Source organism: Molothrus aeneus, chromosome 13, assembly GCF_037042795.1.
Source record: "Molothrus aeneus isolate 106 chromosome 13, BPBGC_Maene_1.0, whole genome shotgun sequence".
Taxonomy (NCBI): Eukaryota; Metazoa; Chordata; class Aves; order Passeriformes; family Icteridae; genus Molothrus; species Molothrus aeneus.
Window position 1 is genome coordinate 7,505,022 of NC_089658.1, and position 121,197 is coordinate 7,626,218.

A 121,197-nucleotide genomic window follows, 5' to 3' on the forward strand; every position below is an offset into this window, starting at 1 on the left:
TTAAAAAAAGTAAGAAAGAAAGGAAAAGAAAAAAAAATTAGGCATATGTTTTTAGTTAAAAAAATTGTTTAAAATATAATGTTGTGAGACATCAACCATCGGAACTCCTGGCTCTATTTAAGTCTGTCAGAACTCCCACTGACGTTACTGGGGCTGAGATGTCACCTCCAGGTGTGCCAGGCTGATGTCACCTCCTGTGTTGCTCCTCAGTATCAGTAGGTGGTCAGAAGTTGTGGGTAAGCCCTACTCTCATGGTTGGATTGTGCTGAGGGATTGGGCTCTGGTTCCTGGAGTTCTTTGCCCTGGAGCTGTTGCCAGTCCTGAAGCACACAGTACACACTCACCAGTGGCCATTCAAATGCTTGAAGAATGGTCTTGTACCAAAGACTTTTCTGTGGAGGAGAAAGAAGCCACATATTATCCAAAAGGAAATGAACTAGTTAAAAAGCTATAGGTTTGAAGAGCTGAATACATTTTATTGTATAAGTAGTTACTAACAAAAACCAATAGGACTTCTTGATTGTAGTAGCCAATTGCATAGGTGAGTTGTATTCAACAATTTTAACTACCTTGTTGTTACAAGAGCCTTTAAAGAAAGTTAAAATGCCAGCAGATATCTCCAAAGAATTCCAAGTGTAATTTTTTTCTCCAGCTTGTAGTTGATGAACAGTACAGTATTAAGAAAAATATTTTTAAACAGTTTTTTTACTACTTGCTGAAGAAAAAGAAAACTTTTCACCAAAGATTTATTTTCGGTCTTGTCAAGCAGAATGTGTAGTGTACAGCAGAGTACTGTTTTTAGTTAGGTAGAGTGTGAATTAATCAAAACTAGAGTAAGAATGTGTAACTGTAGCATGAAGTTTCACACTTCATCTTTCAGAGTAGCCTCTTGTGTTAGTTGCATTCAGAAAGAGCTGATATGCAGATGGTAACTGCTTCTCCAAAGACTTGTTTGCTGTAAGTACTGGCAGTGGGGTATAATGGAATGATCCTCGTTACAGGTAAATACTGTAAATCCTAAACTCTTCCTTCCAAAGACTCATTCTGTAGTTTGACCTATGGATAATCTGAGAGAAACAGGCTTCAAATAAAATCTGCCAATCTGATACAGATGCTTGAAGTTCAATAGCCAAAGAGTTGAAAATACTCAGTGTATTAGAGAGCAGCACGTCCAGAGCTGGATTCATCACTTAATGTTTTATCAAGGTACTTCTTATCAGCAAATAAATAAAACCAAAGATATTTAAGGTTACCTCAGCGTATAGGAAAGCTTAGTTAGGCATTAATTATTCTGTCTTTTTCTTTATTTTTATGTTAACCAAATATAAAACATTTCTCCAGAACCCAGTCTACATTCATGTGCTTCCCTTTGGCACAGTCATGATTTCTACAGAACAAAAATCCTTTCCTTAAAATTCATGGCCTAGTACTAATATATCACAAGATTTTGTGAGAGAAAAATTGTCTTATGATTGAAAACACCAATAAGGTAAGCAAAGGAATATCCAGAAAAATTGTAGAAATTTATAATGTCTCTGTTGAATTTAATAGCAGAATCAGTCCTTCATAATTGTAACAGTACAAAATTTAAAAAGTTTAAATGCTTCATAGCCTTGAAGGCAATGCATGTAATTATAAATATGATCTTACAGATGATAATTTTTTTCAAAATCTATACCCATGGCTGTCTAAGGGAATGAGTTTTCCCCTTTGTTCATTCCATTTGCCTAGAAAGAGCTGGCAGAACACAGCAGGCAGACTGGTTTCAGGATTTCCAGGTTTTTCTTCTAGGTTATGTCTGTAGAAACTGGGTCCTGGAGAAAAAAAATATAATTTCTTAATTATGAATTTTGCTAAATATGTTCTGGAAGATGAACATAAATGTGGAATTTAGTGTTACACTATGTGAATTGATTTTGTTTGAGTGTTGTAAGAACTAAGGGGCCATGGCAGGTGCGATGAGTGTATGTGCAACCCTTGCGTTTAAAAAAAAAAGCAAAAATGTTACTGTTGATGTGACTTGAAAAGCATCAAAACTTACAGAGAGAATCTGAAAACTGACTTACCATGGTGACAGTGTTTGTAAGAGAGAGTCTGCCCATCAGTACCACAGCAAGGCCTGGAGTCAAAACTAAATGCTCAGTCTGCCCCCAGCTACACTTGTGCGCTTCCTTCCTTCATGTTTAACAAATACAAAGCACGGCCATCTCTCAGGAGCCAGCAGGGCTGGGGATGTGTGGGCTGTGCAGGACAGGGCACAGCACTTGGTTACTTGTTAATGGCTCTGCTATTGTAAGAGAAACCTGACAAATCTACATATCACTTTCAGTAATTTCCTTTATTGGCTCTCCATTTTTTGGATAACTGATGAGATTTTTAACAGAAAAGAGTATCAAGAGATTGCTTTGCCTGTTTTTAATTATTCTTATAGTTCATTCCTTCTCTGGGTTTAATCCCAAGCTTTTGATATGAGCTTCATCTTGTTTGTCTTACTCAAATCAGGGTCCTCATCCTGTTTCTTTTTAAGCCAATGGGAGAATTAATTTGTATTTCAGTTTACATAGTCTGGACAAACAAAATAAGCTTCTGTTTGTTTTTTAAATTTTCACAGTACTATTATTTTAAAAGGACAGAAGTCTTAGAGAACTCTCCATAAATCTGGTATTAGCCTGTAGTAAACACTGAATATTTCAAATCAGTTTACCTCTTTTTCATTGCAAATCAAGTCACCTTGAATGACTTCTCATTTGCTGCAGCCTGGGTGTACACAAGCAGAGCTACTGCTGGCTCTCAGTAAAATGTTACTCTGAGCAAACTCTGACCTTTTGTTCATTTTCTGAATTTTTGCTCATTTAATGAAGTTCATGCAGGGAAAATTCCATCTCCTAACATGGGGACCATTGGTAGGTTTTGCAGGGCACTCCATGTTTAGCCCAAAATCCCATTCATGGCAACCAGAGAGAGCTGCCCAGGTGTAATGCTGGTGGTATTTCACAGAAATCAATTAACTGACATGATTCCCATAAAATTGAAAGCAGAATTACACTTAGTAATTGGCTAAAGTGGTAGTTTTTAGCTTGAGCAATTGTTACACCCTTGCTAGTTGCTGCAGCTCTGCTAATGGCAGGCAACCTCTAGAGCAGAGGGATTCCTGCCTGCAGGAAATACTGAGCACCCTCCTACAATAACACTATGTAGCATTTTGGTACATGTGTTTCAGAAACCACAGTTCTTCAATACAAGTCCAGATCACTTTCTGTTGACAGAGAAAAGAACACAAAATCAGCTTGGCTAAAATGTAAGTTCATTTCTTTGAAATTCCTCTAGATTTATGCTGAGCCCACTCCTGACTGACTCAAAAGGGATATAAAAACATGCTTAAGGCTTTGCTGTGTTGGGCCCTCTGGTTCCATAGGGCTCCTTCAAAAAAAAGTAGTTTTCAGCTTTTTGTGGTTGCATATACTCACATTGCATCTGCCTGGTGTGTTTTCAGTGAAGACTAACTGTATATGAGAAACTGATTTATACAAATGTTGCTTTTTGATTGTTTGGCTTCTTTTTTTTTTTTTTTTTTAAGTTGTGAATGCCTTGCCAGTGTAGGAGCCAGGTGTGTATCTGACATTGTGGTGGTCTGGATCCTTTCACTCTGTGTGCCATTTTCTTCTAAGGGCAGCAATGGCTGACTGGCTAATGGAGGATGGAGCTGAATTGTATTAATTTTATATTTGTCTCAGGGGATCAGCTCCATGAATTCCATTGCGTGAGGGAAGCTAATGTTTGCCCTGATTTGAATGTAACTTTTTAATGTCTTTTAAAAACTATTTTGTTTAATAATGTGGATTTGTTTTTCTTTTTCTAGCATTCTAGTAAATGTTACCTAGTGTGTTGGTTCATTTTTCCCCTCCAGGGTTGTTTATATACTACCCCAAGGTCATGCCAAAAAATAATAGAAGTTTAAATGCCAAATGTTTATGAAACTGCTGTCTAAATACTGATTGATTGCACAGTTGAAATAAAAGTTTTCCTTAGTAAAGGTGTTACTTGATATTTTATTTTCAGTGTCTCTGAGGAGTGGCTCAAAACAAGGAAGATAAAAACTGCAGGCTGAGCAGATAGGGATATTGCTGGCACTTCAAGTCATAAAAAGAGGTAGACAGTAAACTGAACTTATAATTGAATTTCATAGAACTTGCCCAACCATGTATTCATTTATCACTTATGTACCTGGAATTGTTTCCCACCTAAATCTCTGTGTCCCACTGCTGAACACCCATGCAAGGTCTCTGTTCTGCTTTATTTTCATGGGGTGTGAAACACGTGGTTCTCAGTGCAGTTGCTCTCCAAAGCCTGGAAAGCTGCTGACAAAGCTGCACTGCTGAGTTTCCCCAGCACATTTTCACCTGTGGAGCCCCATGTTCAATGTATGACAAGACTGAAAATGCAGCTGCTGTTGGTCGGGAGGCAAACTGCTGCTCTTACAAAGGACTGCATGCTAGATGGAAATCAGTCAAGTTCAGTTAGTGAGGAAGTTGTGTTCTGGAGGGATTAAATGGTTTCTGTTCTGGCAGGTTGATCACTGATTGCCTCCTGAGAGCAACAACAACTTGGCTGGGCAGTTCAGAGCTGGATTTAGAGTAGTGGTGCCCATGCAAACTACTGGAAATGAAACCACAGAAATTACTGCTGTCATTTACAGGGTCTCTAGGGAGACTAAATCAAAACATCAGTGGAAGTGGAATCTTGCAGTACTTGGTAGGTTTGACTTCAGTTTTTGTCTATGTTGTTCCCTAAAAGATATGAATTCTTTGCTGGCACTGGATACTTAATGGAGAAGAGAAGATATTCACAGGTATTTCAAAGTTTTGAAATCACAGTATTGGGAATTGAAGATTTGACATAAATGTCTGCTAACTTTTTTCCATGTCCAGGAAATGACTGTTTCTGAATACATTTACTTCTTACTCTGAGCATCTGTAAGAGCATGGGCCCTGTCACTTCTGGGTGCCCCCAAGAGAGAGCACACTGAACACCCCTGGCAGTCAGAGCTTCTCTGCTTTGTCAGTGTCTCCTGCTGATCACTTGGGATGCCTGAATTCTGCAGTAGAACCATGAAGTCTCTTTCCTTTTGAATTCTCAGAAGACAAATGAAATCCCAAAAGCCTCATCATGCTTCTTTATGAATCACAGCTGTTCCTACCTGCAGAGCCTGCTTATAGACCAGTTCTTCCTAGCTTATATGACATTTATCCCTGGGAGTTTTAGAGCACCAGCTGTGGAGATTATTTATAAAACCAACTCTAATCCAAAAGTCTTTACTCCTTATGTTCAAATATAGGAGCACTGAAATATAGTTATTGAGAGATAATTGAGAAAATCAGACCAATGCTGAAAATATGATCAAGTATTTTAAGAGAGTATTTGTAGAAAATGAATAAATCCTAAATAGAGTAAAGAAATTACATTTTAAAAGTTAACAATTTCAAATAACTAGGGAACAGTCAGTTGTGCAGTGATGAAAATGCTCTACCAGTGCAATCCAGCAGAGATGTTGCTCTTTCTCTAGGTAAGAACCAACTGCAGTTTCCAGTTATGTTCCAGATTCATTTTACAGTCCAGAATTCTTGTTCTTAGTGGCAACAACTAAATAGTAAAGCTCCATCTTCCAAGGAGTTGCTATTGCAAAGAAAAGCTTAGAAGCAGCCCTGGTTTGGGGTCTGATGCTGTGCTACCTGCCTGGAGTCTGCCACCAACCTGAATGTCTGGGCTACAGACAGGTGAGTGCTGGGGGCCCCCTGCACTGAATGACCACATTCCTTGAGGTGACAGCATTGCTATTGCTTTGTTTAGTTTATCAGTGACAACAAGCTACAGTCTAAGCTTGTCTGTTTTTTGGATAAAGGGATCAATACCTTGGAGTATGAAGGCCTGGGCTATGAATCTCCTTTGCACCTGAAGCCAGACTTCACATCTTGTTATATATGAAAAAAGACCTCTGCTTTCCTTTCATTTATTGAAGTTACTTCTCTGAGTATATACGAGTAAATGCAGTTGGGTTTTCTGTTTGGGGATGCATAAACATTTGTTACCTGTAGGATTAAACTGTGCCTTATTTCTGATACATGTTGGCACTGTGCAGCCCATCCTGTTTCTCCTGCCTGTCCTGGTGGCTCTGAGGCCCCTGCAAGAACCAGCTGAGATGGTTTTCTGGCAGTGCTGCCAAGTGGCCCAAGTTCCTCAGGGTTTCTCTGGAGAGATGACTCCAGCATCACTGGAAGCTGACCAAAATTCCAGGTGGGTTCAGGGGGTGCTGGATACTGTAATTATCCACAGTTTTGAAGGGTGAAAGTAAATTTTTATGGGCAATGGAAGATAATGTTTCCTATTATACTCTGTGGGACATTTTAAATCACTGCCTAAAACACTGGATTCTACTTTAGCTGGAAATAAAATGGGGACTCCCCAGAGCTCCTGTTAATAGAATGGTTTTGAATTTCCTTTTATCTGCATAGCAATACACTGGGAAAAAAAGATTTTCATGAGTAAAGCTGCAGATTTCTGGCTGGGCTGCCAGGCTATTGCACCACATGAAAGCAGGAAAAGTGTTGCATACACTGCAGCTCACTACAGTCTTTTAACAATTTGCAGTTTGGTGTGCTGGTCTAGGAGATTTACTCCCCTGGTTTGCTGAAAACTATCACCAGGAGGTGGGTGACAGACCTCAGTCTGTGCTGCCTCCTCACTTCTTGCAGTTTACAGACACAATAGCATAAAACAATCCCACTGAACTACTTGCTCATAGCCTTCCTTATGATAGGTTATACAACTGAAGTTGGAAGTAAGATAGTTTACAGCACAGACTGTAAAATAATAATAGTAATAAAAAAATTCCATTAAAATTATTCATGTTAGCAACCATCCTGCTTTGGAATAGGTCCTGAATATTTAAAAGTCAGTAACAGCTTGCTTGGGCTCTACCAAATAAAACAATCTGGCTTTGCTTTACACAAAACCCACAGTCAAGGCAGAATGAATCCCTTGAGATTGAGATTTCCAGCTTCAAAGGATAAGTAAACCCCAGGCTTGAGTTTCTAAGTATTCCAATTAAAATTCTTCTGATAAATCAAAAGCAAGACAACCCCTAGTTCATAATAAGAAGAATTCTGGCTTTTAAAATACTTTACAGAAAAATGGCTATATTAAAGAGGAAAGCACTCTCATTTTTTATAAACTGCTTCTCCGTCTCTGTGGTGTAAGCAGGATAGGATAGAATCAGTGGGGAAGGTCAGTGTGTTAGAAGCCATTGCAGCACAGCTGACAATCCCAGGAGTTCACCTCAGCTGGGAAGGCTCAGAGGTCACCTCCATGCTGGGCTGTTGGGCACAGGCCAGGGTGGGACCCTGGCACCCAGCAGTGCTGGCTGCTGCCACAGCCTGGGATTCAGAGGTCTCAGCCCAAGTGGGGATGACTGGAACAGCCTTTTAATAGGAGCACTCTGCAACTTGCTTTAGCATTCAACGAGGTTTTACGAGTTTGTGATGATGTTTCTTTTATGTAGCTCAAGTGGGCCAAAACGTGGAGCCCTGCCCTGCAGTTGCAGATAAGAAAATGACAGGATCCCCAGAGGAACAGCTGTATAGCATCCTAAAACCTCTGCCTCTAAATTTCTGACTTAGAATTGTCCCCACTAAACATAATACATGCCAAGTAATTTAATCCAGTTTGGTGTTTGCAGACAGATAGTGCATATCTTTTAAATAATTCTACATTCTTTCCTTGAAATCCTGGATTTCATGTGAATTTTAGCCTGGGGATTAGGGAGGCTCCTCTCAGATGCAATGGGTGAGTGCAGCATCTATGTAACTAGGTCACGGTGTACTTAGGAATATTTAGTTATCTGTTCTTGTGTTCTTCCCTACTTCAGTGGCACAATAAACAAAAGAGAGAATGAAGATGGATTTGTTATCTCCTCTCCTAGGATGGCAGAAGAGATTTCATTGTGGAGTTTTTTTGCTACATTTTCTAACAATGTTTGTGATTTTTCTTTTTTTTTTCATTTTGCATTTTGTAAGCAATGAAGTGCAGGAATTAAATGCTTCTCTTCTTTTCATCAGACCACGATAAAAAGGAATATGCAAAGGATTCAAGATGATGATCCAGAAAGAGCAAGAAATTGCATTTCTTTCCTTTCCCCACAGAGTGTCCCCATTTCACTGTTCGTTGCTCAACAGGCGACCACCTCTGACTAGGCAGAAGTCCATTTTGCAGAGAAGCCTACAAAGGTTACCCAAGCATGTGTTTGTCCCTTTCCAAAAGGTATTGTATTGCAGTGGACAAGGAAAACTGAAAGTTCCCTTTTACTTATCAGAGAGATTTTATCTGTCTTGGTGACTTGAAGATCAAATGAGGTTTTTTAATGCATATACACACATACTGGATTGCCTGTCAAAACTTTTGTTCTTTGGTGTATATATAGCTGTAAATACAATAATTAAACTTAAGTTCCTACATAATCAATATCATCTTTATATTTTAATTCTTTAGGTACTAATTAATTTTGATATATTGGATATAAAACTTTATAATTTAAAAGTAATGGAAAATTGTAGGTTTTAACTTTATAAGTCTTCTGTTGTCGGCAGGAGTGCATGAAAGCTGCTTTTTTTGAGATACTTCAGCATATACATGTTTCAGATGTAAGCTGAAAAAATAAATATGCACCCCAAAAAAATCGATTAGTCTCACTAGGTTTCATAATTAAGAGCTTGCTTTGAACTTTAAAAATTTTGTTTGAGTGTAGATATGACACTAGAGTGGCCTTTGTGCTGAGACATTTTTTGATCAGTTCACTAATAACTTGTCTTGCAAAGCTTAGAAAAATGTGTTTCATCAACCAGTGATTTGCAATGTGACTAGACAAAGGCATGATCATTGTCAGACTTGTGTCATATGGAAGAAAACTAATGTAATGGGCTACAGATAGAATCTTACATTCTTTCATGGATCAATTAATAAGCCAATGTATTTTGCGCTTTTTTCCTACAAACAGTTTTGTATTCATTTCAGATTGAAGTTAAAACATGAATAAACAATTAATTAGATTCTGTTTTGTATTTTGTACTTTATATTATGTGGCTAAGTGGCTAGTGCAGAAGTTTAGACAGTCCTAATTTTTGCTGATTAAAAGCAGAAACAAAACAGATGTGTGCTGGTGGGGCCTGGTTTGCATCACCAGAACAGATGCAGCATTCACCAGCAGGCAGAGCAGTTTGCACTGAAATGGCTTCAGTGACTCATGCTCGAAGAGTTTCAGTTACAGCTACAGCCCAGTCAGGTCGGCAGAGATGCTCTGCTCCTGACAGACCCAGACCTGCTTAACACATTTTGCCAGAGTAGTATCAGCTGCATAGCCAGCCAGGCTAAAAAAGCATAAAAAGCACATCTCAGTGTAACTTATAAACATGCACGTGTTCAGTTCTACTACCAACAAAGGGAGGTGTGGAGGAGGAGAGCAAATGTGTCTGGAGCAGGGGTGTAACTCCAGCAAAACAGCAAACCCAGATTTTTGGTATTGTCTCAGACCTGACAGAAACCCCCTCCAGCCTTGATAAACAGTCCTGTTTATCACACTGGTGCTGTGAAACATATACAAGGTTGTAGAATTAGCACTTAAATTTGTTTAACATGAAAAGAGACCTTTTAGAAAAATGAATTATTGTATTTTTTCCCTCATAGCAAGTGGGGGAATAGACTCTACTGATGCTGGAATACTGCTACAAGCTAAGACTATTGAAATCTAAATTTCCTTAAATGTGTCCCTTTTTTCCAGAAAAAAATTATTTCAGAATGACAACATCCTTACAGTTCAAAAGGACTTTGGAAGTCTTGCCTTTGAGTCTAGCATCTTGCATAAAGCAAGTCTAATGCTGAACTTGGACCAGGTAATTCTGGGGTTTGCCCCGTTGGAAGCTCTTTTCAGATTATGAGTCTAATTTTTTGTCACACTTTTCTGTGAAGAGCTTTGTCTCTCTTTTCTTGGTAACTTCCACTAAGGTGTTGGAAAGTTGCTAACTAGCTATCCCTAAGTCTTCTTAATTAATGCCAGCTTTTGAGAGGAAGAAATGTTGGAGTAATTTTAAGGCCAACCAATGAGCAGTGAGGCTTATCAGGTGGTGAATTGTGTGTCATAATGAGAACTTCTGTAGATTTTGGGGAAATATTTGGGATGCTGGTGTAGCAAGCACCTGAGCCAGTGAATTAGTTCCTTTCAGACACCACATCAGCTATTTCCAGTGAGAGTTAAAAGTGAGTCCAACAGGATTCCCACAGATTGCTCACAAAAGACCTGAGCCAGTTAAAAGCTGAATTTGGATGAACAGCAAAACAGACATAATTTTTTGCAAGTAGAGCACTGGGTTAAATCTGAATTCCCAGCTCCCATTTCTGATGCAGACAATGTCCCCGTAGGAATCTTCACAGACTCGGTGACATCAATCTGCGCATCCATAATTACAGTCTACATGCCATTACACGGCAGCCGTGCACAAAGCTCCTGCAGCCCTGGGAGAATCAGCCGGGCCTGCAGCAAGCTCTGTCACAGAAAATGCAAATCTTTTCACAGATAAGGCACATCTTCCTCCAAATATAGACAAGCTCACACCCACCTTGCTAATATTCTGTTCAGGAAGATTACACAGAATCAAGCAGCACATCCCATGAGAATACTGGCGGTGTGCTGTACTTTGAGGTACATGCATCTGGGATCGCTGCAAAGTAAGAGACTGTGGACAAATAAAAATGATGTCTAGGGAAGGACAGAAATCAACATAAATTGAATTACTTTCTCCACTTTACTTTTGCATTTTGTATAACTAAGTAATAGCCATACCAATATCTTAAGGTTACATTCTTACATGAATGTAACCTTTTCCCCTCAGAAAAAGTGTTTCAAATACTGGAAAAGTATCAACTATCCATCTAACAAGAAGGTACATAAAGAAATAGCACTGACAAGTATTTCGAAGTCAGGCATGTAAGCAAACCCCTTACTGTACAGCTGGGCATTTTTTATCCTTATAGGGAGAATAAATCTTTATTCAAATAGTACTTTTAATGCAGTTGATTAACAATTTTGATCTAGATCAAGAACTGCATACCTAACACCTCTAAAATGCAGCCACTTCAGAAGATGGGAAACTGAGGCAGAATGTGTTTGCACAAGATTACACCGACACCGGCAGCGATTTATCTGTCCCGTGTGTTTTTAAGGGTTCGGCAGAGTTTACCGACGCCACGAGGGCACCGGCTGGGCCCAGTGGTTTGTGCGGTACCCCCAGGCCAGTGACCCGGCCGGCGGGTGACACCCGGTGTGTGGAGCCCCTCCGTCCGGAAGGTCCCCCCGCCTGCCCGGGAGCCGCCGGAGCGCGGTGCTCCAGCGCTTCAACACCCCCCCGGGGTGGGCAGGAGAACGGGAGCCGCAGCCCGGAGGCGGGAAGCAGGCGTGAGGCACGTGCCGCACCGGAGCCGCACCGTGGAGCCCCTGACGGCCCCGGAGGCGGTCCCGGCCAGCGTCTCCCCCCGCACGGCGGCCGAGGCGGCCTCTGCCCTCTCCTGCCGCGGCTCCCGCGCTCACGGGCGCTGCCAGCCCCGGCCCGCCCCGCGGCTGTCCCGCGGCCGGACCGAGTCCCGGCGGTGCCCGAGCGGAGGGTGGAGGCGCCGGCGGAGCCGCCCCAGCGCGGCGCCTTTGTTCCGAGCGGCGGCGCGGCCGGGCCCCAGAGTCCCGCCGCGCTCATGGCGGGAGCAGGGCGAGCCCCGCGGAGCGCCCCGCGGGCGCTGCCGCCCCTGCGCGCCCGGGAGCCGGCGGGCAGCGGGGGCTCGGCGCGCTGAGCGGCGCCGTGTCCGGCGGGGGCGCTGCGCGGGGCCCGGCAGCCCCGGCGGCGGGGGCCGGGCGAGGCGGGCGCCTGCAGCCTGCGGGGGCCCTGGCCGGCGCGGCTCGGCGCTCCGCGGACCCCCGGGCGGCCTCCGCGCAGCGGCGCTCCGCTCGCCGGACCCCGCCTGGCCTGGCCCCCGCCGCGGGCTGTAGCGGAGCCCTCCCGCGCCCAAACTTTGCAAAGTCTCGTAGCTCCGCTGCTGGGGCGGCGGCGGCGAGGGCAGCGGCGGGCGGGGGCGGCGGCGGAGGAGGCGGGGGCGGAGGGGGCGGGGTGCGGGCCGGCGGCGGCGGCGGCAGCAGCATCAAAGAGCCCCGATTCTTGCCGCCCTGGGAGCCATGCGCTGCTGTCTGTAATGTCAGCGGAACAGGAGAAGGACCCCATCGCGCTGAAGAGATCCCGAGGTACGGCGAGGGCTGGGCCGGGCTCGGGGGCGGCCGCCGCTGGGGCCTGGCTCCCGTGCGGAGCGCCGGCGGAGCCGCGGGATGCGCGCACCGCCCGCGCCGCCGCTGCCCGCCGGGCTCCCCGCGCAGCGCAGCGCGGGCCGGGCCGCCCCCGCCGCGGTCCCTCCCTGCGGCTGCGGCGGGGCCGGCGGTGCGGGGGCCGCTCGAAGTTTGGTCGGTGGGGCCCGGCCGGGCCCCGCGGGCTCCCGCAGCCTGCGGGCCCTGAAAAGCAGCCCCGGGGCTCGCCGTGCGCGCAGGTGTGCCCCGCGGGGGAGGGCGGCGTGCGGTCCTGTCTCTTGTGTGTCTGGGGATGTGCAGCGCATTAGTATGCAGCGAGCATACTGCTGGTGCAAGGGAATACGGCGGCAGTGCCACATGTCCGAGTTCGTGCTGATGCAGAGCCCATAAATTACACTTGAGTGTTCGCTCTTCTGCCCCCAGTCCTGGCTCCTGTGCTTGAGTGTAGTTGGGGTTTTGTGTTTCCCTTTTCGGGAAATGAAAAAAGAAAAAAATCGAAATACTATTTCTTTACTAATAGCACTGGTGTATGGCTCTGGTGAGGTTTGAGGTATGCGTTTCTTTCAAAGGAGTAGGGAGAAGGGCAGAAATGCAGGGTCTCCTCCGACTTCGGCAGTGCAGCTGACTTTAATGGCAGTGGCACATCAGCCTTCGTAGCGATTGTTGTGTCCTTATAGTCCTTAGACACAGAAATGCCTCTCTGAATGAAATAATCAAAGACAGCAGGATGGGTGACTGACTTGGGTGAAAATCATGGCAAAATTATAAAATTTGCAATTTAGTGCTTCCTGTTTTCTTGCCTCCTGTTTTGCCTCTGGAATTCTATTGTTCTTGGTGTTTTAAGCTTTTTTTTCTGGTTGGATAAGTGGGAAAAGGTGTGGATTCCACGGTGCATATTGTCATTGATTTACAGTTTGCTTTTCTAAAACTGCTATAGTAACAGCTGGATTGCAAGCTTGAAAATGAGAGAATGAAGACACACAGCAGTGTTACAAAGGAGACTGGGATTCATTAGACTCCTCCACTCTCAAGCCCTGATTCTGCAAATATTAAAGCATATATGGTTTCACATGCTGGAGTTACCCACCGAGTTCCACCTGATTACAGCTTATTATCAAAACTGTTTACAGTCTCAGGGCCACAGAACAGGCTCACCAAATTTGGTTGAAATGAGACTATTTTTAGTTTTCTGCCTCTAATGAAAAGTTTATTCAGCCATTTATGTTTCTTGGGAAAATGTTCTTACTGAGATAAAGTAATACAAACCTAGACTGAGATTTGTCAGTGAATATGAAAATATTCCATGCTGTATTTGCAGTATGTTAAGTATGGCATAAATTACATGCAAAGTAAAAATCCCTTAATGTGTAAACCAAACTACAACTTGCAATTCTCCTAACCAACACTGAAAATGCCCATCTTAGGTATGTATGAAGTAAAAGAGAATATGAGGCTTATCTCTTCTCCTTTGCACAAGTGTGAATGGCTGAAATTATTTTTATCTGTAGTTTAATAGGGGAATAGTTATCAGATATGTATTTGTATCTTTAGATCCATGAGATAGGTGATGTCCCAGTCAAAAGGATTGTATTTCTGCCCAAAAAATTAGGCTTAGACAATGAATAATTTTTCATTAGTTCAGCATTCCAAAATGCTTGGTAGTCCTTTAATGAAAGTCTGTGTGGTAGGTACCAAAAGTGACTTTGTGGAAAGTTTATTTTGGCTTCATGAAAATGAGCCTTATTCACTCTTTTTTTTGGAGGTATGCTAGGACTAACATTCTGTTTCCTTTCATGTATAAATTAAATCATTATAGAGCCCACAGGGAAAATATAAATTCTTAGGGCTGAATGAAATCATTGGCCTCACACAGTGAGAAGTGAAAATACAAAAGCTTTGTGCCTTTCCAGACACAGGACTCCCTTCTGTAAACCAAGGCATGTGAATGGCTTTGCTGATGAAAGTAATTCAGGTAGAAATTGATGGAACTTGTCACTGGAATTCTCATGTTCATATGCTGGTGCTTTTGAAGAATGATGTCCCAGAGAGGGAATTTATATGTAGTTTTGTAAAGTCTTAACTTCAGCTACTGTAAACCAGCACTTGTGTATGACCCTAAGTATTCTACTTGATCACAAATTTACTGATGTCTGTGCTGCTATTGTTGAATTTATTAAAAGAAATCTGGATATTTGGAACATTTTGTTATCAATAGTTAAAATCAATTATTTTTTAAGAATACAAGGACATGAAAAGGAGTGTCATTTATGCAGTCGTGAGGATTACTGTTCACAGTGCAATCTTACACTAAATTTAGTATAAACTTATAGGAATGCTGGAGAAGAAGCTTATAGAAAGTACAGGAACAGTTTTGAGGAAATAGATTATAAAGAAGATGATTTATAGATTTGAAATTGAGGGAAAATTTGCCATCATTCTTTATGTAAAACATTATGCTGTAGTCATTTAGTATCTACAGGTAAGGTAGTGGCAATGCTTCATAGCACACTTAGTACGTGCAGGATTTTATCTTCTAAATCAAGGCTAAAAGGTCTCTTTTTAAAGAGTAATCCCTAGTTTCTCTGATTGTACCTTAGACCACAATATGCTATGTGCAAGCCTGAATTTATTTTGAGACCTTGATTGTGACATCATGCCCTTGTCTTTGAAATTCAGACTTAAAATTTGATAGGTGTTGATCTGGGATGTCCATGTATCTTCTTTATGTGTAATGAAAAATAAAATCAAATTTTAACAGTGACAGCTAGAGCCAAAAGGAACTTATTAAAGCAGAGGCAGAACTGGATTCTTACTTGAAGTAGGACTGGTAAATTCCCTGAAACCTCAAAAAAAAAAAGGAAAAAAAAAAGGAGGCCTGGAGGAAGTGCTGGGAGTGAAAATTTGTCAGGCCTCCTTGATCAGGAGTATTTCAAATAACTTGGATATTTTGGTCTGTGTACAATAGGGCTGCTGCTTCCCTGTGAGAAGAGATTTTGTGTTATGTTGCTGAATATTCCTAAAGCTGGCTTACCTGTCTGCTGGGAACACTTGTCTAACAGAGCAGTGTAATGTCATACATTGTGCTGCTTTGCATAACACTGTTGATAATTCACAGTTATCTCCAGGTTGTCTTTGGTAATGAGGACCTGTGTGTTCAGCTGGATGCTTGCATCTTGATAAAGTTTGACTCATATTCGGAATATAAATTTTAAACAAACAACAGTAAAATTTTTAGGTTGGATTGCCTGCTTACTGTTCTGTGCTGTTACCATATATTTATATAAAAGAGCAAATAAGCTATTATCCTAATGGGCCTGGGGAAAAAAAGAATTAATATGGTTTCTTAATATAATGATGTTCGTACTTTAACATGTGTACATGTGTTGCTCTGGTATCACCTGAAAATGCTTCTCATACTTCAGCTCAGGGTTTTCTTTGCATTCCCATATTGCAATTTCACTAGAGCCTGTGAAGACAGACTGACTGGGATAATAATGAGATTGCCATTTTTATTTTTCACTGATGGTCTTGCTAGGGTTTTAAAATGGAAGCCACGATTTATACAAATTTGAGAGCTTGTCCCACTGTTGTGAAAGGTGGAGAATCCCAGGGGAAGTACAGATATCTCTTTGTATTGCTCAGGGTGAAATCTGATTGAGCAACCAATGAAATGAACATTCCTTACCTTTTTTTTGTGCCAGGATAGACTTGCTCAGTTATTTTATAACATTTCTACAGAGGTGAGCAGGTTCACTTATTATTGGCAGGCGTCTTTTTGTTTGATCAAGTCTTGCATTTAGTGAAATTTAGATTTGATGCACTGGAGATTAGTCTAAACAACATGGCAAGTTTTCAATGGTTTTTGTTCATGGATCTACTACTGTTTGCTTTTCTTTTCCTTCATGGTGGATTGTAACAATCTGTTGTATATTGTTACACTGATGCAGTGTCTATGTGAGTTAAGAGGCGAGTCTTAGCCATGGCTTTTTGCAGTGCTTTTGAAAGTTTTATGATTTATGCAAACAAGAAATACTTCTAACTGGTGATGTGGAGATGTTAAGAATCAAGGGGCAGATAAAAATAAAATAAATGGAAATGTCTATTTCAATAAGAATGAGCATGAATGGGACATGAAAGTGGTAGCAGACAGGTATAGGAGGGATGTTAGCTTACCTCCAGATGTGTGCTCCTTTAGCACTTGCAACACAAGGCACCAGAGTCAATGCAAATTCAGTATTTGTAACAGGTATCTGAGGCTATGGTAGTTAAAGGCAAACTTACAATACAGTCTGCAATATAATTAATGTACTACTACACTGATTGGTATCTTGTAGGTGGTGACAGTGGATTGGATGGGTTAGGAGGACCAGGAGTTCAGCTTGGGAGCCCTGACAAGAAAAAGCGCAAAGCGAATACACAGGTAAATTCCCTTTGCTTCTTTTGAATTCTTAATAAACTCAAATGTTGTTTGCTGGTATGAGTAGCTCTCATTGTTCAGAATATCAATTTCTTGTCACAAATAGTAGCTACATACCAAGTATTTCAGTTTTACTTTGAAGTTGAAATCTTCCTGAATAGTAGTAGTTGTACTGAAGTTATTTTAATCCCTGTAAGTTGCCAAAAACATATAAAGAGAGAAGCACAGTGAGAGTGCAACAACTGGGATTTTCCCCATAGGGATTTGATTCTGAGGCAGACTTTTTTTTAATGACTTTGTAGCCATTGGTAGAAATCCATACAGTGTGAATAGTTGCCATGAGACTACTTCTTACCTTACTTTCATTCCTGTATGTGTAGGTTTGTGGGCTAATGAATCAGTACAGTTTGTTAATGCTTTGACCAAGCTCTTGGCATACTCCCCAGGTGATTTCCAAGCAAAAGCTAAATCAGGCAGAGCTCCTTTCCAGTGAATCCTTGCAATGTGATGTTTCTATGCAGTTGTTCTTTCCAGAAAAGAAAGCCTCAATACAAAATATCTTAAGCAGTTGGGTATCTATAGTGCCGAGTTTTCCTTTGTGTGTTCATTCAGCTTTGAGTGAGAGTATCTGTTAATTTGGCACTGCCCAGTGGGAATACCTTTATTTATGGAGGTAAAACAATCACTTTCTGTTAGGCCTATGCAGAGTCCATTGAGATATGGATCTGTTTTCTTCATTTTTGTTTTGTTTTAAAGTAGTCACACTGAACCTTGCTCTGAGAAATATTCCATTACTTTACAAGGCTTCACACCTCTTTTTTTACTGGAGTTTCCTTGTGTTCTGGAATGGTAATAATTAGAGGACATGCAGATTAGCTTGTGTTCCTTCTGACCAGGTTAAAATTTGCAATGCAGCATTTTTTTTTTAAATAAATTTTCAGTCTTAGTTCATTAGTACTTAGAAGGAAGTGCTTTCTGTGAGCACAGTTAGTGTGAGGGTGAACCCAGCAGGTGTTCCCTACAGGCTAGTCTAGAATGAATTTCAATTGTATGACTGCACTGGTGACATTTAAACAGACTCTGGGCTCCATTAAACACTTGATTATGCTCTGTAACCAGAGCATAATCCTCGTGTTTCATACCTACTGCCTATGCTTTGCAGACTGTCCACAATCACTGAGTGCTGTTTGGTATAGAAATGTACAGCACAGAATATTCCACAGGCTATAGAGAATACCAGTCTGCTGACTCCTATATTCTGAATGCCTTTTTTACGGTTACAGTAGTACCATTAGGTTTGTATATCCTCATGGAAGTGGGGTGTCTTATGAGATGTATATTCAGTAACATGAACCCAAAATGAAGTTAGGGAAATGCTTCAAATGTGCTCTTCAACATTTGGAAATACTTTCTGTATGTGTTTGTGACAGTTGGATTTCTATATTGTTGCTTGTCTTTTGTAAAAGATTATGAAATAGAAGTCACATATCAAGTAGTATTTTCAACTGCAAACTTTTTAAAACTCTGAAACTACTATAAATCACTACATTATCTGGAGCTCAAGCTCCTCTCCTGCCTCTGAAATTTCAGACAGCCTGGCAGGGTACAGTGGGTGAATTTTACACAACAGCTGAACAGTTCTTTCAGCAGTTGTATTGCTAATCCAGAGCCTTTGTGGTTGGTCTGTCTTGCAGGGAAATACTAAAACTAATTCAAGTGTTGTATTTAAAATATTTGTAGGGGTCGTCATTTCCTCCTCCATCTGAATATGCTCCACCACCGAACCCAAGCTCTGACCACCTTGTAGCTGCAAATCCATTTGATGACAACTATAATACTGTGTCTTATAAACCACTTCCTTCAGGAAATCCATATTTTAGTAATCCTGGTTATCCTGGCTTTGGAGGCTATAACACTTTCAGAATGCCACCTCACATGCTGCCCAGAGTGTCCTCACCATATGGCGGTTCTTACTCCCTCAGAAACCAGCCACATCCTCTTCCTCAAAACCCTGTTGGCATGGGTTTTAGTAGACCCCACTCTTTCAGCTTTGGTCCTCATGATAACCCAGGTTTTGGGAATCAACCACCTTATGGCAGTGGTCAGATAAATCAAAATGTCAATATGTCTGCTCAGCATTTCAGACCAAATCCTGGGGAGAACTTTGGCCATTCTGGTCAGATACCTCACCCTGATGTGCCAACTAATTTTGGTCCTGGAAACAATCCAAATTTTCCAAATTCTCAGCTAGAGTCAAACCATTCTTTTGTTCCTCCACCAAACACGTACAACCAGACAAAATCATCAGCACAAAAGCAAGACTTTAGTCAAGGTGCAAGCAAAGCATCCAGCCAGAGCACTGCTGCTCATCAGCATCATCACAGGACAGAGGACGTTGTGAGTCAAGGTAACAGCGACCTGAAAAACGTTACTCGAAACAATGTGGTGAACCAGGATAGCAGCCATTCTAACAGTGCTGAGAGCACCAATGCTGGCCACTCAAATGGGACCCAGAGCAAGTCCCGCCAGCCTCGAGGTACTGCTGAAGGGTGCAACTCTGAAAAGAGCAGCAAAACCCCCCTCCATCCCAGTCGTCACGGCCACTCGTCCTCTGAACCCGTGTACCCGTGTGGGATTTGTACACATGAAGTCAATGATGACCAGGATGCCATCCTGTGTGAAGCCTCTTGTCAGAAATGGTTCCACCGGATCTGTACAGGCATGACAGAGTCAGCCTATGGGCTCCTCACGGCAGAGGCATCGGCAGTGTGGGGCTGTGACACTTGCATGGCTGACAAGGATGTGCAGTTAATGCGCACCAGAGACACTGCAGGGCCACCTGCACTGAACACAGAGGGCTGACAGCCTGAATGGCTGCTAGTGGAGCAAATACTTGCTAGGAAAATTCAGTTACAAATTGGGTACTTCACTTTCTGCAGACAATCAGTTGTGTTTGATTGCTGTCATCTTTTTTCCCCCTAATCTGTATTCATTCATAAACTTCCATCTCAGCTTTTGTACTCTTAGTTTTATGCGTGCAAATGTTTTACAGGATGGAATATTTTTTGTTTCTGATAAAACTGTAACTGACAATTGATCGGAAGTAGGATGAGCATTGACAATATTATTGAAGGAAAAAATGTGCCTGTATGAATAGCCCTAATTTGCTAGTGTATATTAATGTGTTAACTAACACTAGCATTTAGTGCTTGGTTTTAATGGTACTATATTTGCAAGTACTCATTATTTTGTTTTTTTCTTTTGGCGTGAATGTCTGTTATTGATGTTCTTGCTAGCCTTTCTTTGAATATTGTAGAGATGACATGGAGGAATGTGCAGTACTAATAGTTGTTATTTTAGGGTAAATACAGAGAATTTTGTATGTGCTTTTTCCTATTTTTGAAGTAAAGCATTAATGTGCTATTCAAAAATCATGAATTCATGCTTAGTAACACAATGAAACCCTCTAACTATTACACATTTCTGTTTCCTTGAAAAGGCAATAATCTCTTGACTTCTCAGCAATTACATGCTGAAGGCTCTTGCTAGGCCTTGCATTATTTGGAAATTGTTGTCAAATAAGATTAAATTGGAAGAAGAACACATTGAGTTTATGAAGTCCACTGCTTTAAATCTAGAGAATGCCAGAAGTAGAGTTGCACATGTAACCTTAATTCATCTATCTTGAGGACATACCTTGGGATGCAGTCTTTGCTCTGTCACGGTTGTGCAGTCATGCACCTCTCTCTCATTCTTTCTCACTGATGGTTCCAGTCTCCTGCCTCAGTGCTGCCTGAGGATTGGGGATGAAGTAGTGCACAGAAAATCCTGCCCAGCTCCTAGGGCTGTCAGCTCCAGCCTGCTCAGTCACCCTGAGCTTACACAGCCCACTTGGCATGAAGGAGGGGGCAAGGCAATGGAGTGTGCTCTCTGAATTGCTTGATAATTTGGCTAGCAAAGTCTTAAATCTAAATTCCCACCACTGCCTCAGCCTGTCTTGCAGTGAGGGAGTAGGAAATCTAAGATGAAGAAAGAAAATACAGCTGTCATATCAGGTGAGTTTAGTTCACATCAGAACTAAGTAATCAGAAGTTTAGCTCCTTTGCTAAACCTGATATCCTACTGACAAGTATGCATGGCACTAGAGCTTCATGTGTGATGCTAAGAAATTCTCTTTTAATAAGGGTAATTTGATCCTATTCTTGATCTCAAAAATAACTCCCCTTCTTTTTTTGAATGTTGGGAAGCATCTAGCCTTGAACAGTTCAGCCTTAGCAGTGTGATGAAGTTGCACATGCAACTGAAAACGTTTCTTTTGAAAGAAATATTGTTTGGAATTAATAAAAGGAGGCACTGTGATAACAGATTCTGCTTGGAATATGTACCACTGTACTGGAAACAGTCTTTAAGCAGCAATTAAATCATATGCCAAGCTCACAGGTACTAGTCATGTTCCTTAATGTGATAAATTTTTCAGGTCTGTGAGTGATGAGTGATATAAGAGTTTATAGAGAATTCAGTCATCTAATAAAGAGGTAGTTTTCATGGTAAGCCATGCTAATGAGTGAAAGTAAGGCCTGTTTGGTAGTTCACCATTGTGTTTGATTTTAAATGGGCTCTACTGTGTACATTCCTGGAAGATCCTGTGCAGATCTACACAACTTGTTTTATTTTAAAAGTGAAAAGTTTTGCTGTGTAAGTGCAGTATTACCCTGCTGGTTTTTTTTGGTGGGGTGGTTTTGTTTGGTTGGTTTTTTGTTTTGTTTGTTTGTTTTGGTTGGGTTGTGGGGTTTTGTTTCTGGTTTTGGTTTTTGGTCTTTTTTTTTGTTTTTTGTGTTCCTCTCATCAGGAAAAAGAAAATTATATCTAGAGTGTAAGTGACATATTTTATATCTTGAGAATTTTCCTGTATGGAGATGTGAAGTGTAAGATAGATCCAGAGCTGCTGTTTTCATCAGTAGTTGCTTTAATTTAGTACATTAACTAGACTTAATCTTGTTTTGTTAGAGGTGTGATTTTAAAACCACCAAGAAAAAACCAAACAAGCAACAACATCTGTTGAAGAGATTTATTCTTCAGTAGTGCTCCTAATGACTGACAGACTGTTTGAATTTGCTTTTGCTGCCTGAAGTAGCAGTTAAACCAAACCTTGTTCAGATAGATTTGTTCCTCTAGGAATCAGTTTAATCTCTGCAACAATTAGCACTGTGAACATAATGGAGCTGGTTCACACCTACAGTAATGTAAGTGAAATCAGAATTTTGCTCAGTGAAAATTCAACCAAAGCTCCAGTGATGATATTATTACCTTTCCCACTCCCACACCCCATGCCTCTTGTGAGAAGATTTTGGGGCATTTCTTCTCAGAAATCTAATTCATGTTTTGACAGTTGGAGCAGACATTGTATTTAAAATAACCATGTATTTCTTAATCTTTTCCTCAACCCAACATGAATTTAGGCAACTATTTTCTAGATTAGCTGTCAGGACATTAGTATTTAAACATAGTGTTCTTAAATACTTAAAATCATCTGGAATATCATTTTATAAGGCCTTAAATTGTGGATTTATGAAACTTATTCTAACCATTTATTTTAGATTTTTTCTAAACTGGTATTCTATTGGGTTTGTAACCCAGTAAATTTTCCTCATTTATTAACTTGTAAGTTCAAGGCATTAGCAAATGTCAATGATGTGAAATAAAAACAAATGAACGACCAACTCCACACTTGTTAGGACAGTCATGTTAGAGATAGGACTGACAAGGATCTCCAGAAGTCATCCAGCCAATATGCTTGCCCTACTGATATGCTCTTGGCATACTTGAACTCTTTGTCTAGAGAGCAGTTATATTTTGGTTTTCTCTGCATGTGTTGACTAAGTAGTAGTTCAAGTATGCACAGGAGAAACAGCAATCATGTTTAATTAGTGAGGTACTAGGAAAATGTCAGCTGATTAGCATTAGAAGTTAGTTCTAGAATGATGGGTGGGAGGGAGGGAGGGCTGGCTAGAATAGGTGAGGTTTTTGTAATACATGAAACAATTTGTATTGAACTCTCATGTGCTTCTTTCATTACTGCTGATTTAGATTGTACTGGTGCTGCACACCAAAAATATTGCAAAGATTTTGTAAATCTTGCAAACCTTAACATTTTTGTGGGAAATGCCTGTGTCCTTTTACATGGTTTCTGGTCATGATCAGAAATGCAGCCTTATATTGCTCCCAAATTTTTTTTCCACTCAGGCTGAAATAGAAAGGTATAAAGTGGATTGTGCTGTCCTTAATACTTTTTTGCTAGTGACCAATTTTAAATGAGAAAACATGGAAGGGACAGTGCTGGATACAGACCAGAGGGCAGGTAGCAAAAATCCTGTTTCTTCCTGTTTTACTCATTCCCTCTACAACTTGAAACTAGCAGGTTTGTGCTTGTCTCTTCTGAAAGAAGATGGGAGTGATGCTTACTTCCAAAGGTTGTTTAGAGGCCTAGTTTTTATTTGAGATCTTCTGATGAAAGAAGCTAGAGAAAAGTAATGAAGTTTGCTCTACTTGAAAGAAAACTATAATTTTGGGGGCTGCTCAAAGAAGATTGTACTTTGTGACCTCTGCAGTTTTTAATCTAAGAACCAGTTTTGTAATCACATTTTTCAGGCTTAATTTCAAGCATGTGACAATTAATGAAGTCGGTGAAACTGCATGCACACAATCAAGAATGTTTTAAAGCGTTTGCAGTTTGGGGCCTGTGATATTTGCAAGTGAAATGCTTATATGGTTTGAGATTTTTACAAAATCAGTGGTGTTAAAATGTAGCACCTTTTTAACATTTGTCTTTATTCCAGCTTAATACAGTAACACATCTGCATTAAATATATCCCTCTCATTTTATAAATAAGCATTGCCTGTCAGTAAAAGTATTGGTGTAACATTTTTAAGAAAAGGAAGTCATGCTTCTTATCATGTTGTATGTGACTTAAATGACTGTTTCATATTAAAACTAATCTTTCCTTATGTACTGCTTAAATATACCTGTTTTGGGATATCAGTTCAGTACTTTTTATACAATCTTGAATGTGTTCCACATTGGTGACATGTATTTTTGCAACAACTTTTTTGTTTTGATTTTAAATTAGAGCATGTCTGATGTAATACATGCATTAGTGCTGTGGTGTGTGACAAAGTTAATGTATGTAATTCAAATTGGAAAAGTTTCCAGACTTTGTCCAACATTAACCCTGTGGCCAGGGATTAAATTACTATGTAATACAAATTATTTCATACCATGATGTGTTTTAAGCTACTCTATGAAGTATGTGAAACATTATTGTTTATGGATTGGTAGCTGGTGAGGTGTCTTGCATAGAATGAGGTATGATAGATGGTAGCAGTTAATAATTAAAACTGAGTACCTTTCAGAACACACAGCACTGATATGCATTATCATCTTGTTGCCATTACTTAATATGAATTTCTTAATATTATCCACTGATAAATAGGTGAACATTTGGTAATCAGCTCTTGTGTGTGAAAATTCTATTCTAACACTCTTGTTTCACAAAACATATAATTTTTTGTTTGTTTAGAAGGCATATAATTTTTTTTGTCTATTGGATGTGATTAGATATATGCAGGAGGATGTAGAACTGGATGTATTTTAAAGTTATTCTGCAGTTGCTAAGTTTTGGCAGAAGCTTTCTATATTAGAATAGACTCTTCCCTAAAATTGGAAACTAAGTGTACTTAGCAGAACTCTTTAAGGCAATATAAATATCCTACACTACATCTTGAGTTATGCACATTCACTTCTTTATGTGGAAGTGATAACTTCTGCTTTCTATAGAAGAAAAGAAAGGTTCCTTTAGTGGCCTAGTGTTGTGTGTCATCAGTTCTGGGGTAATTAGTTCTGAGTGGTGTTCAGGCCCTCAGAGGTGCTGCCTCTAGCTTGAAGTTTTCAGTGTTACCCTTTGTCTCCTGGTTTAGAAATGGCTTATCCCAGCACCATGGGGAATAACAATTTCTGCATTGTTTACCATACATAATTTTCCTTTTCATGTTCAAAGAAACTGTTTCAAAATAATTTTTTGATCCAACCCCACCTTTTTCCTTGGAGATTTGTGCACTGTATTTCAGGAATTGCTGTACTGGAGACATTTTGGGATTGGAGTTATGAGAGTTGTCTGTTTCTGGACACTCATCTTTTCCTCTACAGAATGGTCTAAATCTGAGCTTCCTTATAACTTAAGGGGAGGGCAAGCTCTTAATATATCATTTTTTCTTTTTGTTTTTCTTTCTTGATAGTTTCTTTTCTTTCTGAAATGTGAAATTATACAAAGTTGTTAGGGATTTTTATTCAAAACTTGGTCTTTCCTCTAAGCTTGTGTTTGTGGCCTTTAGAGCAGGCACTGTGGTCTTTAGGGCCTTCTGACTTGGAATGTTTTGTCCACCTTCTCCTTTTAGAATTAAAAGTGAGTAGAAAAAGGCAAGTTACCAATCTACTGCCATCCAAACAATGCAAAATATAAGCTGATTAAGATTGTTGACATTTAATTTTTTTTTTGTTAATAATGATGTGATATTTTTACCTTTTAGAAGAACATATATCAGAATCTGATTCAAGTGTTCTTGGAAAATGTATATGGTAGGCTTTGTCCAGCACTGTATGTAACTTTGTTGCTTTCTGTTGTCTAGTTTCAGTTTCTTTTAAAATAAAGATAATTTTTGTGGGGAAGTTGCCTGTGGACTTTCTGCAGATGAAGTAATGCCTAGATGGATGCTTCTCATATTCTGCCTGCGAGAAGGCATTTGGATTAGGTGTAATCCTGCAAGAAGCAGCATGAGGTCATATGGATCAGAAAATACAGCTCCTGCCTTTCTTGGAGAGCTCCACTGTTCCGTAAAGGTGTTCATCTGCAGTGACTTCAAAGCAGATGGGAAAAGATCTTGTACCTTCAGCCCTATTTCTTCACAGGATGGGAAGGAAGGCTCAAGCATCATTTGTCCAAATAGATTTTTTAAATAACTTTCTGCACTTGGAAAGTGATTATACAAAGAATTATTCATTCCAGTTTATAAAATTATTACAGAGCTCTTCCTTTAGTTAAAATGCCATAACTAACACATACCAAATCACTGCTTCACCAATAATTTTTAAAAGTAACTGATATAGGTCCCAAGCTACATATGCAAAACAGTTTGTTGGAATAAACAGAATCTCATAAAATGTTTTTGCTTTTTGTTAAAAATATGGAGAGATGAGAGAAATGAGAGAGAACTTAGAAAGGATGTGAGAAAAAAAGGTTAATAATTAAAGGTAAGAAAATGTAAACTATCTAAATGATTTTTTCCCCTATATTAAAACTTCTGAAGCCATTAGAAGTGAAATAACCCCAGAAAAGATATATGTATGTATAGGCAGCTAGAAGGTGCAGAATATTAATAATATTATTAAGGTTTGTCTGGAACATAAATCTGCATCCTTCATGGCACAGGTGATGGGAATTTAGGAATCAGCTTTTCAATGGAAAAATTTCTCTTCTTACACTGCAAACTTTGCACTGCAGACTTTTGACTGATAAAGTTAGTGCCAGCAGAAGAACCACTCTGCATGGGTGTCTCTTGTTTATTTTTCAAGTGTGCCACAGTGAGAGCACAGCAGCTTGTCCAGGTAAGGCTGTGGGGCGGGTGGGACAGAGGTGGTGGTTCTGCACATACACATCACTTCAAAACCTTTAAGGTTGATCCAAGACCTTGCTGAATCCCTTTTGTGTCCTTTAGCAGCTAAATCTGCTACTTTGACATAAGAACTTGTCAGTGATATTTACTGTTTCTCCTACAAGCCTTGCTTTGCAGATCTAGGCTTTAAGTAAATAGACATTTTGGTTGATGTATGGGAGCTCTTTTGTGTAATTTGAGAAGACTAAATATTGGTAACCATAACTGTGTCTTGTAAAGCATGTATGCATAATATACTTCTTCTAGCAGGAATAAATAATACGCTGCTTCATTTCGGTATATTCTCTGTGATTAAACTAAAAATGACACCTGGGTGACCAAGGCAGAAGACCTGCACTCAAAACCTTCGACTTTCTGGATGACTACAGCTGGAGTGGTAGGAGATTTTGAGTTACTACATTATAGTCATTCTTGTCACTGTTGTATTTTCTGAAAAATCCCTTTGCCAGGATTTCTTCTCCTGGGAAAATGAGAAGCCTCAGAGAAAAAACAATATTATCTCATTTACTTCTCCCTGTTTTGCTGCTTTGGAATGTGGCTGGAGATTGTTTACCAACATGTGCATGTTTGAGTGCTTTCATGTGAATTGTTTTTACTTAATGACCAATCACCATCAGCTGTGTCAGACTCTGAGGAGTCAGTCACGAGGTTTTCATCATCATTCTTATTAAGCCTTCTGTCTGTATCCTTTCTTTAGTATAGTTTTAGTATAGCATTCTTTTAATATAATATAAGTACATAAAATAATAAATCAGCCTTCTGAGAACATGGAGTCAGATTCCTCATCTCTCACCTCATCCTGGGGACCCCAGCAAACTCAACACATTCTAGCTGCTGCTGCTATGTACTTTGAATGTTCTTGGAAAGAGGAATTTAATTCAATTTACAGATTCCAGTCCATGCAAAGATTGTTCCAGATGATACTGATGTGGGTGAGTGAGAGTGGAGAATAACCCAGAAGTAATATGAGTTATGATGGATTTCTTGCTGTTATATAAAAAAAAAAAAGTTATAAATCTCTGCAATACCTACTTTTATATATAAACAGCACTTAAAAGTAACCTCTACTATTTGAATATTGCTGTGTATTATACGTAATAGAACATAAAAATTAAATCTTCAGTGATGCACATTAGAAATACTAACTAATGTGAGCCATGTTAAACTCCATTACTCTTGGTCTCATTTGAAAAGAAAGAGGGAAAACTTGACTTTTTGTTTATGGATTTTACTAATATTTCTAGGTAATTGCGTACTTTTGAGGAACTTAAACATACCTGAATTTTTATCCAGCTGTGTTTGGCTCATCTTTCAGGCTGTTGTCTTCAGAAGCAGTTGCTTTCAATATACTAGACTTTATTTTGGCAGATACAGTGTTACAGTTTGTTTGAGAAACACGGAGTGGTAATGTGCAAATTACCTCCTGAGTTTTTGGCAGAGAGCGCAGCAGACAATATTGCTCAGAAATAGCATGGGGCTGCCTGTACGACCCAGTTATTTTTAGGGGACATGTGGAAGTTTCAGTGCCAGCATTGCCAGAGTAGGTCAAGGAAGGTGATCCTGCCCTCTACTGAGCCGTGGAGAGGCCACTCTTGGAGTGTTGCAGTTCTTGGCTCCTCAGTACTGGGGACATGGAGATCCTGGAGCCGGTCCAGCACAGAGCTACCAAGTCCTTTCAAGGGTCTGGAGAATCTCTCTTACAAGGACTGGCTGAGGGAGCTGGGCCCGTGTAGCCCCCAGGAAAGGTGGCTGGGAGGGGACCTCAGCAATGTGTAAATGTCTGAAGGGAGGTGCCAGGGCATGGAGCCAGGCTCTTTCTCAGCGGTTCTGAGCAATTCAACAAGAGGCAACAGGCAGAAACTGATGCTCAAGAAGTTCTGCCTGAGCTGAGGGAGAACTTCTCTGTGGGTACAGGCTGCTCACAGAGCCTGTGGAGTCTTCCTCAGTGGAGATATTCCAGAACTGTCTGGACACAATTCTGTGCTATGTGCTCTGGGATGACCCTACTTGAACAGGGAGGCTGGACCAGATGGTTTTTTTTTTGATAAAAACTAACGCTTGATAGTTTTTGTCAGCAGTTTGTCTCTTTCTAGAAATGTACGTGGATGACACGAGCTGCGTTCCTTCCCGCTCTGCGGAGCCGGAGCGGTGCCCGCGGCCCTCAGGCCCCTGGGGACTACAGCTCCCGGCGTGCGCCGCGGGGCCGAGGCCGGGAGCGGCCCGGAGCTGCTCCGGCCGCGGCGATGCCGGTGTGGCTGCGGGAGCACAGCTGGCGCCAGAGCCTCACCGCCGTGTACCTCTCGCTGCCCTTGCGCGGCGCCCGGGCCACCGCCGCCAACATCTTCTGCAGCGAGCAGTACCTGAAGGTGGGAGCCGCTCGCCTCACGGGCCTCCTGCCGCGCCCGGCCGCGGGGTGACTCCGGAACCCTGCTCAGAAGCACGCGTGCCGTGCACCATGGCAACTCTTCAGATTCAGAACCCTTTATCTTTTATCATCTCTTTATGGCAGAACCCTTTATCTTTTATCATCTCCCTCTGTCTGCTGCGGGCTGTTAAACGCCCGTCCTGCGGCAGATCATGGCTTTAGCACTGCTCATTCCCTACTAATGCTCTTACCACTCAACAGGTGCCACTGCCTTTACTCTCATACATGGACTGAATTTATACATTTGCTTATACTGTGGATAAACCTAAATTTGAAATCCATGGCTTCTGTTGCAGTGCTGAAGAACAGACTTTTAAAATCTTTACCTTGTGACGACCCACCCTTAACGGGAAGGAAGCACCTTCTCTGGGCTTCTACAAACCTCCACAGTGGATACAAGGCAAATTACTTCTGTCAATAGTATCTGTTTCTTGAGGTTTACTGTATGCTTGTGCTCTGCTTTGAATATGTGAGAGTTAATTGAAAACAGTAAATATTAGCATAAATTATGTTTTTGTAGGTAAGCATCCCTCCGTTTTTGTTTGAAGCTGTTTTATATGCTCCTATTGATGACACAAACAGCACAGCAAAGATTGGAAATGGAAACATTTCCTTCACTTTGTATAAAAAAGAACCAGCCATGTGGGATTCCCTAACTCTAGCTAATGGTAAGTTTTCTACTCAGAAAACTAGATTCTGTATAAGGTAACCATACTGAGACACTTCTGCTAGTAGATATCTGCTCAGTTCAGCCTTGTTCATTATTAAAAATAGAAAGTATGTGAGAACAAAGAATATCTACTAGTTCTAGTGTGTGTGAAATAAAACAATATTTCTTGTGCAACTGTTTTGTGTTTAAAACATTTTGTGTTTAAGTAAATCTTAATTTTTCTCTTTTAGAGATGGGCTTGGTAGACCCTGGTTTGTTGAATTGTAATTGTGTTGTATTTTGCCAAAGTAGCAGAAGAAATAATTTTCATTAACATGTTATATACCAATAGAACATCAGGCCTCAATGACTAAGATAGTTTATTTTTTTAAGCTGACAAGGAGAAACTACAACATCTGAGAGAGAATGCTGTTCTAAAAGCCCAAGAAAAGGCAAAAGAGGAGACAGAAGCAAAAAAAATTACAAAACAGGAAAACAAAAAATATGCTTTGGAGGCCACAATGAAGGTAGGTTCAGAAGAAGCTCTGCAAGACATTCATGTAAACACCTACCAACTAATCTGGCAGATGCTTTGTTAAATGTATGTTAAAGAATATGAAAAGTTCCAATTTTTATTTTGGTGGTGGTGAACTTTATTATTATTTCTCTGCATTTAAACCTATTTATTACCAAATATGAAAATGTTACTGACAAAATGCTTACAAGATGCCACTTTCTGTGAGTAATAAAAGCTTTTGGTGACAAGCTCAGATTTATGTCTGTTCAAAGGAGACTACAGTCATGCAGCAAAACTGTAGTCTTTTGTGGCCTTTGCAGGTGTTTAGTCCTTTAGCACTGTGAAAAAATACTGATTTTAAAAATTCTCACTCTTTGTTGTATTTTATATCAGACTTGGGTTTTTTTTTGTCTTTTTTGTGTTTGTGTCTTTGTTATTCTGCTTTTTATGTATATTTTAAGATATGTTCTTAAAATTTGTATGTATATAAAAAGTCTGGTCCCTTCATTTGTGTTCAAAGGATTTTTTTTGGAGCATGCAATGAAATTTTAAGAGTGCATATGCAATATTGACCAGAAAGAGCTACAGTTAGTGACTTAGTAGAAATGTTGTACCTTTTCTAGATATGTAATAATGTCAAAGACGAGAAATAAGAAAAAGTGTGTTCAGATCATCACATATATTTTACATTTCTGTATTTTCCAGAGATCTACATTGGAACATGGCTAGGATTTTCACTGTTTAAAACTTATTTCTGAATGTTTCTGGATTGTACCTTAGGGTTATTAGTAAAATAAAGATGAGACCTCTAAAAGCTGATCAGAAATCTTTACTCTCCCAGGCATTTTCAAGCATCTTAATTAATTGTGCTAGTATGGTCACATTATTGGTTACACTATGCTTGGGATATGGAACTGAGAAAATAATGGTATCTTTAACTTAGTCAAGTCAGTATTATCAGATGTTCTGTATCTCATAGGGGTTTTTTTTTTGTTCAAATAGCTAGAGGAAGCAGAAAGAAAAAGAATTGAAGATCTAAAAGAAAAGGAGCGGCAGAAGGTCACTAAAGAGTTGGAGTTATGGAAAAACCAGCAAAAAGATGGTGATAAATACAAGAGCATACAAGCAAGAGAGGAATTACATCAAGAAAAAGAGCCATTAAAAGAGAGAAAAAATGAAAAAATGAACAAATCTCAGATTCCTAATGAAGGAAGTTCTAAGACAAGACTCAGATCCACAAGAGGTTGTATAATTGAACTGTACTTTGTAATTCTTTAAAGTGTGGATATAACTTTATTCCCAGATGTTTCTAATTCTTCACTTATCTTTGTCTCCACCATACTGAACCAGTTCTTTTAGCTCACGGTTATTTTAAAATTGTTGTTTTCAGACAATTTATTGAGCTAAAGCGCATGAGTTCTTAGCTCTAGATGAAGTCTTTGGAAATACAAGGGTGGGTTTTGTTCTAAGCTTTAGAAAAGTAAATCAGAGAGCCTTTCTGGCAGTGTAATGCACACTTCCTGGGGGTGGGGTTTCTGTTGCCCAAAGTTACCCAACTACTGGATTTCATGGAATATTCAATCTCCTTTTGTGCTCTCTGTCCTGTGTCTTGGATCCATGGAGAGCCAATTCAGGGAGCTAAACCAGCAGAAGACATTTAACTGTTGTTTGATTTGATAGGTTAGTTTTAGCTCTTATTGTTGCCCTGTCACAGCATCATACAAGCAACAAAGAGAGAGGTGTAAGAGGAGTTTAAGTTCAATTGTGACAGATGCTGTATAATTCCATTTATTTACTTGCTACATTAGGAAGAAGAAGAAAAATTGTTTGAATGTTCCCTTCAGAAGACCAAGTCTAAGCTTTTCTCAAGCAATTAGAGGTTTAATTCTAGTGTGTCACATTTCTAAGGCAGGTGTACTTTGGACTTCAGTTGAAAACTAGAAAAATCTCTTACTTCATTTTTCATTTCCAGTGTTCTAACTCTTTTCATAGGTCATGGTTCCTGTAGTATATTTTCACAGGATTTAAAGGAAGAACAGTTACCAGCTCCCCGAGCTGCTGCTACAATTAAAGTCAACTTTACACCACGAGTTTTTCCCACAGCTCTGCGAGAATCTCGTGTTGCAGAGGAGGAGGAGGTAAGGTGGGGAATTAATTATTGTGTATTCAGTCAATACAAAAATAGTGTCTGTGCCAAGGGATGTTACCTGTGCAATTATCCTCATCTTCTAAGGAAGGCAGTCTTATTTAAATTAAGAGATAAAAAACCCAATTTTATACAAAAATTCTTTTCACCCTGTTGTGCAGATTAATAAATAACATGTTCCTTTTTAAATTTTAATTCCTTGAAGTACAAAATTTGAAGTGTTCTGACTCTTATATTTAAGATTCTTTCAGTTCTGTCTCAAAAGAAGCTCACGCCTCTTTTGAGCTTGATTCAATGAACACAAAGTAATTTTGAAAGATCAAAACAGACAAGTAAACAAAAAATGTATTAGAGATGTGGTAACCTGACTTCTCATGGTAATAAAATATTTGGGAAAACTTTGAAGTTTTTCATATTGGACACTATCAAATATTTTCCTGTGTCTGAAATACGTGGTCAATAGAATTCTTTTGATAAGTATGAGTGAAGAGATGAAAATAAAATCCTTTTTTGGATTTGAATTTTTGCTTCAGAAACAATACTAGCACATTTTTTGTCTACAGTGGCTGCATAAACAAGCAGAAGCTCGAAGAATAATAAATTCCGATTTATCTGAGCTGGAAGATTTAAAGGAAGAGGAGAAGAATCCAGATTGGTTAAAGGACAAAGGAAAGTAAGTTACATTCTACTTGAAAATGTATTAAAAATGAAATAGTTCTATGGTGTTTGTCTACTGTTCAGTTTTGGTACATTTTATTTATTCTAGACAGAGTTGGTGAATGTCTAGAGTAGTCATGGTAGTCGTACTAGCGATTTTATTGACAGCTTAAGGGGTTAGAATCTGATAGAATGAGATGCAATTGTTGAAGCTCAATAATTATAAACACATTATGTATATCCTTCTTTGAAGAAAGTTGAGGCAGTGCACTATTATACCTAAGTGAATTTAATTTCATTTGTACTTTTTTAGTGAGATGTTAAACATCTATGTAAAATAAACTAGGGACTTTATACAAATACTGGTTTATTTATATAGGTGTGTTATACAGAAAGCTTTGATTAGGCAATCATAATCAGATATACAAAGCTTTCAAAATGAGTCCTGTGTCTACATAAATGTGTCCACTCTTACAATCCTTCATTGCTTGTAAGCAGTGACTACTTTTGTTGTGTATCTCTAAGCTATATTGTCAGCAGCAAGGTGCACTGAACTTCAGTTATGTTGTTCTCAGAAAAGACTATAAAGGGACATTTCAAAGGAGACGATGCTAAAACCTCAAATTTTTGAAAATTAGTTAACAATAAGTAGGTGTTTATTTTTTATTTATCCCCTTCTTTAAACTGCATGTTTCACTTTTTTAACACTTAGCAAAATGTTTGCAATGGGAGACTACCTTGGGGCTGTAAACGCCTATAACCTTGCAGTGAGGCTGAACAATAAACTCCCCCTGCTGTACCTGAACCGTGCTGCTTGCCACCTTAAACTGAGAAATTTGCACAAAGCTATTGAAGATTCCTCCAAGGTATAAAAATCCAGGAGCTCAGGCTCTTTTGCATTAGTGTGATTTGTTACTGTGATGGTTCTGTTTTAAGCAGATCTGTAAATACATGTTAGTGCAATTCAAAGTTTTAGAATTAAAAATTGATATAATAAAGCCATGGTGAAATATTAAAATTTGATACTGATGAATGAACTTTCAGAAATTTAAAACAAAACAACAATAAAATAAACCCTAAACCAGGCTTCCACACATTTGTGACAAATGGCATATATTGGCCAGTATGTTTCATTACAGATAAAAATATTGTAGCAATATGTACACTTGAAAAAGCCCACGACTTGGAGCAGAGGAAACAAAACCAAAGTAAACTCATAGTTTCTATTATGTTGTGATGTGCTTCATTTGGTTGGAAAGGAAAAAAAATGGTGGTGATGAGCAGGATACCTTAAAAAACTTCTAACAAACCAAACATTTTTAAACAAGGGCTGTATTGTCCTGATGTTTTAGCAGCTGTTATTTGTGCCACAAGAGGAATGATATCAAATGGCACCTGAATAATGTGGGAAAATTTTCCAAGAATTATTATTTTTTGAACTAATAAGTACTTGAGTCTTGAAACTTGGCGGTTTTTGGTCTTGCTTTTTCTAGTAACTGCTGCTAAAACACATGTGCTTTTATAGTGCTACTTTTTTTCTTTTTTTTTTTGGTAGCATGATAGGCTATATGATCTATGAAAACAGAACACATTATTTAACTGCAATAAACATTTAACATGGCATTTGTCAGTTTTTGGCCATGGTAATGTAACTGTAGGTGGCAAACTGGGGGTGATGGATACAAATCTTAATGACTAGAGTCACAAGCCATTTATATTAAATTTGAATAGCTGTTTTCTATTTCTGTTTGAATAGTTCTTATGTTACTGTATAATAATAGTAATTAGGTGAGAGAAGTGTTCATAAATTAAAAAAAACCCCCAAATTATGGAAAACCTACTTATAACTACTGTGGGTGTTGTCATTTGTGAAGGCTCTGGAACTGTTGACACCACCTGTTCCTGATAATGAGAACGCTCGATTGAAAGCCCACGTGAGACGTGGAACAGCGTTTTGTCAGCTGGAATTGTACACTGAAGGTGAGGCCTTGGCTTTATGGAAACATGCACAGGAATTTATAGTGACATGCAAGTAACTCTGTTTAGCTCACACCTTCATGTTTTGAGAAGTGATTTGAAGGAGGTATAAGCTATGTGTATAAGCTATGTCTATTTGTTATGAACCTTTATACCACATTCTTTAATTTTTTAAAAATTTACTGGATACTTGAAAAATCTTTCCAAGTTTGAGTAAATGGATTGTGTTCCTAATTTAAGGAGTTTTTCCATTGACGATATTAAAATAACCTGAAATATTTCTAGAATACTTGTGAAGTGCTTAGTAACATCTTTGTAAAATGAGGTAGGAAGCCCATATTAATGAGTGAAATGATTCATCAAGTACATGTGATTTGTGTGAAAATAACTGAATTTACAGTGTCCCTATTCAGTTCCTCAAGAGTATCAGATCAGTTTTGTAAAGCAGTTTTACAAGTGAAAGCTGATAATAGAAATTGAAGAATATTCAAAATGTCAATGTTGAAGTACTAAGCTTTGGCCATTGTTTACCTTTTTCTGCAGGCCTCACTTGATTATTCCCTTACAGCTTCATTTGCACTTTGAAACCTTATAAAAAAGACTAATGTGGGCAAGATTTTACTTTCTGTACTCAGGATTTTTTTTTTTCCCCACAAGCTCTGGTTTTCACAGTTCATGTCCTTTTTGTTCATATTTTCACAAAGGATCATTTCCTCTCTTCTGCAGAACACTTTAGAACAGTCCCTTCATGCACACACACATATATAGGTGTATATGTACATGAATGAAGAGGCTCTATTTTCATGTTTCAAAACCTGAAAATATTTATGTGGTAGAGTGTTTCCACTAAAATTATTTTGTAAAATAAGATAAACAAAATATAAGTACTGATGGAAGCTAAACTAATGTCATTCTGATGCCATCTTACTTAAGGACAAACCTCAAGATCAATACTTTATGCATATGACTGGGGAGTAGTTATTTCCAGTTAGTTGCTGAAGAGGATGCTCTTGCATTATTGATTGATATTATTAATGTGTCTATATTAGGCCTCCAGGATTATGAAGCAGCTCTCAAGATTGATCCTAAAAATAAAATTATAGAAAAAGATGCTGAGAAGATTCGACAACTAATTCAAGGAACAATGCAAAGTTCTTAATTAAAAAAAGTATAAAAAAGAAACTTTGATGCCTTTGAGGACATCAGAAGGAATCTTATTTCTCTTCAGTGTGTGTTACCTAGACATTTTTCTGCTTCACCTGGAACACTTACAAATTTGGTAAAAGATTGGATATATTATTGGAAAGTATAGTATTTTAAACATGATTGGATACATTTTATATAATTTTGATACAAAGTTGTTGTAATTTTGCTTTTTGTCATCATTCTGTATTACTCTGACAATTTGAAACCCTGGACTTGAAGTGGTTCCTTTTTGTTAAGTGTTCTTTCCAGACTGGGGCCATTTCAACTACACTCCTTTCACTTAGTAGTTTTAGCAGACTTCTGAATTTTCTGCATCAGTCTCTTTCCTGAATACCATTTATGACTGATTTCTGTCTTTATAATAAAGTATTTATCATGCAGATATATATTATTGTGTGCAAATTTTACAGTGTTGTATCAGGGAGAAGGTGGCAGGTATTGTTCCCAGCTGTTTTACTTAGAGCCTTGAGAGGAGTGCTGAGGTGAGTCAGAAATATCTGGTAGGAAAGCTGCTGCCTCTGCTTTCCTACAGAAAACTGCTGCATTGCACTGCAAGGGGCCAAAACCACTTTCAGAACAGCTGGAAGGAGGGCAGTGCAGCAGTTTGAGTGCCTCTATTGACTGTAATGCTACACTTACAGATATTGCTGTTTTCTTTTTATAATTACTGTGGGGAAGTGAGGGCTAAGGAGCAGAGACAGGAGAACAACAGGAGAAAGATCAACTTAGTCAGCCCTTCAGCTAACAGGGTAAAGCACTTCAAATTTGTCAACTGTTTTTGGTCAGAGCAAACGTTGCTCAAGATGTGTATTGAAATAGATGCATGGTGGAGAGTGAGGAACTTAACATTTTGACCTTATTTAGTATACTGTGGACAGTGGTAATTTGACTCATAATGACTATGGAAGATAGTAATATTTGAGATTGATGTAAATTTCTGCATTAGTGATAATCTTGAGCATAGAAAATATCTTAATATGTGTGGCAGAAATAGTATGGATAATAAAAATATGAATGGGAGTAAGAATAGAGTGAGACTGAGGGTAATATAATTTAGTTCTGACCTTTTTTTCTATAAGATACAGGAATATGGAGAAATTTACAAGTGATTGTGCTTCCTCACTCATGTTCACAGGCCAGTATTTTTAATATTTGTATTTTTTCCCCCAGTAGGGAGTGAGTTATTATATGACAAATACTTTTTCGTCTGTTTATGGAAACTGCTGTAGTGCTGTATTGATGAGCCTGCCACAAAACTTCTCTGAGTGAGGTACCTCCCTTAGTGCTGCTGAGCAAGCCAGTTACAACCTGCTGCTTCTCGGAGGGGCAGGGAAAGCTTTTTCTTTGTCTCTCAGTCATGTAAGACATGAAGCTGACACTGAACTTGCTTTCATAGATAAGCAAGATTAAGATTAATATCTTGATTAAGATTAATATCTTGATTAAGATTAATGTCGTGATTAAGACATCACCTTTATTAATGAGGCCTGTGGTTGTCAATCTCCCATTTATTTTTTCTTCCAGGATCAGAGCACTGTTGAGGTCTAAACCTCTGGGATTTTGGATGATCTGCTCTGTTTGTACAGTGCCTGTTGATGAGATGTGCTCTAGGAACATGGGTGGGAGTTAAGAACTGCCTTATCCCCAGTCTGAGTGGCTCTTGGGACAGTTTCTCCTGAAGCAGCAGGGCCTGTGCTTCGAGGAATCTTTCCAAATTAGTTAATTCCCAGTCACCAGAGTTATTCCACCTGAGGCTAGAAGAATCAAAGATTTGTTGTCCATATACAGCACCTTTGGGTTTTGGTGGGTTTTTTTTTAGTTGCTGTGTGGTGTGTTTTTTTTGTTTTTGTTTTTGTTTTTTTGGGGTTTTTTTTGTTTGTTTGGTTTTTTTCCGGGGGGGGGGGGGGAGTGGCATGTTCTGGGGTGTTCGTTTGGTTGGTTTTTTAGGAGGCGAGGGTGTGGGTGGTTGTTTGTTTTTTCCTTTCCCTCAGTACGAGCGTTCCTGGCATGTACCGGAGCGCGTCTCCTCAGAGCTGGCTGTCCCTGAGCCCGGCTCTCCCGTGATCCCCCCGGCACAACGCTCCCCGCGCTGAAGGGGCCTCCGAGCAGCCCCGGCCCGGCACAAACGGCGCCGGGGCCGCGGGACCCGCGCTCGGCGGCGCGGCGTTGCCATGGCGGTGCCCGGGTCGGGCCGCGGGGCGGGCCGGGCGCTGCGGTGCCGCTCTGGACGCTGCGGTGCCCGGGCCGCTCTGGGCGCTGCGGCCGCCGGGCCGCGGCGGGGCGCGGACTACGCTCGCCAGGGTGCTGCGGGCGCCGCCCCGCGCGCAGGCGCCGGCCCGGGCGGGCCGGGTTGTTTGTGACGGCGTCACCGGCGGCTGCGGCCGCGGCCCCTCGTCCGTGCCGGGCCCCGCGAGGGCCGCGCTCAGGTAGGCGGCGGGACCGGCTCGCGGGGGCGGCCGCCCTGCCCCGGCCCGGCCGCGTGGAGCTCCGTGGGGCGCGGCGGCTGCCGCGGGGAGGGGCCGCCCGGAGCGGGGCAGAGTCCGGGGCGCCGGGGCCGGGCGGCCGTTCCGGCTGCGGGGAGCGGGTGAGCGGGGCCGCGCGGGGCCGCGGCGCTGCTCGGGGGGCGAGCGGGCCCCGGGCAGCGGTCACCGCCGTGCCGGCCCCGGCCCCGGGCGCTGGCGTTTGCCAACTTCCTTCTCTGCCATCGTCTGCCGCTGCCTCGGCGGCTGATGCAAGGTGCTCTGTTTCATAAACACTGTGCTTTAACTGCGCTGGCGCCGAGCCGCGCTCCGCTTCAGGTGCGCTCCAGGAACACCTGCGCCGTACTGGGGGTAGAGACTGAGCCGGGAATGCCCAGCCTTGCGGGAGTCTGGCTCTCCTTCATAACAAGGAAATATTCTATATTCGGTATGGGTTGCTAAATATATTCTAAGAGAAGAATGTTACTTATGGGAAGAAATTACCACTTAGTAGAAATAATGAACTTCCATGAGAACCCTGAAGTTTAATAGCACTGAACCTGTTTTTATTTCTGTTGTGCAACAAAGAATCAACTGTAGAAGAGAACGGAGAGTTTTTACTTGGAATGATAGCACAGCAAACTCTGTAGAACACATTCATATTCCTCTTGGTGCCCATTACTCATCTTTGTCAATGCTTATTGAAGGTTATTTTTTAGTCTAGGAAATCCTTTTTTTTAGATGATTGAGCTTAAGGGTTTATTTAGACTGGAGTGGTCCTGTTTAAGGCTGGTATTTATTTTGCTTTACAGTAAATAAATAGGATGTGGTATCTCAGATTAATTTTTATATACATATCTGGGATAACTTGGTATTGTGTTATCAACAATACATATGGTTGTAAGTTTTTCCACCTTATACTTCTGGTTTATATTTCACTAAGGATAGGAAAATAGTTAATGCTTCTGAGTTCCTGCCCCCATTCACCTAATACATACAAATTGCACTCTGAGCATAATGGATATTTAATTTGTCCAGACAGAAATTAAGAAGGTGATGCCAAAAGTGGCAATGAAGATACAAAGTGAGCATACAAAACCAGGGCACCACGGGATTGGCTTTGGTTGGGTTTTTTCCCCAGTCTTTCCTTCTGGCTTGGCCTGGCATACAAGAGACCTGTACCACCCTAGTGTATCCTCCAGTTATCCCTGGTGTCCTGGACTAGTACCCATTAGTGTCATCTTGATTCAATGGGAAGTTTGAAGGCTTTATGTCTTTTTAATTCCTGCTCAAAGCTATTTTTTTTAAAGTTGCTTTCAGGAAGACAGTGGTAGCATTTCCAGCCCATTTAGGCTGGTTGGAGAAGCAGATTGGTTCTTAGTGGGTCTTTGTCGTTTGCTGGAGAATCAAACTGGAGAAGATTTTGTGAGTGGGCCAATTTAGCCATTGTGTTCAAATTAGTCTTCTGTTTTTCAGTGTACTTAAGGGATTGAATTTGACCTTGAATTATCATGTACATTTTATTAATCTGTTACAGAAATAAGCTGTTTAGCTGATGATTGAAGTTTAGGAACACTGTACTAAGGTAATTTTTTTATTAAAGCTTGTAGATCTTTTAGATCTGAGTAATAAAGTGTTTTAATTTTGGTAACCGTATGTATGTTTGCTGAATATACCTGTAGGAAAGCATTTACCCTAGAGATGCTCTTCAGTCTGATACCAAGCTATCTATCTATTATAATTTGGCTAAATTTAGCAGTTCTAACCATAAACCTTAGTGTTCTTCTGATTAGTCTTTTTTCAAAACTCCATTATTTTTCTTAATATTAAAATATTTAATATTTAAAATATTAATTAAAATACTAATATAAAAATTTTCTGGTTTGGTGGTTTGTCACCTGTGTGCAGGCAAACATGCACTATTAGTGTAGTGTTCTGGTTGAATACGAATAAATAACTTCTAATTCAAGGCCATTTATCAAGACAAGCGAGCAATAGGAAATGATGATTGTTTGCTTATTTCTCTGTTTGTTTATTTAATATATTTTGATGATGTTGGTACCCAGGGAGGTCCTGAAACTTTTGTTTGGGATGGGAAGATAGGTGTTTATGTGGAGCCCAAAGCCATGGTTGTATGTTGAGAAGAGAAGATAGCTTTGTGTTTCTGCAGTTACCTGTCAGTGTGTTTTTGGCAGGACAGGGAGAGCAGGATGGTGTCTGTGTTGTGTTCACCAGGCCCAGGGTGAAATGCTGGGTTAGCTGGAAGAAGAGAGATGTTGCAATGTCCAGCACAGAGTCTGCTGTGACAATCTGGGATTTCAAAATCTGTAGATGCACTGGTATCAAACTGTCCTGGTGCCCTGAGGTTGTCTTTTAAGAATTCAGATTTTGCAAGGCAGCCAGTGATATTTCTGCCAGGTGACGAGTTCTGGTGCTGGGAGTTCCCTTCCTGTGAAAGGAATGCTGCTGCTGCTGCTGGACACCCAGTCAAATTTAGAGTAATTAATGACAGCAAGCAGATGTCGTTGTCACATGTCACATGTCAACTCCAGAACTTAGTCTTTGCCATTTGGGCATTTGTTATTTTGATGATTGAAGAAGTATGATTTAAAAATAAATCACAATTAAAAAAAAAAAAATTATCCTTTTATGCAGTGTGATTTAAAAAAAACCCAAACAACTCAAACCAAAATAGATTTCTTCCCACCCCCTCCCAACCTGACATACCCTGCTTGAGATTCCAGGAAAAGCACTAATGGAGGAAGAAAAATAGCTACAGGAAAATGACAACCATATTCAAAGTAGGGCTTTATAAAAAACCAGAAATTCAGTTTCTCTCTAAGTTTCATACCTAAGTTAATTGTTAGTGAATATTTTTGCTTAAATTGTTGTGATTGTCACCATTGCCTTTTTTTTTTTTTTACAGAGGAACTGTAAATATATTAGTAGAAGTTGATGAGAAAATAGTTTTATCTTAAAAAAACATGCGGTAACTACCATAATGCAGAGATATGAGACACATGTTTACTGTGTTTTGAGAGAAACCTAAATGGAATTGGAGGTTTTATATTTTGTTGTGCCAATTTCTAGCCACACTGGTGTACTTAGATGTTCTCATTCCAAGTTTTATGTATAATCTCTGTGTTGAGAAACCAGGAGTGAAGACAGGATTGATAATAAAGTAGAGAGCAAATAAATTTAAGCACATAGATGCTTTCCTCTGTGTTCTTACTGGAATTAACTCAGAGTGGGAAATAAAGCAGGTGTCTGAAATTCTGTGAACAAAGCTTTATTGAACCATGACTTCATTGGCTGCTTTTATTATGTTGATGCATAATATAACAGGCAATCGATTGGAAATTGTTCAATTTTGGGAATATTTTTCCCACCAAGATGAATCCATAGTAAATTTTATATAACAATTCAATATATTTTTTTTTTCAAGGAAAAAAAACTGTTTTCAACTTCTTTTTAAAGCCTTTTTGCTAGTTAAGGACTTGAAAAAGTGATTGAATATGATGTTAATGAATACTCTGTATTCCTGGTAAATTCCTGTTAAAAAGGAGAAAAGATATCCAGGCAGCTGCAGCTGGACAGTTCTCTTCTGGAAGTGGCTACCAGTCATCTGGTAATATTATTAAAAAAAAAAATTGTACTTTGGGTTATTTTTATTTTGTTTTTGTAGTTGCCAGGTACTCTTAATTTTCCTCAGAATCAGTGTAAAGGAGTGAAAGAAACAGGAAACATTGATTTTGCCCAGTAGTTGAAGAAAATTAGTTCCAAAAAATCCTAATGTGTTTCTTCTCAAAAAACCCCTCACATTGTTTTTCTTGAATAAACTGTAGTTTCTGTGCATGTAACAAAGCAGAAATTATTTCATGTCTTAAAACTTGTCTATAGCATCATTGTTTAACTTTAATTATTAATTTATTGACTAGCTTTGTGTGTGTGTTTCTAGTCTAAGGGCTTTTTGGTTGGCTGAAATAAGTATGTGCCTAGCAAAACTATATTTGCTCCAAGTATAAAGAAGATAATAGGAAATAAGTACAAAAGAATATATTTTCTTTCTCAACTTTTATTTTGTTTTGTTTTTTTTTTTTCTCAATTCCAGAATAACAATTTGTGTGTTGGTATATTCTTCTATAACATCATGATTTCCATTCTTCTGTTTATTTATTTTTCAATAGAGCAGTGAAATTGTGTGTTTTGCATATTAAAAGAGTTTACTTTTACCTGCAGTGTGCTTTGAAAATGTCTGAAAATTCCAGTGACAGTGATTCGTCTTGCGGCTGGACTGTCATCAATCACGAGGTACCCAGTTTCACATTGGTACAGTTCTGTCATTTCAGGCTGTCTATAAGCAGTAAAATACTATTTCAGCTTAGTAATTCTTGTTTTGTGTGGATATTGCCTACTAACAGAGAATATAGAAGAGCAATTTAAAAGTAAATAATGAAACTACTATTTAAAAAAATGTATACTTTTACTATAGTTGATACAAATTTTCATATTTAAAAGAATTTTGTTTTTCTGCAAAGGTTTTACTTTGAAGAGCTGGTAGAATTTTAGTGGCATGCATTCTTCTGTTCCACCCTGCCTGAAAACATTAGCATGCTATGTAACTTATCTGTTGTTGCTAATATATTTCTTGTCCTCTTGATACATCTGTACCCTCACCAAAACAAAGAAATTTGGGAATACTGGGCAGGAAAATATCTTGTGCAGAAGGGAATGATTCCATGATTTCCCCAAGTTTTTTCTACCACTAAGGTATCTGATCCTAGTTTTGGCAGTGGCTGTTCAGGGACAGCCCTCTGTCCTTACAGAAAATTAGAATAGGGACAAGTGTATATTCCAGCACTGTCTTGGGACAGGTGTCTGGATCTGCTGTTGGTTTCAAAGTTTGCATTGTGTGGATGAAATCAGTGCTGTCAGTGGAGTCTGGGAAGCAGGAGTCTATGGCAAGGTCAGCCCTTAGGTTTGGTCAAATGACTGCCCTGACTGTGCTGGTTGACACGAGGCCTTCAGCACCTGCTCAGGTACAGCAGACACCTGAGTATAGATAAGAAGAGTGTTTTATGTTCTCTTCCCACTGTGGACAAGGCAGGCCTGGTTGCTCAGAACTTCTGAGAAGCTCTTCCTGGTAGTGTGGGTATCCAGTATCCTTTCCTCCTTTAGTCCTGAGGATTTCTGTATCTCTGCAGATCTTGGCTGATGTGTGAGTGTAGGATGGGTGGGTTGGTTTCCTTGTTTGGTTTGGTTCTTATGTATTTAGCATTGTCTTGTAAACTGAGGAGGCCATCGAGCCAGAATCCTCAGGACAGATGGGTTGACAGTTTTGCTGGAATGACACTTAGTTTTGCCTGCATCTACTTGTTGCCTGCCCCAGAAAAGAATTCAAGGACCAGTACTTGAGCTGTTTCATTCAGAGGAGGAAAGCAGGAAAAAATGACTGAAAATCATGCATAGTGTTCATCTGTTCTTCATTGCACACTCCCCTGTTTTGCAGATTATAATGAAAATGGGAAATTTGGAACCAAGCTATTACAAACCTGTGATTGCACTCATGTTTTGACAGTTCCTTGTCACAAGTGATACAGTTTGAAGTTTATAAATATTGGGCCATGCTTTCATTTCTGTTGGCAGCAAAGTGGTATTTAAGAGATGGTTAAAACTTCTTTTCCTTGTTTTGGGCTGGATGACAGGTTGGGAATCTTGTCACCAAAAGAAACAGAAAACTCATTCCTTAAGTCCAAGTGGGCTACAGTAGTTTTAACAGGCTGCTGGACTCACAGAGTTCAGATAAAAGTAAAAGGATTTGGTGGTTGAGTTCAGCTATTGAGTTACTCACTGTGAAGTGCAGACTTTATTTTCATTCTTGGGATGGTTATTTTACACTGTAACTGCAAATGAATTATGCTGTCTAAATAAGTTAACATAACACAAGATTGTAGGATGGCTGGGATTTGTCTAGTCAAAGCAGAACAGATTTCTGTGACATGGAGATTTTGTGTTCCCAGTTATTCATCCCTGATTCAGTGAAATAAAAATGAGGCAACACTGGTGTTTGAGAGCTGCCATTATTAGCATTCTTCTGGTAGGACAGCTTTGAATCTGAGCATAAAGAAAGCAGAATGGATGGGATACCCTTCTACCCTTCACACAGCTATTACCCATGGACGAGGATGTGGACTTCTGTACACGGCAGTGAATTGATCTGGATATTTAGGGCAGGGGTAGAACTGTGGGTTAGACAAATTTGGAGTACTGAAGTATGATTTTCTCACATGCTGTTGTGACCTGTATTGGTGATGACACAGTGGAATCTGTTTGTGGACACGTTTTGCAGTGGCTTGAGGGGCAGGAAGTGGCTGTTGTCCAGGCTGTGGCTGCAGGGAGCTGGCAGCTGTGGGTGCTGCACTGAGTGTGGGCTTTGGACAGAGTCAGAGTGCTCTGCATTGCTGGGTTGCTCCTGAGAAAGGACTTGCTAATTTTGTGTAGGAGAGTAGGGAGGTGACAATATCTTTTCTTGACCTCTTTGCTATTGCTGAGATGGAAGGTCCAGCATCAGATGAAGTGGATCAGAGAGTTCATGCATTCCCACCTGTGTGTTTTACCATGTACTCAGCTAGCCCATTATCTTGGGTTTTTAGCTAAAATTGTAATCTGTCTTAAGCAATACTCCTGATGTTTTTCTTCTTGTGGAGCTCGGGCAAACTGAAATGTTGTTATTCTTCTTCCTCACAAATTAAGAAATGAGAGTAGTGGTTCTATCACGTGGGAGAAAATTGTCACATAATAAACCTGTATATCTATCTGTAAAACCCAACCAACCCAAAAACCCCAAATAACTTTGTATTTTCTTTCCTGGGATTTCACTCAGGTTATAATAAATTACTTGTAAATGAGAGGTGAATTTCTGCAAAACACATCAAATCAAAGTTGTGATATTTACGTAGTCAGAAGGAAAAAAAGATACAATGTGTTTAAAAAAAGAAAAAAATATACACAGTGTTTAACAGTTTACCAAAGGAGTTAGTTTTTGAAGCCTTTTCAAAAGAAACATACATTCTATAATCATGTTACAAAGTTATCTTATGCAGTTCTTTTTGAGGTATCTAATCTTCCTGAAGTACAGTCTCCCTAAAAACAAAAGCATACATGTTTGCCTGAGTCCTGAAACGAGACATCCAGGGAAACTGATCTGGAAGTATTGCTGCTACTGTAATTTCACACCTGCTGTTGCAAAAATAACTACCTCTGTTTACAAAAACAGCTCAACTTATTTATGGATCAGAGTGACTTAGGATTTTTTCAGTTATGTTTCTAGTTTGCTAGTAGCCTTACTGGTGTCTCATCAGTATTTTTAAACCAAAATTACAATATAAAGATTAAATATTTGGAATTGTCAAGCATATTGCTTGACTTTAGTACCCTGCAATCTCCTGATGTTGTTTATTTGCAGTTCCTGTTGTGCTCTGGTGTTGTTGCTGCCTGGCAGCTGACCAGTAACGAAGGCTCCTTTCTGGATTAAAGACAGAAATCCAATCTAGAGTTTGTATAAATATTTGTTTTTGAGGTGTCAGAGATGTACTATATAAGCAGCCTTTCAAAATTTCTCACAGGAATTGAGATGGAATGAAGTTATACATAGTTTTTCCTGGTAGTAGTATTTATTGGAGCTCATGTTGATATGCTTGAAAGTTCTATTTTTGGGAGGGTGTGTGTATTTGCATAAAATAGATGGGAGCAAGAATTAGATCCCATATTCAAAACCTCCTCTGTTTCTCTAAATTCCATTTAATAAACAGATCTAATAAAGACAATAAAATAGTTATTTAAAATACTCAGTGTAGTTGTTAATTAATGCCTAAATTGCTGTCATTTTTCCCCCTTAGAATTGTCCTTGTCTAACATTTTTTAAGCTCGGTCATGAGTATTACACACCAACACTTGTTTCACTCCAGTTAGTTGGTATTTCACTTGCTTTTCTTTGCTCAAAGTTGTCTTCAGTTTTAAAGGCTCAGTTTTTCTGTTTCTGTTTTTAATACTAATATTCTGTTTTCTTTGTGACCCTTTCTTCCTACTTTACTATTGGAAACTCCAGTAATTGTAATGTCCATTTAAACTTTTCACCTTCAGGGTTCTGACATAGAGACAGTGACCTCGGAAAATGGAAGCACAAATGACAACCATGAGTTTGGTTCAGAAGAATATGTTTCCTTGCAAGAAGAGGAGCAGGCAATTGATGTACAAAGTAAGATATTAAAAGAGGAGCAGTTACATAAAATAGGTCAATATTTGTTGTAGCAATATTGTTTGGCACAAAATTAGTATTTTCAATAGATTTTTATGTGCTTTGTGGACCTCTGTCAGGGTATTTGCTTCACCAGTGTTATGGAAAATAATGAGTCATTAACTTTATAAAAATATTTTTTCCTGAAATGTGTGAAATTAGTAGAATGTCTTTTATTTTGTCCATACTTTAGATGTGTTATAGAAAGTGTGCACTGGTGTTGCTGGAAGATAATTTTAAGAAGTGTTATTGATTAAAGAAGTATTCCCTAGTAAAGTCATAGATCAAATTAGAATACTTTGGAAGGAACCATCAATGCTTGTGCTCCTGAAAAAATGACATAATGACACAGAATTTTAGTATTATATGTGTGTGGGCATAATTCGTGGTTGCTGCTTTTAATCTTATGTTTGTTTGCTTGTTTATTTCCTCTTTTTATTCATATAGCTCAGTGCAGCAATGATGAAGAGATCCCAGCAGTAGATAATACTCTGTCTGGTTTTGAGGAAGCTCAGACAGTTCCAGAGGTAAATTACACTAACAGACTACATTATTCAGAAGCTTCTCTAAGCCCCATCTGTCAATGGCAAGAAAATTTTTGAAGGCATTAAAATAGTCACAAATTTTTTCTTTTCTGAAGTTCCAACAATTTTTGGTTATTTGTTTGTTTTAATTATGTCATGTTTTTTGTGTCTGAATAATTCTCACACTGTCCCTTTCCCTAGGAAAACAAAGAAAAAGTTCCTGATGATGGGTCCTGCATTGGAACTATTAGTGATGATTCTGACATTGTTACACTTGAAGCTCCAAAACCAGAAGAAACTCAGAGTCAGGAGGAAGCTCCTGCTGATGGTGAAGAAGCTCAGAGTTCAGAGGATTTTAACATGGGTTCCTCCTCTAGCAGTCAATATGCATTTTCCCATGTAGAAACTGGTAAGAGCAATGCAGCCCTAAGCAACTGTGTGCAAAAATATCACCAGGGAAAAAACCCAAAGCAGTCTTTGGTTAGGGAGCCTTCTTTTTATGGAGAGAGGAAAAAAATAATGGTTTTGTTGAGTGCATATCCAAGTATTAGAGTTTTTCTAAACTCTAGGTGCCCTCTACAATTTTGTCTAAATGCATGTCTGCAATTTTTTAATTGAAAGCAATCTTTTTCATTAATTGTTCACTGTTTTAAATGGAAAGTTAATTTGTAGCACATCTTGGAGAATTAAAATTACTTTTCGTTCACAGAATAATTGAAGGTTTTCTCTTGGCAATATTTTGGGCTTTATATAAGAGTTGGCATAAATGACTAGCAAGTGGGAGGGGATTTTTGGTGCCATGAGGACTAGACAGTATGACTACAAAAACTTTCTACCACCCTCATAGCTATGTAGTGTATATTTATATATTTAAGATACTCCCAGTGCTTGACTGAAATAAGCAGTGCATTATAATCAGGAGGAAGAGGATGGATATTTGTCCAATAAAGAACCACAAACAAAACCCCAACAAATCCAAACCAAAAACTTCCTGTTTTGTTGCTGTTCTCTAGTTATCTAGTCTTCCTCTATAATTCTTTTTGGCTGCTTGTTTGTAATCTCTTCTGTTCTCTTTGTTCTCTATGAGACCTTTGTATTGCTGATTTTTATCTTTCAAATTAAGTTTATTATAAAACAGAATTATACCTAAAATACTGTTTTATCTTAGAGTAGGATACAGCGTTATTAAATGGTCATGTATCTGCATAGTATCCACTGGAAACAGAAAGCAACAGCTTAGCATCTAATTATAATCAGTGAAGATTTGTAACAGAACTGTCACCTTCTTTAAGTCTTCTGGGGAATCTGACTTAATTTTTAAATTAAGATTTAGTTGACTTTGTTTTTTCTTTTAGGCATGAGTTCTAAAAGTGTCTTTTTTTTCCCCCTGTGTTTTTGTACACAAAAGTCAGTTGGCTGGAGAAGCTGTGGAAGATTCCTGGTTGTGTAAAGGGATGGGGAAATGAGGTGAAAGAGCATGTATCTCGCAGTCTTCCTTTTCAAGGTGGTGTGATTACATTTGATCAGCTTGTGCAAAGCTGATTGCTTAAGGCTTGCATGGAGTGTTCTTACAATTTTTGATAGCAATCTGACTTGGTTTTGTCATAGTCGTATTCTAGACAGATGCTGAAAGCCAATCCTCACTGAAGAACTTGGCTAAGCTCTCGGTGTCTTATGTGCTTCTTTAAAAAGATGTTAACCTTGCATGTAGGTTTGGAGCAGACATCAGTAAGGTTTGTAATACATTTGAATGTGTGTGCTTGATTGTTTCAATGGATAGTTCTTGTTGGATTCCAAACCTATGTGTGACTGGCAAAAAGAATTTCTTCCATCTAACATAAGCTGATTTCAGCATGGCCTTTAGTGCTGGGCATTCAGCTGATCAAGTATTGCAGAAAATGGCAGGAGTACTTTTGCAAGTGTTTTAAATGCTGAAGTTTTAGAGGTGACAAAAAGTGGCAATAGAAATCTTTGCCATCCACTTCTTGTTGAGTGTTCTTTTGTGGAAAAGGATGAGCCTCAGATTCTTCCTAATGTAGATACTAAAGGATTTTCTGCCACTTCTTTTTGCAAACCAGTTCCTGTTGAGATTGCCTTCATCATGCATACAGAAATGTTTTAATATTGCTTCATGAGTGAAGTTCAGACAGCAGAAGTACCCATATGCTACAGTGAACTGTATCTGAGCTGTGTCTGTGCAGAAATGTCAACTGACTTAATCTGATTGCTGGTATAGATCTGACACTTCAAAATCACAGCAGAAACAGGATTTTGGGCTGCTATTGTGGTCACACTTGGTTTCATTTGTAGTCCTTTCCATCCTGGTACTATTAGAGCACAGCTTTGTACTGAATTCTTACAGCAGCTGTAAGGCAGTGTCATTCTTGCCTGAAAGTGTAATTGCTGTTGACAACTTGGCTGCAAGTGCTTATGAATGGTTTTAAGTATCTTACAGCATTTTTCTTTCTGATTGTATTTTTTCCCTCCTTTCCTATTCTTGGCTGTCCAGTGTGTATCAAAGAATTTTCCCATTTGGCTAGAAGCAGCTCTTGTTCCTTAACCACTCTGGTATTCCATGTGTGTAAGCTTCTTTGGTTGTTGAAAAACCCTAAAAAAACCCCACAGATGAGCAAGAAAAACACCTCTTACTAAGTTTGTCCTGTATATTTCTCTATAATGTCTGACCTCTGCATTCTAGGAATGCATTTTGAATGTTTGCCTTTGTTTTCCAGGATTGGGAAGTATGCATCTGCTTAAATGACTGGGTCTAAAATGGTGTCCTTCTCTACTAAGCTATAGAAATTCATTTAAGTGTCTGCATGTCAAAATCACTGTTTAAGTCTGGTTTGACTGATTTACTAACATGGAGTTTTTTGTTAAGGGAGGAAGTTGTCTTTCATAATCTGTCATGTTGCTTGTCCATGGACTTGGAAATTAGAAGTGTTCCAGATACTAACTGATAATCTTTTCTGGGCTTTTCTGATGCAATCACTTCTATCAAGTTGTAATTTATTTTAAGTGAAGAATTTTAAGTGCTAATGCATTTTATAGATAATAGCTAGCACTGCTTGGCATTCTTGTCTGTTCAGTGATGTATGCATGGCTTTGCTCAAACAAATGACTTTTCAGTTGTGAATTGTTCAAGGACAGACTTTTTATATTTGTATTTTTACATTCTGAGTAATGACGTCTGCTAAGAGAATGAATAACCATATTTTAGGAGGGGCATTAGCATTGTGTGGCTGTGAGCAGCAAAATTAGTGTCCAAACAGGAGCACTTTGTCTAGAGAATTCACTGATCCCATTGAATTTATTCCAGACCTATGAATTAGGTACAGAATGTAGATACTTGAAAGCTAGTTTTCCACCTACTACGGCTTCCCTTTGAGATTTACCTTGCACTTGAAAGTTACACTTTTAAAGGAGTGAGATTAAATAATAATTACTTATATACTGGATTATATAAATCTATTTACAGTATATGCAGCAAACATTTGTACAAATGGGAACAAGCAATTACAGCTCTGTTATTTTTCTGGTTAGAATATGTGGCTTTTGGGCCATTAGAACATGAACATACAAATGGTATAATAAATACAATCTTGCAAAAATTCTATAAAAGGTATTTTTTTAAGGTTAGAATTTGTTATTATTGCAAATCTTGCACAATTTACCAAAACTTCAGTCAGGTAATAGAAGAGTGTTGGGAAAGAACAAACAGAAAAGCACTTTGGTGCATTTTTTCCTGTGCAGTAGTGGTTGAAAATGGCTTTTTTGAAAGGTGGGTAAAGATGGTAACAGGTAGTATATGATAGATATTAAAAGTAAACAAAATTGCATATTTAAATAAATTTATGTCTTGATTTTGAATATTTCTAATAGCTACATTAATGGAACTGTAATGGAATTTTTTCTGCAGTTGCATGCAGATCACAAAATGAAATTTTTTGGGGATATGTAACAAAACCATATCTGTCTTCTAGGAGGCCTTCTTTTAGCAAGCCTTTGTATTGCTCTTTCGTTATTAGGTATTTCAGTTTCAATAGCTGCAAGAGAAGGAAAACTGAATTCTTTGTCTTTCCACCTCACAAGAATTTGCAGGGCCAGTACATGTATATGCTTTAGAAGGCAGGGTTGACTGAAACACTTTGTAGTGAGTGAATGGTAAGGTATGGGGAAGTGCCATACAGCTTTTTAGTGATGATTTCTTGATTCTCTATCATTTAGTTTTAAAAAATTAATTTTTAACTTTGAAGAGCACACATTGTTTGCATAATTTCCAGCACAAACTATATAATTAGAATTTTAATTTTGTTTTGTTAATGTTCTCAAAGGTAAACGCCAGATCTATTCTGCACAAATATTATGGATCTTGATAGTCATTTTGCTCTTTATCACAGTACTCAATGCATTTTAACCACCGCCGTATGTTGCTTTTCAGTGTTCTCCTCCCAGGCCAGCCCCGAGGAGTCGAGCAGCGATGAAAGCAGCAGCCAGGGCAGCCCGGCCGTGCGCAAGCGGCGCCCGCGGCGGCGGGGGGTGTCGGGCTCCGAGCCCGAGGGGGCGGCCCCGGCAGAGCCCGAGGCGGAGCCGCCCCGGGACGAGCAGCAGCAGCGGCAGTTCGGCAGCGGCCTCAACAGGTGCATCGTCCTGGCGCTGGTGATCGCCATCAGCATGGGCTTCGGACACTTCTACGGTGAGTTCAGGGGGACAGAGCACACAGAGTCCACATCTTATGCAGCAAATGCTGTTTTATTGCAACTCCCATGTTTATTCTTGTTCTCTGCTAACCCAAACCTAAAGATGAGAGAAAGCCACTGCAGCTGTAATGATAATACAGAGAGGTCCTTTAGCAGTGCAACTGTATGTAATATACACTACTTCATACAGTAATGGGGTAAATAGTGATTTTTCCTGAGTAGTTCTAGTTTTATATGAAAATAAGCCTTTCTAAAAACACACGTGATTCATTGGAGGTGGGGGATATCATTCTCTTTGGATTTTGTGTTGACCGATTGTTAGGGATTTCAATCTTGGCACTTCTTTTGAGATTTATATTAATTTTCACTTGATCCCAATTTTTTTTATTTTTAGGTAAACCTGAAGGTAAGAGCCTTGAATGATGTACTGTGTATGCTGTGCTTGCACTCAGATTTACTTCTTAAACCATGCGTGTGTATGTGTGCACACACATCCATATATGTATGCATACTTACATTGGGAAAATAAAACAATGAATCAAGTCTCAGGAATTGCTAACGTATGTGGGATTACAGGAGCAACGGAGCCAATCATACAAACTCATTTTATGTAGCAGTAACTGGTGTGAAAGCTGTTTGATGAGCACTGGTGTGCTAGAGGCATAGAAGAGCACAGTGACCACAGCAGTCTGTGATAGTGCTTGTGGGGGAACATGAGATCTCAGTTGATAATCACTTCACTGTATTTAGTTTGGTGTTAATAATAAATACTATCTTTTTAAAGAATTTGGAGATGAAAGATACACTTTGAATGTGGACTCAAGTTAATACATTTATTAAGGAATTCACTTGTTCATTCATTGAATCTGTACTTCTAAATAAAAATTGTCATCATTGATGACAGTGATGGCAGCATTTTTCAGCAGAAGGAAGGCAGCTCTGTGTGGCTTCAGTTTTTGCTTCTTCAGGTGAAAGTTCTTCATGGTTATGGGATAACTTATCTTTCTACCACTAGAAAGGAAGTGAAGTTCTGCTTCCATCTTCCTGTTTTTAGGTTTGTTTTTTTTTTCCAACACAAACTTGCAGGGAGAATCCATCTCCCTAGAGGACTGCTTTGTAATTTTGTGGTTCAGCTTGGAATGAATGTTTCCCACAGCACTCTTCTACTGTTAGGCTAATTGTCATGTAAGAGGATTGGAAGTGTAACTTTTTTTAAAATTACTTTCCTTTTTTTGGGTCAATATCAGGATAGTGTTTTCCTTTTAGCTAGAGCTCTAGGACCCCCTTAAGACTTTCAGAGATGTAGAAAGCAACTAGATTAGATTAATTAGATTAATTAATAGATTTTAATCAACAACTGTATCCCAATCAATACTAAACTGAGTTAACTGGTTTTATGATGCTCTAAGAAGGAGAACTGAAAGAAGGCAAACTTTTCAGGTGAAGCTTAAATTAGGTAGAAGGTCCTTGCCAGAAAAATGTCTCCTTATGGACATTCAGATATTTAATTTTTTTCTTTGACCAGAAACTGCAAGGGGGACTATAGCTATAATGCTAGGGATTTGGATTGGCTGCTTAAAGAATCTGAAGGAAACTGTGACTTAGAGTACCAGCTGGAAACACAAACCCATTACTGAGGAGTGGCACCTCAATATGTTAATTTTTAGTGTTGCTAAATGTCATTTTTCCTTACTGTACTTAAATTAGGATTTTTGATAAGGAGAAAAAGAGGGCTTTAAGTGTTTTTTCTGTAATTCAGGTTCTACCTAACATCAACCCTTTATGCTAAATGATGATTTTTCAGATGCAGGCTTTAGATTGTTAGGATTGATGGACTTCCTCAAAAGTGTCTATAAAAGATAAATATTAAAATCAAATTTACTGTCACTATACTTAAATTCATTTATGAAAAGATCTGTGCTATCAAGAAGTGTTTACTAGGACTCTGCAGACTTAAAATCATCGCTGTAAAAATGTTGCCTTTGCTTAGGTGAATTGAACTATTATAGTTCAGCTTGGTTTAATAGAACAGTCTTTTTTTAAGGTCACACTTGACAATAGATAAAAAAGAAGAGAGCACAAAACATTCATCAGTGTAAGTGTACTTAGAGTATTTCTTCTCTTTAACAATATGTCTCCCCCTGCCTTTAAATACAGAAATAGAGCTCTGAATATGCTGCATTGGTTTTGAAAGAAATACCTAAAAATTGCTGTTGTCTTTTCTCTAGAGTCAATTCAAGAGAATCTTAAAAGCAAATATATAAAAACTACATCAGTGTTGGGATTTAGAACACATGTCTTAGGTGAGGAAGTACCAGTCAAGAAGCTGTTCTTGACAAAAAAAATTGGTGGCTAGTACAGCAAAGATACTTTTTCTGAAAGCCAGGGTGTCTCAGCCTTTGTCTGACAATTGAAATTCAGACAGGACACTTGCTTACTCTGCAGCCTTTGCTTATGGATAGGGACAAGACACAGCCTGCAATACTTGCTGCTTTGTGAGCAGTGTGTAATAATTGTATTTCTGCATGAAAATTTAAACACTGTGCTATAATACCCTCTTATTCATGTAATTCAATTAACAGTCAAGGTTGGAGTTCTGAAGTGGATAATGCATGGACCAATAGTCTCTCTTTTATCCTGGTTGACTTGCATGTTACTAAAAAACTTACAGAGAAGTCACAAATATTCTTTCTTGCATAATTTGTTGGTTCGGATCTGATTTATTTCTATGTAATGTTCCAAAATTCCTTTATTTGTTATTAATGAAAAAACAGTGTAGAAGCAAATTTTTGGGTCTGAGAAATGGTTTATCATTAAAGGAAACAATTTTGCTACAGCTAAACAGTTACTGGTAAGGACAGGGCTGAAATGGCAAGGTAAAAGTTTTTCAATTTGCAGAGAGAATGAAGATAATGTTTAGGTTCCTCTGTTCCTCTAACTGCTTACTCTAAGTCAGTCTATCAAAAGAAACTTTTTAATCTTTGTAGGTACAGTGCAGATCCAGAAACGGCAGCAGCTGGTGACAAAGACACGTGAATTAAAAGATCTGAAAGATGACCTTTACCAGTGCCAACAAGAGCAAGGAGATCAAGTGCACCACAAAAGGGGGGTAGGTGTGAGCTTAGCTGGAAGTCATTGCACAGTTCTGTCATTATGTGTGTGTTTTACACAAAGTGAAATGAATTTCTCACACAAATCCATTTAATTGTTGTCTTTAGCAAGTTCTTTCAGAGAACTTTCCCCTGAATTCTTGACAAATGTTTATGTTGATTGAATTTGCTCTCGGAATGTGGTTAAACATACTGGGTTCTATGTCTGTAGTCTAGGAGTTATCTGTGAGTTAACAGAGACTGTTTCCCTATGACACAGTGCCAGGTTGTCATCAATGAGGACAACTGAAGCAGAAAATGCTTGTAAAAACATGTTGAACATACAAGTTTTGTGATTTTGCTTTCTAAATTATCAATAGTTATTAATTTTTTGAATACTTAAACCATACTTCTGGTTTTTTGCTATTGCATCATCCAGAGAGAAGATTAGGGAGTGGGTATTTTTTTTAGATTTTCTTTTATGTGTCTGTTAGCAGCATTTGTACGTAATTCAGTATGTTCTAGAGCTTGTCAATGATGCCAACAGACTGGGGAGCTCTTTTTTGTGTTAGTATATAGTTACACAAACAGATATTTTCAGATTTGATTAAAAATCAGTTTGTGAACTTCTGCCCCAACAGCTAAATGCCTTTGCTTCTTCTAATTTTTTTGGTAATCTGTAAATCCAGTTTGCTGAACATAAATCAACAGCAAAGATGCACATTTTGATTTCCTTTGAAGATGTTATGAGTTAGAGTTCATGTACCCAATGACTATTCTTTAGCCAGTTAAACCAGTACAAGTGAGGGGTGATGACCTCTGGCTGGCTGGGAGAGTTTCTCACATGGTCTTTGTTGCCAAGAAAGTGTGTGATAAACAAACCCAACTGAGATAAACAAACCAGGTCTATTTTTGCATCTTGGCTGTGCATGTTTCATTGCATCCAAAATGACAAGTAAGCTCTGTTTGGGCTACCTTGGTTTTTCATCTTTCTAGCTAAAATTGTAACCATTCTCATTGTAGTATTTCTGCTTGTTTTCTTTTTGTTTCTTTTAGTCACTCAAGGGAGATCTTGACACGTGTTTGACCTTTACTGAGGTGGAGAAGAAATCCTTTGATTCTCAAAAAAAAAGTCTTGCTGCAGAAAATCAACACCTAAGAGAATCTCTAGAGAAAGAAGAAAAAGCTTTGGCCTCACTTCAAGAAGAATTAAGGAAGCTAAGACAACAAATTAGAAACTTAGAAGATAAAGGTAGTAGCACTGAATCTATTGTACTAGAAAATCAGAAACTAAGGGAGCATTTGGAAGAGGAAAAGCAAAGGAACAGCAATTTTCTCAGGCAAAAGGAAACACTCTTTGCAGAGGCACAGATGCTAAGGCGAGAACTGGACAAAGAACGTCATGTTACAGAAGCTCTGAAGAAAGAACTGGAACAGTTAAGCTCTCGTCAAGCACCTGAGAGTGCTGCTGATGATGATGAGACATTTAGAGAAAATCAAGAAATAGAAACTCTGCGAGGAAGACTGGCAGAACTAGAAAAGAAGCTGAACTTTGAGCAACAGCGCTCTGACTTATGGGAGAAGCTGTATGTTGAAGCAAAAGACCAATCTGAAAAACAAGAAATTTATGAAAGTGGACAGAAGAAAGGTGCTAAAGGGCAAAGTAAGAGTAGAAAGAAATCAAAGGAGACATTTTTTGGTTCAGTTAAAGAAACTTTTGATGCTATGAAAAATTCCACAAAGGAGTTTGTAAGACACCATAAAGAAAAGATTAAGCAGGCTAAAGAAGCAGTGAAAGAAAACTTGAAAAAATTCTCTGATTCTGTAAAGTCTACATTCAGACACTTCAAAGATACCACAAAAAACATCTTTGATGAAAAAGAGAAGTCATCAAGTGACAAAAGATATGAGGCAAACAAGAAAGCTCGAACTTTTTACCGAGACCATAACTCCTACGAGAATCTGAAGCACATGCATTACAGGGGACCTCACATGCCCAAAGAATCCAGAAATGGAAGGAAACATCATTTTACAACATATGAAAAAGATTCAGATTCCCAGAAATGTCCCAATGATCATTTGTGTAATAGAAAACATCAGTTTGCCCTAAAGGGCTGCTCTGGTATTTTTGAATGTGCTCATCAAGAATTCCTTAGTCTCTTTAACAGAGTTTCAGATCCCATCAGGGTGGATGAATTTAATCGGCTAATGAGAAAGTATTTGCAGCAAGTTGTACATAACTTCCATCACTGGAGAGAACTAGAAAATTTCATCAATAAGTTTTTTCATAATGGATTGTTTATACACGACCAGATGCTGTTCACTGATTTTGTTAACGATGTCAAGGATTACCTGGAAGATATGAAGGAATACCAAAGTAATAATGAGAAGGTTTTTGAGGATTTGGACAAATACGTCTACAGATACTACTTCCATTATGATAATTCACCCCAGTATGGACCCAGGTTTGTTTCCATGTTTCCTGTACTTGATAACACAAAGAAGTGTTCTTTATAAAGACAACCAATGTCCTTGTTGTAATGGATGGTCTTTGAGCAGGTATGTGTATGTATGTGTGTGTGTGTATACATATACACACACACATGCTAGAAGACTTTCTGAAGGGCTTAGTGGAAATATTAGATTATGTTATATAAAGTGGATCTGTAGAACCTTTATATAAATTTTGTGTGTGTGCATAGCACCATCTGATGTTTCTGCTGGGTTCTTTAGAAAACTGGAACTACCAGTAGGATTTTTTTAGACCAAGCAGCTCTGATTGCCTGTCTGATGGAATGAGGAACTGTCTTGGAGCATTAACTGAGGCTTCCTTTTTGTCCTGTGCTGAATGAGGTTTTTGAGTGTATTTAAGGTGTGTCTGATTCCTGTTCTGGCAGATACGTGTCGCTACTCTCCTGTAGATTAGTGTAATACTGGGTTAGTCTGTATGCCCAGAGCAGAGCTCATCACACAGCAGGCTTTAGTTCAGATCCTGACCCTGACTAAGCTTTGTTCAGACTTGCTCACAATGGCCCTTTGTGTCAATTATTTCCTACATTCCTTTCCTGGATCTAAAGGTGTTCTCAGAGCTTTACAAATTTACACTTGTATTATTTATCATTTCATGTACTTGACTGCAGCTCAAGTCTGAACTATTAACTACTTTGGGGTTACTAAGTATTATGTAACATAGCACTTTCTCCTATAGAAAGGTGAACCGTGAGGGTGATAGTCCTATTATCAGCTACCCAGTTAATGTGGTTTTGGCAAACACATAAGTTTATGATTTTATTTATAGTCCATCTTCCTAATTTATTATCAAATGAGCTTTATTTTAAATTAAATACCTAATTTGTGAGAATTTCAGTTTGCAGAAAATCAGTTCCAAATTATTTTACTGATACTGTTATACAGAAGCTTGTGATACCAGCTACATTTTTATTTTTAGAAAGCATTTCTTTTGTATATACCATCTTATTGATGATTTAAACAAACAAATGCCTCTCCCATTTTTCTTACAAGCTAAAGGACTACTTACTACTAATTTTGTTTTCAATGAGCCTCAGCATGTTAAAAGCTGTACTTGAAAATGTAATTGTGTTACAAAATGCTTTTAGTAGTAATAAGCTTTTGTTTACTCCTTGCAGTCGACCTAAAAGACCTTTTACACAAACTGAAAATTCCAGACATGAAAAACAAGCTCAGAAGTACCAACACCGTAATAAAAGAGAAGGTAAATGGCATAAACATGGTCGCACTAATGGAAGACACATGGCAAATCTTGAAATAGAATTGGGGCAACTACCCTTTGATCCAAAATACTGAGTAATTTATTGTAAAAATTAAGATTAAAATTCACATGCTCTCTGGAAACTAATTGTTTTTCAACAAAGCAGCAAAATGCAAATTTTTTTTCTGAATAATTTGATTTTTACACATTTTTGTTAACCGGCAGAAGTCAGGCTTTCTGATTTGCATATTCTGTACCGTTGCTTTAACTGTTCTTTGGAAGTAAAGATAGTTTGGGTGCCAGCAGTATTGTTGCAGAAACTAGGCATGCCATGACCTGTGTATGAAAAAATGCTTAATTGCATTCCATTAGTGTAGTTAAAGCTTGAGCCATGCATAATGTACCAACTACTAACTCCAATGTTTGATATACTAACTTCATCTCATCCTTCAAAAAATAGATCAACATTGTGGTAATGTATTTGTTAGTGTTCTGTAACCTTGTATTTGCTTCCTGTCTTTGGGGGGGTTCAAGAGCCTCTTGAATTGTGAAGAATTTGCTGTGCTGCATTCTAATCAGCGTGCTGATTTAAACACTTGAAATGTCTTGCATATCTGCATATTGTAGAAGAAAAATAAAAGAGACATTGTGGGTAAAAGTCTTTTATTATAAAAGAAACTCAGCATAGCTGTACAGTTCTATAACAACAGTCCAGTCTTGTCTGTATTTTATTGCTTAAGTATTCATATGGTAATTTTGGTCTTCCCAATGATTTCTAGTGTTGTAAGGTAGGTCAGGAACCCCACCCTGCCCTACTGCTACTGAAGCTGCCTTCAGGAGGAGGTTTATGTGTTGGCAGGCACTGGCTGCCCCATGGGACTGCCCCCGTTTCAGACTCAGTGCTTTCTCCTTTCTGCAGTACGAGGTGTAAGCATAGTGACTGCTATGCAAAACTGATCTCATTGGGTCTGAGCTCTAGCCTGATCTTCAGGGATAATTCATTTCAGTTTTCCTCCTGTAGATGGAGATGTGGCTTCCAACTCGTCCTTGAGGTACTTGAGTATGAAAGACAGTGGCTGTTTTCTCATAGCCCCTTAAAGCTAGAAATGATGATATTTCCTGCAAATGAACATACATTAATTTCCACAGTAAGAAAACACAGCTGGGAGCATAAGAATAGTGTTCCAAAGTCTCTTGACAACCATCAGTTCAACTGTCCCTGGGAAGCTTTATCCTTTATTTTAGGAAAGCCTGCTAGAAAAAGAAGCACTTATCCTGTTTGATCCTGTCTGGAACAGATATTCACCAGCCATCATTGTTTGAGTTCATGGACTTCATTAAAGATTTGAGGGGTTAAAAGGTACTGTGACTGCAGGTGTTTTTAGTTTTCATTGTTGCTTACTTAAAAGTGCAGTTTCTGGGAATAGATGGCACATTTGTTTTAACATTACTTTGTGGCCTGTAGAATTTGCACAGAGGAAAGGGCATACATGAACATTAAATATATAGCAGTGGAATGACATCAATAATCTTATTATGGGCCATAGGGGTCAATTTTAATATAAGCTATACTTTAAAAGTTGTTAACAACAATTTTCAAATATTTTTACTATAACTCTTAATTTATTTTGTAACTTATCCTCAGAAGCACTTTGTTTCATCTTGGTGTTCCCATACCTGTTCTAGCACATTGAAGAGGATCAAGTGACTGGGTAATAATGTGTCATTGTAAAACTCCTTGTTCAGCCAGCCAAGTGGGTTAGAGTAAAACACATCTGCTTCATCAACGTAGCTCACATTGCCAGTTAGGTCTGGGGGACACTGAAGGAATCTCATTTTTAGAGGACAATGAACGTGACTAGGGAGAAAAAGAAAAACACATTTCATGATAAGCTGACCAGAATCAGAGGTTTGAAATGACTCACCACTTCAAATGACACCTCAGTCAAAACAAGTATCAGTTAATTTTTTTCTTCAGAGTAGTATTTTTTTTCCTTCAATAGTTCATATGAAAGCAAAGCAAGCAGACTCAGCTCCAACTGCTGGGACTGTGCTGTTAGCAGTTAACAGAAAACACATTTATCTTAATAAAAATACCATTTGCACAACATCAGTTTCTTAAAAAGGTACTTTTCCATATCAGCTTCACTATTTATATATGCTTTAACATTTTGTTTACTTGCCAGGATCTACTGAAAACCTTTTGCAGTGACTTAAGTCACTGTTGTAATGACACTTTACTGCCTAGCAGCAGAAGTAAAATTAATACATTTTGATTGTAACGATTAGTGTTTAATTTTGCTAAAAATGTTATCATAATGAAGAAGTGTGACATACTTAGTGAAGTCATTAGACTTACTGCATATCCTCATACAAAGCTATTTCACAAAAATGAGTAAAGCTTATGATGCTGAATTTTATTCTGTGGTATAAGCATTTGGCTTATGTCCCCTATTCACTCTGTATTAACTGTATGAAAAATCAAAACTCTTCCTTGTATATATTTATATATCTCAATTTATTAAGCCTTGGAGAAAGGAAATCTTGATTTCTGATTAAGAGTTTGGATTTTAATGTAGTGCACTGTTGACACTTTTAATACCTGTAAAATGGGGTAGAGTGGCATGGCATCAGGATGAAAACAAAAGCTTGTGACTGCTGAGGGTGATTGCAGAGCTGCTGGATGTGACTCATAACATCCAGAGTGCCTCGCTGGTGAACCAAGCCTGTGTACAGGGCTGGGACTAAATTGGATAACAGCAGGAAGCTTGCTGCAGTTTTCCTCCATGCTTTCAGGTATCTCAAAGAATATCCTATAGAAACATTGGAGTAAGTTTGGGAGATAAACAATTCATGCATTTTTGAAAGTAGCCTAATACAGTGGCAATACAATTTCAAAACCAGTGCTTTGTCTCTTTAAATTTAATTTCTTGTTGTGAAAATCAGTTCATTCAGTAGTTTGGATGAATGATATATGGCAACTTACTGATGTGTTCTGATTCATGCAAGTCCACATAGAGCCAGAATAAATGGTAACTACATCTGCATGGCTGTGGTATTCTTTTTCTCCAAACTGCTGAAAACTACAGCATTCCTTTATTGTTATTAAATTTTGAGCTTCTGGCCTTGAAAAAGCATACTCCATTTTTTTTCCCCATCTCCAATCAATGCCCCTTTTCCCCACTTTGCTTGAAGGAGCTAATAATGGGAAAAATTGTCAGGTTTTTGCAGGAATACTTTAATCCATGCTAAGGATTCTCTATCTGTGCTACAGTCTCTTGCTCTCCCTCATCTTTTTTCTTTCTCTTTTTAACTAGCTGTAAGAAAATGCTAGACTAATTCTAAGAATCCTTTATCAAATACCTACATTGACCATTAACAGTCATTATCTCCTGGGATAAAAATTATATCCAGGTAAGGTTGGAAGACATTTGAAACCAATGCTTACCACAAAAAATCATGCAGAATGGCAGTACTGGATAGATGAACCTGAATTCCTTATGGCTCAGTGTGCTGTAATAAAACATACAGTAGTATAGCAATAAAGTTAAATCCTTCAGTTCTGTTGACAAAATGTGTTTTAGAGCACAGAGGACTGGAAGAGCATGTGCATGTATTAAGAAGCTTTTGGTACTGAAGCAGTTAAGAGTAAAAATACAAATTGTCACTTCTGAAGAACTTAAGTACATTCAAATTAAGACTATTTGGTCAGTTTAAACCAAGCACTGTTAAAAATTCCTGGGTACTACAATTAACTTTGACAGCTAGATGTAACTTAGCCAGTACTTCACCAATCTGTTTTCTGTAATAAGACACAATAAATAGTGTGGATGAAAACCTAAGATTCAAGTGCCCATTTGTACCTAGCAAATTAACTGTCACCCCTGCTAATACAAAAATACACAATTTCCCATGACAACTTTTTGGGGGATTACTGCAACTCTCATGTCTTGGGAATCAAAGGAGTTCTTACAAAACTAAGGAAGGTAAAAAAGTCCTAAAGCCAATAAAGCTACTTCCAGTTTTGAACTGGAAAGAAGAAATTGCATTTCTGGTCTTGCTACTGTTTTGCTGTAGTCTATTACTATGATAGTATAAAAGTATTTATTGCTTAGTATTTATTTACTTGCTCTATTTTTTCATGTCTGAAAGTGTCTCTCCTGTTTAATCTACAGTTAATTCTGATGCTTTAGGAGAAAACCTTTTCTAATACTTCTGAACTTACAGTGAAAAATACAGCCTTATGGTAGTTAAGAGTTGTGTATAAACTTGGGAATGGAGTAAGTTTTAGAGGTCTAAGAATCTCTCATCTTACTGGGGATGTATTAAAGTCCAAAGGAAATGGTGTTTTCATTAACAGGAATCTAGTGAACTCAGTTTTCTAACTCGTTCTGTTTTTGTTTAAACACCTGCTGAGTGATTGAGTGCTGGTTTTGGGATTTTTTAAATTTCATTTCACGATGAATTATTTTATTCTTTAGAGGTCTAATCAATTCTAAAGATACATGTTGGTGACAATACAAGAAGCAGTGTTACACAGAATTCTAGAACCAGTTTTATAACTGATGGCGTTTCTTGGGGTGTTTGAACAGTTTCTATAAGTTTTCTATCACTTATCTAAATCCAATGCTGCTTTGTTCTGGAGAGGACAGGAGCTTTGCCAAGAACACAAGCAGTGAGAGGCAGCAGTTCCCCTCAGCAGAGATTACCTGTACACCAGCAGTGTCCAGATCAGTGCCAGCAGAAGGATGCGGAGCCTCCTTGGTGCCAGCGCACAGCCGTGAATAAAGAACGGCAGATGGGGACCCAGCACAACTGGCAGTCCCTGAGTCAAGTACCAGTGCCAGGGGTGAGAGCCATAAAATGTTCCCAAATTCTGCAGCACGTTGAATTTCAAGAAGTTCAGCTGAACCAGTACCCACTGGGAGATATGGGGGAAGTTAAACAAATCCAAAGTCAAACCCAACAGCTCCATTGAATGACACAGTCATCACTGGCCCTATATAATACATTTTCACTCCTACTTCAGGTTGGTTCTTTTACTTAGACTCAGCATGGACTTCCTATATTTAGCAATTAAACACAGAAGTGTGAAAGTTTGTAGTTTTTTGATAACTGTTGAGGACTGAGCATACTGCTTTTATGTAGCAGTCCATCATTTGAAATACCTGAGAAGTCAGTGTTCAAGGGTTTGTGGCTTAGGATATATTTAGAGATCATAGGCCAGACACTGTCACAGAAACAAGGGAAGTCAGAGAAATCTCAAATATACATCAGTGCTAAAATACTAAACCCCAACCTTCTTCTTATAAGTCAAGTTTAAAACAGCTTACCTCACCAAAAAACACACGGTCAATTATTAAAGAGGTTCCTACTGTGACCAATCTGCAAAAATGGAAAGTTTGTTGCACTGATATTGCCTGAATTGCTTTTGTATCTTCTCCAGCTGTCAAAACTCTGATTCCTAGTATTTTTGAGATTATCCAGACTCATGACCCTTTTAGAGTGGCCATTTGCCATCATCTGGTATCCTTGGCACAATCCCAGATTAAGCTGGAATGCTGCTCATGTCTCACCATCATGAAATCTTTCCTTGTGCTTTTTGCAGCATGTACGACAGTTTGACGGAAACGTGCCCCTTCCTTAAACTTGCAACAGGACTCTTATTTGTTTTCTTTTTTATTTACATGATATCAGGTTTTTTGGCTTGTCTGCCTTTGCAGTGGTAAAACCAATCTTAAGATGTAGCTGTGCACAGTCCCAGTTTAAATTGAGAAAGGACTTACCCAACTGGAATGCAGTTGTGTAGGATAAGGTCAGCTTTCCTCTGTTCTTGCAAAAAATGGCTGAAGACCAAAGGCATCCACGGGATAACAGCAGTGGGACGAATAATAATTGCAAGTGCAACCAAAGCTAAATACTTACAACTAAAAGGAAGAAACATAAAAATCCAGCAGCTTATCAAAAGGTCTGGTCAATTCTTTTGCAGACAGTGACATTTCAACAACTGTCCTGTCTCTGGCCAGAAGTTTTCTATACTGCAGGTAACTTTGTTTCTCTGAGTGCAGATACTTTCTCTTGCTTAGAAGGCTGCAACTCTAGAATTGCTTTGTTACAATGGAGTTGCTAGTAGAGGTACCTACTTTAAAATAGTGAGTAATAAAGAAAATTGTGACCACAAATTCACCTATATCTGACCCCAAAAAGCTTTAGTTATCTTTTCCCAAGTTACTCTATATTGCAGTGTTTTAAAGTTTAAAATAAAAGCTTCCCATGAAGTCACACTTTGCAAAGGAAAGAGGGGAATAGATAATTTTACATCTACCTATAACATAATCTTAAAAAATATTTAGAGGAAATACTAGAGTGTTCCTTCCATAAGACAGAACTCTTGCTACGTGAATGAGGGGGCTTTGGTTGCCTTAGATATTAAGAAAAAAGTTAGCATTTTAAACAATATCAGTAGATTGCTGTCATCCCAAACCAAAAATTATCAGTATTGTTAGGGGAAAGTTTCTCACCTGTTCGCCATCTTGGAGCCTTTTATCGGATAGTAGGAAAGAGCAAAAATGGTAAGAATAGTCTCCATGGTGTTTGTTAGAGTTCTGGTACAGGAATACCATGTAAACCAGGAACAGAGTTGGCAGAAGAACTGAAAATAATTATGAACACATTAAAACATGTTCACCTAAATGAAGGTGGTAATTCTTCAAGGTGTGACGTATCATTTTGCATTTATTTACACTCACTTATTTTACAATGCAAAACCAGTGTTTATTAACATGCATAATTTTTTAAAGGCTGTGACTCACCACAAACTTTGCTGTTTCTGAATTTTCAAGGTGTTGCACTAATGAGTAAAGCTTCACATCAGCAAAAGCAGCCAGCACTGCCTGTGCAAGCCTAGGGACCCAGATCTGTGTGAGCAGAGAGAAAACTGTACTTACAACAAACCAAGTTAAATTCCAAGTTTTAAGAGAGGACTGAATTAGTGAATGACTGTTCAAGTATGAAAATAGTGAATTGGTGAGTATTTATGATTTTATGATTTTAAAAATTAAATAGTAAGGGCCTTAGGTAAGGATAGTATTTCTGCCAAAACAGAGAATGTCTGAAGTTCAGCTGATGGAATGTAGAATTATCTGCTTTACATCTCCAATAGAAATCAAAAGGGGCTGTTGTTTGTTAGTTCTTGTGGGTTGAATGCAAATATACATTGCTAAACACTTTGGAAAACTGAACTACTGTGCAATTATGATGAAGTGGCAAACAATCAGTATGAAAATCCAAGAGATTGACAGAGACCTCTGCACTTGCAGGCATCAGTCTTGTGACTGGAAATCTATTGAGTTCTGCTCCCATGGGAAGTCAGTGGGATCTCTGTGTTCACACATCTCTCAATTGCCAGACTCAAGGCTTTGCATTTTACTTGGACAGTGATAAAAATACGCTGATACAATACTTTAAAATTTAATTTTAGTAGCAGATGCACATTTTTTGATTATACTCACCAGCAGCTGAACATTATCCTTAGCCAGCAGTTGTAATGCTTTGTACATGCTTGCAAAGATCAGTGGGTAAGAGTAGCCCCTTAAGTTACTTGTCCATTCCCAAGTCAGGTAACCATAATTATGAATATTAAGGACAGATAATGACCAACTGAAAGGAAAAGCTTCACCCGAGCCATTCGGATCGAGACCTTCTGTCCCTTGGGCCAGGGTGGTGGGGTGTATGTTGCTGGTCAAGCCAACACCTTATTGCCGGGGAGAGCCGTGCCCGAGCGTTCACCCGCCCAGGGCACCGCGGGGGCCGCGGGGAGCGACGAGAGGGCGGGGGGGCCGCGGCAGGCGAAGGATATTTGAAGACCATGCGATGGGCCACCTCCAGCGACTGCCAGTACTCGTCCGGGACGAAGCTGGTCTGGACGAGGAAGCAATTGAGGGTCCGCAGCGCCAGGGTGAGCGCCAGCAGCGACGCGGGCGCGGCCGTACCTGCGGGGGCGAGGCTGGTCCATCACGGGCCCCTCGGGGGCCGCCCCCCAGCCCTGCCCCTGCCCCGCCCGGCCCGGCCCGGCCCGGCCCGGCCCGGCCCGGCCCCGCTTACCGGCACCTCGCTGCGCGGCGGCCCCCCCGGCCGAGCTGTACAGCACCGACCGCCGCTTGCGGAGCCGCACTGCCTCCGGCATCCGCGCCCGCAGCTCCCTGGCCGCCTCCTCCGCCGGGGCATGCGCGACCGCGGGAGGCGGGACAGCGCCGGTACTTCCGTCCGGTGCCTGCAGCTAGCGGGAAGCCGGGCTCTGCCGTGTCCCGCGTTCAGGTGAGGGCGCCGGGGCCGCGGGCTGAAGCCGAGCCGGGGCCACGCCGCAGTGCGCGCCCGCCCGCCCCACGCGTGTCCGTGAGCGCGGCAGCAGCGCCTGCCGGCATGAGGGGGCGGCTGCCGCTGCAGCACGTGGCCGTGGCCGTGGCGCTCGGCGTGGCCAGCGGGCTCTACATCTACGGGCCGCTCTTCCAGCCGCCCGCGGCCCCACACGGCCCCGCCGCGCCGCCGCCGGACGCCGCGCCCGACAAGAGGCCCTGAGGAAGGCGTGCGGCGCCGTTCCCGGGCACCGCCTCGCAGCCCGGCCCTCGCACGCCCCGTCCGTCGGGGGCAATGGAGCCGCTCGGAGCCGGCGCGACTGTCACCTGCCGGGGCCGTCACCTGCCGGGGCCGTCACCTGCCGGGGCCGTCCCGCCCGAGCCGCCTCCGCAGCCCGTCCCCGCGCTGGAGCCGCCCTCCTGCTGCAGCTGCCTGCCTGCGTGTTTGGTACCAGACTCCGGGACGTCAGTGTTGAATCATGGATGACATGCTGAATGTCTGAAGGGCTGTTTCACCTCTAAATTTAAATTACATCAGGAAACTCGAAAAAGAAAGCTGCTGCTGTGTGGTTATGCTCCATGGGTTTTATTGGATTGCCTCTGATCTGATCCTCCAAGTGATAAATACCATTTTTCTCTGCTTCTCATGGTGTCAGTTCTTAATAACGTCAGTTGGGAAAGCCATTGTGCAAATGGCTGAGAAGGAAACTGCACCTAACACTGGTAGCTTATAATCAGACCTGGCCATATGTACATAAACACACGTACTCCATGTGCTTATACACAGGTGTCATTCCTGACAGAGTGAGGCTACAGTAGACATTGAATACATAAATCTGCCTGGAAAATGGGTTGTCCTTAAGAAGAGCCTCAGTGTGTAGCTCAGGAAGGAAGCATGGCTCTTGGAGTAGGTGTGGATTAGTCTGACAGAATAGAATCTGAGACTTGGGGAAACCAAATCTGTAGATACTTCAAGACTTCAGTAAATCTAAAAAGAAGCCAAACCCAGGAGATCTTGGGACAAACTTATGCCAGGTTTTGGTTTTAACACAATCTTGTTTGGACAGAATGAGGAAAGAAACCAGTTGTTTGTGTGTCTATATTTTAAGCCAGGAACAATGTTGTAGATGGAGGCAGTGGTATAGAAGCTGAGAAGGGAGGGTAGCAGTAGAAGGTGGGTTGGGAGGTGCAGTGAGTGCAGTAAATGCAGTTTGGACATGACATTACATGGGCAGAGGCTTTAAAATGAAAAAGGGCAGGTTTAGAGTAGATATTGGGAAGAAAATTTTACAGTGAGAGTGGTGAGTCACCGGCACAGGTTGCCCAGAGAAGCTGTGGCTGCCCATCCCTGGAAGGGTCCAAGGCCAGACTGGATGGGGTTTTGAGCAGCCTGGTCTAGTGGAAGGTGTCCCTGCCAATGGCAGGGAGTTGGAACTAGATGGTCTTTAAGGCCCCTTCCAACCTAAACCATTTTGTGATTCTATAAGAAAATGCTACATATTGCCACAAAAGTTCAGTGCCATCACTGAATTACTGAATTACCCCAGCAGCTTCCTTTACAGTATCACTAAGTATTGAAAAGGCTATTTTGAAGAGGTCTAGAAGGTCTAGAAGGCAGTTCCTTTGTAAATATCATGACTGGAATTGTCCATAAAAATGGCAGTTGAGTTTGAAAAGCCTCAAGAAACAGGGTGTCTGCACGGATGCAGGTGGAAAGGGTTATTGATGCAACTGAGTTTAAGACTCTGCTTGCTGAATTCTTGAGGCTGCTGGATTTAAAGCGTTTACTGGGGAGCTGCTGAGAGTGAAGAGCACCCTTCCCTCGCGGGGGAAGGCAGGCAGCCAGCAGGCGGCAGGAAGAGCTCATTAAACCACAGTGGTGTGCATTAACCGGGCACCGCGGATTTTCGCTGCAAAACCTGTTTTGCCTCTCATGAATTCTTACTAACCGCGCGAGATCTTTCAGGGAGGTGAGGAGGGAAGGGCTGAGGAGCCAGCCCGGCTAACGCCGCTGAGCGCCGCGCGGTGCTGCCCTCGGGCCGCGCTCAGCCCGCCCAGGTGGCCGCGGCGGGGCCGGGACACGCCGGGGCGGTGCCGCCCGGCCCGCCCCCACCTCGGGCTGTACGGGAAGTGATGTTGCCTTGACGGAAAAGACACGGTCGGAGCCCAAAAAAAGGCAGGTGCGGCGTGACGCGGCTGCGGGAGCTCCGGCGGCCGGGAGGCGAGCAGGTAGGGCGGCAGGGGAGGCGAACGGGGCAGCGAGCAGGGATGGCTCGGCTCGGCCGGGCTGGCAGAGGGCTTGGTCAGAGCCCCGGGACGGTGTTTCGGGCGGGGAACTCTGCGTGCCGGCGCCCCACGGCTCCGGAACAGCGACTCGGGCTTTGACAAAGGGGCCTCGCTGCGGAGAGGAGAGCGAGCCGTCCGTAGCCTCGGCCTTGGGCCGCCCCTCAGGTGCTTCCCCTCACGGCGGCTGCCGGGCGCGCCGGCAAACAGCCCCGCTCGGGCCTTCCTTCCCGCGCTGCTGCTGCGGGAGCTGCCAGCTCCCACCCTCTACACCTGCCTTTCTTTCACAGAGGAGAAGTGGACTGCATGTCTGGTTTAAATTTTTATAAAGGCTTTAAAAATGGTCAGTCGTTGTGAGAGCACTATAATAATGTTGTATCTGCCTAGCCGGGACTCAGATCTTAGGCGTGACTATCAACAGACCTGTTGCTCCTTTCTGAGCACTGTGTGTTTGTGTAAGGGAGGCTTCGTGCTGAGAAGGCCCTTCAGCCTGATTTGTAATGCTTGGGCTGAATTTACACTTTGGTGATCTTGGATCTAAGGAAATCTAAGTCCATTAGAAACAGCTGTTGATTTTCCTAACTCTGTAAGTAACTAGAATATGTTAATATATAAATGGTATTTTTGATGGTGCTAGCAAAGTATAAAGGACATGCTTAGAACTGTTGAAACCACTCAATTTTTATGTCTTAGACATGTATCAGGAATTTTGTGCGCTTTCTGACTCTTTTGACTCTTCTAACATTTCCTTCATAGATGGTGCTTAGGGTGTTTCCATCAGGATAACACATACGTGTTTGGAGTTAGTTCTGAAAGGTGATGTGTTGCTGCACTTACAGGTTTTTCTTTGAAACTCTACAAAATCTATACTGCCCTTTCTTGGAAACTTAATCTGACATAGACATCTTCTCTCAGCCCTTCTTTCTTGTCACAGACTTTTACTAATTTTGTGAGTGTTCCAAGTATTTTCCAGCCAGGGAATAGCATATACTGCAACATGCATTTCAAATGTTGATAGGTAAATGTAGGAATGGTATTTGTAATGCTAAATGAATGTCTCAAAAGCATGGTTAAAAAGATGGAAAAAAGAACAGCATGTTCTTGTGTTTCTTGTTCAGGGTTCTGATTTTACATCTACTTAATCTCTTGCACAAAGGAGTTTGGGAGAGAGGGTGTGCTACAACTTACGCTGGTTTAATTTCACAGTTAACAAAATTTCCCATGAGCAACCAGATGTCTAAAACCAGACTGTAAGTTTGTTTTATCACTATCGTTAAACATGGGAACACATGAATTTATCACTCGATGACAGATTTCCTTTTCTTTCAAAGAGAAGATAAGGTGAGATAAAAGAATTCTTAAGTAGCATTTGACATTTACAGAAACAAATATTACGTGCAGTAATCCCTCTGTGCCTTTGAATTCTTGGTCTTGTGCTGTTCCTGTCAGGGATCTCTCGTGCTGGTAAATGACCAGAGAGGTCTGTCAGTTTCCAGCATAACCCTGCACTTGCAGATCAACATCATTACTAAGATCAGTCTGTCACAGTCAACAGAGGTGGTTAGAATTTAATTTAATCTGAAAAAAACCAGGCAAAATTGGCACTAGAGGTGGAATATAAAGAATGAGAACTCCTTTTCTCCTGTTGATGTTTCAGCAAGTAATTAAGTTGCATTTATAAATAATTAATCAAATATTCCCATCTGCATTAAAGCTGCATTATTGTGCTCTGTACATGTGGTTGGTCCTGCAGAGAATTATTTAGATACTTATAGGTGAACCTTTCCTGGGCTGGGCATACACAGTGCTCTGCAACTTGCTTTTGCTCCTGTTGCTTTGTAGACACCACTCAGTGCTACAGATACACTCTTTGAGTTTACAGCACTGGTTTCAAACATGCCTAAAAAGTTGTTTAAGTAGAGCATGGATAGATAAATTCTAACCTATAAGGCAGCATTTTAGCAGAAACACTTTTTTTTTTTTTCTATTTATACAAATATATTCCCAATCAGTCTCTCTGGATATAGCATCTGGTTTTGAGGTTTCTTTTCCTCATTTCTTTTTTTCTCTTCTTAGTCAGAACTGCATCCCTGTCAGGAGGCAGGACTAACTTGAACCATGTTAAATCAGCTGAGATCACTTAATGATTGAATGATCCTTTTATCTCCAGTGGAGCTTTGTGAATAAGTCCTAGCCCTGACTTTCTTTTCTGGAACACCCTTACATTGTTGTATTTTCATACATAAAGCATCAGAATTTACTTTTGATTTATAGTAATAAGTAGTCTCAGTGGCTGTGATTTATTTTCCAATCTAATAAGCCTTATGGCATGTAGATTAAAATATGACGTATAACCAGCATACTTTTTTCCTGTGGTGTTGGTGTGGCTTCAAAGGGCTGGGGATGCTTTGGGGGGTGTGTGACAGTTTTGCATATCCTGGGTGGTGGAATTCTTTTCACATACTGGCACATTTCAGCACTCTGGAGCTGACCCAACAAGTTCTTCAGTATTTTAGTCTACAGGAGGAAAAAAAAACCAAACAGGCAAATGTCCTTGCTTCTAAGTCTCTGAGGATAATATCAAAGTGTAAACCAGTGCAGTGATATTTTCCTGAGTTTGCAAACCCATTTCTCATAGCTGTTTTCTTTCCCTATGTCTGATACTTTTACTGATGAGAAATGGGTAAGAATAAAGCATGTCAGAAAAAGGCATTTGTGGAAAACAACATGAAGACTGGTAGTAAGGTAGCAAAGGGGCAGGAAGCAGCAGTGAAGATACAAACTCAGCAGGAGTAGAGCTTTTCTAGAAATCTCTGATTTGCAATGGACAAAAGAAGTTGGTTAATATGTAATCAGTGTTTTAAAATTAAAAGTCAAGTTTGTGGGCAGTTGCAAAAAGTATTTTGAAGATAACTGTACACTTCTGCAGTAATTCTTTGTGTAAATGTGATATGTGAACGAAAGGACTGTAAGGAATACACCTTGCTGAAATATTTTATGTGCAAATGAAACACTGGATGGATATAAGGACACTGCTACACAAATCAAGTAGCTGAGTCCAAATTAAGTTTGGAGATTGTGATTGCAGTTTTGCAGCTGTGTACTGCTATTGGTTTAAAAGGTGATAACAGGATAAAGGAATAGATAGCAAAATAGATAAAACCTGACTCTTCAGTGATACTGTCAGGTAAGGAAGCTCCATGGGTAGAAGCAATGCCTTTTATTAGGGTAGTGTGTTTAGTTGGAAAGGATAGGCTTTCAGGTATGTAAGCTCCTTTCAGGTTTGAATTAGAAACAGCAGAATGTAAAGCAAAATTGAAAACAATGGATGTACAATTTTTATAATACTTTTATTAAGCTTATGTCATTAGAAGGTGGTGAAGGTTCTCTGGAGCTGTTGTCCAAAGTCAGACCAGTCTCACTCTTAAACCCTGGCTCATTATTTTCATTACTGTGGGATATTTCATTGGGTTCCCTCATCACTCAAAGACTGTAAGGAAAATGGTTGCTCTGTGAACTGAAAGGAGGAAAACAATTCATTCCAGTAACATCCTTGGGGAAAGGGAATATTTGAACTAGACTGAAGGCTGCTGGTGGTGATAAGGACTAATAAAGCATGTACGGTGGCTAGGGGGGAAAAGAAAACTTCATTCAGTTTTCTGAATAAAAATGCAGGTTTTCTGGTTTTCTCCTGTCTCCAGCAGTCTTGCTACTATGGTATTTTATGTTGGTAGTTGCTGAGGGAAATGACCTTTCTCCTGGAGATCCCTGCTGATAATTGTGTGACTGTCATGGAGTGTGGTGCATTTTGAGAATTCAGGGTATCGCTCAAGGCTCACAGTGGTGGGACTACTTGTGCTGTGAAATGGTTTTTATGCAAGGTTTGCATGAGATGATTTGCTGCTACAGGTCTTGCCAGTGGCTGATGCTTTCCATGTCTGCTTGGAAACCTAGATAACATTCAGAATGCAGATTATAGCAAAAAACTGGATAATTGGGGTCTTTTTGTTTTGTTTTTTTTTTTTTTTCAATTGCAAAGGCTAATCATAATTCCTCCTCCCCCACCCCCACTTGTTTTGTTTTAACCAAACTTTATGCATGCCTGAATGTGACCCAAAATACAGGTATCAGGGCAGTCCTAGCCCTGCTGGTATTATCCATTTCCAACAGATTTTCTCATGCAGCACTTTCAGATCCTGTGCACGTAACTGCACATGCTCCACTGACTTTCTCCTCTAACACTGATTCAGCTTGACAGGTCTTTTCTGTCGGGGCATGGACTGTCTGACTAATACTTAATTTTTTCATATTTTTTCTTGGAATGGTGTCAGGATAGACATCTCTGTACAGAGATGGTGTTAACCAAGTTTGAAGATAGTACTGTCTGATTTGATGGTGTTTCTTCTGAATTTTGTAGCAAAATTCTTGGAATTTTAGATTGGATAAATATAAGTTGGAGTTATTAAATTAAGTTAGATGTTAAAGTAGTAGTTTTTAAAATGTTCTTTATCTGTGAAATGGAAGAGGTGAATATAACTCTTTATTTGATAGTTTTCTAGAATCATCAGTTTGGATATAGCCCACAGGGCTGGAGATCCTGCTATGAGTCAGGAGGAGCTGCAGAGCAGGCTTTGAAAGGCCTGTGAAAAGAGCCTGCTGCAAAAGTGGAATCATGCTTTTTAGTAGGTTTTGAAACAGAAGACAGCTCCTCCTCCCCCAGATCTGAACTGCTGATATGGCAAAACTCCACTGGTTTTATTCCATTCACTTTTTAGTAATAGATGTGCTTAAATTTAATTTGCTTATAAAATAGATATAGTGTCTTTTAAATCCAAGTTGAAAGTAAATGTAAAATTGAATGACTGTCACAGTATGTGCTGCAGCAGGTACAACCTGGGCAGCTGGTGGGTTTCCCTTGCAGAACTGGAAACTCTGCCAGCTTTCAGAGGAAGCACGCATCCCAGTCTTCCCTTTGTCTAGTCTGCCATTTTTTTGCCATTTTTTCACAAAGTGTTCAGGAAATTCAGATCTTTGTGGTTTCTTCCCCTCTGTAAAGGAGTGTTAAAGCTGATCAGCAGATCAAATGTTGGGGGAGAAGGCAGAAATAATAGAAATTCAGTGTCTCTGCCCCTCTCTAATGAGCTTTGTTTCCTTAGGAAATCAGGCTAAGAGGTGTGTCCTCATTTCAGCTTTGTTTTTTGCATTGCAAATTTGGAGCTTTGTTCCAAGAAGTCCTTATTGCATTCATAATCTCGAGTGTGGTGTGTTGAGCCTTAGGGAATTTTTCTTCAGCCTAGCATCCTGTGGGAGCATGAAGAATGGGAGCAGTAACATTTTTAGTAATTGGGAGTCACACAGGGAGTGGAATGGGGCCAATGGAACTGAAAGCCCTACTTTGATAATGTACTGCAGAATCACCACCTTTCTAAGCCCACCCCTTCCTCCTGCACACCCTGAAGGAAGGCAGATCAACCAGTCAGGTTAGTTAACCTGGGGAGTCACTGAATAAATGGGAATATGAAGGAGCTCTCATATTAATGGTGCTCATGCTTTAAGAAATGATAGAAAAAAATAGGCATCACAGGTGTTTAATTTGGTTTCATGTGCTTTATTGCATGGAAGATCAAACAACACACTGAAGAAGCAATACTTTGCTGTAGCTCAGAAGCAGCAGACTTCTCTGTCTGCCACATAGTTCACATAATTAACCTTTCCATTTTTCCTCCTGAGAGCAGAGTTAAAGTGCAAAAGGCACTGTTGACAGCTTGTGAGGACAATGATGAACCACTTGCCCTATTAAGTAGATCAGAAAAGATGTGAACAGAATCTTGTGCTGGAAAGCAAACCCAGCACTGCTGAGATTGGTTTTCAAATAACTCAGATAGTGCCAAGAATAAACACATATCAATGAAGCTGAAGTGTGGAGAAAAATATGACAGAAACTTTCAAAGGTGTATTGATATAGGATTGTAAAACATTGAAAATCCTTTCTTAGGTAGCTGTAGTGCACATGTTCCTTTAAATGGGCACAGCAGCTTCCTGTAAAGAAACTGTTTTTTAATTAAAAAAGCTCACTTAGTCATCAACCCTTTAAAGTAGATAAAGATCATTGATCTAAAATGAGGTTTGTAGCTCTTCAGGCTGAAGATAGAGACATCAGATTATTGGTGTGCTTTTACAGCTCCTCACCCAGTGCAGGGCTGCTGGTGTCTCCTGCAGTGCTGCTCCAGGTGCTCTCTTCATGCACTCAGGCCTGCACTGCGTAGGTCTTACAAAATGTGAACCAACACAGTCTCACAGAAGAACTGTAGCACATCATAATTCATCCGTCTTTAGGTTAAATGTTCTTTTGAGCACAGTTTATGTAATTTGAGTAGTGTGAATGTTGCCAAAATACAATTTCCTACATACAAAATGATCACATTTGCTCATTTCACTCAAAACAAATAATAATGTTTATTCATACACTTTTTATTGCTATTTTAAATAAACCTGGTTTGACCATTTCTTGGTGTTGTACCATCTTATACAGGGACATGTACAACAGTATTTTTTAATACTGTTTGCTTTCTGATATTTCAGAACTGTAATAAGAGAGAACCTGATTCAAATATTAAGGGTTCTTTCCTTCCCCTTTTGATTTAGATCTGGAATAGGCATCTCCACTTGGCTTTGCCTTGGGACAGACTGCATAATACAAAGTGGCGTGGAGGCAGAGGATTGCAGTTTTGACAGAATTGACAGATCAATTAGAATCACTTGTTTGGGATAATTTTACTAATCTTTTCTGAGGTCAAATATAACCATATATAAATCTCATTTGGGAAGCAGTCTTTTGATGTTTTTTTTGATGACAGAGTTTGGTCTAAAGTTTTTTGAAGTGCTGAGTACCCAGCAGCTGCAAAGGATTCCTGTCTTTAGGCAGTATGGTGTTCCATGAAAGCAAAATTGATGCTTTTCATTTGTTGATTATTTTACTGTTAACTTTTTATTGTTGAAGAGACCCTGGTAATTCTTGCAAGTTAGTTATCTGGAGACTCTCTTGGAGTGGATTGTTTTTAAGAACCTCCTTTTTATGTAAAATGCTACAGATCTTAAATATGCCAATGCTTTATCACATGCAATGCTAGAAGAAAGCTCTGTCACCATTACTAGAAATTGCCTAGATTGGCTTACAGTTGAAAGAACATAATGAAAGTTTTACTTTACTCTATAATATTGCTAAATATTTAGCAGTTGTGCCTATGGGTAGCAGGAAGACCTGCTGACCTACTTTTATTTTAATCACTCAAGGGATATTTCATGATTTGGTCCTGGCAAAGTTCATCTATAACAGTTCTGATGTGAAAGCTGATTTTGTTAGTGTGGGTTGTCTTTTTTTTTTTTAATTTTTAAAGGATATTGGTGAGAGGAAAGCAAAAGAAAAAAGTCTTTTATATGGAATTTATCTTGTCCTTTCAGTTGTGCCCTGAAGTACTGGCATGCTACTGCAGAGCAGGGGCAGATGACACTGATGTTAGGCACTGCTCTTGGCTTTGGAAACAGGGATGTGTTCTGTAGCATTATCTGAAATGGGCTGTTACTAGATCCAGTTCTTCTCTTATTCCTGTCTCCAGTGGCAGATGTCTTTATTTCTGGGGGCAGGTAACAATCCAGCATTTTTCTTACAGGAGAAACATCTGCTACAGGACAGTTTGGACACCTGCAACTTTTCTCAAGGAGTGTGTGAAGGCAAATATTCTGATGCTTACACTGAAGAATGCTCCACACTGTTCACTGTGTTTAACTCCTCAAATTTTCTCCTAAATTCCTAGGCCTGTAAAGCATAGAAAAGTTTTACAAGTAAAGCATAAATTCCATGCATCCAGATAATCTTGTTCATAAAACTTGTAAAAACGTTGGGAATATTGAGTAACTGAGCAGATAGGTATTCCTTTGTAGGGCTGGAGCTTTAAAACTACATTTCACAGTTTCAGTAATTTTGATGCCCTACATATAGTAAGAAATTGTCCAAGCTCCTTCAGCCCCCTAGGAGTGGGGTAGCAGTGGGAGGAAGGCTCACCTTGGGCTGCCTGCAGTGGTTCCTGTTCCAGCTGTTGCTGCTTGGTTCGTGTTTGCTTCCTGCCACCACAGCAGGGCTGCCTCAGCTGCCTGTGCAGCACTTGCTGAGAGGCTGCAAATGTGTTTGTTTAAAAACAGAGATTATAAATAACCAAATATTGATGTCCTTCCAGTTTATAACTCCTAGTTTGAAATCAGCATAACTTCACCCTCACACAGAAAGCTTTATTTTAGCTGTACCTTTCTGGCAAAGTCTTACTGTTGTGGATAAAACTCTTGCCTGGAAGGAAGGAAGAATTAGTTGGTGTCCTTCACACCAAGTTGGTAAGAGACAAGTTGAGCAGCCTCATTTCATCCTGAAATAAAACACTGAAGTCTGGGGATTATTTATGAATTGTTTTCCCATTAAAGATGGCAAACATCTGACTATATGGAAGAGTTTGAGCTCCATTTACGTTGAGAGAGATTGAAGTTGAGGCTTCCAGACAATTTGTGCTTAGTGTGTGTGCAGTTACCCCCCAGGGCTGCTTGCAACATGGCAGGAGAACTGCTGCTTTGTCTGTCAACACTTCTTATCCTGTTCCTCCTTCTGCACTCTGGAGCAGTTACCAGACATTCTAGTGTGCTTGTGGTCTGAATATTTCTTCACAGTTAAGCAAATGTGCTGGTATTGATCAGGGAAGCAAGCAGTTAAATATTAAAAATGTGCATGTTGCTGAAAATTGAACACAATTCTGTTTTTTAATTGCATGTGAGAGCAAAAAAGGGCCTTTTCCTCTAAAACTGGTGAAATTTTCAGAAGATTGGATTGAGCCAAGAATGGATAGAGTTTTAAAAAATTACAACCTCTAAGCAAATGTCAAAGAAATGGATTTTAGTTAATGCTGGAAAAATGCTAAGGCAGGGCATGAAAAAGTGTTCCAGCTCTGTATTATACAACTTAGATGTTCACCAGGGCAAGGAAAAAAAATTGCCTTGATTCACATGAAAAGAGTCAAGATAGTTGAGCACTGAAACAAGTGAGAGTTAAGAAGCTTGTGGAGTTGTCTTTGTTACTGGTAGATGAATCCATATATTAAATATTTGTAGCAGCCTGTCTGCAGCACTTCTTAAATTATAAGATTGGAGACTAGCTGGAGACACCACCTTAATTTCCTTTCTTTGCTGCTCTTGAAGCAGCTTGAGGAAAGAAACTGAGACAAGAAAGGATGTGCAAGGACACTTGTCTGCAAAAGCTCACATCAGCTAAATCTTACACGGTGAGTGCAAAAGTTGCTTTGTCCACAGCTTTCAGTGCTCTCCTGTGAGCATCTCTAATGTTGGGGTGTCTGAGAGGGGACCCCCTCGTGGGGCTGTGAAGGTCCTGTCTCATCCCAGTGCAGGGCTCTCCATGCAGGCAGACCTGTGGATTCTGACTCTTGTGAACTGACTCATTGAAGAGCTGGTTTACGTGTTAAAGCAGTAGCTTTATTTCCATTTTAAACATTTATTTAAATGTTTAAAATGTCTGCATGTGTCTCTTAGGACCGTGCAGGGACAGGAGCTTGTAGTTTTAGTGTCTGTGTTTCAGAAAGTTTCTGGCAACATCCTCACTCTGATCTCTTCTTGGAGCTTGTTGCCAACAGAAGTGGTTCAGCAGAAAGCACTGGACACAGATGCCTACAAAGCCCAATGGTACAGCTGCCACTGTCCTCCCAAATCCTTCCAGATTCTGCTCACACGGTCTCTCTCTGTGGTGTCTTTGCCAGTTTTGTAATCAGTAGCTTTTTCTGCTGTCTGTAAAGGTGAGAAGTAAAACCAGTTTGGGGAACTTTGGTGCTCTCTGTATTTCAATATAAGAGACTACTGTGTTTGCTGTATTTTATTTTTTTGGTATACTTAGAAAAAGTTGTGCTCACACATTGCAACTTGCTCTCCCTAAGACAAGGAGGAGGGTCAGTAGTTTATGCAGAGGTTCGAGGTGTATTACCTGGTTTAGGGAGATCTGGTTAGCTGCTTTGCTAACTTTAAAAGGGGGAAAAGAGATCACTTGATCAGTCAGCAAGACCACATGACAAGCAGCTGAATGTAATTAGGTGGGGAGGGTGCTTGTGTGGGGCTGGCAGCTTCCCATGCCCTGTGAATGTTAGAACTGTTAGTCTGAACTACACTATTTTGGTTTTATTTCTTTCTCTGCTGATGCTTCCTGTAGATGAGAAATGGCTCTTTTTGCATGACTATGGTATTCAAGAGATCTGACCTGTGTCAGGAAACTTGTCAGTGAAGCACATTTGGAAAACTACAGATCCATTCACAGCTGTTAAACCTAGGTATGTAAACACTTTCTCTTCTCTGTTTATTTTCAGAAGATTTATCACATTGTTTTCCTTGAGCTGACTGTGCCAGCTGTTCTGTTCAGAGTTTTGAAACACTGTTGCTGCACTTTAACAAGCTGCCTGGAATATTCTGATTTTGAGAGTTCAGCATTGCTGCATCCTCCTGTTCTAGAGGGAAAAGTAAAGCTGGGGAGTACACTTGGGTTATGTAACACAGACTTTGGGGTTAAATGACAAAACTGCAGCTCTTTTGTATGCATTTATCATTGCTTTTCATAAATAAATCAGACTTAAATACAAACCAGGGGAAGTTTATTAATAAAATAAATAAATGACTGCAGTGAGCTATGTCTCGATCCAGGAGCCATAAGATGCCTGTTCCGGTCCCAAATCATCAGCCTACGTTGTCTTCTGTGGCAAACTTGTTCTGCAGGGAAGGTACAATTAGACCCCTGATAGTAGAGTGTGCTGTGCAAAAAACATTCAAAATACTGAACAAAATAACTCAGTATTTTCAAATATTGCACTGCTTGAATTTTTCCCCCCTCTGTTTCTTCCTGTGTTCCTATTAGCATTTAAAGATAAATTATACTGAATAAAACAGTCCTTTAGAATGACAGGGTTTTTAACTGCCCTGTGCACCAACGTGTTTGTTACCATGTTTGCTAAAGGGATGATAAAATGCATGAACGTGGTGTGTTGCACAGGCTGTTATTTTTAATTATAAAAAAAGATTGACTAGCAAGGAACCATGAGAGCTCATCTAGTTCACATTCCTTGTTCAATCATATAGTAACAACTTGAATCTTAAAATTAATTATCATAAAAGCAATAGGAAGGTGGGCTGTTATTCCTGTGTTTTGTTTCTCCTTTGGAAGAAACTCAGAATATATGTACCCACCTGACTAAGTCATGCCATGCCAGCCCAAGCATGATTTTGTAATCAAGCATCCTTTCTAGCCATGTGTTTACCAGCATTTTTCTAATCATGAATCAAGACTCCAGTTTTATAAACTGCAAATAACCAAGGAAGAGTTGTTCAGAGAACAGAAAACAGTATTCTTCTCCACTTCTCTGGAGGTCACAAGGCTTTCCCAGGGTTTTATTTGATGTCTAGCATTGAATGTCTTAAGATGACTTTTCTCCTCCAGATCAACAGATGACTTACGTTTATGACAGAGAAGTGAGACATTAATAAATGTAGTTCAATAAACATATTTTCTTACTGTTTCCTTATAGTCGTCCCCAGTGTATGAAAAGTTTATATAAAATAAATGGGAAAAAGGATTTTGTAAACAGTGATGCTTGGCTTTCTGTTTTTGTTTTTCCTGTGCTGTTTGGATGGCTTGGTTGTTGTAGCTGCTTCACTGTAATTTACTGTTACATAATAGTTTCATTTATTGCATTACATGTGCATTTTGAATGTGTTACACAAACTATTTCTAGCACATTTTGGTGCAGTGTTTTCTAATAGCATAAGTTATTTGAGGATTAAATTTTGATAATGTTGGAATTCTTTTTTACACTGCAAAACAATATGCTAGCATTTGGTGCTGCTACCCTTTCCTTCACCACAGTCTTCCTGGATTTCAGTATAATTGCATGTTTCCCACATGTCTTTCATTTATAACAGTCTTAAACAAAGTAGCCTTAGTAATTAAGCCTGGTAAAAACAAGCTGGGAATCTAATTCAGCTAGGCTTCTTTAAGCATGTCACTAACAATGGCATTAAAGAGAAATAGTAACTTTTTCTCCTTAAGAAAAAAAAGTTAAAAAAAAAGAAGACAAACAAAAATTCTGAATCTATAGAAAACTTAGAATGACCTCAAAAAATCTTAAAAGCAGTTAATGGAAAAAGATCTGGAAGTATCTTAGTAGGAGGAGAAAAATAAGCTCTAGACAACGGGAAGGAGCAAAAGGAGTAACTTTTATTTGGTCTTCTAAAATGTTTTACTTCATAACTAAGAAACAGTGTAGTTCCTGCTTCTGAATTTGTTTAAATACTGTCACATAGGGATAAAATTTATTTTTAAAAAATATGTTTTGATACATTGTGATACAACTGTTGTTATAAATAGAAAAACTGAGATCTTGGTGAGGCAATTCTCTAGGAGGGAGTGGGTTGGTTAGCACAGCTCCACTATAGGCACTCCAGCTGTACTGATTAGTGCTGAGATTTTCTTTTTTCACAAACTTAATTTATTTTTGAGACTGAAATATCATTCTTGGATTCTTAGTTTCTTCTGTAGCAAATCACATGCACTGATTTAAAATCAAACCAAATGCTGCAGTCTTTTAGCAGAAGATGAAACACCAGCACCTACTTTAATGAGACTTTTCATATAGAAACTCTTGTGGGACCATTGCATACTCCCATTTTGTTGTGACTTGTTCCTATTACTTACCTTTCTATTCTGTTCTTCATTTCAGAGGTTTGATGCCTCTCTCAGTTATGGTGTACAATGGTTCTGTGAAGTTGGTTTGGCAGTTTGTGTGAGATTTTTGAGTTCCTCACAAGCATACAACATTTCTATTTGGTGTCTCACCAAGCCAGCACAGTCTGTATGCACTGTATGGTGTAATAATTGCATACACATTTCCCTGACACAGTTTTCAACAGGAAACCTGCACTGCTTGGATCAATTAGAGCATTCTGACTGGCAATTTATTTTCATAGAAAAGCTTTGTGTATTTTTTCTGGAACTTAGGTTATAGAGGTGCTTGTTCTGTAAGCTCACTGCTGCCTAAGCCATTTATTAGCTATAGACAGAACCATTCTGAATTTTAATTGAAGGCTTCTAAGGGTAGAGGTAGGGAATTGCCTGTTACTGTAGGTCATTTCAAGTGAAACTTGAGGATGCTTTGTGTGCATGAAATGTTGTGAAAGAATTCTTTAGGAAGGCACCTACAGCATGAAAAGCTGGCAACAGCTGCCAGGTTTCAGATGAGGCTTTACTCTACAGCCATCTTGGGGCCCTCCCTCCATCTGGGAATAACTAAAAGGAAAGGTATGGGCAAACTGTGGCATTAGACTTGTGCTGCTTTTTGCTTTCTTTGCTCATATATTCCTATATAACACCAATTAGTGTAAGAAATTCTGGTTTGCTGTGCTGTTTATCTCAGGAGTCTTTGCTGTGTATCAGGATTTAACTATAATTCATGCTGTATTACAGGATTCTGATCTGAGCAGTGAGATAAATATTGTTGGCAACTCAGGCTGAAAAACAGCAGGCTTTTTGAATGGAAACTTTGTGTTGAGGAGATCAGGCTGCTAATCTGTGCTTCTTTTGAATTATGCCTTCCCTGAGGCTCTAGAAAGCTGTGCTAGGACAGGAATTGAAGCCAGCATTTTGCCAAAGCACTGTCTGAGGAGTTTGGCAGACAGCAGGGCCTCAGGAGAAGGCTTGGGCAGTGGTAATTTGTGCTGCAGTTCCAGAGCTGTTCAAGGGAGGATAGAGTGGAAGCAGGGGCTTGGCTTTCAATTCCTGAAAGAAAAGCCCACTCAAACACTGTAGTTTTAGCTTTGCTTTAGTTTGAGTCACACTTTCGAGCCACAAGCATGCTCCAAAGTGGCTGTGTCTTGCTGTCACACAAAGATTCCTGTGAAGATTTCTGCTTTGCTATTAGTGACTTCCTGAAGAGAACAGGGTGTGGCCTATTGAATACAGCCTATTTCAGACAGAAGTGGTGTTTTATTATGTAATGGGCATGTTAAGTTATGGCCAGTGTATTATCAGCAAGTTATTTCTAATCTTTTCATAGCATTTATGAGGCATGGAAGCATCACATACACTCACTATCTCCAAACATATTTACTGAACAAGTCCTGCTCAGTACTGGCTGAAAAATCTCTTTCTCAGACCGTAGCTATTACAGACTCTGAAATTAAAGGCTCAGTTTCTTTTTGAGACCTCTTAGGAGCAGATTATTCACAGCTGCCACTCACCTGTCAAACTCTTTGAAGTGTCTTGCTGCCAGCCTGCACTGCTCTCACTGCCTCCCCATGGCAGCATGACCTCAGGTAGGTCCAGTGAGCTCTGCACCTGCAAGGATGCTTCTGACAAGATTTTCTGATCTTTAAAACATTGGGAGAACTGAATGCTAGCTGTGAGCCTCAGTTTTATCAGTCTAGATCTATCCTTCCATCTCTGTCCATCGTGTACCCTTCCTAGCTTGGCATCTCTGACTGTCCTGTGATGCTGGATTTGAGGAGTAGAAGAATGACCTTTTCTAGTTGCTGGACAGGGTTTTAACTGACAGTTTCCCATGCTTTCCCACAGACAACTATGAACTTATTTTGTCCTTTTTGTTACATTAATTTAAGAAATCCCACTGATTAAATATTTTCACCAGTAACTTATTATTCCTAATGTTGTGCCTGGTATTCATAGATAATAGAGTTTTCCATCTCACTAGAAATGGATATGGCTTAGTTGTTCAGTAACTTTGATAACCAGTAAATGTTCTGGGGAGCAGGATGTTTTCACTGGTTGCTGGAAGAATGATGACATTAGTCCTGCTCCAAAAGGCCACGATGCCTTGTGATTAGCTGCTTTCAGAAAACTTCTGATGGACTTAAAAATTTTTGGGTATTTCAATGGCACCTAAATAATGAGAAAGCATTTAACTTGCTGAGAAGTAACTAGAAGAACAGAATGTTAGAAATCCTCTATACTGTGACCCCTGTTAGTTTAGATCTCAATATTACAGAAAAGCAATAATGCTAAAGAATGGCAGTGGCTGCTGAAAATAATGTTGTTGAATCTTCCAATTAACTACCAGATTAGCAAGGAAAAGTGTTTACTTCCTGTGAAAAACAAAACCCCCATGTATTTCCCAATCCAAAGGATGAAAAGGTGGATTAAATTCTGCACTGCAGTTCTTTCCTGCCTCACCCTTTTGTTTTCCCACATCATGTTAGATGAATGATGTGGTTTTATAGTCCCATTTGTATCATATTTGTGTGGTCTTCACTTTTATCTAACAATGATTAGGAAGTATCTTCAGGTGTCTGGTAGCTGAGCTTCTCCATTGACTCCTAATTGTCCTAATCAGGGTAATTTATTTTGCCAGATTATTCCTCTCTAATGCAGGATGTATCTGGTATCATTCATAAGCTTGGCAGTGTAACCTCTTGGAGAATTATTTTCTATCTATCTGGCCTATGAAACAAAGTAGAAGATAGCTGAGAACTTTATTGTTCCAAAAGAGAAATATATCTATGTCTATATTGGGTTTTTTTAAGAAGCAGCAAATATTTTCCTCTGGCCATTTACAGTGTGTGCTTTAATGGAATTAAACAAAGAGGATGGGCTGACTGACATGTATTGCAGTCTACTGAATCACCCATATAGGCAGAGCACAACTCACACTTTCTTTAGCATGAGTACCTGCACATGTTTTCTTTGAGATGCCATTTCATTAATATTCTACCTGCACATATGAAACTGCTTCCTTTTTCAGCTTTTAGATTTTTAGCGTTTTTTTTTAAATTATGATTCCTCTTATTCTGCATTTTCATGTGTTTGCTTATCTGCTGGAGATCTTTATCTCCTGGAAAACCAAACAATTTCTTAAAGAAATATGCAATTCTTACTATCCTGTGTGGTTCTTATTCTTTTCTCCTTTACCCTTTGGTGGTTATTTCTGTGGGCAGAGATAAAGTGTGCTCTCTTTTCTTGCCCTTCTGACTTTGAAAGTGCTGCTGAATTGGTGGGTGGTCAGAGTCATGAATATTTCCCACCTGTGAATATGACCAACTTTGTGGGTGAGACCCTTGTGGCTCCTGGTTGTCAGAAACAGTTGGAAAATGTGTGTATCTGTGTAAGACTGTCCTTCATAATTCCTTGATCCTGTGAAGAGTAGGTACAGTGCAATGATATATTCCAGATGTTAAGGTTGGGCTGTGAGGAAGGAGGTGGATCCCCAAGTGGTCAGGATTGTCACATTAGGGAGATGCTGAGCATTGCTCTGAATTTCCTGTTTAGAAGCTAGTGAAAAAGCACGGAAGCATTTGGAAGCCACAGTGGCTTAATGCATTTATTAGAGGAAGAGGGGAATGGTTGAGGATGAAGTAAGTACTGTGGAACTGCTTAAAAGAAATTAAAAATGCTTGCTTTACTTTCCCCAGCTACTCTGGAGTTGATTCACTTTATACAGATGTTTCAAAGCAGCTTCTGATGAGAGTGCAAAGAGGCAACTTGTGAGGCAAAAGCTCTTGTTCCCAGGAGGGGGACAGATCAACTGTTTTCATCAAATAGCATTGCAAATCTTCCTTTATCTACAGTATTTCCTTACCATGGAGCATGAACATGTTAGGAAGTGATGAGGGAACAGAGATGGTGCTGTGCTTTTTGCACAGAAGTTGAAGCTGCATGAAGATCCTCCTGTATGGGGAGTGTTGAATAACCAACTGCAACATTCCTGCCTTTATTCTTTATTTTTTTCCAGTTCCATGCTGCTTTTCATTCATTTGTGTAACTGAGATAACCTTTGAAATCCAGCTGCCTGATTGTTGGTTTGGTGATGCTGAAATGCAAATGCAATTGCAAAACTAACTGTTGTTTCATTTCCTGGCTTCTCCATTCCTAGTGTCTCCTGATTTTCTGGAAACATAGTCCAGAATCTGCTGTTTCCTTGCCTGGCCGGTTGTGCAAGGTTCTCACCACATCAGACCTGCTGCTCCCCTTTTGTGCCCCCTTTCTGGGTGGGATCATCATTTTCTGTATCTCCTGTAGTAACTCATTCTCACAGTGCTTTGTGTGCCCATCAGTTCATGCTCTCAAAATGCTGCAGTTGCAGCAATAGTGAAGAATGGTTGTACAGCACCTTCAGCCAAGTAAAAGTGACATCAGTGTTTGGAGGCTAAACCTTCCTAGCTGTGTTTTTGTACCTAGTTTTGCAAGTTCTTATGTATTTTGAGCACCCTTAAAATTATTTAGATCTTTCCAAGAAAGAGGCACTCCTTGGACAGTGATCCTGCAATTCCTTAGAATTCGTCTACAGTTGAAACTAAAAACATTGTAACAGTAAAATGTCAGGCAGAACAATTGAAAGCAACCGAGGATTTTTTTTTCATGTTGTTTATGTTACAGAAAAGGCCCAGAAGTCACAGAAAGTGTCATTTTGACCAAAACTAAAGTAAGCCAGGTCACACATTTTCCTAAGAAAAACAATAGTGCAGTTCAGAACATTTTGGTGAAGTGCATACTCATTAGTTCTCTTCCCCCAGCACAACAGGTACTTGAGTTTATGAACAGTTGTCATGATGTGCTTATATTCCACTTGTATGGATCTGGCAGGTTTTAACAAAGCACATCTAAGCAAGTGCTGACTAAGCAGGAACATTATTTAGGTGTCTGTCCCTTGTTTGGACAGAGCTGGCTGGTGTCTGACTGACCAGTTCTCCAAGCACTCGGCTGCTGCTGGAGCCCAGAGCAGGGTGAGGCTGAGCAGGAATGTGGTTATTGCCTCGCTGCAGTGTGGTGGCAGTGCTGCTGTGACAGGACTACTGACTTACTCCTCTGCACTCTGCATCACTTTCTCAGTTTTTCTGCTGGAACAGATGGAGTGACACATAAAACACTCTAAGTGTAATTTTGTGTAGTGCCTTAGTGAAAAAAAAAATTGTATGAATTGATGTTCACTTGCAGAAGAATCAAATCTGTACAAATCCCACCGAGAGACCTGTAGTGTCTTCATTTTCTGTCTTTGGGGGATTTTGGTTTCATTCTCCCCATTGCCCATGTCAACTCTAATCACCAGCACGGAGCCTCAACAGAAAGGAAACAGTTTGCATTAAAGACTGCTCTATTCTCACACCAGAGGTAAAAAATGTAAAGCTATAACTGAGCAGGTGTGATCCATCATTATTGCATTTTTGAATGAAAACCCCTGCTGGGAACAATGTAATTGTTTAAAGATGTGTGGGTGATTTTGCAGCAACTTTAGATCTGTTCCAAGGCAGGTCTTGCACAAATCTCTTTTGAAATGCTGTTTGCCTCTAGGAATAAAAGGGACATGTGAGCTGTGTAATTGCTTGCCAGCCATGCAGTGAGGCAGCACCCTCCTAGACACAGACACGGGCACACCTCTTTATCTCTGAGCACCCATCAACGTGGATGCAAACAGCTGACACGTAAGCCTCTTGGCTGTGTGCTGAAGAGGTGGTGCTGGAAAAGTACTCCTGCTGGAAGTACTATCTCCAGTGTGCCGTAACTGTTCCTTTTGCAGAGTTTGGGGTAAGTGGTATGCCTTACTTTAAACTGATCTGCTTGAGGATTGTCTGATTAGGGGCATGTTCAGATTTCCTGAATTTTACACTGTGTATGTGTGCATGTTTTTATTTGCAGATCAATGCTTTTTGGTTTTGTTTTGGTTTTGTTGGGGTTTTTTGCTTGTTTCCATGTCTTCATCTCTTTTGCCTTCTTCCTTTTTCCTTCTTTCCATCAGCTCAGTAGCAGCACAAGAGTTGCATGTTTTGTGTAAGGCCAGTTCAGGAAGCATATTCCCTATTCCCATACTGCACGGGGGAAATCCTGCATGCCAAGCCAATTTCCTTAATTTATACAGGAGCAAATCTGACAGTCTGGAATGTTTTATCACACAATAGTGCTGTCATATCTGTGTCCCAGAGGCAAAAAGATTAACCCATTAACACTGATGTCTGTAATGTGAAAGTACCTCAGACTAGGAAATGCAGGGAACAAGAAGAGCACTTGATTTGGAGAGAATCCCTTCTTGATAAGGCCTGATCTGGGTGTGTGGAGGCTCCAGAGCAGCAGCTGTACAGGCACAGCTCAAATGCTGGCTGTGGGGGTCCTGTCAGCCATGGAAAAGGCCAGTGGAGCTTTTCCAGCACTTGTTCATAGCTCTTGTCCCTCTGCATACCAGGCAAAGTGCAAAGCCAGAGCTGAATGGGATTTCAGGAGGGATTTACAACAGGCAAAACTGTGGAGGGCTTGATGTGGAGCTTAAAACTGTGTCCATTGGTGATTTTTTTTTTTTTTTAACCAATGAGTTCTTACTCTTAGAAGTAAGATTTGGGAACAATTTTGTTTTGGTGACCTGGTGAATTCTAATTGTATCATTAGTTTTTTTCAGAATCTTCGTTTTCTACCTACTACTCTCCTGTTATATGAGGTATGGAAAAGTGGAAGGAAAGACTGGAAAGTGTGAAGCAATAAAGCCTAATTAAAAAAAAAAAAGCAAAATTGGAAGGAAAAAATGGGATGGGTTTTAGTAACAGGGCTTTGATTTTTAAAAGCTTCACAGCAGTTTCTGCTGTGAATATACTTTCCAGTGAATCTATTCTTATTTCTGTTATGTGAAACTGAATGTGTCTGGACACTAGGACTGCAGGTCTCGGAAGTGGAGGGTGGAGATCACTTTTTAAATATTTGTACAGGGAGGAGGACAAGGCTTGAAACTGCTATGAAAATAGCTCTTTACATGTCTCCGAGGATAGGTTAACTCTGCAGGGTTTCACAAGAACCACTCCCTGGAGATATTTGAATAATAGATTGACTTTGTGGGGTGCAATGAGAGGTGTGTGCATTTCAAAACCAGAGGAGAAAATTTCCTTCTCAAGCAAACCTTTTAGAAGACATTTTTAGAACCCTTCCTGTGAAGGGTTCCTCACCCTCTGTCAGTCCTTTGGAAATTGTATTTTGTACCAAGCACAGGGAGAATTGAGTTACCAAGCACAGGGAGAATTGAGTGGACCAAATGATGAGGCGTGTTTGTCCTGACAGACACTTTACAAATCAGATATGACACTAGTAATACCTTTTTTTGCCTAGTCTTGACCTTTCTGTTTTGGCCAGAGCTTTCACACAGCCCTGTCCAGTGGAAGGTGCAGCTGAACTGTAACAGTTCCCTACAGCTCCGTGGCAGAGCTGCAGTGCCCTTCCTTCCTCTGTGTGGTCTTGCTGATGGTAAATCAGCAGTGATCAGCTGCACTGTCATTGGTACTTGTTAATAAAAGTGTGTTCTGTACACCTATAGCCACCCAACAGAAAACCTCTGTGCAGGTGGCATAGCACAGCAAAAGACATGAAGCAAGCCTGTCATCATGTAATATACTGGCCCTAAGATTTACATCTAAGTTTTTAAAAGCAACAATTAATTTAGGGATCTTGAGACTGAAAGAACATGTGCTTGAGTGGAGGATGAGCTTACACAGCTCTTAGCCCTTTGAGAACCTGAGGGCAAAGGAAACACCATGTGTGAGACGGAAGTCTAAATAAAATGCAGTCTTTAAAAAAATCCATCTCAGTTTTTTAAAATACTTTTCCTTTTCTTCTGGTACATTTCAATGAAAAGACTTTGGCAGAGCTACAAGATACCTGATCTGGTTTTACTTTTTTTTCCCTTCGCCAACAGGAGAGAGGATTTAAAAAATGAAACAAGTGCCCCAAAATTATTCTTGCTGATACATGTGAGTGTGTCTAATGGGTCAGGGTTCTTAATTTCTTCTGAAAATGTTCTTATGTCAGTGTTTGTGCTGCCTGTTCATCTTGCTTACTTGAATATACTGCTCCCTCAGACCTATGATGTGGTTGCAGTCCTGCAGTTGTGGTGCATTTTTGTAAAATGCTCACTGATAATTTTTGCTGCAGGGCTCTCCCTTTCAGCCTTCTACTCTATTGCAAAACTTTGGTTAAAACACAGCAGTAGGATGTGAATTAGCCAGCTGTGGGGTAGTGGTGAGTGTGAACTCTGTCACCTAAACCCCCTTCCTGCAAGCTTTTACTGGCATTGATGGCATAATGTGAAATACACGTTGGCTGGGAAAGGGAGACTTCAGTGCTTTTCAAAAATGGAAAAACGTGTTAGCTGCTTTCCACTGACTCTTCAGCTGGGGAATATCTGGGGTAAATCTGACCAGTCTCTGCTTTTTAGTAAGCTGCTTATGGCCACATCAAGCAGACACAGTTCTGACTTGTAACCAAGAGCGGGACCATTATAAAGGTGTGAAGCTTTTAAATGGTTATGGTTTTAGCTGAATGGTGGTGATTGACGCCCACATGCTGGAGACACAGTTTGTTCCAGACCTCAAGCTGTGAGTTGATATTCAAGAAATTAATTGGTGTTTTGCCATTGATGTAAACTACTGCAGTGTTTGACTTGAAATTAATATCTTTATCTAGTCCAAGCTACAAGTAGTTTCAAAAATACTTACAGTTGAAACAGCAGATATTACTCTTTCAAAATTTTGTTTCATAGTCTATTTTTTTTTGTATTTTTGGCATCTTCTTCCGTCCTTCATAAGAGGCAATTTTATGCTGGTTTTCTGTTGCTTTTAGAGTGGTTATTTTGGGCTTATCTTTTCATGTTCATGTCTTTGAACACAGCACAAGGCAGCTCTCTACTGTTTGTTTTGGGGGAGGGAGGCTCGGTAGCTACTCAACAGGAAAGTGCCAGTGCACTTACATCAGCTTTTCTAGTACACATGAGATATTCCAGTGATTTTTGTTACACATTTTAGTTGTTCCTGCACTTAGATCAGACTATAGAGAATATGGTTATTTTTAAAAAGGCAGAAAAAAGAGAGAAATTTCTTAAATGTGTAATGAGCCATGGAAAAAAATGTGTGTGTTTGTTTAATGTCAATTCAGGATCAACATTTAGTTTGAGTGGCTAGTTCGCACCACAACACAAACTTTAAAAATTGAGAATTCTTCTTCAAAACAAAAACCTCAAGGTTTTTTTTTTTCAAGACTAAAAAAATAGCTATTAATAGAAAATTACTTTAAAATTTGTTTAAATATAGTGGACAGTGCAGGAAAAAAATTCTTTTTTTTGGTAAAAAATCTTTTTTTTCATTTGTTACTAATTCCATAGTGAGTATGAAAATTGCATTGCTAGTACAATTAAGAAGCTTTTGCCAGCTTCCAGGAGGATTAAAAACAGTTCTGCAGTTTCTGTTCCAGATACCTTGAATAGTTTGACCTTGATTTTCTGTCTTGCCTGAAGAAGTCAGAATTGTGTTGCCTTCCCTTTCCAGTAAGAGGAATGCAATAAAACTAAAGATGCACTTTTTTCAGACACAGCTGCATTTGATATTGGTAATTTGTGCAATTGAGAGTTTAAAGTGAAGTTGGTGTAAAGGAGCACAGAACTGGCCCCACCACTTGCTGCTTTGTAGTTCAGGGAGTGATTTGTGTTTTAAACACTTGTCAGTCGTCCTGGCAGAGCTCTGGACTAACTGTTCCTTTTTGCTTTGCTTTTTAAGGTGCCGCCTGAATTCTCACTATGTCTGATGGGGACTACGATTACCTCATAAAATTCCTAGCACTTGGTGATTCTGGAGTAGGAAAGACCAGCCTTCTTTACCAATATACAGATGGCAAATTTAATTCCAAATTCATCACAACGGTGGGCATTGACTTTCGGGAAAAGAGAGTGGTGAGTTTGTATGAAATGTGCTACTTGAAAATGGTGTTTGTCTGTGTGCAGGCCTGCAATCAGTGTTATTGTGTGCTTCATTCTGTGACAGGAAAGGCCTCATCTGACCTGGCTGTATTTGTCATTGCTGTGTACAGACTCATTTCCCCAGAAGTTAAAGAGCTGACTTTAAGAAACCATTTCTTTCTGCTCAGCAGGCGTTGATGAGTGTGTCAACTCTGTGACGAATGCACACAGGACCTGGAGTAGCACTTGTACTGTTGAACTCTTTTCACCAGGAAAGACTGAACTGTAGTAAAATGTTTTTGCTGGGTATGAACTGAAATGGCTACTGAACAATGGTGCAGTAAATTTTTTAAACCTGCAAATGAAATGCAAATTTTTTAAACATGCAGCTGATCTGGCTTCCTAAGCAGTCACCACTAGCAGAGAAAAATTATGAAATATAAGGTTGCTTTTTTCAACCCCTGAATTGTTATTAAACTAAGCAAATGTACTTCTCATATGAAACTGAGCACTAGAATGCCATAACCAATTGGATGCTGGTCCTTACTGCTCTGAGAAATGGAGTTGGCACAAGCTTTTTGTTGTTATGTACAGCTATTAAATGTCTTTCATTGTAGCCTGGTGATTTCCTGTGTCCAGAAATCTGGATGGGGTAATGGGCGTTGTGCAGACTGGTTTTTGGTGCATGACATGCACCACAGTAGTTCAAGGACTAGATACCTTAGTTCAATGCCAAACTGGTCCCTTGAATAAGTCAATCTCCCTTTAGTGGGATCGTAAACATGGTGGTTTACTTGATTAGCATATTTGATAACTCAAGATAAGGTTTAGGCTTCAGAGCTTGAATCTTATAATACATAAACTTGCTGAATTTGTGGAATTCTGAAGATCTGTTTGTAGCTCTTGTAAGCTTAGATACAATGACATTTGAAGGTAACGAAGATGACTTAACTTGAAGCATTCTAAACAAGAAATGAATCTATTTTTATCTGATCCTTCCAAGACTAATAAATGCCCTTATTTATTTTTTCATGCTGAGCAAACTCTTCAGCCTTTATTTTTATCATCCAATTTCTGCTTTATAAGCTGTGATCTGATAAGATCTACCCTCAGCAATTTTTCAGCAGCATTTTGGCAGCTAAGTAGAGATGTCATTATCTCTTGAGTATATCCTGTTTGCAAATGAGGTTCTGCTACTACTACAAATACATTGCCAGATGGCATTGTTGCTTTCTTATATTTTATTTTGAACATGATGTAAGGTAGTAAAAAACCCAGAAAATCAAAATATGAAAATTGTCTCGTGGCTCTAAATATCTATCTGTAGTCCCTAGTCTATTGGGCCCTGGATTTGCAGTTTCCCTTTTACCCTTATTTTTAAATATTTAATTGGATGCAATATTAAAATGTATCTCATACTACTTTTGCCTTACAAAGCAGAGGATTGAGTTGTAGTTGGCATCTGTGTATCAGCAGTGCTAATTTTGCTGCATTTAATGACTTCAAATGTCAGTTCTTTTGTGTTCTGTAGCAGCTGGACTGGTAACAGTCCTGCAAATTTACCTCTTCCAGGTGTACAGACCCAATGGGCCTGATGGTGTTGGTGGCAGAGGACAGAGGATCCATCTTCAGCTCTGGGACACTGCAGGGCAGGAAAGGTATGGCCCAAGATTGCAATGAGAGCTTACTGTAACAGCAACGGAAAGCTATCTGTGGGTACCCAGTAAATTCTAACTGTAATTTACAACTGTAGAACACAAAACCTGTATTTCTTGCTTTTTAGTCTTTTTTTTTTTCATAGCCAGCACATATAGATACTTTTAAAGCTTGTCTTTTTAAAGTTCTCTGAAATTTCTGTAAATATTTTGATGTCTTGGGAAAGTCAGACAGGCAAAAGCATCTCAAAGGATTCTTTTCTATTGGCCTATCAAAGGACTAGCATTCTTGTAGTTGTTAATCTTACATTCAAGGACTGATGTGTACAGGGGATAAAATTTTGTTCAAAGTTAGAGTTTAATTATTGTTTTAATTTTTGAATCTTGATCAAGGCATGCTTTATAGTGGAAGACTGTTTAAAGCTCTCACACTCAAGTCTCCTTGATTCCTTAGGCCTTGATCAGGCCACAGCAATGTTAGCAATTTTTCTTACACAGCCTCTGCCTCAGCAAAACAACTATGAATATTTCCTTCTGGTTCATTCAGTCTTAAGTTACCTCACTTCTTCTTTGATTGTAAGCAATTATGTTTTCCAAGTAACTTGTCAGATGAGCAAATTAATTTCTCTTTGCTGGTCTAGGTTTCGTAGCTTGACTACAGCTTTCTTCAGAGATGCCATGGGGTTTCTTCTGCTCTTTGATCTGACAAATGAGCAAAGCTTTCTGAATGTCAGGAACTGGATAAGTATGGCTCTTTTTTTTTTTTTCTTTCTTTCTTTGCATGGGTGAAATGGGGTGTGGGGGTTATGTTTGTAAATATGGAGTCTCACTGAGAATTAGAGCTTAAAATACTGGTTTTTATGGCTTTCTCGGTAAAATAATGTAAATGTTGTATTATAATTCTAATAGCTGCTAGTGATGGCTTCTAGGGCTTGCCTGAAATTCAGCTTTGCCTACTGAACTTGGATTTTAACCTATATAAAAGAAAGCTGAGACCATATCCTATCCCTGGCTCTGGTGCTGTTCAGTAATTTAAGTGTGTGGGAAGCCTATGCTAAAATATTTTGGCTCACCTGAAGCTTTGTCAGCAAAACATAATGGAAGGCAAATCTTACTTGGCCGGTATATCCAGGCAAAGGAGTTCCCAAACTGCATCATCCATCTGTAGAGGGAAGCAGATCCTTTCCTGGCACTCACTGTAGGTGCTTAGTGAGTGTAACTCCTTCAGCTGCAAATGCTCAAGTTTCTGTGCTAACTCTGCCCAGGCTCTGTTTGCCTGGGTTTTTCCCTGGGTATGTGACAGTGGAAGCCCACCTGTTCTGTGGCTCCTCAGGCCAGTGGAGCAGGGCTGTGAGCCAGCAGAGCAGGCTTGGTGTGTGGTAGTGTTCCTAGGGGAGTGTGTGTGAGAGTGACTCGTGACCCTCTTCATGTTGGTGCTGCCAGGTCAGCTACAAATGCATGCCTACTGTGAAAACCCAGACATTGTGTTATGTGGAAACAAGAGTGACCTGGAGGACCAAAGGATGGTGAAGGAAGAAGATGCTAAGGAACTTGCAGAAAAATATGGGTAAGTAACTTTATTGCAATTATTGCTGTGTTTAGAGCAGAATGAGATATTTTCTGTAATACTTTTTTTCTGTATAGCGAAAGGTTATTGTGAGAATAAGCATTTTAGAATGCTTAACTGCCTGGTATGATATCTTTTTTTCTGTATGCAATTATTATTTTCTTCATTGCTCAAAAATAAGTACTTAGTATTGCAGTAATCTTGCACAGGAGATTGGGTCATCTTCTTTGCTTGGCAGTAAACAGTGTAAATTTTCACAAACTTTCTGGAAAAGAGAGAGAATTTAGAGAGGCAGGTGAATAATGGGGTCTCTTTGCTCTTACCTGTGCTGAGGCATCTGCACTCTCATAGACTCCCAGGGAGTCTGAAAATTGAGTCAGCCCAGTAGGAAGGCAGGGTAGCCTTGTCCTTCCCCTTCCTGCCAGGCACAGGTCATGTGCCTCTGAAGGAAGTGTGTGAAGTCTTTGTTCCTATCAGATATTAATTTGTACTTTTATACTCCCTTAACTCTTTCATGGGGCTTATCTTTGGATTACCTTTGCTTTTCACTGAGAATCAAAAACACATTTCTGAAGGAAATCATCTGATGCATTTGTTGTGTTTTAATTCACATAGTGGAGCAATTTTCTAGCACATGAACTGGACTTCTCAAATGAAAGCTCAGTTAAATGATGTGCTCCAACCACTAATCCACCTTTGTCTGGAGGGATAGAGTAGAACTGCTCCAAAGTAAAGCCCACAGGGCGGGCAGTAGTGGGAACACTGGCTCCTCAGTGCAAGCTGCCTTGTTCTGCAGGTCTTCTGCTGTGTCATGATGTTTACTGGGCAAAATTAGTTTGCCTTGGCCATTAAGAATCATTGGAGGCAAATCAGAAGCCATCTGTCTATGAGAAAGAAATGGTTTAGTGCAGTAATACTTCCTTACTTTTTACTTCTGTGAAAATGCTTGTTTGAAGTCAAGTCCATGTCACACAGACAACAGCAAGTACATGTGGTACTTTAACCAGCTCCTTGTGAAGGAGCAAGAAGTTTTAAACAGCGGCTGATAGCATGTGACCATATCTTAAATCACTTTGCATGTGACTTCTGAAAATGATTTATGAGGTATTTATCTTTGTGGTGAAAATGCAACTTAATTTAGGAATAGTGAACTAAAAAAGCCAAGGTTGTGGGTCGCATCCAATCTGTAGGCAGTTATGAAGTTCTCTGCCCTGTAGAGGTGAGACAGGACGGCTGCTATGAGTCACTTTCTCGTGAGGGAAGGAAAGATAAATCCTGCTGCAGTGAACAGTCTTCTGGTAACTAAAGTGTGAGATAGTGAATGTCCCCTTCTGTGGAAGGGCCTCAAATGGAAATGTGGTGTATTTGAAACAGATTGCAAGAGACCTGCACAGACACAGCAAGAGACTTTTGGCCACTCATTGTGTCTTGCAAGTTAAGTAAGAAATACTTAAAATTCTGAAGTGATGGTATCAGTTTCCTGGGCAGTAACACAGATGCAGCCACTGTAGCACCACACTGTGGGGAGCACTCTGTGCAGAAAGCAATAGCTGCAGATCCACAGTGGAACATCCTGACCCACAACAGTGAAGAAACAAGCAATGCACTTTAGAAACCAAGGTGCCAGAAACTTTTCTTAACAAAGACATAGATGCTCTGAGCACTGAGATTTCTTCTTTTATGTAAGAAAGTTTAGAGTTGTGGTGTCAATAGAAGAAAGTCACCTTCTGTAGTGATGAGTACCACCACACTGTGAGTCTTTAGTGCCTTACCCACAGAGGAATGGCTGTAGCAGCTTTCCTTCTCCTGTAATTACTTTATATGTCCTTGTGTGCACAAATGTTCTCCTCACTGATTTCTATGCACATCAGCTCTGGAGTAACTGCATCTCTTGCAGGGAATGGAGTTAAAAAAAACAGACCTCAGGAGGACAACTTTGGGAAATCATGCTGACAAGTGTCCCTGTAAATTGTGGTCTCCATTAATGTTTGCCCTTCTGCCCTACCTCCAGTCAGCCATTTCATTAATTCCTTTTGCATTTCACTGAGCACTTAGTGTCTCTCTGCTATGGAGTAGCAGTGACAGTCTTAGTGTGCAGTAATACTGTATTTTTTTTTTTCTTCTGTGAGTGACAACTGTATGATGTAAGGTTATATTTTTTGTCTCCTGCAGAATCCCATATTTTGAAACCAGTGCAGCAAATGGGAATAATGTAAGCAAAGCCATTGAAACTCTGCTTGACCTCATAATGAAGCGCATGGAACGATGTGTGGATAAATCCTGGATCCCTGAAGGGGTGGTGCACTCCAATGGGCACAGCTCTACAGAACAACTGAATGAGGAGCAAGAAAAAGGCAGATGTGGCTGTTAGCCCAGTTACAATTAACTTTCATGTGTATGATTCAGTACAGTTGCAGCTTACCTGTTTAACTTTGGGACAAATTGCTTTGTGTAGTTATTTAATGAGCTATATTAATTCTTTGTAAGAATTTTTGTTTGCTTTCTCTCAAACAATGTTGATCTTCATTTGTAAGGTATGCAGTTTATTAGCTTTGGGACAGAGGTTCAATTTGGTTTAGCACTGAATGTTCCTCTAATTCTCTGCTTGGGAGGAAAGGGGAAGAAAGGAATTTTCATTACCAAATTCAGAAACATGTCTCTGTGGGCAGCCAGAAAGGGTAGGCTTGAGTTGAAGGATTTGCAGTTGCCCTTGGCAGTCTCCATTAACTACACAGAGTAGGCATTTAGATTAGATATTGTGACAGCTCTTGGTGTCTCCTAACAACAAGATAACCAACTTGCTTCTTGGTTTTAAAAAGAAACATTTAATCATTTCACCATTTAATAACAATCTTAAAGAGCACATCCTGTGTTTTCCACAAAAGCCTGAGAGTAGTTTTTTCTTGCTCTCCTAATCCATCAGTTTTCAGTGATGAAAACCAAAGGGAAGCACTTCAGTACAGAATAAAAAGCTCTAGAAAAGCACAGGGGTGTGCACACAGAGCACTTGGGGCATGTCATATAATTGAACATGTAAACTACAACTGTACTATATGAAATACATCCAATGCAGCCTATGAGATCTCCTGACATCATTTGAATTTCTAGAACATGCATGTATGTAAATTTATAAGCAAATGGCATAACTGTGCATCTGTTATGTTTCTTTCATATTGCTACTCATGTTTTAACAGGAATGTAGGGCAACCTAGATGTCAGGAAAATTTCATCAGAGTTGGTGCTTCACACTGAATTTGTTTTACCAAACACAGATTGAGAATGTTTCTTCAAATTTGGATTGAGAAATGAATGATTATTGTCTTCTGGTGAGATGCAGCTAAGATACTAGACCTGTAGATCAGTATTTCTATGACTTTATAATGCTCATGTTATTCTGCCAACCTTTGTGTCCTGAACATCTTGGTTACCATATAGTAATTTATGGCTTGTTCATTTCCTTTAGATTGTATTTTAAAAAGAATATAGTTATTTTTCTCTCCCCCCAGCTATGGATCACATAAATGTAATTTTTGGTTTCAGTGGATCATGTTACTCTAACCATTTTTATTTATTCACGTGACCTAGGAAACAATCAGTATTTTTTGGGCTTTTGCCCAGACTGATTCATAAGATGTGCCTACCAAACTGTTTTCTACCCTGGCAGAGGTTGTATAATTGTAAGGTATTGCCAATTAAAATCATAACATGCCAAATTGAGTCTTGTTACAGACCTTCCAGAGCAGCTTGTTTACAGAACTCCAAAGCTATTGCTTCTTTAGAAATTATGTATTTATTTATTTAAATATTCTAACTACTGCAATTTCAGACAAGTATTGATACCAGTTATGAACATGAATTGCAGCATTACAAAATTTTTGAAGGAAGGACCAAAAACGTTTCTAGAATAGGCTCAAAGGAAAAATATTTGATGTAGCTTCTGGTTATATTAATTAATACAAGAGTAAGTATTTAAACTTGGTTCTTAAAATATTTTACACAGTAATGCATTGTTCTTTAACAAACACAATGTGTAAATATTAGATTTTTATCACAGCCTACACAGAATATTTTAAAAGTGCAATATAATTTGACTGCTCTGGGGCTAGGACAGAGGTAAAAGAAATTTATATGAGTATAGGGTTTTGGTTTTTTTCTACTCCACTTCTAAAATGCTTGTAGACCGGAGTTACTGTAGTTTAATTCAGAGTGCCTTTTGAAGTTACCATCATGTTTCTGACCAGTAGAGTAAGAAACTCTAGTGTAAGACACAATACATTTCAATGTACTTCAGTGTCTGAATTTCTTTTAATGTAACTCTGGTTTTCAGAGGGTTGCAGTGGAACTTTGTCATGCATTAACTTAAAATGGGAGTTTTTGTGCTTATAGCTCCATCCAGTTCCTGAAAACTTTAAGGATTATTGCAACCAGCTATTGAGCTAAGTGACTACTGAAATAGTGTAAAAATATTTCCTTTTGAATACTTATGTTTAAATTGGATATTAAATATTAAATACTGAAACTGTCATATTTGTGTCATGCCTATTATTTGTAACTATTTGCAAAGAGGATCTACATAAAATTGCTTTGATGTCAGCCTTTCAAATGTGCCATAAGACTTATCTGTTTGAGTTATTGTGTGACAAAACTTTTGTTCCCTTTTAAACTCTCAGGAGAAATCACAGTAAATGTTTCTTGACAGTAAATTACACTGCTCTTACTAGACTAGTACTGGTTTTAAGAAACAAAGAAACAAGAATTCTTAGGTGATGTGAAACTGTTATTTCAAGAAAAGTTGTTTCCATTCAGTGTCAGATGGAGACGTTTATCTGTAATTGAACAAAGTTTTGGAAAGTGTTTCCATTAAGATGGATTGTCGCAGGATTTCTTAGAATAATATAAAATAGTTATACATTCCTGACATGAACTTTGCCAGCACTGTTGAACTGGACTGTAACATCTCCTGTTGTTCAATGTCAGTCCGTGTCCTGTGCTGTCCCTGGGTGTTGTGAGACTTCTTTGTTCAGATGTGTCCAAGGTCTGTGCTGTGGTTGAGGTACTTGGTGACCCTCTCTTCCACTGGGCAAACCAGTCAGACAGGAGCCTGGTGAATGCTGGGTGATGCCAGGAGGAGCCCAGACCCAGAGAGGACAATGGAGACATCAGTTCTGTGTTCATGAGACGTTCAGAATGCCGCTCATCTGAGCGTGTCGTGTGCTCGGAGCAAAGGGAATCAAGCAATGCATTTTGTCAACTTCATTGCTTCTACAAAGGTAAGGAGCCTGATTTTTCAGAGTAACTACTTCCATCAAGAGCAGTGTCTATTACCAGGTAGGTTATAATGTGCTGGAGGGCAGTGCTGCTATTCAGAGGTTCCTTGACAGGCAAGAGAATGAGCTGAACTAAACCTCATTCATTTTAAAAAGGGAAAGTGTCAAGTGTCACTGGCTAGTCCTCCTGGGCTGCAATAACCCTATGCACTAGTGCTAGCTGAAAAAACATTTTTCAGATAAGGGGATGAGCATCCTGTTCCAAAGGAGGCTGACCAAAACACAAAAGTGTGCTACTGTGGCAGAGAAGGCCAGCTGTATCCAGCTGGTAAAATGAAGGTGACAGGTTGGGAAAGTCAGTCTTTCCTTATCTTCAGTAATTGTAAGATTGACTGGAGTTCTGTGCCCTCTTTTGGACACCTCAGTAGAAGAAAGACATTAACACATGGAGTGGGTCCAGCAGATGCCACCAAGATCAGGAGGCTGGAACACAAGGGGTAGGAAGAGACAGAACAGAGTTTGCTTGGCTTTAAGCTAAGGGAGACCTTTCTGCTGTCTTGAACTCTAATGGGTGGAGCCAGACCCGTCTCAGAGGGCACAGGGATAGGAAAAAGGCAAGAGAGAAATGTTCTCTAGGAAATTAAGATTAAATAGTAGGAAAAGATTGCCCCCATAGAAGTGGTCAGAAATTGGAACAGGAGCTCAGGAAGATTATGGAGTCTGTCCTTGAAGACACTAAAAACTAAACTGGATGTGGCCTTGAGCCTGGTATTAATTTGTTCTGCTTTGAGCAGGGCTTTGCTCTAGATGACCCCCAGAAGTGTCTTCTACCCAACATGATCATATGTCTCTGAAAATGATCCTACAGGTGCATTTGCCTGACAGTTGTTTATTCTTTCACATGACTGTAAAACAGTTCTTTTACTTCTATTAGGAAACTTTTACAAGTATGTAAATACTTGCAGATCAGAGCTTTGCTATGAGTTTAAGGTGAGTTGAGATGTTTGGTGAAACAGTTCTTGCTGTAGTAGTCTGTGTCAAAAACAAATGAGCCACTTGGTTTGCTGTAAAATCTCTTCTTCCAGTGAGGCTGTTTTTCACCTGGATACCTAATTCTATCTGTGAATAACTATTAATGGAGTAGAAGTACATATTTGTTTTCTATAATTAATCTGGATTCTGTCACCAGCAACCTTCAACCTATATTGCCTTTTAGTCAGGAACAAGCACTTCAGATCTACAGCATAATGGCTTGTGGAGAAGATTAGTGCTTTGATGTGAAAAAACGAGCTGGGAGTGATAATTTATTGTTAAATGCTGGTATTATCACTGTGCACTCACATCCTGTCTGCTGGATGTATTGGTGACAGTCTGTAATTCAAAGTGTTTAAACTATAGAAGTCACCAAACACTTCACCACACAGTGCTCTGCCAGGAAAAGTGAAATAAATACAGCCCACAGGGGAAAAAATGGCATAGGCAGGAAACTCAAAGTAATCAAACTGAAAAAGGAGAGCAGCCTGGGACCTAATCAAACTTGTTTACTATTTGTTTTTTCCTGTAGCTGTAAACTTGTCTTCATAGCTTCCCTGATAAAATTGGATTGTGTGTGTATCTTTAACATCTCCTCTTCTCGCCTGGGTTGCCATCCTCAGTCCCACCTCAGAGCCCTCGCTGGCTGCAGTGTGAGAGCCATTGACAGCCTGGCCACCCCTGTGCTCCAGCCCCGCTCCCTGCAGCAGACGGGGCTGAAAGATTGGAGGCAGCCTCTGCGCAGATAAGGTGACTCCACTGTGCTAAAGCAAGTTTTCTTTCTTCCTCTGATATTTCTTAATACAGCACCAAGCTGACTGCCTTTCTTTTCTTGTTCTAGAAACCAGAAAGCAAAAAATGCTTTAGAAGCACATGCAATTCAACACATGGATTTTTCACCAGATAACCAGATGCTCATTTAAATTTCTTTCAAATGGAGAGGCAGGAATTGTGGTGGTAAACACTCTTGTGGTGAGGAGGATTTCAGACTCAGAGCTGGGACAGCATCCTACAATTGAAGAATAGAGAGAAGATCTCCAATTCCAAACAATTTGGATGGTACAGGGCCTAGTATTTAGGTCCTTTCACAATAAACAGATAACTCTAGGAGAGGGAACAGAAGGAGTAACAGGTACCTACCTATATGATATTCAGAACCATTGGTTTTAGGACTTCAAATTTTGGTGAGATTTTGGATTTTACAGATATGAAAACAGCACAGAAAGTGTTGTCTGAACTTTACAGTAAATTAACTGTAGATTTAAAAATCTATGTCTAACTCCCTTTCTTTTCCTTGGGTTACTCTGTCTATCCTTATATCCGCATGGATTCGTTAATTTCTTGCCCTTGGAACACAATTTTTCCTTTATAAACAGAAGCCAGGGTCGTGCCCGTGTGGGCCGGCGGCGGGGCCGGCAGGGGGCGCTGCGGCGGCGCTGCGGGAGCCGGGCCCGCCCCGCGCCGCCGCCTCCGGTCAGCTGGGCCGCGCTTCCGCCCGCGCCGCTGCCGCCGCCGCCATGCGCATCGAGAAGTGCTACTTCTGTTCGGGGCCCATCTACCCGGGACACGGCGTCATGTTCGTGCGCAACGACTGCAAGGTACCGCCCGACCGGCACCGCCCTCCCCGCAGTGCTCGCGGCCGCTCCCTGCGCCGGCCCGGCCCGTGCGGGCGGGCCCCGGCGGGGCTCGGTGTCACCGGCCGCGCCTCACGCGGGGCGCTCACGGCCGGAGCCCCTGTCCCGGGAGTGCTGCTGGCGCTCGGCACCGGGCCCTGCCGGGGTACAGAGTGCGGTGCTGAGAACACCGAGGCTGTGGTGTGGGTTCGATCCCTGTGCGGGCCACTTGCTTAAGAGCTGGAGTCAGTAATCCTCTTGTCTGTGGGTCCGTTCCAACTCTGACTATTCTGTCAATCTGTGAAATTCGTGTCTTACTGATATTTAAATATTAGGACCGGGAGCGATGTAGTAATTTGGCAGGTGCTGTGGCCGTCGGCAAGAGTGGTGGGTGAACGATTTGTTTTCAGTTTTTAGTAAGAAATAATACACTTCGCTGAGCAGCACAGAATGCTCACCCTTTAATTCTTAGACTTTGGCTCCAGGTGGCAGCAAGCTCGGCTCGGGGCAGTGCGGGATGCAGAGTGCGGGGCGGGCGCTGCGGGAGGAGCGGTGGCTGCGGGATCCGCTGTGGCCCCCCCGGCTGAGGCTGTCGGGGCTCTGCCGGCCTGACAGCTCCGTACACACAATGCTGGGTATGGCCTCCCAGCCTCTGCCGCGCTCCGCGCCGGTGCTTCGGGGCGTGGGAGCGCCCGGCGTGCGGCGAAGCTTGCGCACCTCGCTTCCCTCCCGGGCCCGGGCGGCCGGAGGGATCGCGGGCTGAGGCACAGCGCCGGGCTGGCAGCGCGCTGCCACGGGCGGTGCGCGCACTGCGGCCGCGAGGGGCGCTCTCAAACGCATCACTTGTGAACAGATCATCCCTGAAAAGGCAAAACGCCGTGGCAGGTGTGCCTGAGCCGAGGTGAAAAAACGTGGTAGAAGAGTGTTAAAAAAAAAAAAAAAAAAAAAGGTATTCGAAGATGATTGCTGTAATTAAGAGTTTCATATTTTCTATTAAATTGTAGGATTTAGAATTTCTATTATTTTTAAATTTAATTTTTAATTTTAATTTAATTTTAAATTGCTATTAGATTTTAGAATTTAGAAGTTCTAGTACATTTTTTAGAATTGACTATTAGATGGAAAGGAGGATATGGCTGTAGAAAAATAGGGGAAAAAGAACAAGGTCAATTAAAAGGTTTTGTCATATGCTTTAACAGCTTTCAGTAATTTCAGTGCAGGACTTAACTAATGTGCTTAGGACTCCTGCAGGGTAATCTTTGGGGCTTAAGGCTGCATCCCAGAAAACAGACGTTTTTGTGTGTGTGTTGCATTCATTATGAGAGGTGTGAGGATTTTTTGTTGTTCTCAGGATGGTACTGTATCTAAGAAGTGCTGGCAGCTGTGGAAAATTGTTTATTCATACTGCAGGTTTGGCTTTATGGTTATTTTTGCAGATGATAATTCTCAAAACTCAGGTGTATTTTATGTATAATCAGCTTAATTGTAAGTACTTGTGCTTAACCCTGGCAGCTGTGAAATTGACTTTATAGTGAAAAAAACAATATTAGTGCTTGAATTTGTTTTTGTTAATAGCTGTATTTCCTATAAAATTACTGGCATTTGGAACCTGAATATAATTTCTAATGAGGAGTATTGTTAGAGTAACCTCAGTGTTTGATATCACACTTGCAGTGGGGCACGAATAACATGATTTAACTAAGATTTTTCTTCTTTTTCACCCCCTTTTTTAAGATATTTAGATTCTGCAAATCAAAATGCCACAGAAACTTTAAAAAGAAGCGAAATCCCAGAAAGATGAGATGGACTAAAGCGTTCCGTAAAGCAGCTGGCAAGGAACTGACAGTGGTGAGAAGCTGAACTGGTTCCCACTTTACATCAGCACACTCAAATGGCTCTTCCTGGGGCTGGGCTGGGTGCCTTAAAGCATTGTCATTTAATGAAAGGAGCTGGGGACAAGAGGGATTGTGGAAGAGACTGTGAGAGTTTCTTGAGAGTGAGCTGTTCATTCAGCTTGATTAAAACCTGGATCTTCCACCTTCAGGATGAAAGCCAGTGTATCAGGTGTCTGTTCTGGGAACACGTGGTGGCTCCCAAGTCCAAGGCATTTCTTCCCACCCATAAATCCTCCAGTCTGTATGTATACAATTGGTAGTTGTGTTTCTGCACGAATAATCTGAGTTACCAGGTACCTGAGGAAGTCTCTCTATGTAGACCCTTAAAATATTTACCTGTGAAGCCTCTTTAAAGCTCACAGTGTGTAGAAAAAGTCTTTGCATAGAAAGGAATGTTTGAAAAACAGCATGAGACCTCAAATGCAATTTCAAAACAAAGTTGCTTCAGTGGTAAAAGTATTAAACATTCATAGTTGGTGGGACAGTCCTTAAATAATTCAAGAATTATTGTGACTTAATTACCTATTTTTTTACAGAATATTAAAAATTTAGTAAGCATTTTGATACAGTGATTTCCTGCTTTTTGTGGATCTTTTAAGGGAAAGAATGTGGTTTTATTTTTTAATGTGACTCTGAAAAGCTATGGTTAATTAGCATCTTCAGTAATTGCGTTTCTTGCTTTTGAGTTATTTCTGGCTATGTTGAATTACATTTTTGAAAATAACTGAATTTAAAATTACTTTATACATGTCTAAATAGATGACAATATGTTACAATTTTGAGATACATAATGTATTTTAAGAATAAAGCCAATATATGCACTTAGTGCTGTGTAACTCAGCTCTACCACAACAAAGCAACCTTTGGGCGGGGAGAAGTCCTTGGATAAAACTGATATAAAGCTAAGTGTGCCTGGCGAAAAAAAGACCAGGAAACTGTTTTTAATCTTCAGCTCTCATGGGAGTGAGGGGGCATGGTTAAGAGCATGGCAGCTGTCCCAAGTGCCAGAGGTATCAACTAAAATATTTCACAATTTCAAATTAGGCTGTTTCAGTATTCTTAAAATGAAATGGTGGTTGGGGTATTTTTTTAAAACCATTTCAAAATTACAAGCTGTTGAGTAGAGCTTGTTTGTCCTGCAATAAATGCTTTCAAATCTACAGGTTTTCAATTTCGCCTTCCACCTGTCTAATCTGCTCTGTATTTCCTATTCCACATGGGTTTTCTCTGTTCCTTTAGTCTTGCTAAATAGAAAATAGTTGAGGGTGATGTTGTGGTAAATAGTCCTCTTCAGACAAATCACTGTGGCTCCTGACACTTTGAGGTCAAACACTTGACTCCATTTCCTTCTCATATTTCTCTCTAATGATTGTTCAAGTCTAGGAACTGAGCTTCTGAAAGGGGGAAAAGAATCCCATAAAATATTCAGTTCTGTGAGTGACTGCTACAGTATGAATGTATTGATCTAAAAAAGCTTCTGCATAAGTCTCTATTTACTTTTTCTTGATACAGGATAATTCATTTGAATTTGAAAAACGTAGGAACGAACCAGTGAAATACCAGAGAGAGTTGTGGAACAAGACTGGTGAGTCATTATAGGAGAAAACAAAAAAATTAATTTTTTACTTATGAATGTGTTTTCAAAAGACTTTTTAGAGTATTGACAGCTTGTAGTGATTGTGCTTGAAAATACTGAAATCATGACCAAATTCTGAGTATGTGGAGGAGGTTTGAGTTGTAAACAGGTGTGGAGTTTCACTTGATGTTTTTTTCCTGAAACTGGTTTGAAAATGAGGATCAGAAGTCCTTTATTTTGTCTTCAAAACCCCTAAGTGGTTTTCCAGCTTTTTAGGAGGCTCCCAATGTAAGCTTTTTACATGATGCAATTGTTTCTGTGTTTGTCTCATGCCACTTCAGTTTGCTTCATAGAATCAATTGTCATAAAATAGGAGAAGTGCTTATATTCATGTGGATGAATGCCACAAAGGCGAAGGTGGTAACTTGCATCTTTTTCAAGTAGAGTCTTTTGCAGTGATGGTTAACTTTAGACATTCTGTGTAGGCACAAAAATAGAAGCATAAATAAGTTTTAAAATACAAGTTATCAGAGTTGCTACACAGAATATTCCCTTATCCTGCTCTTGGAAGAAGGAATAGTTTCCTCTACATAGTGTAAGAATTACCTCTGGTATTTAGGTATTCTGGGAGTGCTGGTAAGAGCTGCTTTACAAAAATAGCATGGATTTTCTGCTGCAGGGATTTAAGCACATTTAAAACAACTTCTGCTTTATTTCAGTGGATGCAATGAAGAGAGTGGAGGAAATAAAGCAAAAACGCCAAGCCAGATTTATTATGAACAGGTGAGAATTATCTGTGTGATGGGAATCCCTTGCCCGTGTGTGTTAGACAACCTTTCCAGAAATTGAATGATCCAGTTTTAAAGAGTAATTTGCTTTTTATATACACAGTCATCCAAGTGATGGGGTAAAATACACTGGGTGGGCTCTACCCTGTGTTATTGGCTGTCCAAGGAAATGCAGCTTTTGGACACTCAAGGATTTAACAGCTACAGTAATGTAGTACTTGTGTATACAGAGTCTTAAAATTTAACAAAATTCTGATAGAAGTTGGTACAGTGCTGCATTTTTTGTGGCTTAATATCCAGTATTTTTTTAATTGGTTTTCAAATACTTTTTACCTTGATTTCCTCATAATCATAGTTATTTACAGCCTGTACATACCTTTAGCAAGAGATATCATGCATTAAAATGAAAGTCTGTATCTCCTCTTTGAAGGTGATTAAATCTAATTTCCCCTTTCCCAGATTAAAGAAGAGCAAAGAGTTGCAGAAGGCAGAAGACATCAAAGAAGTCAAACAGAATATCCACCTTCTTCGTGCTCCCCATGCAGGTAAGAACTTGAGTTACTGGTTTGCCTACACAGTTTTAGGATGAGTGACTCATTCTACAGATCAATAATCCTGTACATTTGTCTTACAATTAATTTGTCTGTTGAATATGAGTAATAGTTCTTGCCAGTAAATGTAAGTAGTGTCTTAGTTCTGAATCAAATTTACCTTTTTATTTGTCTAGTCCTGCATTCATCCCATCTAGTCCTTTCTCTTCATTATTTTTGTGGTTTAAATTGCACTCAGTACCTGGTGCTGCATGAACTGCATGTTTGTTATCTGATGCCTTTATCTAAGTGTTCCCTTTGACCTGGTTAGTTGAACTCCACAGACTCTACCACTGAATGATATAAAACACAGTAGTTCAACTTTACTGCTTGAATTTGTCAGTCAGTTGTGTAGAAATTACATGAAAATACTGTTCCTTCAGTGAAGTCACATTTAAAATAAATTATTTACTTTTAAAAATACACTTAATGAAGTAGAGTAATGAAGACAAGTTAAAAACATTTCCATTAGCTCTTGTTTTATCAAAATTACCAGTGATTTTGTTTCTTCATTATGAGATATTAATTAGAAGTTTGTTCTATGGTTTTTCTTAGATTTTTGGATTTTTGTCAGGATATATTCACACTTTGGTTTAAGGTTAAATGTGTCATGTACCCCCGCCTTTTTTTTTTTTTTTGAGGAAAGGAAAAAGATCTGAATTCAAAATTATAAATTAAAGTGATTATTTCTGTGTTTGTCTTTGCTTTTACTAAATGAATGATGCACAGCACTGTGTGGTCCATCTGTTGGTCCAACACCAGCTGCCTTCTTGGTATTCTGCAGTTCTGACTGGGCAGGGAGCAGAATCAAATTTAAGTCTTGGATTTTTCTTTTCCCTTGTTTTTCTTTTTGGTCATCTTATTGAGAGTTAGCATTCTTGCTGAACAACACAGCATTCAGGCATTCAGGAGGGCTTTAAATGTTTATTTAAAAACAAGTGGGAGAAGGCCATTGATCTGTAATAAGTAATGCATTTTTGTAGTCCTTTGCTAGGTTCTGCCAGGTATTGGCAGCTGTATCAGTTTGTCATAGCAGATGAAAACACAGGTTTGACTGCATTTTAGATTTTGCATAAAAACAGCATCAGCTTTTTTGCTAAAACAAGTTTAAGAGGTGATGGAGGTTAGCAGTAAATACCTTTGAGCTTGATGGATTTGCCCATAAACAACTCTTCAAGCAATATATTTAGGCTGTTTCACCTGGAATAGAGATGTTTATTGTTCAAAGAAAAACAGTTATTTCGGTTTAGAGAAACATGTTGAATTTGATTTGTTCTTTTTGAAGGTACACCAAAACAGCTGGAGGACAAAATGGTGCAGAAGCTACAAGAGGATGTGCCTATGGAAGAAGACTCTTAAAGAGCTTTTATTTGCTATTTATGTCTCTTCAGCAGTTAACAGTTCCTTACTGCCTTGCCTGACGTCATTCAGAAATGTGCTTACAGTTGAAGAAAAGTACATTTTAATGAACAGTGGTCATTTACAATTTGAATTATTTTTTAAATTAAAAATAATAGGATAGATACTACTTTGGGCAGTACTTAAAATTCTGCAATTTGAGAAAACCTTGTCAGCAGGATGAAGAATGAGACTTTATTGTTTGAGATACCATGTGCTCCTTGGAAAGTTACACTTTTTTTTGGTAACTTTTCCAAGTTCATGCAAATAATTAAATAATAAAAGATGCTGGCCCTGAGCTTTTTAAACTTTGTCTGTTGTTCTTCATAGTGGTAAAAACAGATAAAAATCTATTTTAATGATTACAGTGTGGGGGAGGATGTATTAATTTTCATCAGTCCAGTGTGGTCCAGACTTACTTTCATTCTTGTCTTGGGGAAAATTTTTCAATTTGAAGAATATAGTGTTTGTTATATCTCCTTTCCACATCAGCCACCCCAGGACTCCATTGCAATTGACACCTGCCAAAGCTAACGCTGATGCAGGACTTAGGTTTGGAAAATAGTAATGGTGATATCACCTAGCTTGGAGTTGGCCCTGCTATCATCCTCACCCACCAAAATTCAAATCTAATGTCTAATCAGGCAGATGGAAATGCACAATAAGTCACACTAGAGACTGTTTTTACCTGACTTTTTACCTGCTTGCAGCACCTGGTGAGAAGGTGCCCTTGTGATTTTTTTTTAAATTTAATTGCTGCGGTGTCCTGTTCTCTTGTCTGTCTACTGGAGCACAAGGTGAGGGGGGAAGCTGAACAACATGGGGCTGGTGATCATTCTGCACATCTCTGCACAACCCACTGCATGCAGAGACCTTCATGGGGAGCTGCTGAGCTGCAGAGGAGCCATGCTTTTCTTTTAGGAGGCTCGCTGTCCAACCACATTTCTAATAGAAATTGTTATTTTTCAAGACATTTTGGTGAAAATCTATTTTCTTTGCTTGCTTAAGATAAAAATTTCTTTAGATTTTGCATTTTGTTTACAAGACTTAAAGAGAAAATGTCCAACTGAGCAGTATCCTGGTGGTCATGGATAAATACTGCCAAATAGGAGGAAGGAAATGCATTCCCCTTTCCACTTGAACAGCTCTAGATCAGACAGTGGCTTGTCAGAGGAGCTTGGGGATAGGCAAACAGAGAGCCCTCATCTGCCTCCTGTGTGTGGGGCTGAGCTGTGCCCAGTCCCTGGGGAGGCAGGAGCTGCCACTGCTCCCCCAGAGCAGGCTGGAGAGAGAGAAAGGGCATTTTATGAGCAGCACATTGTTATTCAGAAGAGATCCTGGTTTAGTGTCATACATCCAAATCACCGGTCTGTGCTGAGATCCAGTAGGAGCAGAGCACAGGGTGCCTATGAGAACAGACAAGACAAATGATGATGATGGTGTGTGAATATTTAATCAGAAGAATTATTTATGAATAACTGGTAGTGCTAAATTCCATGATACTGTCTGTCTTTTTGGCATTTCCCAGGTCTAACAAACGATTGCTGTTTTGTTTTTGTACCTTATGCAGTCAGCAGCCTTTCTTCAAAACAAGCTGATAGGCTCGATCAGAACAAATGTGCTAGTCAAAACCAATTTTTAACAAATGCTTTTTAGTTTCAGTTGCTGTCATCTTTCCTTACAAAACAACGCCAGATGTATAGTTGTTTTCTTTCTTTTCTCAGACTACAAAAGTTAGAAATGTGTATTTTAATAGTGATTTAGTAAGCATCTTTTTCTCCTATTTCCTCTTTTCCATTTTTAATCCAGCTCTTAGTGATTTTGAGTTAAACGCTCGTTTTTCTTTGAGGGGGTGGTCAGCCTCAGGCTAACACGTTTGGGCTGCTCCCTCAGTTCTTGTGCCCAGGGCCTGAGCAGGGGTTCCAGCCCTGCCCTGAGTCCCCAGAGTGCCCTTTATGTCCCTCACCAAGTCCCCCTGTGGTCTCGGTGTGTGACTGTCCATGTCCTTGTCCCAGCCCGGCTGCTGGGGCAGGTGTGTGGGGAGCCGTCAGTGCCGCGGAGCCGCGGCCCGCTCCGAGCGTGGGTTCTCTGGGATGCCGAGCTCCTGAGGGAGGAGTGCGGTGCCATTCCTGCGCTTTGAGCTGTGCGGTGCCATTCCTGCCCTTTGTGCTGTGACTCTGCCGTGGCCCCAAGACGGCGGAGGAGCCGCGATGGGGCAGCCCGGGCCGGCCCCGGCCCACAGACGGCGGAGGAGCCGCGATGGGGCAGCCCGGGCCGGCCCCGGCCCACAGACGGCGGAGGAGCCGCGATGGGGCAGCCCGGGCCGGCCCCGGCCCACAGACGGCGGAGGAGCCGCGATGGGGCAGCCCGGGCCGGCCCCGGCCCCACAGACGGCGGAGGAGTCGCGATGGGGCAGCCCGGGCCGGGCAGGGGGCGGCTGAGCCGAAAGCCCTCACGGCTGCCCCTCAACAGCCCCCTGCCTCACTCCCTGCAGGCCTGGCCTTTTCCACATCTTCATGCAGAGTAAGGCCTGGAGATATTTTTGGGTTTTTTTGCGTTTGGTGAGGGGTTGGGTTTTTGCCACTGTTTTTTTGCGTTTGGTGAGGGGTTGGGTTTGCAATCCGTCCTTCTCACTTTGGATGTCTGTGGAGGTTTTCTGCTCAAAGTTTGGTCCTGAGGGAGTGACCAAAAGAATGGCAGGTGATGGTGGGGCTGTGGTTTTGCTTGTCTGTTTGGCCTTTAAGAAAAAAATGCAAATTCTTTCTTTCAGGCTTCACTTTCGGTCTTTCCAAGTGCTAATACAGTGTAGAAAAAATGTAAAATACAACTTTCTGTATTATCAAATTGTGCTGAGCTGATGCAGACTTTCTTCATAGGAAATTGGGCTTTCCCATAGTTTTGAGATTTTTTTAGTCAGAGATTTTCCTGAGATATTCTTGCATCAGAGTAACAGCACAGTGGAGCCCAGGACATGTCTGTGTGTGCCACAAAGAACCTTAAATCAGTTCTTGTGTTGACGTGCTCATAGGTGTCCATGGCTGGAAAAGCAATAGACAGCTGCTAATAGGTCCATAGGCTTATATCCCAGGGGATATTTCAACCTCCAGGCTGTTCAATTCCTCAATTACTGTTCTGGCCTCAAAAATTCAATCTCCTTTACCAGCCTAACTTATTTATGGGTTGCACTGAATTGTGACCAGAGAGAGCAGAAAGCTGAAATAAATCAAGCACTGATAAAATTGTTTAAGCCTTCTTGATGGCTGTCTATTTTTAGCTCTCAATTTGAAGAGACCATATGGAGAGAAATTTATTTTGTTTTATTCATGTTGAACAAGCAGTATAACTTGAGATTGGTTAGGAACAGGGAGGAATAAGGATTTGTGGAGGTAGCTGTGTTGGAAGACATTCTTTGCTGGTTTTGGGTTTGTTTGTGTGTTATTCTCCTCCCTCTTCCTCCTATCCTTAGATTTTTTCATATTATATTTAGTTTGGTGTCATCACTCTTGCTTCTTAAACAGCAGTTTTTTCACCTTTAAAAAGTACTTGATAACATTGTCTTACACATGTGTATGGCAGTAAAGGTATATTCTGAATAAGGGAGGATGTCAGCTCTAGCCCTACAAACTGTGAGATTTATTAGTGACATTGTTTCAGTGTGGGGAACAGACTCCTCAGTGGAAATATATGTGTTATTTATAAGGCAACAATACTGTGCATCCACAAATTATCACTGGGAATCAAGGCAGACATCTCTGCATAACTGAAAAAAAAAATCTTGTTTGCAGGTATTTGAGCTGTTTTCTGTAGGCTCTGCTCTGTACTAAACTTGCAAATTAAGAGAATTACTTTGGTAATCAACTTGACTGAAGTGATTCCTGAGTGGAGAATTTGAAAGATTTCTTATTACTTGATAAAATGAGAAGCTGCCAGAGATTCTCCCTTGTGTTGAGGTGAGGTTGGTTGCAGTATCTCTGTTTACACAAGCTCCTGCAGAAGGAAGTGTTTTCATTCAGCTCGCTGCAGAAATTGATGCTGCAGAAATTGACTCTGCAGAGCTGCTTGGGATGAGCAGTGAAATAACCAAATGGTTTTCTCTCATTTCCTGCCATTCCCACTGCTGGGCAAATTGAGATTGCATTTCAAATCCCTGTGTTTCCCAGCTTTTTGTACTCCCTGACACAAAACTTGGGGACACAGTGGTACAGGCCCTACAGGTTTAGCTTGAAACATAAAGGTGGCAGACCTGAACCCAGCATTCTTCAGGCCTACCTGTACAGCTTTTTCTTCTAACAAGCCAAACAAACTGTTGGTGGGTTTGGAAGTCAAGAAGAACCAGCCAGGCTGCTCCCCCGGGCTGCTCCTGCCTCCTCTGTTTGGTTAGTTGTGCTGGGCACAGCTGGAAAGTCATTCAAGGTTAATTTGATTAGCTGTACCCAGCTTCTGGGGATCTCTGTGGAAAATTTTTTTCTTTGAAATAGAAGATACAGATATCATAATGTGATCTTAATTCGTGGTTGATATTTAGAAAGAAACAGTATTTAACCTTGAGCTAGGAATACATTTAGAATATTCTATGCACAAAGCATACTTTAATCCAGATTTCTTTAGGGCATGGCCTTGCTGCTGCTTGGGATTCCTCATATAGATTATCCCCAGGATATCTGGGGAATACTGGGATGCTGCATTTAACGAACTGTTGCCTTTTCTCCGTGGATGGTATTAATCTGGGAGAAGATTGTGTGCCAGATTTTGTCACTGACGCTGTCAGAAGCTGTGATACAAAGGTGACAGGAAGCATTCTTCACTATTCACAGCTGCTGTGGATTCAATTGTTTTGAAGAGGAAGGAGATGGCTTTCTGAAAATTGCTTTTACTGGCTCTTGAAGAATTTCTACAGCAGATAGGCAGAATTCAGGTTCTGCTTTAAAAGATCCAGCTGTGAACACAGGAGGCATTCTTAGGTCAAACTAAAGGTGGTTAGCAGGATAAAGACCTGTAGTTCTCTAGTAACAAATTTATCTGCTTCCTTGTGTGTTGATAGAAAAAGGAATTAACAATATTACAAGCTGTTCTAGTGATCGTTATGGTCTGCACACAGTTCAGTTTATTTTCTTATTGTATCATATATAATGATCTACTTCAACCTGGTCACATGAGGAGCAGGTACTCTCCCAGTTTTTTAAGGAAATGCCAACTTCTGTTAAACTGCTTCTGCCAGACTGTGTAGATTTTTTGGCAGTCATTTAAATCTATTTCATTACCTGAGTTTCATCTGCTTGTCCAAAGTCAATAGCTTTAATAGTTTTTGACTTTTCAGGACAATCCTGTTCATTCCAGTTCTGGTAATATTTAAGGCCTTTAGACTGAAAACAGAGGGACTTTAATGCTGGTTTGTATCTGAAGTCCATTTAAACTTGTAGTACCTGTGATGGCCAGTATAGCAGAGCTTTCAGAGAGGAATCACAAAGCATCATCTGAGTGCCCTTTTCCATGGTTTATTTTCCTAAACTCAGTTGGTAATTTAGGGATTTCTTTGGAAATTTCTGGTGAAGCAGTCTTTTATGACTGTATCAAGTCTAGATTTGAACCCCTTTTACTTTCTCAATGATCCTGTGATAAAGACTTCACACTTCTGATTATTGTGAGAAAGAACTTTGTGATTTGCATTTTACACTGTTGGGTTTTCTGTTGTTCTGGAATTGTGGGAAGCTGAATTACTAATTCTCTTTGCAGTGTTGTGAACCTCTAGTTACATCTTTTCTAAACCAGAGTCCTGATCTCTTACCCTGTTCTGTAGGAAGGCCTCTGAGCATCTTTGTTGCTCCTTATGTCTGTTCTTGTCTGGTTTGTGGGATAAAACGATGACAAATTCCTGCAGTATTCAGTATATAGATGGGTGTACCCTTTATGTCTGCACTGTTTCTCCTTTGTTCTTTGTTTCTTTTGTAACTGTGTTTTTCAATATCCCCAGCTTTTTCCCTGCATGCTTTGTAGAAAGAAAATAACCTTCTCTGTTCACATTTGTTTAGATTTAGAATTTGCCAGTCATTCTCTGTGTTTTCTCTTTCAAAATCTTTAGTGAGCAGACAAGTCTATGCCTACCTGAATGCATCATGATTAGGACTGTGCTTTTAAGAGAAGTGAGATAGACAACATCATAAAAAAGATAAACACAAAAAATAAAACGAATAAACCTGCAGGAATTAAATTCTGTCAAAATAGATCTCAACAGATGGGCATCAGCTGCTCTTAGCAAGCAGAGAAAATCACCTTGAATGTTCTTCATTCTTGAGAACTGTGACTTGGAAGAGAGTGGTGCCATTGTCTTAAATGTTTAAACACAGTTGATTGTAGATGCAGGGAAGTGTGTGCTGGTACAGAGTTTTATGAATCATTCACCTTTGAAGGAGTACATTCTGACATCCTAAATGCAAGGTGCCATTTCCCTTCCCACACAGTACATGCAATAGCTAAGTGGTGAGTAGACAGCTACAAGTCAGCAGAGCTGAGTTTTATTCCTGGCTCTGTTTCCCTTGGTAATTCTACTCAAGTTGTTCAGCTTTTCTGAGTCCTCTCTAAAATGGTCTACCTGAATCACAAGGAGTATGTTCTGTCTCTTCCAACTTTTCCATGCATGGTAAGGCACTGAAGTGAGACTTACTGCAGCAATTAATGTTATCTTAGATTTCTATGGGACATTTTTAATGTAATTTTAATCTTACTTTCCCAGCTCTGAAACAAACAGAGTTCCTTTCAAATGGAGTTTCTTTCATTCATCCTTTCCATCACTTTTTTTGGATAGGTTTTTGTCACTGACTAAGGCCTGTAGGGGCAGGTTCAGTCATGAGACAATTTCCTGGTAGCTCTGAAAGTCAGAGGGAATTGTTCATGTGTGTGCCCAGTAGAAATCAGTATGACACCAGTCTGACTTGGTGCCATTCAGTAGTGACTGGCTCGGTTGGTCTGACCCCAAACACCTGACTGGGACTAAAGCAGCTCCATGCAAATGAGAAGTTGTCTGTTGTTTTACCAGGAGATTGCCAAGGGTGTTGGACATCTTACTTATTTCTGCTTCTTCTGCTGAAGTTAAATAGCTGGTAATTCTTTAGTTCTTAAATCTAGTACACTTTGTAGCTGTGATTTTTCCCTGAAGCCATGTTTCAGAAACTCTCTCTGCTTATGTAATTTGGAAATCCTAACAGAGCAGTTTAAGTCTAGCAAGCAACCAAATTTAGCACTGGAAACTTTATATTTTTTATCACTAGGGACAGAAGACAAAAGAGCTGAAATGTTCCCAAGCTATTCACTGAGGATATAGCACAGATACTTTGTGATTCCAAGCTTGCAGATTTTATGATTTGTAGGATGAAACATAATCTGGTATTTTAAAATGTAAATGGCAACTTTTTTCCTTAGCCCTCAAGCTTATGAAGAATGTATCTCAGCCAAGTATAAATGCCTGAAAGAAGTGATGTCTCATTTGGTCTGCAGACAAGCAAAACAGGTAAGGAGACTTTCACTATTCTAAACTCATTTTTAATTCTGAAACTTGAGTTTATCAAAATCAGAACTGTCAACTCTCCACCTTGTTGATCACAGTACAGTTAGGGTTAGGGTTTGGCCTAGGGTTAGGGTTAGGGTTTTTAAACCAGTAAGCCCAGAGCTCCAGGCACACTGCAGCTGCAAAAGGCATCCCAAGGGGAACACAGAAGTGCCACAACATGCCTTCCTCCACAGCTTTTCCTTGGAACCATCTTGTGGCCCAGGGTGGCCGGCGGGATCCTGAAATTCCGCATTGTGCAGGATGCCTCCCAGACCCAAGCTGGCACCAGTGCCAACCCGGGCTGGTTTGACAGTGCCAAGTGGCTCCTGCAATCTGCCATCAGGGACCTGGGATGGTGAGTTTTGTTCGCCAGGGAAAAGGCCCGTGTTGGTGCTCAGAGTGGCTGTTGGAAAATCACTCTTACTACCTGACAACCCTGAAGGTTTTGATGTTAATTTGTTGCTGATCAAAGCCATTTTTTTGCATATTGAAAATTCAGAGGAAGAACAATTCAGCATTCAAATAAAAAATATATGGCGTGCAATTCTATCTCACATATTTTCATTAAAAATTCTTAAAATTCCTCATTTTCTTACTTGTTTTAATGGAAGAAGTCCCTGTTAACTGGTGTCAGAATACACTGGAAAATTATGAGGGAGATTAAAGCCCTTGGCTGAAATCAGATTGCTATGACCTGTGTTTTAGAAACTTTATTTGCTTGAGCCATTGCAGCCTGAAAGAAACTAGTATCTTTCTTGAAAACTTGATGATGAGATCCCAGATAATCAGTAACCTGGGGCATACTCCTACGGATGGAGGAAGCGCAGTCAGAAAAGCTTTCCTTGGATGATAAAAACTTGAAATGAGTCTCAACATCCAGTCATTAGCATTCAGAGCCCTATCCAGTCACAGAAATGTCTTTTTGCTCTTTCCCCCTCAGAGCTATATTTACTAGGAGGTAAGAATGTGATACAGAAGCCAGAACCCAAAGGTGTAAAGTGTGCTGTGATTCAGCTGCCTGGCAAAAGATCTCACTTTGGCAGTCCCCAGACTGGTCTTGTGAATTATTCCTCAGGGAGGGAGATTTCTTTCCAGAACTGTCCTCCTTTGGTGTGACCATCTGCCTCTATATAGTCATTTGGGCAAAAATAGATATTACAAACAGAAAACTGCTCTGCTGCCAGATTAGCTGCAGAATACACACTGATGCTTTACTCACTCAGGGGGATTTAGTGCCTGGGCTCTTTGCTGGGGATAAAACACTGTATCATATTTTCCCTTCCTGTCGGTGTTGGATTAAAAACTAAATCCTGCTCATTTTACTTTCAGAAGTAGTCCCAAAGGATTTTGGTAGGATTAATTGCATATGAAGAGCAAGTAGGATTTGGCATTCTGTGCACATTGAAAATTAAACAGAGGTAAACATTATCAAAAGTTTTTACTTACTGATGTTATTTCAGCTTGTTTTATGATCTGAGTATTTTCTGCTGAATACTTCAAGATGCTCATGGAACTTCAGAAAAGTCACATCTCTGAAAGGAAGAGGAAAGAAATCTCATTGAAGACTTGAAATGGCTACTCAAGTCCTTCTCCCTTCCTGAAGTTAGGCACACATGTAGGTTGTTGAACTTGGGACTTAACAAGGAGATCTACTCTTTTTTTTCAATCACATGGACTTTTATTTTTTTTCTGTAGTTTTTCTCTATAATATTCTAAGGCTTCTGCTGGGGAGAGGATGCAAAACACCTTTATGATACATTGGGAATAATGCCCTGAAAAATCCTTTTGTTTTATGGATTCAGAGTTTGCAGCACAAATTTTAGTTCTGTGTGTAGTGTGGGTAGATGTAGGGATGAAGAGCTCCAGAAAGTAAAAGTCAATACCTGATAAACTTGGAAAGTTACAGCATCAGCTGTTCCACAATTTTTTTGTGGTTAGGGAGTGGAAGAAGTTCTATCAAAACAGACCTCAACAATTTTTTAACCCTCTAATCTTTTGTAATCTGTTCTGTCTGGGTTTTCTGTGAGATTATTTCCCCTGCCCCAGTCTTTGACCTTTTTGATATTACCCCAATTTGTAGTTAAGGGTTGATTTTTTAATGTTGTGTGGGATCTGTCTCAATTACTTGCTCTCATGCAAGTAAGAGTCAAACTAAGTTTGACTGAGTTTACAATACTCTAGAAGGATCTTTTGGGGAAGATTGTCTTTCTTAGGGAGGGAATGGAGGGAGTCTGGGTGTCCAGGTGCCCTGGGAGCACATGTGGGCAGGGAGATAATTTAAAAGACAATGTAATTTACCCAAATCCTGCTGAGTGCATGGCCCTAAATAGGGATGCCATCAGTTTCCAGAAACGAGTTTCAAGATCCAGAAGATCAGCAGTAATCTTGGATGGAGCCAGTGGGCCTGTGTGAAGGAGTGGGGAGGAAATGCTGTTTGATACCTTTAGCTGCAGGGTTTCTGTGTAATGTTCTGACTCCTTGTTGCTGTTGTTCTTCTGTTTTAAAATTAAGGCTAAATATTTCACAGGGGTAACATCCAGTCTGTCTTGAATGAGTTGTGCCTTGGTCTAAAAAGAAGCAAACTGCATCTGAGGCCATCCCTCATTCAAGGGAGACTTTGTCTGCAACAGCTTTTGTGCAAGTTGTGTAACAGCTTGAGCAACAGCTTTCAATAAATAAGAAGTTTCCCTTGGACATTCTGCTGCCCTGCAGCTCTTTGCTCCATCCATCACCACTGTCCTCCATAGTTTCTCCAGCAGGTCCCTCCATACCTGCCCTCTGGCTCTTTGCACGGTGGAGTGTGATCCTTGCCTAGTCTGTGGGTGTTGCTGTGATAAACACTCTTGGGAAGGAGTAACACAGGATCAATGCTTCAGCTGCATTTTGAAAGGTCCCTATAAAATGAGTTTAAGTGAAATTCAAGTCCATGGTTCTTGGCCTGAATCTTTTGTTCTAAGGAAACATACTGAGTTCCTGAATAAACTAAAATGACCTAAAATGACATAATGTGGCTTTCCCTTGGTACAAGGGTACAGTCCTCTACTTGTCTGTCTCTACGTTTGCCATCTTTTTCAGTTACCTCATGTATAGCCCAGAAGGTTTTATGGGAGCATAGGCAATAAATCCTATGTGATAACTTACTGCTGTTGCATCATCTGGGGTGATTCAGTGTCACTCTCAGATGGTGACAGACAGCAGAGCAAGCACCAGAACTGGATGTGAAATAATCACTGTGGTACTCTTTGTCTCCAATTGCAGACAGAGAGGAGACCTGAGAAACACAGGTTTAAATGCTGAAATATGTAATGCGTTTTTAGTGTTTTCTATGGGAATCCCTCACATTGTGCTCAGGTACTTGTCCATCATGTGGTATATCAGTCAGTTATCAAAAAGTTCAAGAACCAAAGGCATAATTTCATGTGGATTGATATGAAGGAGGCACAGTGTTTGTGATATGCTGGTATTTTAAACACTTTTGAGTTAACAAACTCCTAAAAGGGGAAGAAATCTTGATATAGTTTCTCAAATTAATTTTTGAGCTTTTCTTTTGAGTTATCCTGATTTGATCTCAGAAATTCCCTAGTCTTTTGTTTCAGCCTGTCTTCTCTGGATATGGACAGTGATAGATGATTCAATTACTTAATCCTTTCATGCATGCTTTCACTTTCAGCAAAGCAGCAAGGTGCAAAATCAGAGTGTGTTTAAGACAGTTTTAGTCCTCATTTTAAGCTATGCTACATTACCTCTACAAGAAACAGCTGATTGTATGTGAAGCATAACTACTTGAATGAAATCTATCTACTACATCTTTTAATTCTCAGTGCTTGGTGTGTTGTATGCAGAGCTATTTACTGATTAATATTGCTTTGCAATTAGCAGGGAAATGGGAAACATGAAGAAGTCCTACAGGAACTGCAACATTCTGGAGAAGTAAGCCTGTTAT

At 40.0% G+C, this 121,197-nt stretch overlaps 6 protein-coding genes across 11 annotated transcripts; 5 read left to right on the forward strand and 1 right to left on the reverse strand.

Annotated features, from left to right (window-relative positions):
• Window positions 1-12,218: 12,218 nt before the first annotated feature.
• On the forward strand, window positions 12,219-21,241 carry PYGO1 (pygopus family PHD finger 1). Its single transcript, XM_066558845.1, has 3 exons — window positions 12,219-12,328; window positions 16,720-16,805; window positions 18,543-21,241. Exons 1-3 carry the CDS (start codon window positions 12,280-12,282, stop codon window positions 19,662-19,664), a joined length of 1,257 nt encoding a protein of 418 aa, XP_066414942.1. The 5' UTR covers window positions 12,219-12,279; the 3' UTR covers window positions 19,665-21,241.
• A 7,502-nt stretch (window positions 21,242-28,743) lies between these two features.
• DNAAF4 (dynein axonemal assembly factor 4) lies at window positions 28,744-36,491 on the forward strand. The gene is made up of 9 exons (XM_066558895.1): window positions 28,744-28,894; window positions 29,474-29,621; window positions 29,996-30,129; window positions 31,122-31,362; window positions 32,112-32,257; window positions 32,829-32,938; window positions 33,635-33,788; window positions 34,797-34,902; window positions 35,949-36,491. The coding sequence occupies exons 1-9, from the start codon at window positions 28,772-28,774 to the stop codon at window positions 36,056-36,058; spliced, it is 1,272 nt and encodes a 423-aa protein (XP_066414992.1). The 5' UTR covers window positions 28,744-28,771; the 3' UTR covers window positions 36,059-36,491.
• A 1,933-nt stretch (window positions 36,492-38,424) lies between these two features.
• Window positions 38,425-62,745, forward strand: CCPG1 (cell cycle progression 1). 2 transcript variants are annotated; one of them, XM_066558892.1, is made up of 10 exons: window positions 38,484-38,531; window positions 40,102-40,149; window positions 42,804-42,875; window positions 46,707-46,821; window positions 47,308-47,387; window positions 47,586-47,793; window positions 51,826-52,080; window positions 55,072-55,193; window positions 56,230-57,638; window positions 58,821-62,745. In XM_066558892.1, exons 3-10 carry the CDS (start codon window positions 42,816-42,818, stop codon window positions 58,996-58,998), a joined length of 2,427 nt encoding a protein of 808 aa, XP_066414989.1. In that variant the 5' UTR covers window positions 38,484-38,531; window positions 40,102-40,149; window positions 42,804-42,815; the 3' UTR covers window positions 58,999-62,745. The 2 variants fall into 2 exon arrangements, with proteins under 2 accessions (XP_066414988.1, XP_066414989.1); XM_066558891.1 differs by lacking the exon at window positions 40,102-40,149 and having other exon boundaries at window positions 38,425-38,531.
• On the reverse strand, window positions 59,550-67,113 carry PIGB (phosphatidylinositol glycan anchor biosynthesis class B). The gene is made up of 12 exons (XM_066558894.1): window positions 67,007-67,113; window positions 66,762-66,894; window positions 66,415-66,532; window positions 65,716-65,820; window positions 65,425-65,555; window positions 64,690-64,830; window positions 64,237-64,288; window positions 63,613-63,824; window positions 62,352-62,416; window positions 61,506-61,716; window positions 60,581-60,761; window positions 59,550-60,022 (listed from the first exon to the last, which is right to left on the reverse strand). Exons 1-12 carry the CDS (start codon window positions 67,086-67,088, stop codon window positions 59,891-59,893), a joined length of 1,563 nt encoding a protein of 520 aa, XP_066414991.1. The 5' UTR covers window positions 67,089-67,113; the 3' UTR covers window positions 59,550-59,890.
• A 35-nt stretch (window positions 67,114-67,148) lies between these two features.
• On the forward strand, window positions 67,149-100,077 carry RAB27A (RAB27A, member RAS oncogene family). Of its 5 annotated transcripts, XM_066558791.1 has the most exons (8): window positions 69,188-69,486; window positions 79,793-79,910; window positions 87,923-88,156; window positions 92,152-92,324; window positions 93,903-93,988; window positions 94,627-94,730; window positions 95,429-95,552; window positions 97,725-100,077. In XM_066558791.1, exons 4-8 carry the CDS (start codon window positions 92,172-92,174, stop codon window positions 97,921-97,923), a joined length of 666 nt encoding a protein of 221 aa, XP_066414888.1. In that variant the 5' UTR covers window positions 69,188-69,486; window positions 79,793-79,910; window positions 87,923-88,156; window positions 92,152-92,171; the 3' UTR covers window positions 97,924-100,077. The 5 variants fall into 5 exon arrangements, with proteins under 5 accessions (XP_066414890.1, XP_066414888.1, XP_066414885.1 ...); XM_066558788.1 differs by lacking the exon at window positions 87,923-88,156 and having other exon boundaries at window positions 69,189-69,486; XM_066558793.1 differs by lacking the exons at window positions 69,188-69,486; window positions 79,793-79,910; window positions 87,923-88,156 and adding an exon at window positions 67,149-67,219.
• A 3,253-nt stretch (window positions 100,078-103,330) lies between these two features.
• Window positions 103,331-110,009, forward strand: RSL24D1 (ribosomal L24 domain containing 1). Its single transcript, XM_066558674.1, has 6 exons — window positions 103,331-103,449; window positions 105,199-105,312; window positions 106,872-106,944; window positions 107,655-107,718; window positions 108,183-108,268; window positions 109,599-110,009. The coding sequence occupies exons 1-6, from the start codon at window positions 103,369-103,371 to the stop codon at window positions 109,670-109,672; spliced, it is 492 nt and encodes a 163-aa protein (XP_066414771.1). The 5' UTR covers window positions 103,331-103,368; the 3' UTR covers window positions 109,673-110,009.
• Window positions 110,010-121,197: the final 11,188 nt, after the last annotated feature.

Coding starts and splice junctions, on each gene's coding strand:
- RSL24D1 (XM_066558674.1), top strand. CDS start 103,369: ATGCGCATCGAGAAGTGCTACTTCTGTTCGGGGCCCATCTACCCGGGA. Junction 107,719..108,182: donor GCCAGATTTATTATGAACAG/GTGAGAATTATC, acceptor CCCCTTTCCCAG/ATTAAAGAAGAGCAAAGAGT. Junction 108,269..109,598: donor TCTTCGTGCTCCCCATGCAG/GTAAGAACTTGA, acceptor TTCTTTTTGAAG/GTACACCAAAACAGCTGGAG.
- RAB27A (XM_066558793.1), top strand. CDS start 92,172: ATGTCTGATGGGGACTACGATTACCTCATAAAATTCCTAGCACTTGGT. Junction 93,989..94,626: donor GACACTGCAGGGCAGGAAAG/GTATGGCCCAAG, acceptor TTGCTGGTCTAG/GTTTCGTAGCTTGACTACAG. Junction 95,553..97,724: donor GAACTTGCAGAAAAATATGG/GTAAGTAACTTT, acceptor TGTCTCCTGCAG/AATCCCATATTTTGAAACCA.
- PYGO1 (XM_066558845.1), top strand. CDS start 12,280: ATGTCAGCGGAACAGGAGAAGGACCCCATCGCGCTGAAGAGATCCCGA. Junction 12,329..16,719: donor CGCGCTGAAGAGATCCCGAG/GTACGGCGAGGG, acceptor GGTATCTTGTAG/GTGGTGACAGTGGATTGGAT. Junction 16,806..18,542: donor AGCGCAAAGCGAATACACAG/GTAAATTCCCTT, acceptor AAATATTTGTAG/GGGTCGTCATTTCCTCCTCC.
- PIGB (XM_066558894.1), bottom strand. CDS start 67,088: ATGCCGGAGGCAGTGCGGCTCCGCAAGCGGCGGTCGGTGCTGTACAGC. Junction 64,831..65,424: donor GGCTCCAAGATGGCGAACAG/GTGAGAAACTTT, acceptor TCTTCCTTTTAG/TTGTAAGTATTTAGCTTTGG. Junction 62,417..63,612: donor TGGACACTGCTGGTGTACAG/GTAATCTCTGCT, acceptor GTTTTATTACAG/CACACTGAGCCATAAGGAAT.
- CCPG1 (XM_066558891.1), top strand. CDS start 42,816: ATGTCTGAAAATTCCAGTGACAGTGATTCGTCTTGCGGCTGGACTGTC. Junction 47,388..47,585: donor AAGCTCAGACAGTTCCAGAG/GTAAATTACACT, acceptor CCCTTTCCCTAG/GAAAACAAAGAAAAAGTTCC. Junction 52,081..55,071: donor GGGCTTCGGACACTTCTACG/GTGAGTTCAGGG, acceptor TAATCTTTGTAG/GTACAGTGCAGATCCAGAAA.
- DNAAF4 (XM_066558895.1), top strand. CDS start 28,772: ATGCCGGTGTGGCTGCGGGAGCACAGCTGGCGCCAGAGCCTCACCGCC. Junction 29,622..29,995: donor TTCCCTAACTCTAGCTAATG/GTAAGTTTTCTA, acceptor TATTTTTTTAAG/CTGACAAGGAGAAACTACAA. Junction 32,258..32,828: donor GTGTTGCAGAGGAGGAGGAG/GTAAGGTGGGGA, acceptor TTTTGTCTACAG/TGGCTGCATAAACAAGCAGA.